Below are 144,179 nucleotides of genomic sequence, written 5' to 3'. Positions count from 1 at the left end.
TGCAGGACCCTACACTTGCCCTTGCTGAATTTCATCAGGTTCCTCTCCGCCCAACTCTCTAGCCTGTCCAGGTCTCACTGAATGGCAGCACAGCCTTCTGGTGTGTCAGCCACTCCTCCCAGTTTTGTATCATCAGCAAACTTGCTGAGGGTACACTCTGTCCCCTCATCCAGGTCATTGATGAATATGTTGAACAAGACTGGACCCAGTACTGACCCCTGGGGAACACCGCTAGTTACAGGCCTCCAACTAGACTCTGTGCTGCTGATCACAACCCTCTGAGCTCTGCCATTCAGCCAGTTCTCAATCCACCTCACTGTCCACTCATCTAACCCACACTTCCTAAGCTTACTGTGTGAGCCGATGCAGGCAGGACGCAGGAACAACCACAAAACCATGGATTAAAGGCAAAGAACAAATTTAATCTCAATACCTCATGAATCTCTGAAGCAGCACCCAGGCAGAGGCATGCAAGCAGGGGACACAGGCACCGCGGAGCGAGAGAGAGTCCTTATTAGCAAGGGAATGAGAGAGCGAGAGAGCTCCCACTTGCTGTTTGGGCCTGTATTTCAAGGATTCCGGCAGGCAGAGTTTTCCGCTGTGCTTTGACCTCTTCAACAGCAGGGCAGGAATCTCGGGCGTGTTCGATAAGGTGCCCCTGAGTCCATCCCAGGCCTGTGTTATCTAAGTGCAGATGTTCTACTTGTTGAGCACACAAAACTAAACAACAATTAGTGTGATATCTGTGTTTTCCAGCACCCCACGGGCGTGTCACTTGAGCGTGTTTATAGTCCTCCTCACCAATCTTCTGTTATTTTCCCACACTTACCTATGAGGACGTTATGGGAGACAGTGTCAAAAGCTTTGCTGAAGTCAAGGGAGACAATATGCACTGCTCTCCTCTCATCCACCCAGCCAGTTGTCCTGGTTTGAAGTAAAACCGAACCAATTTTCTGTTGTGTAACTTTACATCATAGCTAGGCCTCCTCTAACTCTCTGAAATTAACGGCATATTGTGGAGAAAACTGCTCGTTCTCAGAATGATAAGACCAATGTTTGTGCTCCATGCCAAGGAATGGTATGCAGAGAGGCACTTGCTTATACTTATTGCTATAACAACCAAGGTCAGCCCATTTCGTTATTTGCCCCCTTAGAGGGTCGGAAACGGAAAAAACGTAGAGGGGTCACATCAGTGGGGAGGAGTGGACAGGACAGGTGACCCAAACCTGACCAACAGGGGTATTCCATCCCATCTGCCCCATGCTCAGTATAAAAGCTGAGGGGTCAAAGGGTCAGCCCCCTTCCTGCGATGGCCGATGTCCAGAGAGGACTCTGTTCATCTGCCTTTGATCCCGATCCATGTGTTCCTGACTCCAGAGCTGGAATCCAGTTCCCATCCATCGCCGAGTCCAGTCTGGGACTTCCCCAGTGCCTGCTGGTGACGTGACTGTCATCCTGGGAGCTTGATACGGTTTTGTATATATTGTATCTATTTCATTATTTTCTTCTTTATTTTTATTTTAATATTAATTCTTCATTAAAGTAGTTTAGTTCATTCTAAACTTCTGAATCTCCTTATCTCTTTCTCTCCTCTCTCTCTCTTTTGGGGAGAGGGAGGGGGGGGGAAGAGCCATCTGTCAGTCTGGTTTCAGTAAATTCAGCCGAAACCATGACACCAGTCATCCTATTGTATAAGGCTATCAGATTGGCCAAGCACGCTTTCCCCTTGGTGAATCCATGCTGACCACTCCCAATGACCTTTTTTTCTTCTACATGCTTAGAGATGACATCCAGGGTGTGCTGTTCCATCACCTTTCCGGGGATGGAGGGGAGGCTGACCAGCCTGTAGTTTCCTGGATCCTCCTTCTTGCCATTTTGAAGACTGGAGTGACATTAGCTTTCCTCCAGTCCTCAGGCACCTCTCCTGTTCTCCATGACCTTTCAAAGATGATGGAGAGTAGCTTTGCAATAACATCTGCCAGTTCCCTCAGCACTCGCTGGTGCATCCCATCAGGGCCCATGGATTTGTGGGTGTCAAGTTTGCTTAAACGATCTCTAACCCAATCCTCTGCAATCGAGGGAGAGTCATCCTTACTCCAGGCTCTCTCTCCTACCTCCGGGTTCTGAGGTTCCTGAGGGTCAACCTTAGCAGTAAAGACTGAAGCAAAGAAGGCATTCACTAACTCCACTGTCTCTGCATCCTCCATCACCAGGGCACCCACCCCATTCAGCAGCGGGCCCACATTTTCCCTAGTCTTCCTTTTACCGCTAATGTACTTGGAGAAACCCTTCTTATTGTCCTTGACATCCCTTGCCAGGTTTAATTCCAAGTGGGCCCTAGCCTTCCTCACTGCATTTCTGCATACTCTGACAGTGCTCCTATACTTCTCCCAAGTGGCCAGTCCCTTTTTTCACATTATATAACCTTCCTTCTTCCATCTGAGTTTTTCCGGAAGCTCCTTGCTCATCCATGCAGGTTTCCTGCCATCTTTGCCTGATACCTTGCTCCTAGGGATGCACTGATCTTGAGCTTGGAGGAAGTGGTGCTTAAATATTAACCAGCTCTCTTGGACTCCTCTTCCTTCTAGAGCCTTAGCCCATGGGATTCCTCCAAGTAGGTCTTTGAAGAGGCCAAAGTCAGCTCTCCTGAAGTCCAGGGTTGTAATTCTACTTTTTGCCCTGCTTCTTCCACGCAGGATCTTCCACGCAAGGCTACCCCCGACCTTCACATCCCCAACCAGACCTTCTTTGTTTGTCAGCAAAAGGTCCAGCAGAGCACCTCTCCTTGTTGGTTCCTCCACCACCTGTGTCAAGAATTTATCATCAATGCTCTGCAGAAACCTCCGGGACTGTGTGTGCTGGGCTGTGTTGTCTTTCCAGCAAATGTTAGGGTAGTTGAAGTCCCCCATGAGAACCAGGGCCTGTGATTGTGAGGCTATTTCCAACTGTCTGTAGAAGGCCTCATCGACTTCCTCTTCCTGATCTGGTGGTCTGTAGTAAACACCCACAACAGTGTTTCCCATATTAGCCTGCCCCTTAATTCTTACCCATAAGCTCTCAACACGTTCTTTGTCCACCCCTAGGCAGCGCTTGCTACATTCCAGTTGCTCTCTCACATAAAGAGCAACTTCACCACCATGCTCTGCTGGCCTGTTTTTCCTAAAAAGTACGTAGCCATCCATGACAGCATTCCAGTCACGTGAGCTATCCCACCATGTCTCTGTAATTGCAATGAGATCATGGCCCTGCGACTGCACACAGATATCTACTTCTTCCTGTTTATTCCCCATGCTGCGTGCATTGCTGTACAGGCATTTCAGAGAGGCAGTCGAGCGTGAGGGTTTCCCTGGAGGGGAGAAAGAGGATCCATCACAGCCATACACACCCTTGAGGTGGTTGGCCTTCTGGAACTCATCTTGGGAGTCAGCCAAGGAACATTTGTCATTGCTGTGGTTGTCCTGGCTTATTTCCCAGTTGGCTTGAGCATTGCCATCCTGGACCCCAGCATTCATCACAGGTTCTTTGCTGTACTGTGTGTTTTGTGGGGTGGTAGGAGCAGGACAATGCTGCCAACATACCAAAATGCCCACCCTGTAGCAAGGTATCTTGCCACACACTGTTCTTGGGAAACCGTTTCCCAGCACAATCTGTCAATGCAAGTCTGTTGTGCATGGCTGGGGTTTCCTATGTGGGAGCTCTCCATCCTCTGGGGACAGGCAGCATCTCTCCTTCTTTGCCTGTTAACCTACATGCTGCCAATGTATCCATTCTTCAGCTCCAGGCTGGGGGTATCAAAGTGGGAGTATCAAAGCCCCTACTGTGAAACACAGGTGATGGGTCTTTGATGTCCACCCCACCAGCCCCTGTCCCTGAGCATGCTGCTCAGATGTCATACCCACCCCTCCTGCCACCACATCCTGCAGGAAGCCCATGGAGACCTGAATCAGACCTGAGTTGGGCAACTGGAGTCAGCAAATTGGATATCTATTACTGAATGGCAAGATAAGATCACTTACATGCATCACACTTGTGACTTCTGTTACAGGCATCCACTCAGTCTTGCAAAACCCTTATGAAGAGGCACCAACCCTGGCTCCACATATGCTCTCCCATCCTTCCCACAACAAATACACTCAGCTGGCAGAAATGACGATATGTGGAAGGAGGGAGTGGGGCTTGGTATGGCCATCGCACTGCTCATTCATCCCTCCACCTGGCATGCTAAGTCAGCAACAAGGAGGGAAGGGTGGAGGGGCAGAGAAAACCTGGTGGGATACCCCAGTGTGGACTACTGGGGAGGAATAAGACATGCCAGTCGTTTGTGGGAGCTTTCCCTAAAGGGATATGCCAGGAAGACTTGGTCCTGGCTGCTGGCAAAGAAATCGCGGGAAATCTGAACTCAAGGCTATTATTAACCTATATAGGTGTCCTGGGTCCAGCAGGGATAGGGTTAATTCTCCCCAGGACCTAGCAGGGACACAGGTATTCCATCCCATGTGAGCCATGCCCAGGGGGTAGCTGGAGCAAGCAGGGGAAGGGGAGGGACAGGAAGTCGGGGGGGGGGGGGGGGGGGGAGAGGAAGTCATTTCCCCCAGGTGCGGTCGGCAAGCGGTGGTATCGTACTCGTGGTTGTATATTCCTCTGTCGGTGTTATTATTGTTGTTGTTTCTTGCTCTCCTTGCTGTTCTGTTAAATTGCCTTTGTCTCAACCCACGAGTTTTTGCCTTTTTCTTCCAATTCTCCCCTCCCGGCCGCGCTGGCGGTGGGGGCCCGATCTGAGCGAGTGGCTGCCACGTGGTCCTTTGTTGCCGTCTGAGGCTAAACCATGACAATAGGCAACCTTGCCTTGCTTCTCTTCCAGGAGAGCAAAGGTGTGTGTGAGGGGGGGAGAGGCAGCAGTCTTCCTCAGGCGGGGTTTGCCATCCCAGCACGTCTGTGATCCCAGAGAGGCAGGAGCTGTGCCAACCACACGCCCACCGCTGGCACAGGCAGCTTTGCAGCATGAAGCAGAACACCCTGCAGCTCTTTCAGTGGGCATCCCTGATGCCTTGTGGACACAGCACAAAGGTGTAAGGGTGGTGGCTGAGTTCAGCAGGCCTCCGAGCACAAGCTGTCTGGAGCCAGTGCATGTGAAGAGCCAGCAAACACTGCTGGGATTTCAGCCGAGGGCTGTGGCCTCTGAGCAGCCCACAAGGATCCAGACCTAGGGCATGCAGGAAGGCAAAGCTGTAGCAGAGAGAGTTGCCTTGGTGGTGGTAGGACCTACTTCTGGGGGACATGTCTCCTCTGGAACTATAACCCTTTGCTGCTGTGCCACAGCAGCCCATCCTGGCTCCTTCAGAAAAGGACCAAGATTCTTGTTAGCTTCAGTCAAGAGACAAGAGGTCTGCAGCAGTCTGTACCCACATACAACCCATGCCACCCATGGTGGAGAGGCGAGGTACCCCTCAGATGGGATTTTCCTTTCAGAAAGTCATCAAGTGGGGAATAAAGACCCATGTCCCAGAAGAAGCACAAAGCCTTTACACCAGAGGTTTCCCAGAAGGGAGGTGCAGATGTACGCTCAGGCTCAACAACCTGGTGGGTTACTTCAAGTTGGACCATAGCAAGCCCTGCTGAGAGCAGCACAAGAACTGGGGCTGATTGCTGGTAACTCTTCCTGAGGCCTTGTATTTAGAAGGGAATTAATTTTTGCTCATTGAAATGGCATTTTGTCAGAGACTGGGAAGGAAAGCTGCTCCCTTGACACCAGCCCCATTTTCTGCTCATTGCCATTTACCATAAGGTGCTTTGGAGACATTTCTGGAATGTGCAGTGCCCTGAGGATGACTTTGGGCCATGAAACTCTCAACCAGCTTGTGGACCTCCATGGTAAATGATCACATCTGTCATTATTACCTCCAACTGCTGGAGCTGTTGAACTCGGGTTGCTGTTGTCTTTCACGGAATCACGGAATTGTCAGAGTTGGAAGGGACCTCTAGAGATCATCTAGTCCAACTCCCCTGCTGAAGCAGGATTGCCTAGAGCACATTACTCAGGACTGCATCAAGGCGGGTCTTGAAAATCTCCAGAGTAGGGGACTCCACGACCTCCCTGGGCAGCCTGTTCCAGTGCTCTGTCACCCTCACCATAAAGAAGTTTCTCCTCATATTTGAATGGAACTTCTTATGTTCCAGCTTGTGCCCGTAGCCCCTTGTCCTATCGCTGGGAACCACTGAAAAGAGTCCAGCTCCATCATCCTTCAACCCACCCTTTAGGTACTTGTAAACATAGATAAGGTCTCCCCTCAGCCTTCTCCAGGCTAAAGAGCCCCAGCTCTTTGAGCCTTTCCTCATAAGGGAGATGCTCCAATCCCTTAATCATCTTAGTTGCCCTACATTGGACTCTCTCCAGTAGTTCCCTGTCTCTCTTGAATTGGGGAGCCCAGAACTGGATGCAGTATTTCAGCTGTGGCCTCACCAGTGTGGAGTAGAGGGGGAGAATGACCTCCCTCGACCTACTGGCCACACTCTTCCCTATGCAGCCCAGGATCCCATTGGCCCTCTTGGCAACAAGGGCACATTGCTGGCTCATGGAAAGTTTGCTATCCACCAGGACTCCCAGATCCTTCTCCTCAGTAGTGCTTTCCAGAAGATCCACCCCTAATCTATATTGGTAGATATCTATATGGGTTCTTCCTCCCCAGGTGCAGGACCCTACACTTGCCCTTGTTGAACCTCATTAGGTTCTTCTCTGCCCAGCTCTCCAGCCTGTTCAGGTCACGCTGGATGGCGGCACAGACCTCTGGAGTGTCAGCCACCCCTCCCACTTTGGTATCATCAGCGAACTTGCTGAGGATACACTCTGTCCCCTCGTCCAGGTCATTGATGACTATGTTGAACAGGACTGGACCAAGTATTGACCCCTGGGGGACACCACTGGTTACAGGCCTCCAACTTGACCCTACTCCATTAATTACAACCCTCTGAGTTCTGTCACACAGCCAGCTCTCAATCCACCTCACTGCCCCCTCATCTAGTCCACACTTCCTTAATCTCCTAATGAGGATGTTATGGGAGACAGTGTCAAAAGCCTTGCTGAAGTCAAGGCAGATGACATCTGCTGCTCTCCCCTCATCCAGCCATCCAGTTATGACATCATAGAAGGCTATCAGATTGGTCAAGCATGATTTACCCTTGGTAAATCCGTGTTGACCACTCCCAATAACTTCTTGATCTTCAGTATGTTTGGAGATGACATCCAGAACAAGCCGCTCCATTATTTTCCCAGGGATGGAGGTGAGACTAACCGGCCTGTAGTTCCCTGGGTCCTCCTTCTTGCCCTTTTTGTAGACTGGAGTGATATTTGCCTTCCTCCAGTCCTCAGGCACTTCTCCTGTTCTCCAAGACCTCTCAAAAATGATGGAGAGTGGCCCAGCAATAACATCTGCCAGTTCTCTCAGCACTCATGGGTGCATCCCATCAGGGCCCATGGACTTATGGATGTCTAGTTTGGCCAAGTGGTCTCTAACCCAGTCCTCCACAACAGAGAGAAAGTCTTCCTCTCTCCAGACCTTCCCCCTTGCCTCCAGGGTCTGGGATTCATGAGGGGCAGCTTTGGCAGTGAAGACCGAAGCAAAGAAGGCATTCAGCAACTCCGCCTTCTCTGTGTCTTCCACCACCAAGGCACCCACCTCATTCATCAGTGGGCCTACATTTTCCCTAGCCTTCCTTTTTTTATTGATATACTGAAAAAAACTCTTCTTGTTATCTTTAACTGTGGTAGCCAAGTTAAGTTCTGCTTGGGCTTTTGCCCTTCTAATTTTTCCCTTGCATATCTTCACTACACCTTGATATTGCTCATAAGTAACCAACCCCCTTTTCCAGAGATCGTAGACTTTCCTTTTCTCCCCGAGGTCCAGCCAAAGCCCTCTATTTAGCCAGGCCAGTCTTCTTCCCCGTTAGCTCATTTTATGGGACCTGGGGATGGCCTTCTCCTGTGCTTTTGAGAGTTCCTCCTTGAAGTATGACCAGCCTTCCTGGGCACCTATGCCCTTCAGGACTGTCTCCCAAGGGACACTCTCAACCATGCTCCTAAACAGGCCAAAGTCTGCCTTTTAGAAGTCCAAGGTGGCAGTTCTGCTGGCTCCCTGTCTTGCTTCTGCAAAAATTGAAAAGTCTATGATTTCATGATCACTCTGCCCAAGACGACCTCCAACCTTTACATCCCCCAACCTTTACATCCCCCACAAGACCTTCTCTGCTAACAAGCAGCAGGTCCAGTAGGGCGCTTTCCCTGGTTGGCTTGCTCACCAGCTGTGTTAGGAAGTTGTCTTCCGCACACTCTAGGAACCTCCGGGACTGTTCCCTCTCTGCTGTGTTATATTTCCAGCAGACACCTGGGAAGTTGAAGTCCCCCACGAGAACAAGGGTAAGTGATTGCGAGAGCTCTGCCAGTTGCTGATAGAATATTTCATCAACTTCTACATCCTGGTTTGGGGGTCTGTAATAAACTCCCACCATGATGTCTGCCTTGTTGGCCTTCCCCTTGATTCTAACCCATAAACACTCAACACTGTCATTCCCATTATTAAGTTCTAGGCATTCAAATCCGTCTCTAACATAGAGGGCCACCCCACCACCTCTCCTTCCTTGTCTATCCCTTCTGAAGAGTTGGTAGCCATCGACTGCAGCATTCCAGTTGTGTAAGTCTTCCCACCACGTTTCTGTGATGGCAACTATATCATAGTTTTCCTGCCGAACAATGGCCTCCAGCTCCTCCTGTTTGTTGCCCAAACTGCATGCATTTGTGTAGATGCACTTCAGCTGGGCTAATTTTCCTGCCAATTTTATGGAGGACCAAGCCCCAATACCCCCCTGACCATGCTCAGACCCTTCTGTGGTTGCCAGCCTATCACTATCCTTGATGTCATCACCACATGGGTTACCATCCCCCACCTCTACTGAGACAACAGGCTGCAAGACCTTGCTAGCGCTTTTACCCACCAGCACTGGTAATCTGCTCCCAGGCTCCTCTTTAGTAATCCTGGTTTCATCCCCATCCCCCTTCAAACCTAGTTTAAAGCCCTTTCGATGAGCCCTTCTAATTCTTGCCCCAGTATTCTTCTTCCCCTTTGGGTAAGGCTTGCCCCACCTGTTGCCAGCAGGCCTGGTGTCCTGTAGATCATCCCATGATCAAAGAAACCAATGGCCTGCGGGTTGTACCAGCCTTGGAGCCAGGAGTTAATCTGCTGGCTCTTCCTGTTTATCCCCTCATCAATTCCTGCAAGTGGTGGGATAGAGGAGAACACAACTTGTGCTCCTGATCCCTTAACCAGCTGTCCCAGGGCCCTAAAGTCTCTCTTCAGTGCCCTTGGACTACTGGTAGCTACCTCGTCGCCGCCTACTTGAAATACTAGTACTGGATAGTAATCCGAGGGCTGGACCAGGGTAGGGAGATTTTTCTGTATATCCTTAATCCTGGCCCCATGGAGGCAGCTGACTTCTCTGTGGGATGGATCCGGTCTGCAAATGGGGCCTTCTGTTCCTCGCAGAAGGGAGTCACCCACCACAATTACCTTCCTTTTATTCTTTGTTGAGGAAGCACTAAGGAGTGGGGGTGGGTGGCAGGCTCTGGGCAGCTCACTGCATGGGTCTTCCTCTCCATCCTCATTTACCTTGATTTCCAAAGCCCTATACCTATTTTGCAAGTTCAACTGGGAAGGTGAGGGGGGCCGGGAGGGGTTTTGCTTGCCCCTCCGAGGAGGGACCTGCCTCCATTCCCCATTGTCCCTTAAGTCCCTCTCTTCTGCTTGGTGATAGGCGGAAGGGAGATCATCCACTTCCATCACTATTGTTTTCACCACTTGGCAACTTTCCATCCCTGTTTCTGGGACAATGCATCATTCAATGGATGTGCTCCAAAACAACACCTTAAGGTTATTGTTATATAACTTATATAACAAGAAATGATGGGCTCTGTGTGTGTAAAATGGAGCATCTTTGGCTTTCAGCAGCAGAGAATTTGGCCCCTAAAACTTGGTTGCCCTGGGTCCTGGGATGCTCCCATGCTTGCGCTCTGCACTATCAGCCTGTGAGCAACACTACAGGTGGTTTAAGACATGTTCGGGCTCTGCCCTAGCATGTGTAAGAGTCCTGGTCACTGACTAGGATTATACTTCAGCTATTGTCTCCTTTCACAGGAAGGAAGATGGAGGAAAGCAGAGGCACTATCTGTGTACCAAAGCTTAGTTTTCCTGGCTACAAACTTTAGTGGCATCAAAGTTCAAAGAGCCCTGCTTGGGAGTCTGCGTGGACATAAGATGCGCGTCTTAGTGCTGGGATTTCCAACAAGAATGATGTTCTAGTTCTGCATCCCCATCCCCCATCAGGACTGCCAATGCCATCAGTGTGTAATTGCAAGAGCTGGACAGCCAGTACATAGCCCATCTTGTCTGGTCACCTGGACCAGCTCTTGAAAGGCCATAGCAATGAAAAGGTTGTCACTGCAATGATTGACCTCCTTGCTGACATTGCTTATGTAGTAGATATCCACTAGTTGGAGGCTTGCTGGAGAGTGCAGAGAGGAGGGGAAGGGAACCTCACATGATGGCAGATCAACAAGACAGGAGTATCTGCACCCAGCCCTGATGAGCGCAGGGCGGTGGGGTTCGGGTTTTTTGCTTTTTTGAAGGATGCTGAAAAGTTAAAGACACTGAAGACAGCACCAGGAAATTCACCTGAGGGCTAAAGCAAATACCCTTTGCAGGGAGAAACTCAGGGAGAGTTCAGCATGTTCAGCCTTTCTCTGAAGATGGAGAGGCAGCTTGATTACAGGGTACAAATACCACTGTGGGAAGAAAAATACAAGGTCTTTAATTTCCAGGAGAAAGGTGCATCAAGCCAAACGACTTTTAGCCAGACAAATACAAATGAGAAGCCCCAGGCACAGGGATTTGTGCTTCCCCAGTGTGGTGCTGGCTATCCCAAAGCAAGTGGGCTGGTGGGGTCGGCAAGGGGGTGTCTCTTGGGGGAGAGGGAAGACGCAAGTGCAAAGAGTTGGAAGATTTTTCTAGGTGACCATTGACTGTGGATGGTGCTGCTCCAGAGCATGTTTCATTATGTCCCCCTTCGAAAGGAGCATACACTTCAGTGGAAAGAAAAAGACGCCAGCAAAAGTGATTTGCTAGCCTGAGGCTCAGCTGGGCTAGTCATGTTGTGTGGCATCCTTGAGCTCCAGGGATCCAGAGCCAAGCCAGAATAATTAATTGTGCAACACCTTTATGACTGGGAAACCTGCCTCCCATCCCTTATGTAATGGCAGCCCCCAGGGGCAATTCATCTCTTGCTGACTGCAGAGCCACATGGCATGGAGCAGCCTCCCAAGCCAAGGGACAGGCACTGCCCCAGCACAGGGCACAGACACCCCCCAGTCCCCCTGCGTAAAGGATGGGATGCATTTGCAGGGCCATGCCTCGAGAGGAAAGACACTTCTCTGATCCCTCAAGGGGATGAGAAATATGTTTGAACACCCCGTCCAAGCCCAAACCAAGAATTTCAACCAACCCAGCAGGTCTAGCTGATTTTTCTCCTTATCCCCACCATTGCAGACTCCTACAGTCATCTTCCACTGATCATCCCTTCCCCCTTCACACCACGCAAGTGTCATCGGACATGGCCAGCCTGCTCACATCAGGAGGATGCAACCACACAAACACGCCCCCCCCGCATGGTCCACGAGGCACAGCCAGTGCCCAGTGCCAGCATGCACGCACCCAGCACACTTGTTGCACCAGGTGCTGCCCTCTTCCTCCACTGCCTGGGCACACACGTTGCAGGGCCACTGGTCCCCCTGCCCTGAGCAGGCAGGGGTAGGGCAGGAGCAATGCCCAGGTCAGGGCAGGGAGTAGCCTGGCTGGCACGGGCAGCTGAGGGACCTGTCACAGAGCAAGCACTTCTGGGCAAAAGGGATGGCAGTGCTTTTGCATGCAAGGCCCAAACATCTGCTTGCACAAGCACTTCTGCTATGCCTTATTGGCACAGCTGCAAGTGCAGCCTGTTGCTCTGCTCCCAAGCTTGCCTGTAGCACTGCCAATCAGGCACTGCTGGGGGTTGAACATTTTCTGCCTTGCTTGTTTGTATATATAACACCTCTCTGTGTCAAGACAATTTCAAGCACTTCCAAAAGTAGGCTAGTAACAAATCTACACTTTTGCCCATCTTAAAATCATACTTGTAAAAGCCTTGGTGACCTTATCTTGGACCTGGGAATTGAGATGTGATTGGGAGGCAGAGATGTAGGTAAGTGCTTTTGCCCACTGGTGAAAATCCACCCCAGGGTGGTCCAAGTGCAGCTCAGGTGACCTCAGCAGAGACTCGGCAGATTTTTTCTGACAAGAGTCCCCTGAAACTTTGAAATTCATCCACCTCTTTTCTGAAAATTTCTGCAGCTCCTAGGGAGGATAAGACCACTCACTACACCATCCCCACAGAGAAAATGGATCTGTTCACTCAGGCTGGTGGCTCCTGATGGCTCTGTGGCAGAAGGTGAGCACCAGGGATGAAAACCAGGGTCTGACAACCTCCCCTGACCATGTTCTTCTCCATGAGATGGTGTCTACAAGGAAGTAGGTTTATCTGAGGGGGAAAACCCAGATTGGGGTGGAAGGGCAAGTACACCAAGAAAAGAACACTAGTGACAAGACTGGGAAGGTGGAAAGAATCTCTGAGATTTAGAGAGGGAGACCAAGCAAGGAGATGGAAAGGAAAGGGATGGGGATTGGGATGGGATTCGGGATGTGATGCCAAGGAAAGTCTTTTTTGGAGAGACCAGCTTGTGGCTCCCCAGTGAAAAAAAACAAGACGGATAAGAAGGCAGTGGGATCCAGGGGTGGCTGGACCAGATTACAGGGACTAACAGCCTGTGGAGGACACGGGAAGGGATGGAAGGTGGACAGGAGGACTCCGGAGAGACCTGGCATCAGGGACATAGCATCTGCAACAGGGACCAGGGAGGAGGAATGCATGCAGCTGATAAGGGACTCGGGAGAAGCGGCAGAGGGACTGGGACCGGCAAGCTGTGTGCAGAGGCATTTTAAACCAAGAGCTAAAACTGGGAGTTGAGATTCATCAGATAAAGGGTCTGAAGTAAAGAAGGGGGAGGATCTCTGCAGAAAGGCAAAGAAGGGAACAGGCACTAATTGAGGGCTCAAGGGGCTGAGAGCCTTGAACTGGGCAGGGGGGGCATGGAAGAGGGCAAAAAGACTGGGGCGGACAGGAGGAGATGCTCCAAAAAGGAATGAATCTGGGGAAACAAGCATGTATCAATAGTGACAGGCTCTGCTGCTGAGCTCCAAGAGAGCCATGAGTCTCACCCTGTCTTCTGCTGTCATCAAATACTCATTAAGACCTTCAGGCAAAACGTTTCAACCCCACTTCATAAAGAGACCAGGGCCTCCCACCAACTCCCACCAGTCCATCCTGGACTCCCTCTGCTCCGATGGAAGGGGAGGGGGGGATGTAATGAGTCATGAGGACTAAGACCTGGGTTTTGATCAGTTGGGTGGGGTTTTTTTAACCACAGAGACCTGCTCCAGATGCATCTTCTGTTTTCTTCTTGCTGCTCCTCACTTGTCTTCAAACAGCTCAACCCTGCTCCCAAGGATCATCATAACCACGACTTTCCTGGGTCAGTCACGACCCTCCAGCTGGAGCAGTTCATTCAGGTCCCTTCACTCATTGGGATGGGAGCATGGGAAGGAGGCATTACTTCCTCTTCAGCTAGACACAGAATAAAATCTTGTAGGTCCCTCATTTGATGCTCCCCAGGTCCGTTGTATCAGAGCACCCAGTGATGTACATTCAAGTCCAGCTCATGTTGCCATCCAACACTGTACACTGACAGTGAGACCATTAAGATAAAGAGCTGTTGATTCAACCCTCTTGGAGGAGGTCAATCACATAAGTCACTGGTGAGCAAGGTTAACACTCAGAGAAGACAGAGCTTGCCTGTAGCAGGTAGGATCCCTGGCATATATGTCTCTCTGGCTGAGATCACCAAGACGTACGGGAGTTCCCAGAGGAGAGAGAGCAGATCCACCCAGTTCCTGTGTGCACTCAGCTACAAAGTGTGGGAACACTCAGCTGTCCCTGATCTTCTCTCACCATTTTCATGCAGACCTCCTCTAACTGGGCAAGACATATACACAAGCAAGTAAAGTCCAATCAGTTGGCATTAAAGGAAACCAGGACCATGACTGACACTCTTGGGGGACCAGTGTCTGGCTTGTCAGTGTTAAATCCTTCTAGTGGTACTGATTTCAATAGAGCAAACACTGGAGTGAGAAGGATACTGGAGGGGAGATCCAGTATGCAATGAGCCTTATGGATGATAATGGGGTGGGGGGACAGAGAGCTCTGAGGAGAACAGTAGGTCCTGCTGTGACCTTGTTCCTAGTGCACAGGTGTAGCATCAGCAGGCAGATAGAGATCTTTTCCAAAGTGCCTAAATTACTTGGGCCCAGAAGTGGGAGGTAAATACAGGAACTGGTCCCAGCAAAGTGCTTGGACTTCTCACCCAGAGAATTTCAAAGACTTTTCAGAGGGTGCTCATATCACCTCAGTGTCTGAACTAGGGCTACGTTCCTAGAGAAACAGGCTTGGATGTTGTAAAACACATGCTGGACATGCACTGACAACATAGGCCATTAAGCTGGACATCTGGGACACAATTCAGTTATCCAAAACTAGGTGTCTCTGAGGTGCCCTGAGGTGCCCTGAAGTACCTAAACCAATTGGTGGATCTGACATGTGACCTTCAGAGAGCCTTGTCCTTCCAAACAGCAGCCAGATGTCAGGAAGGATATCCAGGTCATCTCAAAGAGCCCTGGACATCTACATTTAGGCAACTGAATCAAGCCCCAGATGTGAGACATTGGTGTGAGTTTGTAAATCCCATGCAATGTCTAGACTTATCTTCTTTTACCCATGACGCGCGGAAACAAACCTTACAACTCGCAGAGAGTTATAAAGCAGATATGTTTATTGCGGCGCCGGGTGCAAGGGGGATTGCTCCTCCAAACTTGCACACTGGTTTGTAAAACAAGCGTCTATTTATGATGAAAAGCATACATATTCATTAAGGTGGGCTGGGTTATTATAATTGATTCTAAGAAAAGGCATTACTATTCTAATTATTTCTAGGAACTCATTATCATAAGTCTCCTCCCCTTGCCGCATGCGTACTGTCGCCTGGTGGTCGTGGGCCGGGGTCTTCTGGAGGAAGGCTCGCAGTCTTCTTCACCATGTACCTTTACCTTTGTCCTAGAATGCTGGGTTGGCTGGACCCCAAACCGCGAAACTGGTCCCGACCAGATGGACACTTTATCCAGACAATTGGGTTCCTCCTTAGCATGCAGGCTGTTCCTGCTATCTTATACACAAGGCCATTTCTTTATCTTGGAATGCTGGGCTCCTGGGCTCCGAGCTCTGTTCTTTGCCAGGCTGTACTAAATCTACACTAACAACCTTTAACCATTCATTCTCTGAATCAAGTCCCCCCTTTTCTTTCACCTTTGTAAATTCTTTTACAATTGCCTATAACACACTCTCCTTCTCCATCTGATTTCTAAAATACTTCCCTGACTCCACTTGTTCACGGAGCTGATGCTTCTTCCATTGAATGTATTCATCTTTGGCCCCCCGGTACAACACATAAGACATCTAGTTAATGCACACACTAAAGTTCCTAACACAAGTATTGCTACTAGAAAGATAAGCAGTTGTTTAAGCCAAGCCAGGTTAGGTAACCACGAGGTTAACTTTTCCCAAAGGTCGGAAAACCCGAATGTGGTGTCATCTTGCGCAGTCTGATGCAAAATCTGATTTTTAGCTATGAGATTTTGTAAGTCTTTCTCTATTCTTCCGCTTTGGTTTACATATGAGCAACAGCTTTGATTAATCACTGCACATAAGCCTCCCTCTTTCCAAGTTAATAAATCTAATGCCATTCTATTTTGTCCAACCACATTTGCTAATGACTGAACTTCTTGTTGAAGTGCCCGTATAGCATCGATTGTAGATTTCTCAAGCGCTTCTATAGTAGCTGATATGTTTACAATTGCTTTCTCCAATTCACTGATGCCCAGGGATGGTATAAGCCACCTTACAAAGCTATGGAATCTTGTTCCCCTTGTCACTAGAGGGTTCTCTACTCCTTGAATTCTCCTCCAAGGTGTTCTCAACATACCTGAGGGGATTTCAGACTGATTAAACACCGTATCCTGGCCAGTTAGATAGCCTATCGTGCAAGTTCCCTTCCATCCTGCGGGCAGCTGTTTTCTGCTATATCCATCTCCGTACAGCCACCAATACCCTTTAGGTAACTTACAGGGTCCAATAGTTGCTGTCAAATTCGCACCTAAAAACTTTCCTGCCTGATACCATCCATAATCCCAAGAATATCCTTCTCCTTCGGAAATACCACTACTTTTATATGCAACTAATTGGGTCTTGTCGCAAAAGTCAACATACGTTACCTTTATCCCTGTTAGATCCCAATTTCCCACATCAACAGTTGTCTTATTAATCCAGAACTTGCTCCATCCCCAGGCTATCGTCTTATTCACCGGCCCCCTGCGTCTATATTCCCCGTGTTCCCAGGTACAATTGTTACTGCTAATTAACACCACAAGCTCTTCTTTCAACAGTTGTAAATCAAATCTGGGTCCTAAGGGGTAGATATTATCATCGTACTCACAATACCCGTTCAACTCATTTCCCCCTCTTGCCCAAAATTTGGGCCAGGTTCCGTTGGCACACTTCCAATTGCTTGCTGCCACCCCATATAGAGGTAGTTTCATTTCTCCTTTGGGTAGGGTAGTACATACCCAACAATCTGACAGATTAGTAGCCCTTACCAATGTTTCCAGACTTCGTGTATATGTATTCATATCCCATGTCCCTCCCCCTGAAACACAAAGTCCTGGCATGTTGACGACTATTACAGAATCACAGAATCACAGAATCACCTAGGTTGGAAGGGACCTTTTAAGATCATCTAGTCCAACCAATGAAAAAAAAAAAAAAAAAAAAACACCACACACACACACCCCCCACCACACCACCCAACACTAATCCATATTCCCAAGCACCATGTCAACTCCTCTCTTGAATACCTCCAGGGATGGTGCCTCAACCACCTCCCTGGGCAGCCCATTCCAATGCCTGATAACCCTTTCAGTAAAGAAATATTTCCTAATATCTAACCTGAACTTCCCCTGGCGTAACTTGAGGCCATTACCCCTTGTCCTATCATCTGTAACTTGGGAGAAGAGACCGACCCCCACCTCTCTACAGCCTCCTTTCAGGTAGTTGTAGAGAGCGATAAGGTCTCCCCTCAGTCTCCTCTTCCCCAGACTGAACAACCCCAGCTCCCTCAGCCTCTCTTCGTAAGACTTGTGCTCCAGACCCCTCACCAGCTTCGTTGCCCTTCTCTGGACCTGCTCCAGCACCTCAATGTCTTTCCTGTGGTAGGGGGCCCAAAGCTGGATGCAGTACTCGAGGTGGGGTCTCACCAGTGCCGAGTACAGGGGGACGATCACCTCTCGGGTCCTACTCACCACACTGTTCTTGATACAGGCCAGGATGCTGTTGGCCTTTTTGGCCACCTGGGCACACTGCTGGCTCATGTTCAGCCGACAGTCGACCAACACCCCCAGGATGTTATTAATGTCATTAATGTCCATCTTTTCGTTGGAGGCGAAGTTTCAGGGGTCCGGCCTGCGTTGATGTCCATTGGGGTTCTGGAGCTCTCTTGACTCGAGTCCAATGGATCCAAGCGGCTTGTTCCTTAATCTTTATGGCTGTGTGAGTGGTCAGCAGTACCTGGAAGGGACACCACTTTGGCTTCAGTGGTGAATCTGTAAAAGACTTAACATATACATAATCCCCAGGTTCGATCTCATGTACTGGTCCATCCAGCCCACGAGCTCTTGTTCCCAGAACCAGTTTTTCTACCCCTCGGAGCTGTTTTTGTACATTTATCATGTGATCTGTCAATATTTCATTCCCCAACTCTCTGGATGTCCCATCTTGTACACTATATGGTCTCCCATATAGTATTTCAAAGGGGCTCAAACCTTCTTTGGTTCTGGGTTTTGTTCTTATCCTGAGAAGGGCTAATGGTAATGACTGAGGCCAGGCCAAGTTAGCTTCCTGGCCTAGCTTCACAATCTGCATTTTGATTAAGTGATTCATCTTTTCTACCTGACCACTCGATCGTGGGTTGTATGGGATGTGAAGTTGCCAATCTATACCCAATAATCTGCTTACTTTTGAAACAACCTTAGCAGTGAAACGAGATCCTCGGTCTGAGGAAATCACTGCGGGAACCCCAAATCTTGGTATAATTTCTTGCAACAATGCTTTAACGACTCCTCTCGTTTTATTGGTTCGGCAGGGAAATGCCTCTGGCCATCCTGAAAAGGTATCAGTTAACACCAATAGGTATCGAAACCCCCCTTTTCTTGGAAGTTCTGAAAAATCAATTTGCCATTGTTGTCCTGGATAGTTTCCCTTCCCTATCTGGCCAAACTGGACTTTGGGGCCTGTCCTAGGGTTGTTCTGTAAACATACCTCACACTGCTGAGTGACTTGTTTGACAGCGGCATATAGATTCTGAGCACATATTAGCCTACTCAGGTATCTGTAAAGTGCCTCTGTTCCCCAATGGAATTGCTTATGTTCTGCCATGACTACAGCCCATAGTAACGAGAAAGGCACTATTATTTTTCCCTGTGGGGTTCTGGCCCATTTCCCTTCAATTTTCCCATTTAAGTCTTTGATCAATTTGTGATCGTCCTTAGAATATCTAGGTTCATTGTCAATTTGTATCTTACCGTCTGGGACCAAGGATTGTACCTCTGCATTACCCATCTCTGCTGCTCTTTTGGCTTCTCGGTCCGCCAGTGCGTTGCCCAGTTCCATAGTGGTGTTCCCTTTTTGGTGAGCTTTGCAGTGCATGATAGCCACTTTGGTAGGCAGTAATACTGCATCTAAGAGCTTGAGAATTTCTTCAGCATGTTTTATGTGTTTCCCTTGTGTAACTAAGAGTCCTCTTTCTCTCCAGACCGCCCCGTGAGCATGCACCACCCCAAAAGCATATTTAGAGTCTGTCCAGATATTTATTCGTTTTCCTTTGGCTAATTCCAGTGCTCGGGTTAGTGCTATTATCTCAGCCTTTTGGGCTGAAGTATTTGGGGCCAGGGCTTTGGATTCTATTACCTTCTCTGTGGTGGTTACCGCATAGCCAGCTTTGCGTATCCCCTGTTGAATGAAGCTGCTCCCGTCGGTGAACCAGGAATCCTCTGCATCTTCCAATGGTTCTTTCAGGTCTGGTCGACTGGAGTACACCGCCTCGATTGTTTCCAAGCAGTCATGGGTCACTGATTCTCCTTCGGTTCCGCTGAGGAAAGAGGCTGGGTTGACAATATTAGTTACTGTTATTTCTACATCATCTTGCTCTATCAGGATGGCCTGGTACTTAAGAAACCTCTGAGGTGAAAGCCAATGCCCCCCTTTTACTTCTAGTACTGCTGAGACGGTATGTGATACCATAACTGTGATTTTCTGGCCTAGGGTGAACTTATGGGCCTCTTGGATGTTTATTACCACTGCTGCCACTGCTCGGAGACAGCTAGGCCACCCTTTACTTACTCCGTCGAGCTGTTTAGAGAAGTATGCCACCGCCCTTCGATAGGGTCCCAGATTCTGAGCTAGGACTCCTAAGGCCATTCCTTGCTTTTCATAGGAAAACAACCAGAAAGGCTTAGTAGTATCGGGTAATCCCAGGGCAGGTGCTTCCATTAACCTCTTTTTTAACTGATGGAAGGCTCTGTCCGCTTCCTTATTCCACACAATATTCTTTGAGTTAGATTTTAATAACTCGTATAGCGGCTTTACCAAGAGTCCGTAGTTATATATCCAGAGACGACACCATCCTGTCATTCCTAGAAAGGCCCGAAGTTCCTTAGGCGTCTGTGGTCGAGGTGTCTGGCAAATGGCCTCTTTCCTCTCCTTCCCTAGTGTCCGTTGGCCTGCGGTTATTTCATATCCCAGATAGGTCACTTGCTGCTGGGCTATCTCTGCCTTCTGTGGAGAAACTTTATAGCCATTAAGTCCAAGAAAATTTAGCAGGCTCACAGTCCATTCTAGGCATGTTTCTCTGGTGTCAGTGGCGAGTAACATATCATCCACATACTGCAATACCACTCCTGACCCAGGCGCTGTTCTAAATCTTTGGCTAGCTGATTTCCAAAACGTGTTGGGCTATTTTTAAAGCCCTGTGGTAGCACAGTCCATGTAAGCTGTGTTTTCCTTCCAGATTCTGGGTTTTCCCATTCGAATGCAAATAAAAGTTGGCTCTCTGGGCTCAGAGGCAAGCAGAAAAAGGCATCCTTTAGGTCCAAGACAGTAAACCATGCCAATTCAGGTACCAATTTAGTTAAGAGAGTGTATGGATTTGCTACTACCCGATGTAAATCCTCAACAATTTTGTTGATAGCCCTGAGATCCTGCACCATGCGATAGCTACCATCCGGCTTTTTGACAGGTAATATTGGAGTGTTATACTCTGATTCACATTCTTTCAGCAGCCCATACTCGATAAACTGGTCTATAATTTGTCGGATCCCCTCCCTATCCTCTATCCTGAGGGGATACTGTTTGACTCTCACCGGTCGTGCTCCTTGTTTGGGTTTTATCACTATTGGGGAAGCATTTTTTGCTCTCCCCGGCACTCCCGAGGCCCATACCCCCAGATAAATTTGGTCTTTAATCTCCTCAGGCACTCCTGGAGTAATGGGAGTTCCTATCAGGGCCAAACTTAATACTTCAATTAGTTGATCTTCTCTTATCCGAAGTTCCATTTTCCCTTTTTTGAATTTAATTTCTGCTCCCAATTGTTCTAATAAATCTCGCCCTAGCAGGGGTTTCGGGGAGCTTGGCATATATAAAAATTTGTGTATCCCCAATTGTTTTCCCAATTTGAACCTAAGAGGTTTGAGGAAATATGCCTTCTCACTCTGGCCAGTGGCTCCCTTTACTGTTATAAAATCAGTATCAATAGGGGTCAGGGCTTGATTCAAAACCGAGAACGTTGCTCCTGTATCTACCAAAAATTCTATTTCTTGTTGCTTTTTCCCTAGCCTTAGAGTAACCAGTGGATCCGCTAGGGTAGATTCCCCAGGTCCCCGTCAATCTTCTTTAAAATGGGCCTGAATTTTTTCTTTTCGTCTCTTTGGACACTCCTTCTTCCAGTGTCCTTTCTGCTTACACCATGCGCATTGATCTCTTTCTAATGGTATCCTAAAGTTCTCATTTCTTATTCCACCCTCCCCCTTGTAGTGCTGCTACCAGTGCCCGTTTGTCCTTTCTCCTATCCTCTTCTTCTCGGTTGCTAAATACTCTCCATGCCTCATCTAACAGAGTCTCTAGATTTCTACTTTCAGTTGTTCTTAGCTTTTGCAGCTTCCTCCGGATATCACTAGCAGACTGCCCTATAAAGAGAGACACTAACTGCTGTATTCCTATCTCTGATCCAGGGTCCAAGGGGGTGTAGCGTCTCATTGCATCTCGTAATTTATCCAAGAACTCCGAGGGAGTCTCCTTCGGCCCTTGTCTTACAGCATATAGCATTGACCAGTTAATGGCTTTCGGGATAGCTTTCTCCATCCCCCTTATAACCCAATCTCTATAACCGTGTAATGCTTCCAAGTGAATGCTCCTATTTGGGTCCCAACGAGGGTCCTGCAAGGGGAAATAGTCTTTAATGTCTCTTCCTGAATCTTTCAGGTGGTCCGTGGCTATATCTTGAGCAGCTTTCAAAACCAGTTGTTTCTCAGTTTCTGTCAGGTGATCTAATAATAACTGGATATCACCCCAGTCAGGATTGTGCTGCTTTACCAGAAACTGAAAATGTTTAGTAACCCCTACGGGATCATTCCGATAATTCTTTGCCACGCTTTTCCAGGTTTCTAAATCAAATGAGGAAAAAGGGACTTTTATCAATACAGGTAGTCCTTCCGGACCCGCAGCTTCCCTTAAGGGTGCCTGAATCACTGCTCGCCCTGTTCCCTTCCGGGTACGGGACGATACCGGGCTGTCAGGTGGGGTTCTGGAATCAGTTTCTCCGTCTCCTTGGGAAACCTTTACCTCCCAACGGTCTCCCATTGCCTTAACCGGTGGTAAGTAAGTTTCAAGAAAATCCTCTTCTTTAAAACCCTGAATCTTTTCAGGCTTTGTGCATCTCTGCCCTATGCTACAGGCCGAACAACATCTTTTTATATTTGCATTCATTTCTTTCTTTTTTCTTTCTCTAAGGCTAATACCATCGGGTCTTGTGGAGGTAATAGCCTGCAGTCCCGTTGGTACTCTGGGTGGTTCCGAAGGGTGAAAAACATGTCCGCATATGTGACTTCATCCCACTTTCCTTCTAAGGAATAGCATTAATTGTAATATAGTATTGTAATTAAGGGTCCCGTTAAAGGGCCATTTCTCTTGATCATCTAACTTGTAAAGGGGCCACCATTGATTACAATATTTAATTAAGGTTTTCTTGTCCACGCTGCCACCTGGTGAGCCCCCGATCTCCTTCCAGTGTGCTAAAATACACCCTAGGGGACTCTTTTTCAGTATCTCGCCTCCTTGATTATTGCCCATTTTATGTCCTCCTTACCCCCTTGGTTAAGAGGTGACCCTGATCTCCGTGTGTCACCTGGGTGTTATTCCTGTTTCCCTCCTGGGAAACGGTACAGCTATATCCCTGTCACTACCTTTATCTCCAGGGGTAGGCTATGTCTCCACAGATTACTTGTTTCAACTCTCCCGCCCACTCGATTTTTCCACTCAGTCCAGCTACCACACTGTGGACACCAAAAATCATCCTCCTGATCTACCCAAACCTCCGTATTACAAGCAAAACACTTTAGGATAAAAATAGGATCACAAACGTTATCCGAATGTCCAAGACACTGCCACTCAATATGCTCAATATTAGGTTCACACAATGTTTCTTTACAGTCTGTCATACGCTTCGTTCATCTCCGGCCGCTCTCCTCGCGGAGAACACGGAACCGCGGATCAGAACTCCGCACTCGCTCCGCAGCAGTGCCGCGTCTCAATCACTCATTTCACTCATACAACAATTTCCACCTTATATTAGACAATAACACGATAGCGGTACCTTATGACAAATACAACAAGTAACCAACAGTATTACAATTCCACACACTAACACAAAAACCCGAAACCGAGGGATCCCACACCAACCATTAGCCCAACCATTAGCCCAAGCTTGAGCATACCCTGGGGCGAGTACGCCGACTCTTTACCACGCGTAGGACGTCTCCTCACGACTTACAGGTCCCCCCCTTAAGAAACCCTAAACATACCTGGTCCGCAAGAGATGGTCCTTGTCTGTCCCCGCGGTGATCTGGATGAGTGGGGGAGTCCTCCCGAGACTTTGAACTGTATCTGGTCCTTCAGCTGGCTGTTATGCACTTTTGCAAGGATTTTTGACTAACTCATTTGGATGGTTTGGCAAATGTTATCTCTGGGCAACTGAAAAAATGTCTCTAAGATATTAGGCCAGATCCAGCCAAGGTCTAGACCCACCCCACTGTTTTGGCTCTGTTAGATGCCTACCTACCTCACCTGTTGCACTGGGGTCTTAGTGATTTGCATAGTATCAAACAGCAGCAAAAGCAGGAAGAGCCAAGGCAGTGGACAGGCACAACCTGGCAGGAACTGAGGTCTTGGTCAACCCCGTGGGGCTCTGTCCTGTACATCAGGGGAGCAGGATTTTGCCCTCCACATTTTAGCCCCAACTTTGCCTCTGGTGTCTTCAAAATGGGGCTGCAGCAGGTTTTGAGAAGCACTAAGGCACTGCAAACCCTTCTGACAGGAGTTTGACCTGCCTGATCCTGGTATTCCTTTTTGCCTCAGTTTCCCCTTCTGCACAATAAAATTTTATCTACCTCATGAGGGCTATGCAATGATGACTAATTAATGTTAATTAAGTGCTTTCAGATCTTCCAATTCAAGGAGCTATATGATTGCAAAATATTAATTACTGTTTACTTATTATTGTGAAGCCAATAGCAAAAGCTACTGCTTATCTGCCTCAGCCATGACTCAGGAGAATGGTGGCTGATAAAGATAGAGGTGTAGGGTCCAGTTAATCCTGTACAGTGACACACGTGTGTGTGCGTACATGTGCAAAGGCACCTGACACAGCAGGGCCAAGGCTAAATTAGGCCATACTCATGCCAAAGCCATGCAAACTGAAAGTCCATGGAGATGAGAAAAAACCCATTTTGCTAAAGATCTAGTTGGGAAAACAGATGTCTAGCAATGATTCACATGTTTGAAAACCATGTTCATGAGATCATGTGCCACAGAAAATTACAATAGTCAAGGCTCTAATAAATTACCATGAATGACTACAAAGTTGTTGTAAGCATAGGCTAGCCTCACAGCATGCTTGAAAGCCTCATTGTCAAAGATAACAAAGCATATGTGAGGGGCAGGAGAGAAAGAGGCAGGTACAACTACATCCAGGAATGGAGAACTTGACAGACAGATGGAGAGGAAACTGAGCTTAATATTTTGTCAAATTCTTGCAGGATGATAGAAATGAGTTTTGAGTTGGACTTTGAACCAGCTGGTGGTCAGAGGACTAGAGCAGGGTGGGTATTCCACAAACAAGGATCACATAGGTGATATCCTCTTATTAATAGGTGTTTAGGGCTGACCATGTTGATGGAGCAAAAGAGATTGACTCTACTGGAAAAGAGACAATTCCGGGCAAACTCTGGTAGACAGATTTAGGAAGGACCCTGAAGAGGGATGAAGGGCACTGAGCTTGATGCAGTTTGTTGAGGCCTCAGAGGAGGGGTGAAGGGTTCACACTGCTAGATCAAGAAGAGTTGTGTTTTGCAAGAAGCACTGAGGAAGGGAGGAGAAGAAAACACAGAGGAATGTAGGAGTTTTGGGAAAAGGGCGAACTGGGTCTTAGAGATTCATGGAGAAAAGCAGAGGTTGCGTTTGGGAAATCCATGCCATGGATGATGAAAAACTTTACATTACAAAGGTTTTCAGGCATTTACAGGTGTCTCCAAATTACCACTGGACCTCAGAGGACCTACTGAATCCCTTAGGCACCCTTAAACACCTCAAACTGCAGCCTAATATTTACACTGACATGTAAAACTATCTTCTCTGTGAGGCCTTGAATGAGCGAACTGGATGAGATGCTGTGGCTGCGGCTCCTGCTTGGCCACTTGCAGAGTGCCAGGTGCCTCTAAGCTGTGGTGACTTTCTCTGCAGGTCAGTTCAGAGCCAGGTGCATATACTGTCAGCAGCCTGAGCAGCTCTCCTACTCACACACCCAGGGAAGTACACAGGGGGAAGCTGGATAAATTTCCGTAAATAGGTCCTCGGGAGAACAAGAATGGTTCTGACCTACAAAAGCAGGATCCACAAGTCCAAGCCCATTTGCTTTCAGGGATCTTTAGTTAATGTAAGTGACTATAATCTACTAGTCCAAGGGAGTTACGCAAGTTGATGCTACTTGGTAAGGTGAAAGATGGGGCAGCTGACATGCCATGAAACCAGACACAGAGCAGGAATGTGCACAAGTCAATGGCAACAGCCAACAGCTCTCTTCACATGGAGAAGTATCAGCAGGACCCAGCTTATGGCCAGGGTCCCATGGAGCCCTCAAGCTATTTCCTCTCTTCAGTCCAGAGTCCAAAATCAATCAGGCCTAATCTAAAAAGTGCGGTAATACAATGTCCTCCACACACTACAGAACAAAGCCAGAGGACTCCCTAGAGCCCATGCACTGTGGTCTGGAGATGGTGATGCAGCTCTCAGTGCAGCACTCTGTGCAGCACTCTGTGCAGTCCTGTATTTCATCCACCTTTCACCATGGTGGAGAACCAATGTCAACACAGCCATTAAATACTGTTCTTTTTTTGATCCTGCTTTGTGACTTCTGCCTAACACCCCAGGAGAGATGTACAGCAAACAGGCAGCTCCCATCAGGAAATCACCGCTATTCTCTGAAACACAGTGACATAATGACATCTCCTCTCAGATCCTGGTGTCAGGATCTAGCTCCTGATTCTATCCCCACCTTTGACAAAGAGGTCTAGCCTAAGGAAATACACTTACACTTCAGGGTGTCTCTGAGATATGATCAGTCTGGAAGATCCCAGTCTGATGGGGAAGTCTCTTTCTTATATTGCAGATGAAAGTTCAGAGGAGTTGGAGTATTTGCCCAAAGCTATTCAGAGACTCAGGCACTCAAATGCCTTTTGTCTGACACCTGAGCCACCACACATATCTTTTGAGTCTATTGTGCCCATTCTCCTCAGTAAATTTCTCCCCAGCAACTCCTGGCTATGGCAGAGTCAGTTTGTGCAGCCTGAATATCACAGAAATTCAGCTACATGTTCTGCTGGTGGCTGTGGTGCTTTCAGAAACAGTTTGCTCTTGGTTGCAACATTGCTTTTAGGAGAAATGTTCTTCCATATTACTTTGTGGCCATCAAACCTCCATCTTTCCATCATCCCCTTGAGAGTCCCCTTGCTGAGTCTCTTGCACTGTCAGGATCCCATTGTGCATTTGAGATGAGCTCAACCATTCAGAGAGAACAAACTATTTAAATATGGACTGATTTTTTTAGGGGTATTATTTTACACAGCTACAGCCCTTTCTGTTCCTATTTCTCAAGCTCTTGGAACCACATATTTCCAAAAACATCTCAAAGAACCAGATTTTAAAGCCTTGCCAACCATGTCTGGGCCCAGATCTCCAAAAGCGACCCACATTTATTGGGTTGCCTTCTTACAAAAATCAGCTCCTTACCTTCATGTTAGGTGTTTTTACCAGTTTTGACTGAAAATCTAAATCTTAATAAGCATAATTTATTCTTACAGTTTCTTTCAAGATCTGTTTTATAGCCATGAATAAATTTGGGTCATGTCCACATTATAATACTAGCTTAATCATAAAACCTAAGCCAACAGATTTAATGGCTTCAGTATAAATAGGACTAAACTGTGCTAAACAGAAATAAATGGATTAAAAGGTAGGTGTTGTTCTTCACTCTAGGCCTGGAGTCTGATTCTCTTGTCTCTTCTGCCTGGAGGTCCCGAGAGGCAACATACCAGTGGCCATAAACGCTACTGACTCCAGGGTGTGGAACTTGAGATTACGGCAGGGATCATTAAAGAGAAAACTTGCCTGGTCCCCCAATGAATGCAGAGTCAAAAAGTAAATTGCAGACATCCAATCTGTCTCTTACTATCCAACAAGAAGCAAAAATAAAGAAATGATGAGTCACAGCATCTTCCTGTTTATGCTTCTTTAGCTAAGAGGAGGTAGATTTCCATCTGTGCAAATCCACCCAATGTGCATCTATTGTCTTATTTGTCCTGGCACCCATACTATTTTTACACTCACACATATCCCCCCCAGCATTTTATCTCCTTCCCCACCTCTGCTGTCGCCACATTGTTGCAGAGAAGCTAAGCCCCCTAACCACCCTTGCAAGGGGACCCCGCCAGAAACAAGGTATCACCAGTGCTAGAGATTCAGTCCTAATAGTGGACCTCCTTTTAGTGTTTCTGTGGTCCCCAACACAGATCTGCTTATGAGCGCAGACCAGTCCTAGCCACATTTTATCAAATGATGTCTGCAAATTATCCTAGACCCTTGGATAAGTTGAGATCATGCAAATATCTGAACTACTCAAAACATGGATGTCTGCTCTAGCTGGGTCTCCTGCCACAATGAAAGTTGTAAGGTAAATGCACTCCAAGATGAGGAAAGGAGAAGAAAGGAAATACAAGTGGCCTTGTGAAGGTGAGGCCACTTAATCAAAGAATCATAGAATGGTTTAGGTTGGAAGGGACCTTAAAGATCATCGAGTTCCAACCCCCTGCCATGAGCAGGGACACCTCCTACTAGACCAGGTTGCTCAAAGCCCCATCCAGCATGGCCTTGAACACTTCCAGGGAAGGGGCAGCCAGAACTTCTCTGGGAAACCTGTTCCAGTGTCTCACCACCCTCACAGTAAAGAATTTCTTCCCGATATCTGATCTAAATCTCCCCTCTTTCAGTTTAAAACTGTTACCCCTCGTCCTATCGCTATACGCCCTCATAAAGAGTCCCTCCCCATCTCTCCTGTAGGCCCCCTTCAGGTACTGAAAGGCTGCTATAAGGTCTCCCCGGAGCCTTCTCTTCTCCAGGCTGAACAACCCTAACTCTCCCAGCCTTTCTTCCTAGGAGAGGTGCTCCAGCCCTCTGATCATCTTTGTGGCCCTCCTCTGGACCCTCTCCCTCAGGTCCATGTCCTTCTTATGTTGGGGGCTCCAGAGCTGGATGCAGTACTCCAGGTGGGGTCTCACGAGAGCAGAGTAGAGGGGTAGAATCACCTCCTTCGAGGTGATTAGCCTTAGCCTTCTCCCATATAACAGGAATCAGGTCTGGTCCTTGATTTGGCCCACCAAGTGCACCTCCATCCCCAAGCTGTCCCAAGAGGAGTGGCTCCCAGCCAAACCCTACCTTTTGGCTCCAAGCTCACCTTCAGGATAACTGAATTGGAGAGAGGGTCATGCGTCTGTTGTGTTAAAAGGACTGTAGTTTTTATATTTGTCTGTCAGAATCCCAGGACTTTCACTGATTTTCTATCAGAGTCCCAGCAAAGGACTTTCACTGAGTCAGATTCACAAATAATCAAAATTACTTATTTAATTGAGACAGAACAGATTCAAGATCGCCATTGATAAATTCACTAAATACAATAGTGCTAATTAATTAAGGTTAAAATTGCTAGCAAAAATAATGATAATACAACAACCCAGGGTTAACATTCACCAGAGGGTGAAAGGCGCAGCTCTTATCCAGAAAGGCATCCCTGCCTGGGGTGGAGGAAGAGAATGCAGCCCGTCTACTGGTCCATCAGCTATCAAGTTTCTTCTCTCCCAATTTAACAGTCATTTTCTCCATCTTTTATCCCCAAAATGATGAGGTTTCCCTCCCCTAGGTGATGTGTAGTATGATTTGGGTGGAGAGACCAGTGCTATAGTCATATATAGAATCATAGAATCATAGAATCATCTGGGCTGGAAGGGACCTTCAAAGGTCATCTAGTCCAACCCCCCCCGCAGTCAGCAGGGACACCCCCAACTAGACCAGGTTGCCCAGGGCCTCATCGAGCCTTACCTTGAATGTCTCCAGGGAAGGGGCCTCAACCACCTCCCTGGGCAACCTGTTCCAGTGCTCCACCACCCTCATGGTAAAGAACTTATTCCTAATGTCTAATCAAAATCTGCTTTTTTCCAGTTTAAAGCCATTACCCCTTGTTCTGTCAATGCCGGCCTTTGTAAACAGACTGTCTCCAGCCTTCCTGTAGGCCCCCTTCAGGTTGCTCCAACCCCCTGATCATTTTTGTGGCCCTCCTCTGGGCCTGCTCCATCAGGTCCATGTCCTTCCTATATTGAGGGCTCCAGACCTGCACAAAGTACTCCAGGTGAGGTCTCACCAAAGCAGTGTAAAGTGGCAGAATCACTTCTCTGGATCTGCTGGCAACACATCTCTTGATGCAGCCCAGGATGCCATTGGCCTTCTGGGCTGCAAGTGCACACTGCCTGCTCATGTCCAGCTTTTCATCCATCAGCACCCCCAAGTCCCTTTCCTCAGGGCTGCTTTCTAATACCTCATCCCCTAGTCTGTATTGATAGCGAGGATTGTTCCGGCCCAGGTGCATAACTCTGCACTTGCTCTTGTTGAACCTCATGAGGTTTACTTGAGCCCACCTCTCCAGCCTGTCCAGGTCCCTCTGGATGACATCCCGTCCCTCTGGTGTATCGACAAGACCACACAGCTTGGTGTCGTCCGCAAACTTGCTGATGGTGGACTCCATCCCTCTGTCTATATCGTTGATAAAAATGTTGAACATTATCAGTCCCAGCACAGACCCTTGAGGGACACCACTTGTCACTGCTCTCCATCTGGACTTCAAGCCATTGAGTACCACCCTCTGGGTGCGACCATCCAGCCAATTCCTTATCCACTGAACAGTCCACCCATCAAATCCATATCCTTCCAGTTTGGTGAGCAGGATGTCATGGGGGACCGTGTCAAAGGCCTTACTGAAGTCCAGATAGATCGCATCCATAGGTCGTCCCTTATCTAGTGACATAGTCACTCCATCATAGAAGGCCACTAGGTTAGTCAGGCAGGACCTGCCCCTAGTAAAGCCATGTTGGCTGTCCTGAATCATCCCCCTGTCCTCCATGTGCCCAAGCATGGCATCCAGAAGGATCTGCTCCATGATCTTCCCAGGCACGGAGGTGAGGCTGACAGGTCGGTAGTTCCCAGGGTCCTCCTTTCTTCCCTTTTTAAAAATGGGTGTGATGTTTCCTTTCTTCCAGTCTGCAGGGACTTCACCTGACTGCCATGACTTTTCAAATAGCATGGAAAGTGGCTTTGCAACTTCATCAGCCAGTTCCTTCAGGACTCTGGGGTGTATTTCATCAGGTCCCGTGGACTTGTATATCTTGAGATTCCTTAGTGATCATGTACCATGTCTTCAGTTATAGTGGGATGGACTTTGTCACCTGGGTCCTCAACTTGTGGGCCATCAACACAAGAGCTAGGAGGAGAGGGGTTGCCAGTGAAGACTGAGGCAAAAAAGTTGTTGAGAACTTCCGCCTTCTCCTCATCCGTTGACACAAGTTCCCCACTGTTGCTCATTAGGGGGGGGTACGTTTTCTTTAACCTTCCTTTTCTGATTAATGTACCTGTAGAAGCCTTTCTTGTTTTTCTTTACGCCCCTTGCCAAGTTCAATTCTAGCTGTGCCTTGGCCTTCCTGACCTCATCCCTACACAGCCGGGCAACATCCCTATACTCTTCCCAGGATGCCTGTCCCTTCTTCCATTTCCTGTGTAGCCCCATCTTGCCCCTTAGTTTGACCAGCAGGTCCCAGCTCAACCATGGTGGTCTCTTGCCTTCCTTGCCCAATTTCCTACATGTCGGGATTGAGATCTGTTGCGCTCTATAGAGAACATCCTTAAAGATCTGCCAGCTTTGTTCTGCTCCCTTGTCCCTAAGGGCAGTTTCCCACAGGGTCCTATTTACTAACTCCTTGAAGAGCTGGAAGTTTGCTTTCTTAAAATTTAGCATCCTAACTGTGCTTCTCGTGGGCTTCAAACTTCTTAAGAGAGTGAACTGCACTAGAGCATGATCACTGCAGCCCAGACTGCCTTCAACTTTGATATCCCTGATGGCCTCACTTGCATTTGTGACCAACAGGTCCAACAATGCATCTCCTCGAGTAGGGCTGGTGATTTCTTGTGTCAAGAAGTTGTCCTCTAGGCACTCTAGAAGCTTCCTGGAGTGCCTGCAGCCAGCCGTGTTGCTTATCCAACAGATGTTGGGGTGGTTAAAGTCGCCCAGCAGGATGAGAGCCTGTGATCGTGATGCCTCTTCCAGCTGGAGTAAGAAGGCATCGTCGACAGGCTCTGCCTGGTCAGGAGGCCTGTAGTAGACTCCTACCACAAGGTTCCCTTTGTTGTCCCAATCTCTAATTCCTACCCATAAGCTTTCTACCTGCTCATGGCTATTCTTTAGCAACAACTCTTCACACTCTAGCCACTTCTTTACATAGAGGGCAACACCTCCACCCCTTCTTCCTTTCCTGTCCCTTCTGAACAGTTTGTAGCCATCGATGGCCACACTCCAGTCGTAGGACTCGTCCCACCAAGTTTCCATAATTGCTACTATGTCGTAGCTTTCCTGCAGCAGGAATGTGTTTAGCATGATCTCTAAAATCTTCATTAGCATATACAGGGGTGTCAACTTTAATATGCATTTCACAGGTAATGAGGCAAAGGTCAATTATCGGGCATGGTAGCCTTTCAAGGAAACAAAGAACTACACAAAGTCTCTGTTATCTTGATTTTACTGTCTTTGAAAAGCAGGGCTATCCTGTTTCCACAAGACAGCTCCACAAGTCTTCACCTCCCTGGGTTGCACAAGAGATAGCAAAGCCAGTCTCAATTGCTCTTTGAGCACAGAGACTTCACCTCATTATCCAAATTCCACAGCGTCCCACAGAAAACAGACCTCTAATCACTCCCACCTAACCATTAGCCTCATCTGGCTCTAATTGGGTTGCCCAGAGGCAGGGGGTGTCCATCCACCACTGTTACACACCTTGGAGGGGAGAAATGAGAAACTTCTCATGAATGCATTGTTCAAAAGGCCTGGTTTTCTTTTCTGGCACTTTATGATTTCAAATCAGCAGGAAATAACTGTGGGGAACATTTGAATTCTGACAGTAATAGAGCAAGTATCACACCAGAAGGTGGAAACCAAAATAAAGTGGGAATGCTCTGCCGAGTCTGGTGCCAGAGATGCTCTCAAGACGTACAACAGAGGCCAAAGGTCTCATTTCTGTGCCCCACTATTCAGATTTTTCCATGGAAAGATTTTTGAATTCATAGATTTTGAAGCCCAAGAGCCCCATTGAATTAGACTCGGCATTTCCAATCAATCCAACAGGGGGACAGCAGGCGGGACCTGGTCTTTCTCTTGGAAAACCTTACTCTTGGAGATCCCTGAAGCTACCTGTGGTTTTAGTATTACTCTTTCAATCAGCTTCAACAGATCTTGGATGGGATTTTGAGCTTGCAAGTACTTCAGGGCAGGAAACATCCATTGTGCCTACCAGGGTCCAATCAAATCAGCAGGGATCTCACTGAAATTAATTTGTTACTGCTGCTGTTTTTAGTGATAATAGTGTACATTATGAAGGAAAAGCAATAAATCTATTGCAGAGATTGTCATGGTTTGGGCCGGACTGGCCACTGAAAGGAATGACAGATGCCTTCCCCCACCTCTCTCTCCAAGGAGAGGAGGGAGAGAGAGAAAGAGACTTATGAGTTTAGAAGAAACTAAACTACTTTAATGAAAATATTAATAAAATAAAAGAAAAAGAAAATAATGAAATATATACAATATATACAAAACCACTATCAAGCTCCCAGGATGACGATCACATCACCGGCAGGCACTGACAGAACTCAGCGATGAACAGGAACTGGATTCCAGATCTGGATTCAGAAATGCACAGATCAGGATCAAAAGCAAACAGAGTCCTCCTCAGGCTCTGGCCATTGAAGAAAGAAGACTGACCCTTTGATCCCTCAGCTTTTATACTAAGTATGAGGCAGATGGGATGGAATACCCTGTTGGTCAGTTTTGGGTAACCTGTCCTGTCCGCTCCTCCCTGCAGGTGCGACACCTCTACCTACACTCTTCTGCTTCCGACCCTGCAATGGGGCAAGTAACGAAATTAGCTGACCTTAGTTGTTATAGCAATAACTATAAGCAGGAGCCTCTCTGCATACCATTCCTTGGCATAAATTAAAAATAATCAGGTCTTAGCACTCTGAGAATGAACAGTGTCTGAACAATATGCTGTTAATTTCAGAGAGTTCAGTTAGTTAGAAGAGGCTTAGCTGCAAAGTAAAATTACTGAACAGAAAGTTGGTTCTGTTTTACCTCAAATGAGGACAGAAATACACTGAAAATAAACAATGAGGTTTCAGCTGTGCTTTGAAGTGCCATGGGAAGGCCCGGAGGCAAAGAAATGCTGGGAACTGCTTGGTCCATTTTGTTAGATCTGCAGAGGAGAGGCTTCTTGTACCAGCGGGGAGACTGAAAGGTATAAGGAGAGGAGAAATGTCCCCTCTGTTGGTTGGGTTTGCTGCTGGGCTGGGCATTTAAATGGAAGGTTGCTATGGTTTGAGGAACCCACAGCAAGTTATTGTCATTCAAACAATTATTCTATCAGCCGATGACCCCTCTCCACCCGGGAAGGAGAATCAGGAAAAAACAAGGAAACCCAAGGGCTGAAATATAAACAGATTTAATAGAATAAGACTAAATAATTAACATTAATAATACTAAAGAACCAGTATTGATCTGATACCAATATAAAATATACAAGGATTATACTCAGCCAATTATATCAGCAGGAAGTTGTGCACTCCCAGCAGTGGACAGCAAATGTCAGACACTGCGAGCGCTATGGCTTCAGGAGGAAGGGAAGGCCTCAGGGGTCCAGCACTAAGGCAAGTTCTCAGGATTGCAGCCATCAAGGGAGAGAGGGAACGTCTCAGCAAACTTTCTAATTTATATTGAAAATAATGTTCATGGTATGAAATAATCCTGTTGACTGGCTTGAGTCAAGTGCCCGGGTCTCACTCTTCCTCATCCCTGCACCTGGCTAACTCGAAAACACTGAGACCTTGAAACCCACATACCGTAGTTGGCTATAATTAAATATTTTCACAAATTCTGACACTAGAGTCTTCTAAAAGTGTAGTTTTCCCAAGCATTAGAAGAGAAATTAGTCCTCTGTCGCTCAAACCAGGACAAAGACCTGTTGGAACAGGTCCAGAGAAGGGCCACAAAGATGATCAGAGGGCTGGAGCACCTCTCCTAGGAAGAAAGGCTGGGAGAGTTAGGGTTGTTCAGCCTGGAGAAGAGAAGGCTCCGGGGAGACCTTATAGCAGCCTTTCAGTACCTGAAGGGGGCCTACAGGAGAGATGGGGAGGGACTCTTTATGAGGGCGTATAGCGATAGGACGAGGGGTAACAGTTTTAAACTGAAAGAGGGGAGATTTAGATCAGATATCGGGAAGAAATTCTTTACTGTGAGGGTGGTGAGACACTGGAACAGGTTTCCCAGAGAAGTTCTGGCTGCCCCTTCCCTGGAAGTGTTCAAGGCCATGCTGGATGGGGCTTTGAGCAACCTGGTCTAGTAGGAGGTGTCCCTGCCCATGGCAGGGGGTTGGAACTCGATCTTTAAAGTCCATTCCAACCCGAACCATTCTATGATTCTATGAAAGGTGATATTCTGAAAAACAAGATGTGGATGTAGGAAACAGCAAGGGCAGTGCAGAGAAGTCTCCATGGGATATTTACTTTCATGCCCTTTGCTGGCACCTCCCTCAGTCTTTCCAGGCACATCTAGAAGCAATGTGAACAGGCATGGTCTGTTTGGTACCTTCAGCAGCGCAGGAGCCGCCAGCACAAGGCGCGAGTGTTTCTGTGCCAGCTCATAGTCGACACAAGCCCTTGGCGCTCCACTGCCCCATTAGCGACCACAAATGAAGCCCCGAGGGGCAGATTACCCCTCTCTTGCTCTCTGATGGCAGTGAGTTTGCTGAACCTGGTCGCATCACTCAGCAGGAAAGTGGGGAAATGGGGAGATCCTTGACACATCCCCATTTCGTTCCTCTGCAAGAGTCCACCATGACATCACCAGCCATGCAGGACATCCCCGCCATGTTCATGGCTGATGCTTATGTTTCTCCTAGTGGCTGCTGAGCCTTCAGCACTTGGATTTGGTGCAAAGACTTCATGGCACCGGAGGCTGCATCTTTGCACCAGCCAAGGCTCATACAGTTTGAGCAACTTGCGGTTTCCTGCTCTCCCAGCACAGCCCTGGGGTTCCAGCAACCAGCATCACTTCTCCCACTGCCAAAATGCCCTTTCTTTGCCAGCCCCAGCCCCTTTCCAGACCACATTTCTCCCATTTTTCAGTTCCCCCACCCAACCTTTTGATGTTTCCTTCCCTGAGGTGCACCTCGCACATGCTAAGTGCCACCCTCACCTCTTCAGCAGCATCACTCTGCCTTCCTGGGGAAACCACGCATGTTGAAAGCTGCTGCCCGCCAGAGCTGCTTCACTAGCGGTACTTTCAGAAAGCTGCTCCCTTGGCTAGGAGAAATCACTTCAGGTCCAGAGCGTTTTCCTGATAACAGAAACTCTGGCAAACAAGCCAGCCCCTAGCCAAGCAGCACGGCTGGTATGGGAACAACAAACTAAGGGAGGATATTCCCTTTCTGTGCCCAAAACCAGGCAGCCACTCTTTCCCCAGGCAGCCATGGAAATTTAGAACAAGGAATTTCAAAAATTACTAGTGATTTTGGGTGCCCAAGTAAAATGCTCCCTACAAGTGCCTTTATTTCCAGGAGACAGGTGTTTCTTGTGTTCAGGGAGTCAGCCTGAAGTCAGACAGCCACAGAGACCCCAAATTGCCTCCGAAAAGATCCTGGTGGCCCTGATCAGCAAGAGCTGAACAGTTCAGTGGGCAGGAAAACCCAACAGCACTCATCCTGCTCTGATCATCCTGTTACCTTTCAAACCATCCACCCCACTCCCAGCTGTGTTTCATCAACTTGTTTCCCCAGCTTCATTTCATAAATCTTGCGATTGCCACTCAAAGCTACCAAAGGCACCCGGTGAGCAGGGGTCTGGTGGCAGAAGAAAGGCTCCATCCCTTCTCCTGAGCCAACACTAGCTGCCTCCCAACAACCCCTTTTTCAGAGACCATCCTTGCTCAGCAGGAGCTGACCCTTTTAGGAGAAAGTTGCCCAAAGGATGACTCAGGTAAAGGCCCAGGAGGACACACCAACTTTTGGAAAGGTCTGCTACAAAGCAGATACTGCTGAGCCCTGTCTTAGCTGACTCCATCCACCTACTAAGCGTATCACTCCAGACCAGCCTCACATTTGGAAATACCTCCCCATTTGTGCTCACATCTCATGCATGGGAGACTCGCTGTAAAGAGCTTCAAAGGTAGCTTTGCAAAATCAATGTGGTAGCAGTGGCAACACACCAAAGTCCATTGCTATCGCCTCAGCTCCAGTGCTTCCCTTCCCCTCATCCTGCCTCTTGTAACATACCAAGGCATGGGCTCTTCAGGGCAGCTCTGTGTTTGTTTATGGCTGGGACTACGGCTAAGCAAACACCTGCAAGTGAGTGCCCACTCACTGCTCTGGAAGTGGAAACCCATCACAGGTTGTCAAACGAGTGTGCTCTGAATAACCCAGGCCCTATCTCAGTTTTCACAATATAAATTAGTCACAGCATACCAACAAGAGCAGTAAATTGGGAAACAGGAGATAAAGCTTGCAATGGAGACCTCACTTGTCCTCTCTTATGTACCTGAGACACCCCTTTCCTTTGGATCCTGCCCTTCCAGACCCCTTAGAGGCACAGGGTCCCTCTGCTCCTGAGGCAGAGGTGCTTTGCATTTTGCTTTAGATACCAACCATTGCTCAAGAAGTCAGAGAGCACCAACGCCCACTTCCTAAGAGCATCCCCAGGCTTTCCAGCTAACTTTCAAGGTGGTTTTGTCCACCCACGTTGGCTACAGGGGTCTGACTTTAGCAGATGATAAAACATGACCCAGGACATTTGCAATGTACAAACAAAGGCTCCAGAATGGCTCAAAGATGCCTTTAAATATTTGGATACTGGGGAATTTGGGGCACTGAGGAGTTACTCTTCCTCTGAAAGAGGAGGCAGGAGTCTGTGGATCAACCAAGGCTTTGGCAACATGAGGAGCACTGCAAGCACAGCTGGGATAACGTGTTACTTGAGTAACTTTTGCTGACACAGATGTATCCCCTCCAGGTGATGTAAGGTGAGTCAGCAGTGGTTAGTTTTGCCAGTCTTAAGTGCATTTATTTCAAGGCCTTTGCTGAGATACCACTATCAGTCACCAAAATGGACCTTTACACCAGCAAACATCTGCAGCACAGGCCTGACCTAGGCTCACATCTGGCTTCTGAGGACAGTGCTGTTACCTTGTGAAACACTAGCAGGTTGGTACTTGTATGAGGGTTTGGTTATGAGTGAGTTAATTTATCATCAGTTAACTTGGCATCACTATTTTTGCGGAAGGCTAGCCTGGACACTTCCTGGCCCTTTGTTGCATGCTGCAAACAGCAGTGTTTTACCCAAGGATGAAGGAGCAGAGAAGAGATCCAATACACAGTAGATTGAAGCTACACATAGTTTTACGTCTTTTTAAAGGCAAAAAGAAAAAGGAGTAGCAACACAATACCTGACAGCGTAACAGAAGCAGATGAAACCTCTGTTGCTGGGTTACCCCTACAGGGTATATCCTTCGTGCACCTCACAAGCTACCCTGCCACAGGAACTGAGCTGGGCAGGACAGAGCAGGGGGGACTACGGCACTGCTCAGCTGCAAAAGCAGAGACCATCTCTCCGTAAATATTGCCAGGCAGGGAATAAGCCAGTGAGGAGCCATATCCTGTGACAGCCCTGGGGAAGGAGGAGCAGGACCTTCCCGTTTGCCTGGCATGGCAGTGGGGCTGGAGGAGCTCTGCTCCCCTGCGAGCTAATGCAGGCTTCAGCACACATCTCTGCCCTAGGGAAAAGCACAGATATACGCAGTGAGGAGAGCACCCTGGCCCAAAACCATTCTGCTGTCACCAAGTCTGTTTTATTTACTCTGTATGTGATTCACCCGCACTTCGCTGTTGAAACATGCATGCTGCCTCCATCAGAAGAGGGGATGGGACTAGTGCATTTGCTCCCTCTTATTTCTCTCTCTTTCCCCATCAGTAGTCCCCATGATCATTTCAGATGAGAGAAATATTACAGAATAGTTGAGGTTGGAAGGCACTTCTGGAAATCATCTAATCCAACATCCCTGCTCAGAGTAGGGTCACCTAGAGCAAGCTGCCCAGGACCATGTCCAGTTGGGTTTTGAATATTGCCAAGGATGGAGACTCCACCACCTCCCTAAGCAACCTGTGCCAGTGTTCAACCATCCTCATGGCAAAAAAAGTGTTTTAAGTAGAATTTCTTGCATTTCAATTTACGCCTCTCATCCCATCATTGGGCACCACTGAGCCTGGGTCCATCTTCTCTACTCCCCCATCAGGTATTTATACATATTGGTAAGATCCCCCAAACCTTCTCTTCTCCAGGCTGAACAAGCCCAGCTCTTGCACCCTCTCTTCATATGACAGAGGCTTCAACTCCTTTATTATCTTTGTTGCCTTTCACTGGACCCACTCCAGTGTGTCCATGTCTCTCTATTACTGGGAGCCCAGCACTGGACACAGCATGCCAGAATTGTTACACCGGGGCTAAGTAGAGGAGAATAATCTGGTCATTTTTGAATGGCTCAGTGTTTCTTTGGTTTTGCTAACCACTAGAATAACAGCAGCTGCTATGAACTCTCTATTTAACTAGGAAATTGCCTTCCCAGTGCACACCTCAGCCAGAATTTTCAGGCCTTGATATTTTCACATGAACACAGCTTTGTTTCCTATGATGAACAGGAACACTTTCAAAAACTTTATCCCATCTTTATATTTTCTTCAAAATAAAAAGGCATTTGTATTTTTGAAAGCAATAACAGGTCCCATCACTTTTCTGAACAAGGCATATAAAGATAAATAGAGTAAAACACAGTTCTCAGATTTAAAAAGCTGAAAGCCTTTCCTAGGACTGACTTATAAAAAGGAAGGGTCTCAGAGTGAACAAACTCTGCTTCAGGACAGGCCCCTGTCTTGGTTTCATCTGGGATAGAGTTAATTTTCTTTCTAGTAGCTGGTATAGTTTTAGATTTAGGATGAGAATAATGTTGTTAACACATCGATGTTTTAGTTGTTGCTGAGCAGTGCTTACACTAAGTCAAGGACTTTTCAGCTTCTTGCCCTACCAGTAAGGAGGCTGGGGGTGCACAAGAAGCTGGGAGGGGATACAGACAGGACAGCTGACCCAAACTGGCCAAAGGGATATTCCATACCATATGACATCAGGGTGAACAATAAAACTGGGGGAAGTTGGCCAGGGGGTGGCAGCCACCACTCAGGGACTGGCTGGGCATCACTTGTTTTGTATATTCTTTTATCATTATTATTATTTTCCCTTCCTTTTCTGTCCTATTATACTGTCTTTATCTCAACCCACAAGTTTTACCTTTTTTCCGATTCTCTCCCCCATCCCACTGCAGGGGTGGGGGGTGGGGAGTGAGCAAACAGCTGTGTGGGGCTTAGCTACCTGCCGGGTTAAACCACAACAGCCCCTCTGACACCTCTCGGTGGCCTCAGTCTATTTCTCTGTACGAGCTTCCACGCTTTTGACCAGGCCTTCTCGCAAAACCTCAAAGTCCTCCAGAATTGCCTCCATGTTGGGAACGCAGACCAGCTTGTTGTTCAGAGTTGTCACCATCCTCCCTTTCATGCTGGAGACCTGCAGGACACACACAAACATCGCACAAAGGGGAGCAGCTGCTCAGAGCTGCTTCGCAACCTCTGCAAGCCTCAAATAAAAGAAGTAAATTGCTTTCCTGCCTCATCACATCCAACCCCTGACATACCACTACACCCAATTTTCTAAGCTTCACTTCTCAACACTATCATTGCTCATTATTAGAGCTAATAAACTAAAAGAATGGTCCTTCCAGCCCCTTTTATGGTTTACCCTGGAGCCACAGTCCAAAGACTGCAAGAGAGGGAGAGAAGTAATGGTGAGGGGCATGGTGGAGATGGGAAAAAAGTGTGCAGGGGCATGGTGGAGCCTGTGTAAGCAGAGCAGATGGGGTATGCAAAAGGGACCACACTGTAACCCTGAGTAAGAGCTGCCTGGGCTCCGCTCTGCTCTTTGTTGAGTGTCAAGACCTTGAGTGGGAAGAGATCCTTGGCTCCACCAGAGGAAAAAAAAACAACCCTCATGTTTAATCAAGCCCCATTCAGCTCAGATGAAAGCATCTCCTCCTCTCGTTTCACCACTGTGAATAACTGGGTTTCACTGGCTGAACGGCCAATGCCCTCTGACCGTGAAGAGAGGTGAGATAAATCACCCAGAGACTGACAGCAGAAGAGTCTGGGCTGCCAACTCTGAGCCATGAGTCACCGGTTTCTTTGTGTCTTTGCTTCAGAGAAAGCAGCAGGAATCACTCCAGCGTGCCTCACACCTAGCTTAACCACCCTCTAGAGTTTGCCAACCCACACAGTGTAGCTGGAAAATATCTCCATACATCTATAGGACTTGGGCACTATGAACCTAGGCTTGCCACCCCAGCTTCTTGTGGGTCAAGTATTTCTGGATAAGACGCCCAAAGCCACAAGAATAGGACAGCCTGCTGCACACACCAAATGGCTTTGGCAAACGAGGCATCACCTACCTCCCAAGAGGGGACCAGAGAAGAGCATCTGGGACAGAGAGCTCTGTTCTGACCCATGATCATGGTGCTGGGGCTTGTCCAGGGACACATGTTCCCTTTTCAACTCTGCTGATGACTGGTTACAGCTGTAGCCATAGCCCTGTCTTGGTTTCACCCTTTCTAAGAAGGGACAGAAGTATGAGCTCCATTTCTCAAAGGGCTTTGGGGCTGATGAGAGTTAGACAAAACAATTACAATGCAGAAAAAAAGTCCTCCAAGCTTTCAGGGCATGAAGCTTAAAGTAGAGTGAAGAACTTGCCTTAAAACGCTGAGGCTGAAAGCTCAAAGGTTTCCACAAAACTGCAATCACTTCCCCACCATGCTTGTCATAGAAGAACAAGGCAAAATTGCTGAAGGTGCCCTGGGGAGAAAAGAAACAGAGGTTGTGCCAGACATCCCAGAGCCAGAGTCCATCTGGTCTCCATTCAGTCTCCTTACACAGTGACACACAGTAGCTCCACACTAGCCAGGACCAAAGCTGCAACTCTTCCAGTGGATTCCAAACAAGGAAAGCAACTGGCAGCCCATGGACAAGTCCTAGGTGCCTCTTGCTGCCTCTTTTCCCCCAGCCTTGATGAATGCAGTGCACTGCCTCCAAATTCTGCATGCAGACCTCATCGCTGACTACCTCTTCCTGTCCTAGAGAGCAGAAACATGATCCACCACCTCCCACAGAACCCCAAGAGCACCCATAAATCAGCATTAGCTTTAGGACATTGGACCCCTTAGGTGTTCCTCACCATGGTCCCTCATCTTCTGGATCTGGCACTACCAAGCTGTCATATCCCAGTGTCCAACAGCCATGTCCAAAACTTCACAATGCATCAGATGGCAAGAGGCAGGCCCTGCCCAGCAGGCAATCCTGCCACAATACGTTTCACTACATGGCACTAAAGATAAACCCCAGTCAAGGACCTTTCACTGGAGGCCAGCATCTCAAGCTCTGCAATCTGTGCAACCAAGGTATCAAAGCTCCTTCTTTCCCCAGGACAAACCCCATGTGTGCTATCAGCACATAGCAACCCAAAAGGAAACATAACAGTAGAATTTTTAAATAACACAAAGTCCTGCAAGGTGCAAACAGATGAAATGCTCAATGGAGGCACTGCAGGAATCTGCTCTCCTGGCCTCTGTGTTTCAGCAGCTGTGTCAATGAGTAGCTCCCTTGGTGGTGCTGGGCCGGGGAGCTCAAAGAGAGATTTTGTATAAAGAGATGATTAAAGTCCAGTCTGGTTTCCCCCAAGCCCACACAAACTGTATTCCCAGCACTGCAAGAAGGCAGAGGATGAGCATCACAGCAGAAACAAACAATGCTGTGTGCAAGCAAATTTTCAAACCCTAAAGCCTGGCCCTACAGCTCAGCACTCCAACATGCTGCTACCTAGAGATATGCATCCAAGTGCAGTTGATCAAGACAGCCAAGAAGCTGCTCCCTGACGCTTGTTCATCTTGGTGGAGATTAACATGAGGCAGTGTCACATGTTTACCAGGATGAGTCTGTGTTCTTGACAACTTGTCAAGAACATGGATGATCACCCATTGTTAGTCTTTCATGTGGGCATGAATGACACTGCAAGCTGGTACCAGGGCAGAATTAAGGAAGACCCTGGGGGTGCAAGTGAAAAAAATTGGTTCCCAAGTTATCTTCTCCTCCATTTTACCAGTCAGAGGAAAGGGAGCAGCCAGAAATGGGCAGATAATGCATATCAACTCCTGGCTACGTGGCTGGTGCCATTGTGAGGGCTTTAGCTTTTATGACAATGGGACATTCCTTGATGAATATGGCCTGTTAGAGAGGGATGGGATCCACCTGTCTAGAAGGGGCAAGGGAATCTTTGGCAGCAGGCTGGCCCACTTGGTGAAGCAGGCTTTAAACTGAAGGACTTGGAGGGTGGGGTCCAATGTGGCAATGCTCATGCCATCTTATCCAATTGGGGAATAAGCCAGGACAACCACAGCAATGACAAATGTTCCTTGGCTGACTCCCAAGATGAGTTCCAGAAGGCCAACCACCTCAAGGGTGTGTATGGCTGTGATGGATCCTCTTTCTCCCCTCCAGGGAAACCTGCATGCTCAACTGCCTCTCTGAAATGCCTGTACAGCAATGCACGCAGCATGGGGAATAAACAGGAAGAAGTAGATATCTGTGTGCAGTCGCAGGGCCATGATCTCATTGCAATTACAGAGACATGGTGGGATAGCTCACATGACTGGAATGCTGTCATGGATGGCTACGTACTTTTTAGGAAAAACAGGCCAGCAGAGCATGGTGGTGAAGTTGCTCTTTATGTGAGAGAGCAACTGGAATGTAGCAAGCTCTGCCTAGGGGTGGACAAAGAACGTGTTGAGAGCTTATGGGTAAGAATTAAGGGGCAGGCTAATATGGGAAACACTGTTGTGGGTGTTTACTACAGACCACCAGATCAGGAAGAGGAAGTCGATGAGGCCTTCTACAGACAGTTGGAAATCACCTCACAATCACAGGCCCTGGTTCTCATGGGGGACTTCAACTACCCTAACATTTGCTGGAAAGACAACACAGCCCAGCACACACAGTCCCGGAGGTTTCTGCAGAGCATTGATGATAAATTCTTGACACAGGTGGTGGAGGAACCAACAAGGAGAGGTGCTCTGCTGGACCTTTTGCTGACAAACAAAGAAAGTCTGGTTGGGGATGTGAAGGTCGGGGGTAGCCTTGGCTGCAGTGACCATGAGATGGTGGTGTTCAGGATCCTGCGTGGAAGAAGCAGGGCAAAAAGTAGAATTACAACCCTGGACTTCAGGAGAGCTGACTTTGGCCTCTTCAAAGACCTACTTGGAGGAATCCCATGGGCTAAGGCTCTAGAAGGAAGAGGAGTCCAAGAGAGCTGGTTAATATTTAAGCACCACTTCCTCCAAGCTCAAGATCAGTGCATCCCTAGGAGCAAGGTATCAGGCAAAGATGGCAGGAAACCTGCATGGATGAGCAAGGAGCTTCCGGAAAAACTCAGATGGAAGAAGGAAGGTTATATAATGTGAAAAAAGGGACTGGCCACTTGGGAGAAGTATAGGAGCACTGTCAGAGTATGCAGAAATGCAGTGAGGAAGGCTAGGGCCCACTTGGAATTAAACCTGGCAAGGACAGTAAGAAGGGCTTCTTCAAGTACATCAGCAGTAAAAGGAAGACTAGGGAATGACTAGGAAGACTAGCCCATGTGGGCCCGCTGCTGAATGGGGTGGGTGCCCTGGTGATGGAGGATGCAGAGACAGTGGAGTTAGTGAATGCCTTCTTTGCTTCAGTCTTTACTGCTAAGGTTGACCCTCAGGAACCTCAGAACCTGGAGGTAGGAGAGAGAGCCTGGAGTAAGGATAACTCTCCCTCGATTGCAGAGGATTGGGTTAGAGATCGTTTAAGCAAACTTGACACCCACAAATCCACAGGCCCTGATGGGATGCACCAGCGAGCGCTGAGGGAACTGGCAGATGTTATTGCAAAGCCACTCTCCATCATCTTTGAAAGGTCGTGGAGAACAGGAGGGGTGCCTGAGGACTGGAGGAGAGCCAGTGTCATGCCAGTCTTCAAAAAGGGCAAGGTGGAGGTCCCGGGAAACTACAGGCCGGTCAGCCTCCCCTCCATCCCCGGAAAGGTGATGGAACAGCTCACCCTGGATAGCATCTCTAAGCATGTAGAAATAAAAAAGGTCATTGGGAGTGATCAGCATGGATTCACCAAGGGGAAATCATGCTTGGCCAATCTGATAGCCTTCTACGATTGGATGACTGGCTGGGTGGATGAGGGGAGAGCAGTGCATATTGTCTACCTCGACTTCAGCAAGGCTTTTGACACTGTCTCCCATAACATCCTCATAGGAAAGCTTAGGAAGTGTGGGTTAGATGAGTGGACAGCGAGGTGGATTGAGAACTGGCTGAATGGCAGAGCTCAGAGGGTTGCGATCAGCAGCACAGAGTCTAGTTGGAGGCCTGTAACTAGCGGTGTTCCCCAGGGGTCAGTACTGGGTCCAGTCTTGTTCAACATATTCATCAATGACCTGGATGAGGGGACAGAGTGTACCCTCAGCAAGTTTGCTGATGATACAAAACTGGGAGGAGAGGCCGACACACCAGAAGGCTGTGCTGCCATTCAGTGAGACCTGGACAGGCTAGAGAGTTGGGCGGAGAGGAACCTGATGAAATTCAGCAAGGGCAAGTGTAGGGTCCTGCACCTAGGGAAGAATAACCCCATGCACCAGTACAGGTTAGGGGTTGACCTACTGGAAAGCAGCTCTGTAGAGAGAGACCTGGGAGTCCTGGTGGACAACAGGATGATTGCACCAGTACAGGTTGGGGATGCAGGTCCCATGCACCAGTACAGGTTGGGGGCCGACCTGCTGGAGAGAAGCTCTGCAGATCTGGGAGTCCTAGTAGACAAGTTGACCATGAGCCAGCAATGTGCCCTTGTGGGCTAAGAAGGCCAATGGTGTCCTGGGGCATATTAAAAAGAGTGTGGCCAGCAGGTCTAAGGAGGTCATCCATATGAGGCCACATCTGGAGCACTGGAACCAGCTCTGGGCTCCCCAGTTCAAGAAGGACAGGGAATGACTGGAGAGAGTCCAGCAGAGGGCTACAAAGATGATCAAGGGAATGGAGCACCTCTCTTAGGAGAAAAGGCTGAGAGACCTGGGTCTGTTTAGCCTGGAGAAGAGAAGACTGAGGGGGAACCTCATCAATGCTTATAAATATCTAAAGGGCAGGTGTCAAGCGCATGGGGTTAGGCTCTTTTCAGTGGTGCCCAGCAGCAGGACAAGGGGCAACAGGTGCAAACTGGAAAACAGGAAATTCCATCTCAACACGAGGAAAAACTTCTTTATGTTGAGGGTGACAGAGCACTGGAACAGGCTGCCCAGAGAGGTTGTGGAGTCTCCTTCTCCGGAGATATTCAAAACCCGCCTGGATGCATTCCTGTGCAACCTGCTCTAGGTGAACTTGCTTTGGCAGGGGGGTTAGACTAGATGATCTCCAAAGGTCCCTTCCAACCCCTACCATTATGTGAGCAAACAGCCTCCAGCATCAGTACAAGAGAAGTTTCTGCACATGACCTTACCAGTTTTGGAGCAACCTTTACAGATGCTTTACTCCCTTGCCATCCACCAAAGTCCAGGTTTAACTCATCACAATTCCCACTGATGGTTATGGCTTGAGCAGGAGATGGAGTGGGGGAGGTGGGGAAAGCGGGGAGAGCACACTGCCACACTCCACCCTGTGACTATGGTCAATTCATCTTACCTTCACAGAGCGGTGGTACGATCACCTCTTGCCTCTGCCATAAATAGTATATTGATAGTTTGTGCGCTTAGAGATCCACAGTAAGTAGACAGTAAAGCACTGCTATTTGTTCTTTGTTAATTTGCCTGTGGTTGAAGTTGGGTTATTTGTTTGGTCAAACACCAAACCTTTATATACAACATAACTATAAGCAACAAATATATTAAAATTAGAAACAGCAAAATCATGACTGGCTGAAGCATACGATTAAACACTCCTGTTGCTGTTGGTGACCATCGAATAAGAGTTTCCCACCAATGGTGTTCTCCTTCCTTCTTCATTCTTTCCAAGTGCAGTGGTGTGCTCTCCCTGTTTTTCCCCCTCTTCCCCCCGGCTCCTGCTCAAGCCATAACCATCAGTGGGAGTTGTGATGAGTTGCACCTGGACTTTGGGGGACGGCAAGCAACACAGCCAAAACACTGTCTGGAATGGGGACCTAGATATTTTGTTCCCATGCGAATATGACTATAGGTCAGTTATCTTACTCTATAAATAGTGGACAGCCCAAGAGCCCTTTGAGCTCTCCTGTACGGCAACGGGCTGCACGCCAGGATCTCCCCTTGAGTGGGGATGCTCGCTTAAGGTTCTACTCCTCGAGGTTTAGAGATTCCTTGCCACAACAGATTCTCGGTAAGTGACTAATAGCATGCTAAACTTTGAAATCTTAGCTAAGTAATGTAAAGGATTGATTGCACATATATAATCCTTTAGACATAAACCATTGACCAAATCTGGGACTAGGATTGGATCCAGCCGCACTCAGACTCCTCTCTGAGAAGGAGTTTAGAAAGCAAGGGGGTCCTTTCTGAACCTCGTGACTCAACAGGAGGGTTTCCCTGATAGCTTGTCTGACCCCGTCCTCTATGCAGTAAATAATCGAGTGTACCTTGCCATCGAACCTCGTAAAACGCTGTTGCATTCACTACCAACTTTGTTAAATCACTGTTTTATATTAATAAATATTTCACTACTCCTCTCTTATGAGTGAAGTTAATCACTCTGCCTGCCAGGATGGCAGGCATTATCACTAATTATTTACAGAGACATGGAGTGAACCCGAGCCCCAAATTCTCAGAGGAATGGGCTTGTGATAATTGGCACAACTGGGAAGTTGTTGAAGAGCACTTAAAGCAACTAGGGGCCACACAAAGGATGGAAAAGATAAGGGAGTTATCTGCAAGATGTTAGGCACTTGTTTAGAAGCCGCATATCAAGACAGGGAGGATAGGAAAAGGAGAGAGCAGGACCTAGAGAAGGAAATAGAGAGCAGGAAAGCAACTGAGTTACTGCTGTCTTTAAAAATTGAACAGCTGCAAAAACAACTGCAAGAAGAAAAGGAGAAAAGGCAAAATTGGGAGAAAAGGTCGAAATGATGCTTATACAGGCTCCCTGCCCCCCTGACATTGTACAGATTAGGAAACTGATAGTATCCCCTGAAGATTGGGATGGAGACATTTGGGGTGGTGTCATGGTTTGGACCAGATTGACCAATCAGAACGACAGATGGCCCCTCCCTCCCCCCTCTAAGGAAAAGAGAGGAGATTTATGAGTTTAGAAAAAACTAAACTAATGAAAATATTAATAAATAATGAAATAATAAATAAGAAAAGAAAAAAAGGAAAAAAAAGAAAAAAAAGTGTACAGTGTATACAAAACTGTATCAAGCACCCAGGATGATGATCACGTCACCAGCAGGCACAGGGAAAAGTCCCAGACTGGACTCGGTGATGGACAGGAACTGGATTCCGGATCTGGAGTCAGGAATGCTCGGATCGGGATCAAAGGCAGACAAACAGACGTCGGCCATTGAAGAAAGAGAGTTGACCCTTTGATCCCTCAGCTTTTATACTGAGCACGATGCAGATGGGATGGAATACCCCTGTTGGTCAGTTTTGGGTCACCTGTCCTGTCTGCTCCTCCCTACAGGTGTGACCCCTCTATGCTTTTCGGCTTCCGACCCTCCAATGGGGCAAATAACAAATTTACCTGACCTTGGTTGTTATAGCAATAAGTATAAGCAAGGGCCTCTCTGCATACCATTCCTTGGTATAATCAGGTCTTATCGCTGTGAGAGTGAACAGTTTCTGAACAATATGCTGTTAATTTCAGAGTTTAGTTAGTTAGAACAGGCCCAGCTAAAAAGTAAAATTACTGAACAGAATATTAGTCCTGTTTTACCTCAAACCAGGACAGGTGGTCCTGATGATAGCGAGTCAGAAGAAGACGTTCCTTTGTTCCCTACAGATCCTCCTGAATATGAAGCCAGACCCTTTGTTAAAACAGAAATAACTGCGGGACCTCAGGGTGGTAATCCGCGGCATACTACGCGAACCAGCCCCTGGGATTTGTTGCAACTGACAAACTTGCAAGAGAAATATAGTAGAAATGCTGGTGAAACTGGAACTAAATACTTGTGGCAAGTATGCTTAAGTGGCAGTGACAGAATAATGTTAAGCCAGGATGAAGCCAGTGGCTACTGGGGTCCGGGAGTTTTCTTAAATCTAGGACCCGACCCGGCAGATACACCCCATTCTATCACCAGTCGAGGAGCTTATTGGGCTGGAGTAGTTGACACCATGGAGCGGGGTGAGCCCTCCCTAATCCCCAAGTGAGTTATCCACAGCCGTCACAAAAGCCACTTGCATACAAGCCATGCATGAATGAGGACAACACGATGTCCCATTCTCTGCTACAGTAGATTTTACAATGTTAAAACCACTGATCAGAGTAGCCCCAGCAGTTCTTAAATCCCATCTAGTTGCAAAAAGGGATGAGATTAGAAGAGATACTGAATTTAATACACAGGGCAATCACCCTCCCAGGCAACTTCCTACATGGGCAGGATTAATGCACAACATAGTTAACTACTGCTGTGAAACTACTGCTATCCTCAGGATCACCCCAAATGTCTCCGTCCCAATCTTCAGGGGATACTATTGTGCAGAAAATCCCACTGCCAGAGGTTGGTGTTCAAAAAGGAGACAGAGGAGACCTGCAAAGACTTTATTCAAATAAAGGGAGAGTCCACTGGGGCATATTCCTGTGGGGTCTCTCAATTTGCCGGAGGACGCAGCCTCCATTTTATCCTAATTTGCCAGCCGCATATAACCCTCTTCCTTTCCCCATTGGCTGAGGTACTTGGAAGGTACAGGCTTCTCGATCTGCCTATTACATAAAAGTTTAACTTTTGCGGTTTTATAATTGTCTAACTTTTGCAGCTTCAGTTAATTCCCCTATTTTTCGGTTATCTCAGTCCTGCAGTTTCAATTAACTCTCCTATTTCCTTCAGTTATCTTACTCTTGCAATTTAAATTAACTTCCCTGTTTGTGGAGACACTCATATCCGTACTTTATCACCTGTTTGTGGAGACACTCTTATCCCTATCTAATCAATCCCTCATCTTTTTATTTTAATATTTGTCTTCACAAAGTTTAGTCACCATTAATTGGATCTTTTCTTCTTGACTTATTTTTGATTTTGGAACTATTTGCAGAGACATAATCTTTTGTCCCCTTGTAACTAATTCTGGGTCACTAGGCACAGCTACTACTTGCATTCTTCTGACTACATGCTGAATGAGCTGCATAAAACAAGGTATCATACATGGTACAAAAATCAGAGCTGCTACTGCACAGAGAAAAACGTGTTTAATCCATGGTCCACCAGGCAACCACGAGAACATGTCTAATTCCCATCCTTTCCAGGTTTGAACTGGCACATGAGTTAGCTTTCTCATTCCTTTTGTTATCTGTTTTACTACCTTCCCGTTATCATCGCTTTGTAAACAACAAATTTCATTTAATTCATTTCATTTTCCACAAACTGCCCCTTCTGTTAGCAAATAATCTAGGACCATTCGATGTTGAAAAATTGCGTTTCTCATTTGAGTAGATTGGTCTGCAAGAAGGTCAAGAGCCTCAGCTCTCTGGTTAGTTATAATTTCAAAAACGGCTTGTAATCTAATTATCCTATTTAAATTATAAATGGGGTCTCTTGCTCCAGAAATCACCTCGTGGGGATTCCATGTTTCTGGTCCATAATATTGTATAATTCATTCAGGTGGCCATTATCAAGTGAATACATAGAAACAATTCAGTTAGTGTCTGCTTACCAGTTGCTGGAAGTTCAAATAAGGGAACTCCTTTCCTTATGGATCTATACCGTAGATCCTTTGGGTAAACACACAGAACTCCTCCTGAGGTCTACCCGATGGCTACTGGTCTGACCCACTCTTGGTAAGAGTTAGTTTTAGTCTCCTACCCTAGATTAGGACAAACTTCTTTTTTTTTTTTTTTTTTTTCCATTTTTTCAAATCAAGGTCTGGTATGGCATGTGCTTCCACTGCTCAACGCCTACTGGGTTGCAGCCAGTAGCGGAGTTTAGAATTTCTTGTTGTGGCAAACACAGAGGTCAATCCAGTCTTGCCCTTGATTTTAACTTATCAAATACTACTAATCAGGTCTTTTTCTATGGAAGGTTAGCCGCAGTTTCCCCTCCTCTTCCTTTAGCTCCAAAGTCCAGTTTTCCGGGGCCCTGGACGTCTTGACTCGAGTATGATGAGTCCACCCGTGTTCGGCCATCTTAACTGCTGTTTCTGTGGTTAATAACCCTCTTCCTTTCCCCATTGGCTAAGGTACTTGGAAGGTACAGGCTTCCCGATCCGCCTCCTACATAGAAGTTCAACTTTTGTGGTTTTTCAATTGTCTAACTTTTGCAGCTTCAGTTAATTCCCCTATTTTTCGGTTATCTCAGTCCTGCAATTTGAGTCAACTTCCCTGTTTGTGGAGACACTCTTATCCCTATCTTATCACCTGTTTGTGAAGACACTCCTTTCCCTATCTTATCACTATCATTTTCTTAATACGTACAATGTCAGGGGGGCGGGGAGCCTGTATAAGCATCATTTCGACCTTTTCCACAAATTTTTGCCTTTTCTCCTTTACTTCCTGCAATTGGTTTTGCAGCTGTTCAATTTTTAAAGATAGCATTAACTCAGTTGTGTTCCTGCTCTCTATTTCCTTCTCTAGGTCCTGCTCTCTCCATTACCAAAGGCAGGCCTCTGCTTTGTTTATAACCATATGCTAACTAAAATGAGTTAATTACTGAGCTTCTTACTCTGTGAGAAAATAGTTGGTCACCGAGCTGATATCAATAAGGATGGGATAACAAGAAGTAGTTAATCACTTTGAGGTTCTCTCATATGTCAAATTATGTACTCCTATACCAATTAGGACAGAGCTGTGGCTACTTCCAAGGACATCCTTATCTTCCTCAAGAAGCTGGCAAGCTTACAGTAAACTTTTACTGTCCTGAGAGGACTCAATACCTTAAAAGGATAATGTGAGGAAGGGTATCCCTACCCAAACAACCACCGAGGAGCTCACACCTGTGCAGAATTGTTTTGCAAAATTTAATACACATGTGCAAAAGGGCTATTTGGTCATCCTAATGAATATGTAAGCCTAGGTGGAGTTATGTATTAGGTAGGCAGAATAATGAGAATCTTTTGTGTAAAAATAATGGGTGAATATCCCCAGCAAGGTGTGCTAGATTTGTGTATTTCCACCTAGCACCCAACATCGAATAAAGAAATATCTCCTCGCTGAACTGCTTCTGGTTTTGAGAGCTTTTGTTTCCGGTAACATCTCCTATTTCTATTCTCCTTGTCTTGGTACCCGGATTCTAAACAAGTGCCTAACATCTTGCAGATAACTCCCTTATCTTTTCCATCCTTTGTGTGGCCCCTAGTTGCTTTAAGTGCTCTTCAACAACTTCCCAGTTGTGCCAATTATCACAAGCCCATTCCTCTGAGAATTTGGGGCTCGGGTTCACTCCATGTCTCTGTAAATAATTAGTGATAATGCCTGCCATCCTGGCAGGCAGAGTGATTAACTTCACTCATAAGAGAGGAGTAGTGAAATATTTATTAATATAAAACAGTGATTTAACAAAGTTGGTAGTGAATGCAACAGCGTTTTACGAGGTTCGATGGCAAGGTACACTCGATTATTTACTGCATAGAGGACGGGGTCAGACAAGCTATCAGGGAAACCCTCCTGTTGAGTCACGAGGTTCAGAAAGGACCCCCTTGCTTTCTAAACTCCTTCTCAGAGAGGAGTCTGAGTGCGGCTGGATCCAATCCTAGTCCCAGATTTGGTCAATGGTTTATGTCTAAAGGATTATATATGTGCAATCAATCCTTTACATTACTTAGCTAAGATTTCAAAGTTTAGCATGCTATTAGTCACTTACCGAGAATCTGTTGTGGCAAGGAATCTCTAAACCTCGAGGAGTAGAACCTTAAGCGAGCATCCCCACTCAAGGGGAGATCCTGGCGTGCAGCCCGTTGCTGTACAGGAGAGCTCAAAGGGCTCTTGGGCTGTCCACTATTTATAGAGTAAGATAACTGACCTATAGTCATATTCGCATGGGAACAAAATATCTAGGTCCCCATTCCAGACAGTGTTTTGGCTGTGTTGCTTGCCGTCCCCCAAAGTCCAGGTGCAACTCATCACAACTCCCACTGATGGTTATGGCTTGAGCAGGAGCCGGGGGGAAGAGGGGGAAAAACAGGGAGAGCACACCACTGCACTTGGAAAGAATGAAGAAGGAAGGAGAACACCATTGGTGGGAAACTCTTATTCGATGGTCACCAACAGCAACAGGAGTGTTTAATCGTATGCTTCAGCCAGTCATGATTTTGCTGTTTCTAATTTTAATATATTTGTTGCTTATAGTTATGTTGTATATAAAGGTTTGGTGTTTGACCAAACAAATAACCCAACTTCAACCACAGGCAAATTAACAAAGAACAAATAGCAGTGCTTTACTGTCTACTTACTGTGGATCTCTAAGCGCACAAACTATCAATATACTATTTATGGCAGAGGCAAGAGGTGATCGTACCACCGCTCTGTGAAGGTAAGATGAATTGACCATAGTCACAGGGTGGAGTGTGGCAGTGTGCTCTCCCCGCTTTCCCCACCTCCCCCACTCCATCTCCTGCTCAAGCCATAACCATCAGTGGGAATTGTGATGAGTTAAACCTGGACTTTGGTGGATGGCAAGGGAGTAAAGCATCTGTAAAGGTTGCTCCAAAACTGGTAAGGTCATGTGCAGAAACTTCTCTTGTACTGATGCTGGAGGCTGTTTGCTCACATAATGGTAGGGGTTGGAAGGGACCTTTGGAGATCATCTAGTCTAACCCCCCTGCCAAAGCAAGTTCACCTAGAGCAGGTTGCACAGGAATGCATCCAGGCGGGTTTTGAATATCTCCGGAGAAGGAGACTCCACAACCTCTCTGGGCAGCCTGTTCCAGTGCTCTGTCACCCTCAACATAAAGAAGTTTTTCCTCGTGTTGAGATGGAATTTCCTGTTTTCCAGTTTGCACCTGTTGCCCCTTGTCCTGCTGCTGGGCACCACTGAAAAGAGCCTAACCCCATGCGCTTGACACCTGCCCTTTAGATATTTATAAGCATTGATGAGGTTCCCCCTCAGTCTTCTCTTCTCCAGGCTAAACAGACCCAGGTCTCTCAGCCTTTTCTCCTAAGAGAGGTGCTCCATTCCCTTGATCATCTTTGTAGCCCTCTGCTGGACTCTCTCCAGTCATTCCCTGTCCTTCTTGAACTGGGGAGCCCAGAGCTGGTTCCAGTGCTCCAGATGTGGCCTCATATGGATGACCTCCTTAGACCTGCTGGCCACACTCTTTTTAATATGCCCCAGGACACCATTGTTGGACTATAACTCCCTTATCTTTTCCATCCTTTGTGTGACTGTAGTCATATTCGCATGGGAACAAAACAAAATATCTAGGTCCCCATTCCAGACAGTGTTTTGGCTGTGTTGCTTGCCGTCCCCCAAAGTCCAGGTGCAACTCATCACAACTCCCACTGATGGTTATGGCTTGAGCGGTAGCTGGGGAGGGGGGAAAGGAGGAGAGCACACTGCCACAACAGGACTCACTGGATGCAGGCAGAAAGATCATTCCTTGAACTCCAGAGGACAGCCAAGCCACCCCTGGAGTAAGAGCTGCACTAACCAAGCCTTCCCACACCATGCCCAGCCAATGGCTGGGGGTTCTGTAGCTCAACAGCCACCACAACACAGACCAGCAGTCATGACAGAGGTCCCATGGGAGCCTCATTTGAGACACTTAAACTTAATTTAGCCTTGCTGGAGAATCCCTGCCAGGGTTTGTTTTCTGAGGTGCTCGTGATCATAGGCACCAGGGAGGCTGGTGATGAGCTGAGGCTCCAGGGAAGCCCTCTCTGCAGGACTGAACCTGCTTTCCCTCAAAAGCATCTGCAAAACCTTCTCATCTGGACAGACTCCCAGAACAGGCCTTTTCTATCAGATCTGTCCTGGAATGGAAGAACTTGTTGTTTGAATCCCATGACTAGCTTTTCACCTCTACCCAGAGTCTCCCAGGCACCAGAGCAACTCGATCAATTCATTGATCTCCAGACAAGGGGAGAGACTTAGGTTACTGATCCTTTTCACGTTTTGTGATGCTACATGTGTATAGATAGCAGAGTTGGCTTGTTGTAAATCTGATGTTTCTTTAAATTATGAGGCTTAGTTTATGTGAGCTTTTCAGTGTATATTCACGTTGCCCAAGAGAAACAAGGCAGCCAGGAGAAGGTTGTTCATGCGGTGTTCTCTTGCCTGTTCTTCCTCAGAGAAACTGGGAAATGACTAGGGATTGATTTCTGTGCCTGTGCTTATCCTGCACAGGGTAAGGGAGTTGGGGTGTGTGAGGGGGTGCGAGCCTTGCACGCTAGCTGTCCTGGTGGTAGCAGCCTGCTGCTCCCAGTTTGTTATTTTTTCCTGCCACTGCACCTTCACATTGCTTGATATTATGTATATTTTCACCTGGGAAGGGGAGAGGCTAAGACACTCCTGGAGAAGCTGGACACAACATGTCACTAGCGTCCAACAAGCAGACTGCTGCTGAGGGAATCCTGGGAAAATGCATACATTTGTGAGCTCTGTATGTTTTTTGGAAACTATAGTACAGGGTCTACAAATGTGGATACACTACAAAGAGTAAAATACAGATGTGACACACTGCCCAAGTTGCAGAAGGCAAAAACAGGGGCTATGAAAATGAAGAACCACCCACTCTAGGAGAAGATCAGGTTCAAGACCTTCTAAGGAACCTGAAGGTACATAAGTCCATGGGACCTGATGAAATCCACCCACGGGTCCTGAGGGAGCTGGCGGAAGAAGGTGCTAAGCCGCTTTCCATCATATTTGAGAAATCGTGGCAATCTGGCGAAGTTCCCGCTGACTGGAAAAAGGGGAACATAACTCCAATATTCAAAAAAGGAAAAAAGGAAGACCCAGGGAACTATAGGCCAGTCGGCCTCACCTCTGTGCCTGGCAAGATCATGGAGCAGATCCTCCTGGAATCTCTGCTAAGTCACATGGGAAATAAGGAGGTGATTGGAGACAGCCAGCATGGCTTCACCAAGGGCAAATCGTGCCTGACAAATATGGTGGCCTTTTACGATACTGCCACAGACTTGGTGGACAAGGGCAGAGCAACAGATGTCATCTACCTGGACTTATGCAAAGCGTTTGACACTGTCCCGCATGACATCCTGGTCTCAAAATTGGAAAGTCATGGGTTCGATGGATGGACCACTCGGTGGATAAGGAACTGGCTGAATGGCTGCACTCAAAGGGTTGTGGTCAATGGTTCAATGTCCAATTGGCAGCCAGTGACGAGTGGAGTTCCTCAGGGGTCGGTACTGGGACCAGTGCTGTTCAACATCTTTGTCGGAGACATGGACAGTGGGAGAGAGTGCACCCTCAGCAAGTTTGCCGACAACACCAAGCTGTGTGGCGCGGTCGACATGCTGGAGGGAAGGGATGCCATCCAGAGGGACCTGGACAGGCTTGAGAGGTGGACTTGTGCAAACCTCATGAAGGTCAACCAGGCCAAGTGCAGGGTCCTGCACCTGGGATGTGGCAATCCCAGGCACAAATACAGGTTGGGTGGAGAATGGCTGGAGAGCAGCCCTGAGGAGAAGGACTTGGGGGTGTTGGTGGATGAGAAGCTCAACAGGAGCCAACAATGTGCACTGGCAGCCCAGAAAGCCAACCGCATCCTGGGCTGCATCAAGAGAAGTGTGGCCAGCAGGTCGCGGGAGGTGATTCTACCCCTCTACTCTGCGCTCGTGAGACCCCACCTGGAGTACTGTGTCCAGCTTTGGAGTCCTCAACACAGGAAGGACATGGAACTGTTGGAACGGGTCCAGAGGAGGGCCACAAAGATGATCAGAGGGCTGGAGCACCTCCCCTATGAAGACAGGCTGAGCGAGCTGGGATTGTTCAGCCTGGAGAAGAGAAGGCTCCGGGGAGACCTCATAGCAGCCTTCCAATATCTGAAGGGAGTCTACAGGAGAGCCGGAGAGGGACTCTTTGTCAGGAAATGTAGTGACAGGACACGGGGTAATGGTTTTAAATTGGAAGAGGGGAGATTTAGATTAGCTATTAGGAGGACATTCTTTACTGTGAGGGTGGTGAAGCACTGGAACAGGTTGCCCAGAGAAGTTATGGATGCCCCATCCCTGGAAGTATTTAAGGCCATGCTGGATGGGGCTTTGAGCAACCTGCTCTAGTGGAGGTGTCCCTGCCCATGGCAGGGGGGTTGGAACCAGATGATCTTTAAGGTCCCTTCCAACTCTAACCATTCTATGATTCTATGCTTCTATGATCAGACCAGCTCCCGCAGCACATCTCCTTGAGGCAGGACAAAATTAAAGCAGTCAGGGCTCAACACCTCCCCTCCTTTCATTTGATCCTCTGATTAGGCTCCTTGGGGAAGGTATGCAGCAATCCTTCGTCTCCAGAGCGCTACTGCCTTGCTAACCCTTTGATTTGAGAAGAACAGGGACCTCTCAGGTGCAAACAGGTTGGACAGGACAAAAGTGGGTCTCCCAGTTACTGGGTCGAGGACACTGGGGAAGATGCTACTCTCAGCCCCTCTCAACCCAATCAATATGCCCAGGCATTTAAAGCCCTTTTTCACATGACAAGCTCAGAAAAGGGCAGATGCCATAGAAGAGAACAAAATCCCACAGCATCCATGGCAGATGTCTCCCTTTGTTGCTATAAACCCACCACAGCTGCACTGTCGGCCTCTGCTACAATCCTGTTCCTCAATTCTGTGGTTTGTGCTATTAAGGGAGAACAAATTACTCTGAGTCAAAGCATCTCAGTACCTTCTCATCCAAAATCTTTTGTAAGGATTCACTGCTGTCACCACACTCCTTTCCGGCACCAACTTCTTGATGTGTTTGGATCACCCCTGGGGCTCCCAGCCTGCAGGATGAGCTGAACACTGCTTAGAGCAGTGAAAGCCAGGGGAGGAGAAATATAAGGGTGCTGGAGAGGCTAGCAACCAAAGCCAGGTCAAAGCACAAAGCTAATGCAAAGGTCTTGCCTTTAAGCAACAACATTAGTACTCTAAGACACGAAGCATCGCTTACTGGTGACCCTGCAGTGCAAAGTCAGCTTTTGAGGCCCTCCAACACAGGTAGACACTGCCAAGTTATCTGAGAGCATGTGCAGCATCACCTCTGTGATTTTTCCAGGAGAAGAAACACCTGTTTGTCCAGAAAGAGATATTCATCAGCCCCTTCATGTCTGCCTGCTACTGATCTGAAAGCTATAAGAGCCAAGAACTAGTACTGTAAGATACCTCCAATACAACATCTGCAAGGGAACAAAGCCATACCTATCTCAGAACCTTCAAGAGGAGGAAAAGCCCCCGAGCCAGGGCTGCTGAGGCAGATTTCAGGCTCTCTACCCCATAGTTCGCTCTTAAGAGACACCTGTGACCCATTCCTGCTCTGTTTCCTCCTGAGCACCCTCAGTCCAAAGAACAAGAGACACCAAGTGAACGCAACACTGCTTCCAACGAGGCAATGTGATCTTTGCTCATATCCATGTTTCTTCATTGGGATGTTAATATATTGATTTAGGACCAGCTGTAATTTATAACCAAATCAAACCCTATTCCAAGCCTATTATTACCTGTATTAGAGAAAATTCAGTTTGGATGTCATAATTGCTTAAAAGATAGTGAAAGCTGCTTTCCGGAGAAGTCTCTTCTGCACCTTTCACTTATGGAGCCATTTGTTGACACTGAGTTGACTAGAAGCACAAAAAAAGTCCTATAAACTGCAACACACCCCGAGTTTCCTGAACGACTGTCTCCATATACAGTGTGATTTGCTGTAAGCCTGTTAACAGCCTCCCCAAGGAGCCTGCTCTCCCCATCAGCTTGTCCAACAACCTCCAGTTCCTCTTTGAGCAAGAAGTCAGCCCCCTGCCAGGTCTCCATGAGAGTCGCTTAGCCCCAACCCCTCTGGAGACACAGAGGCTCCAGCCCTGTGCATGCAGGCACCTCCAGCGCCTTGGCAGCTGCTGAAATGCTCTGTTCAGCTCTAACCTCCCCCTTCCTGCACGGGGTGGAGAGGGATTTCAGGCTTAAGAAACTCCATTTCCTACCCAGATCTATGCCTACTGGTCAAGGTTTCATGGTAGCAGGTCAAATCCTCATCATTTAGGGAACAAAAGAGAGGGGCCAGTCTTGATATATCTGGTCGGATCCAGACACTGGGAAGAGATAGTGAAATAGCGAACAGTTCCCAATTGCTGTGCTTCCTGTTCCTTTTTAAAAGTCTCATGCAAGGTGCTTCTCCCCCTTCTTGCATATCCTGGACCCCAAGAAATCTCCAGTGCTCACAGCAATGTGTCTGCAGGACCTCTAGCTTCTCAACCACCTTCCTTCTCAAAGGCAGGCGAGTACTGGGCACCTTCTCTCCCCTCTCCTTCATGTCCTTCCAGCTAAACAAGCAGTACTACTTGCAGGGAAATTGTGAGACAATTTTGAGGTCTTCCTCAATTTAAAGAGGCCTTGCATGCATCTCTGTTTCTCACTTCCTCACTCCCCAAGATAGTCTCAACCTGCTGTAGGTGACAGGAGGACTGAGCTTGCACCTTGCTAGACCTGGCAGCTCTACTGAAGCCACAGCAGATTCCCATGGGCAGAGATCAGCACACAACACAGCTTGCGGGCAGCTTGGGCTGTGCCCAGGGTGAAGAAACTTTCAAAGAAACCTTGCAAGTTTCTTTGCCCACCTCCTAAGCTACCTGGGTTAAGGTGAAGGGGGAGCTTGAATGTAAAGGGCCCAGCATCTTCCAGCCTGTGGGAAAGTAACGGAAGATTGGCGAGGAGGACTGTAAACATGCTCAAGTGACTCACACATGGGGTGCTGGAAAACACATATATCACACTAATTGTTGCTTAGTTTTGTGTGCTCAACAAGTAGAACATCTGCATTTGGATAAAGTAGGCCTGGGATGGACTCAGGGGCACCTTATCGAACACGCCTGAGATTCCTGCCCTGCTGTTGAAGAGATCAAAGCACAGCGGAAAACTCTGCCTGCCGGAATCCTTGAAATACAGGCCCAAACAGCAAGTGGGAGCTCTCTCGCTCTCTCACTCCCTTGCTAACAAGGACTCTCTTGCTAATAAGGACTCTCTCTTGCTCCGCGGTGCCTGCGTCCCCTGCTTGCATGCCTCTGCCCGGGTGCTGCTTCAGAGATTCCCCGATCCATGAGGTACTGAGATTAAATTTGTTATTTGCCTTTAATCCGTGTTTTTGTGGTTGTTCCTGCGTCCTGCCTGCATCGGCTCACACAACCCAAACTGGAGTTTTAATTTAGGCACCTCTACAATTCCTTCTATGGACCTGGTGGCAAGATCCGGCCCTTCTGCTGTCCCCCTCCTTGCAACTGCCACCACTGCCGAGCCTGGCAGCAGATGCACAGAAACACTTGGCAGCTATGCAGGATTAGCCAACTGGGGGGGCAGCAAATGCTAAACCCTGCAGAGGCTGGAGGAGGCTCACTTACAGCCCAGAATGAGAAGAAACACTACCCAAAAAATATTTTTCTTTTGCAGGCATACCTCCTTCCTCAACACAAGCTTGGAGAGAAGCTGATACCAAATCTTCAGGCAAGAGAAGCACACGGGAAGATGGACAAAATCCTCCTGGTGTGTCGGTCAGAAGAAGAGCAAGAGGAAAGCCCTCTGACCTGCCATGCTGCCTAGGAGGGCTGTCAGGGCCAGCCAGGAGCTTCTAGAACACAACTAAAGCTGGAGCCTCCCCAGCTCCAGCTCTGCCTTCCAGCAAGCTGCCACTAGCACAGCCCAGCTGCCACAGGGACCTGAGGAGCCAACACATGCTGCAACAAGGGAAATCCCAGTCAGATATTAGGAAACAAATTTTCACAGTGGTGGTCAAACACTGGGACAGGGAGGTGGGAAATCTCCATCCCTGGAGACAGTCAGCATTCAACAGGACTGGGCTCTGTGCAACCTGCTCTAACATCAAAGCTGGCTCTACCCTGAGTGGGGGAACAGGGCCGAAGACCTCCATAGAACCATTCCTGCTAAAGCCAGCCTACAATTCCTACAGCAATTCTGACACTGTTCACAGCACTTCTGTGGGTTAGGAATGACGACACTTGAAGGTCAAGCCAGGTTTTGAAAAAAAGGCATCATAGCCCCACCTCTCTGCACACTAACATTTACTCAGCTACCGCACACGAAGCTGGGAAAGGCCAAAGTGGCAGACGCTGCACACCTGCAAAGTACTGGCTGTCCAGATCCGGTGTGGATCACCACTGTCACCCAGCATCTTGCATATCTCCCCAGCTTGCTGAGGCTTTGTCATGGCCACACAGTGGAAGAGCACTGGGATGACGAGTTTGGATATTGATGTTTTCCACATACCCACATGTCGTGGTTTCGGCCTAATTTACCAAAACCGGACCGACAGATGGCCCTTCCCCCCCTTCTCCCCCCCTCCAAAAGAGGAGAGAGGAGGAGAAAGAGATAAGGAGATTTACAAGTTTAGAATGAACTAAACTACTTTAATGAAGAATTAATATTAAAATAAAAAAAAAAAAGAAGAAAATAATGAAATAGATACAATATATACAAAACCGTATCAAGCTCCCAGGATGACAGTCACGTCACCAGCAGGCACTGGGGAAGTCCCAGACTGGACTCGGCGACGGATGGGAACTGGATTCCAGCTCTGGAGTCAGGAACACACGGATCGGGATCAAAGGCAGATGAACAGAGTCCTCTCTGGACGTTGGCCATCGCAGGAAGGGAGTTGACTCTTTGATCCCTCAGCTTTTATACTGAGCATGGGGCAGATGGGATGGAATACCCCAGTTGGTCAGGTTTGGGTCACCTGTCCTGTCCACTCCTCCCTACAGATGTGACCCCTCTACGTTTTTTCTGTTTCCAACCCCCTAAGGGGGCAAATAACGAAATGGGCTGACCTTGGTTGTTATAGCAATAAGTATAAGCAAGGGCCTCTCTGCATACCATTCCTTGGCATGGAGCACAAACATTGGTCTTATCATTCTGAGAACGAGCAGTTTTCTCCACAATATGCCGTTAATTTCAGAGAGTTAGAGGAGGCCTAGCTAGGATGTAAAGTTACAGAGCAGAAAATTGGTTCAGTTTTACTTCAAACCGGGACATTCCACCCCTTATTCCATACCATTTGCATCATGCTTAGATTACAACTACTATCATCTATAAAATCCATACACACATACATATATATATAGATATATGTAAGTCACTCAGTTATAATTTATCTTTATAAACAAAAGCTAAGTCCATTTCACAGCAGATCAGATTCTCAGGGTAGGAAAGTGTGAAATTCATTGTGGTTCATGCCCATGGGGAGCATGTCCATCTCGGAGAAGTTTTACTAGACGCCACTTGATCAATCCGGCTAGGTTTCATCATTGCAGTGTCATCCTGAAAAACACTTCTAGGACACTGTTAGTATTATAAACAACTAACATCATACTCGGAATTAAGTATTCTCACCCAGGGTCAAATTCCCTTGAGGTACACATTGAACTTCTCCATTCTTCAGCATCACCCACCAAGTACATCCAGGTCCTTGAGCAAAACCAGTCCCACGAATGGGTTTGCCTTTGCCTGAGGCAGGAAAAACCCAAACAGTTTTCCCTAGCATATTCCTTTCATGCACCACAGGGACTTTATCCCCTTCTACAGTATGTAGAAGGTCTGATTGAGCAGAAACAGCTCGATTGATGGATCCCCTGGTATTAACTAACCAAGTCGCTTGCGCTAAATGCTTGTCCCAATTTTTAAAGGATGCACCACCCATTGCTTTCAGGGTAGTTTTTAACAATCCATTGTATCGTTCAATTTTTCCAGAAGCTGGTGCATGATAGGGAATATGATATATCCACTCAATACCATGTTCTTTTGCCCAGCTACTTATAAGATTGTTTTTGAAATGAGTTCCATTGTCAGACTCAATTCTTTCTGGAGTACCATGTCACCACAAGACTTGCTTTTCAAGGCCCAGGATGGTATTCCGGGCAGTGGCATGGGGCACGGCAGAGGTTTCCAACCATCTGGTGCTTCTTTCCACCATTGTAAGCACGTAACGCTTACCCTGGCGGGTTTGAGGGAGTGTGATATAGTTGATTTGCCAAGCCTCCCCGTACTTGTATTTCAACCACCGACCTCCATGCCACAAAGGTTTTAACCTTTTACCTTGCTTGATTTCGGCGCATGTTTCACAATCGTGGATAACCTGTGCAATAGCGTCCATGGTTAGATCCACCCCTCGGTCACGAGCCCATTTGTACGTTGCATCTCTTCCTTGATGACCTGAAGTGTCATGGGCCCATCGAGCTAAGAACAGTTCACCTTTATGTTCCCAATCTAAATCTGTCTGGAAAATCTTAGCTGCTCGGTCCACTTGCTGATTGTTTCGATGTTCCTCAGTGGCTCGACTCATAGGTACGTGGGCATCTACATGGCGTACTTTCACGACTAGTTTCCCTAACCGGTCAGCAATATCTTGCCACAATTCAGCAGCCCAGATGGGTTTACCTCTGCGCTGCCAGTTGCTCTGCTTCCATTGTTTTACCCATCCCCACAGAGCATTTGCCACCATCCATGAGTCAGTATAGAGGTAGAAAATTGGCCACTTTTCTCATTCAGCAATGTCTAGGGCCAGCTGGATAGCTTTTACCTCTGCAAATAGACTTGATTCACCTTCACCTTAAGTTGTTTCTGCAACTCGTCGTGTAGGACTCCATACAGCAGCTTTCCATCTTCGATGCTTTCCTATAATATGACAGGATACATCAGTGAACAGAGCATACTGTTTCTCATTATCTGAGAGTTCATTATATGGTGGGGCTTCCTCAGCACGTGTTACCACCTCCTCTGGTGGCATTGTGAAATCTCCGCCTTCGGGCCAGTTTGTGATCACTTCTACAATTCCTGGACGATTTGGGTTTCCTATTCGAGCTCGCTGTGTGATTAAGGCAACCCACTTACTCCAGGTAGCATAAGTGGCATGATGAGTAGAAGGAACTTTACCTTTGAACATCCAGCCCAACAGTGGCAATCGGGGCGCCAGGAGGAGCTGTACTTCAGTACCAATTACTTCTGAAGCAGCTCTAACTCCTTCATAGGCTGCCAAGATTTCTTTCTCAGTTGGAGTATAGTTGGCCTCAGAGCCTTTATAGCCTCGACTCCAGAATCCCAGGGGTCGACCTCGAGTTTCCCCTGGTCCTTTCTGCCATAGGCTCCAGGTAGGGCCATTATCTCCAGCTGCAGTGTACAGCACATTTTTAATGTCCCGTCCTGTTCAGACTGGTCCAAGGGCTACTGCACGCACAATCTCTTGCTTAATTTGCTCAAAGGCCTGTCGTTGCTCAGGACCCCACGTAAACTCATTTTTCTTTCGAGTCACTTCATAGAGAGGTTTCACAATCTGACTATAACCTGGAATATGCATTCTCCAGAATCCCACAATGCCTAAGAAGGCTTGTGTTTCCTTTTTGTTAGTAGGTGGGGACATAGCTGTTATTTTGTTCATCACATCCGTTGGGATCTGGCGATGCCCATCTTGCCATTTAATTCCCAAGAACTGGATCTCTCGTGCAGGTCCCTTGACTGTACCTTTTTGTACAGCAAAACCTGCTTTCAGAAGAATCTCGATTATTTTCTTACCTTTCTTGAAAACTTCTTTTGCTGTATTACCCCACACAATGATGTCGTCAATGTACTGCAGGTGTTCTGGAGCTCCACCCTTCTCCAGTGCAGTCTGGATCAGTCCATGGCAAATGGTGGGGCTGTGTTTCCACCCCTGGGGCAGTCGATTCCAGGTGTACTGGACACCCCTCCAGGTGAAAGCAAACTGTGGCCTGCACTCTGCTGCTAAAGGAATAGAGAAAAAGGCATTAGCAATGTCAATTGTGGCATACCACTTGGCTGCCTTCGACTCCAGTTCATATTGGAGTTCTAGCATGTCTGGCACAGCAGCACTCACTGGGGGTGTGACTTCATTCAGGCCACGATAGTCTACTTTTAGCCACCAGTCTCCATCAGACTTTCGCACTGGCCATATCGGGCTGTTAAAGGGTGAGCGAGTCTTGCTGATCAGTCCTTGGGTCTCCAGCTGACGAATCAGGTTCTGGATGGGAACCAGGGAGTCTTGGTTAGTGCGATACTGTCACCGATACACTGTGGCAGTAGCAATTGGTACCTGTTGTTCTTTAACCTTCAGCAATCCCACCACAGAAGGGTCATCTGAAAGGCCAGGTAAGGTAGACAGCTGTGTAATACCCTCAGTCTCCACAGCTGCTATACCAAAAGCCCCCCGATACCCTTTCGGGTCTTTGAAATACCCTCTCTTGAGGTAGTCTATGCCAAGGATGCACGGAGCATCTGGGCCAGTCACAATAGGATGCTTCTCCCATTTATTCTTATTCAAGCTCACTTCGGCCTCCAGTACAGTCAGTTCTTGAGATCCTCCTGTCACTCCTGCAATAGTGACTGATTCTGTCCCTCTATGATTCGATGGCATTAGGGTACACTGTGCACCAGTGTCCACCAGGGCTCTATACTTTCGTGGCTCTAATGTGCCAGGCCATCAAATCCACACAGTCCAATAAACTCGGTTATCCCTCTCCTCCTCCTGGCTGGAGGCAGGGAAACCCTAATGCTGAGGACGGCGTCTACAATTGCAAGGTGAGTTCCTGTCTGGACAGGGGCAATGCATACTCTGAACTGGAGCAGCCATATTCATGTAACCATCCTTTCTTCTGTTTGCTTTACCTTGCAACTCAAGCACTTGTGACTGTAGGGCTGAAGTAGGCTTTTTATCCCATCTCCTCATGTCCTCTCCATTATTGCAGAGGCAAAGCCACAGGAAACCTCGGAGCGAGTCCTGTTTCCCTTTGGTTGGTCTCATAGGAGGGTGTTTTTTCTTAATGGCTGCAACTCTGGTCTTAACTGCAGCTTGGGTCTGAGCAGGAGCTTGAGCCTGAGCTGCAACTTGAGTCTGAGCTGGAGAAGAGTAAGATTCTCTCCCAATCTCAGCAAGTTTTTCAAGCAGTTTGTGAAAAATTGTCTCGTTTTGCTCAACTATTGCCTTGGTCATTTTCTCCATTGTCTCAGTCTGTGTCTTAGCTATGTTCTCTATTGTTTCGGTCATTGTCTTAGTTTGTGTCTTGCTTATATTCTCTATTGCCTCAGTCTGTGTCTTATTCTGTTCAGCCATCTTCTCAGTTTGTTCAGCCACTCTCTTAGTCAGGTTTTCTATTGCTGCAACACCGATGGGATGAGAGAGACTGTCTTCATACTGTCGTACCCTATCAGCAACCTCATTTACAGTTGGTGTGTCAGTATCAGATGCTCCCCAGACCATTGTTGACAGCGTGTGGGAATACACTGATGGTGCGCTCTGCACAAACTTTCTCAACAAAGGTCGTTGGCATGGCATTTCATCAGGGTCTATAGTCACTTGCCAATCGCTATAAATCACCTCTCACACAGCCAGTTCTCTGAGGTACTTAATGCCTTTCTCCATGCTGGTCCATTGCCTTGGACGGCATTGGATATCATCCTTAAAGGGATATCTGCTCTTTACAGCTGATAACAGTCGCCTCCAGAGACTGAGAACCTCTGCCTTATTCCCAATCGCTTTATCAATACCTCCCTCTTTGGCCAGATTTCCCAGCTGGTTGGCTTCTCTACCATCTAAGTCTATGGAATTAGCTCCACTGTCCCAGCATCGGAGCAACCAAGAGAGAAGTGGCTCCCCATCATGACGAGTAAAATCCTTCCTCAGATCTCGCAAATCCTTTAAGGACAAAGAGTTAATAATTACATCTACATCTGAGGCATCATCCTGTATCGAGGCTGGCTGAGAAGGACCCTCTCCCCTATCTACCTGAGAAGGAGCTGCCCAATCTGTTGACTCTGCTGTAAGAGGGTGCTTTCCTTTATCTACACCAGAAGGACCCTGTCCTGGATCTTCATCCAAGGAACCCTCTCCCTTGCTGTCTGGCTTGGGCGCGTCTTTGTCGTAAGGGGCAGGGGAAGGAGCTGACTTTCTTTTCTGCTTCCTGGTCACCGAGGCAACTTGTGCCGGTTCTGCTGGCGCTGGGGGAGCGGCAGTGCTCGGGTTGGGGGCTGGAGCAGTGACAGCGCTGGCTGTCGGGGCCGGAGCAGCCGGTGCAGCTGCGGGCGGGGGAGGGGCTGGCGACGGAGATGCGGGGGGTGCGGGCGGCGGAGTCACTTTCACCGCCGGCTGCGGAGTGACCGGGGCCGGGACGGGCCGGGGCGCGGCTTGGGCCGGGGCCGAAGCCGGTGCTGGTGGAGGTGCGGGCCTGGCCGGTGCCGGAGCCGGTGGGGGAGCAGCCGATGCCGTTGGGGCCGGTGTCGGCGTGGCCTTGGCCGGTGCCGCTGGCTTGGCTTGGGCCGGGGCCGGGGCCGGGGCCGGGGCTTGGGCTGGAGCCGGAGCCGGAGCTGGGGCTGTTTCTGTTTGTGTCTGCACTGAGACTCATGGGGCTGGGGCAGCAACTGTTTGTGTCCCTGCTGTGACTGTCGCTGGGGCTGGGGGGGGCAACTGTTTGTGTCTCTGCTGTAGCTTTCGCTGGGGCCGTTGTCTGAGTTCGTGCTATCTCTGATTCCACCCGTGTCTGAGTAGCAATACTGCATGCCACATAATGCTCACTTCTGCACCGATACTTAATAGTAAATACTGCCTGCATTACATTCAGTGAAATCGACGGCACTATCACGATTAAGTGACCGTAACAATAATCACAATCATTCTCCAAAGAGCCCACAGGTTTTCCATCCCCTAATTCCGTTGGTATCACTTTGGGATAATCACTAGAAGGCACAGTAAACTTTCCCCAGCTAAAACTGAAACTGTAGTTAACAACAGAATCCATCACATGATGCCCAAGATATGCAGGTACCATAGCAATCCAACTGACCACATCATACATCTGGAGGCACATCCACACGATTACAGCACGCTTGACCCACCGCATCCAAACACAAAGAATAAATAAACCCTTCAATATATTCGACCAGTTAAGCACCACTACGTCAATGAACTGGAGCAAATGGTGCCTCTGGAAGACTGTGTCTTGGTGTAACTGCAAATCTGGTTTGTATGCTTGAGAGAGGTTAGACAACATATGTTGTTCATTTTAGTGGCCAGCCCAGCCCAAACCATGACACTCTCCAAAGGGTCATGCTTACTCTCAGCTCCTGGAGGTAGCACTGTACAGGGTCATCATACACCACAGGAAAGAGGATCTTCACTTCAGTGCTGTTCTTCACCACGCCCTGGGAAAACAACTTTAGTGGACTCTGTCGAGAGCAAGGTGGTTCCCCCATGGCCATCTCCTGGTGGATAGGCTAATTGTTCTCTGGAACACCAAAGTACACAAGGAAGGACACACTTGATTGCCACAGCCCAACTGTACAGCAAGCTCAACCCTTAGAGAAAGGAGATGCTCCCTACCCACATCAGATGTCTAGCCAGAAGGACTATACTCTCTACCCTACAGTGTTGGCAGAAAAATCTAACTGTCCCCAGGACTTGGGGGTGGTCCCCGAAGAAGAGCTTTCCATGGGGCCAAGGTGGTCCTCTCCAGCCCAGACCCCAGGGGTGGGCAGTCAAGAAGGACAGACGTGAGCTGAGACAGACCAAATGCAGCACAGTCCCAGAATGAAGAGAGGAGTCAAGAAGTTAACAGGAGCTGAATGACAGCCAGGGGACATGAGGAGCTGTGCAACAAAGGGACGGTCCTGTCTGTCCAACAGGAGTTGCCCCAGAGGACAGCAGCATCTTTCATCAAGCAAACAGAGGGTGAGAGCAAGCTCCATTAATGGAGGGGAAAAATCCCAGACACAAATATTTGGACAGGCAGGATCCAGCACTGTGGATACAGCTGTATTAAAATGGAAAAAAACTTAAAACTATGTGTACGTTTTTGTGGAATAAATGATGCGGAGACATTAACAGAGGCGTGGGTCACTGCCCAACTTGGTACTTGCAGAAAACCCACTGCTCAGAGTTGGTTTATAGCCAGGCTGGGGAGAATACACATGAAGAACATCAGTGACCAGCACTGAGTCCCAGCTCTGGTCCATGCAGACTCCCTTTCCCACCCAGCTGATCAAGTCCATGGCTTATTGTACCCCCCTGGGAGCAAAGAAATGGACCTCACAAACCCATGTCTGCATCCGCATGAGAGCAGGCATGTCCCCAAGCAACCCAAATGCAAAGACAAAAAAAAACTTGGAGCACCCTCTTAGACACATGGGAAGAGGAGGCAACTCCAAGTTGCACTGGAAAGGTTTTTCCCTTTCCCTCCTTCCAGCCTCACACTTTGCTTACAAAAAAGATTAGCAGCCCTGGAAACAGCGTCCCATGTTTATCCCTAAGGAACTTCACAGGCCTGGGAAGACACTGGTACAGACCAGAGGGACACCCTGGAGATGAGAAAGGATCCCACTGCAGTGGCGGAGGGGAGGGGGAAGGAGTACTGAGGAGGCTGACTCAAGGGGCTGAGAGGACACTACAGGCAGGTGATGGCTCGTTTTGGGAGCTAACCATCCCCAGCTCACACTGCACCTCTTGGGTATCGGTCTTGGGTCCACACTGCAACTCCAGCACAGCGGGCACATCTCACATGTATAGCATCTCACCCCTTCACAGCCCTGTAATGGCACACTGCTCCTGCCTGAAGCAGATCTCACCCCTGTAATACTTTAAGCGCAAAATGCAGCAGAACTGAAAGCAATGTCAGTAAATCCTCTTTTCGTTGCCTAGTCAGAAAAAAACAACACTCAATGTGGGGTTTTTTCTAATGTGAATCTGTCATATCTAACCACCGTTTGGCTTTTTGAGTCCTCTCAGCTTCAATTGCCTAAGTCACTACTTGGTACACCAACAAGCTCCCCTCCAAAACACACACGTCTCCCTTCAAAGGGCAAAAAAATGTGTCTGCATCTCCCAGGTCCATTTGAGTAATGGATGTATTAACTTAAAAAATAAAATCACTGAGAAAATGAAGAGGGTTAAACTACATATGGCCTTGCTCCTCTGCTCAAACCAAAAACCCATCTTTCTAAAGTGCCTGTTAGCATCCTACCAAAACCTCCGCCACCCTAGGCTTGGTTAGATTCAAGCATACAAACCAGATTTGCAGTTACACCAAGACACAGTCTTCCAGAGGCACCATTTGCTCCAGTTCATTGACGTAGTGGTGCTTAACTGGTCGAATATATTGAAGGGTTTATTTATTCTTTGTGTTTGGATGCGGTGGGTCAAGCGTGCTGTAATCGTGTGGATGTGCCTCCAGATGTATGATGTGGTCAGTTGGATTGCTATGGTACCTGCATATCTTGGGCATCATGTGATGGATTCTGTTGTTAACTACAGTTTCAGTTTTAGCTGGGGAAAGTTTACTGTGCCTTCTAGTGATTATCCCAAAGTGATACCAACGGAATTAGGGGATGGAAAACCTGTGGGCTCTTTGGAGAATGATTGTGATTATTGTTACGGTCACTTAATCGTGATAGTGCCGTCGATTTCACTGAATGTAATGCAGGCAGTATTTACTATTAAGTATCGGTGCAGAAGTGAGCATTATGTGGCATGCAGTATTGCTACTCAGACACGGGTGGAATCAGAGATAGCACGAACTCAGACAACGGCCCCAGCGAAAGCTACAGCAGAGACACAAACAGTTGCCCCCCCCAGCCCCAGCGACAGTCACAGCAGGGACACAAACAGTTGCTGCCCCAGCCCCATGAGTCTCAGTGCAGACACAAACAGAAACAGCCCCAGCTCCGGCTCCGGCTCCAGCCCAAGCCCCGGCCCCGGCCCCGGCCCCGGCCCAAGCCAAGCCAGCGGCACCGGCCAAGGCCACGCCGACACCGGCCCCAACGGCATCGGCTGCTCCCCCACCGGCTCCGGCACCGGCCAGGCCCGCACCTCCACCAGCACCGGCTTCGGCCCCGGCCCAAGCCGCGCCCCGGCCCGTCCCGGCCCCGGTCACTCCGCAGCCGGCGGTGAAAGTGACTCCGCCGCCCGCACCCCCCGCATCTCCGTCGCCAGCCCCTCCCCCGCCCGCAGCTGCACCGGCTGCTCCGGCCCCGACAGCCAGCGCTGTCACTGCTCCAGCCCCCAACCCGAGCACTGCCGCTCCCCCAGCGCCAGCAGAACCGGCACAAGTTGCCTCGGTGACCAGGAAGCAGAAAAGAAAGTCAGCTCCTTCCCCTGCCCCTTACGACAAAGACGCGCCCAAGCCAGACAGCAAGGGAGAGGGTTCCTTGGATGAAGATCCAGGACAGGGTCCTTCTGGTGTAGATAAAGGAAAGCACCCTCTTACAGCAGAGTCAACAGATTGGGCAGCTCCTTCTCAGGTAGATAGGGGAGAGGGTCCTTCTCAGCCAGCCTCGATACAGGATGATGCCTCAGATGTAGATGTAATTATTAACTCTTTGTCCTTAAAGGATTTGCGAGATCTGAGGAAGGATTTTACTCGTCATGATGGGGAGCCACTTCTCTCTTGGTTGCTCCGATGCTGGGACAGTGGAGCTAATTCCATAGACTTAGATGGTAGAGAAGCCAACCAGCTGGGAAATCTGGCCAAAGAGGGAGGTATTGATAAAGCGATTGGGAATAAGGCAGAGGTTCTCAGTCTCTGGAGGCGACTGTTATCAGCTGTAAAGAGCAGATATCCCTTTAAGGATGATATCCAATGCCGTCCAAGGCAATGGACCAGCATGGAGAAAGGCATTAAGTACCTCAGAGAACTGGCTGTGTGAGAGGTGATTTATAGCGATTGGCAAGTGACTATAGACCCTGATGAAATGCCATGCCAACGACCTTTGTTGAGAAAGTTTGTGCAGAGCGCACCATCAGTGTATTCCCACACGCTGTCAACAATGGTCTGGGGAGCATCTGATACTGACACACCAACTGTAAATGAGGTTGCTGATAGGGTACGACAGTATGAAGACAGTCTCTCTCATCCCATCGGTGTTGCAGCAATAGAAAACCTGACTAAGAGAGTGGCTGAACAAACTGAGAAGATGGCTGAACAGAATAAGACACAGACTGAGGCAATAGAGAATATAAGCAAGACACAAACTAAGACAATGACCGAAACAATAGAGAACATAGCTAAGACACAGACTGAGACAATGGAGAAAATGACCAAGGCAATAGTTGAGCAAAACGAGACAATTTTTCACAAACTGCTTGAAAAACTTGCTGAGATTGGGAGAGAATCTTACTCTTCTCCAGCTCAGACTCAAGTTGCAGCTCAGGCTCAAGCTCCTGCTCAGACCCAAGCTGCAGTTAAGACCAGAGTTGCAGCCATTAAGAAAAAACACCCTCCTATGAGACCAACCAAAGGGAAACAGGACTCGCTCCGAGGTTTCCTGTGGCTTTGCCTCTGCAATAATGGAGAGGACATGAGGAGATGGGATAAAAAGCCTACTTCAGCCCTACAGTCACAAGTGCTTGAGTTGCAAGGTAAAGCAAACAGAAGAAAGGATGGTTACATGAATATGGCTGCTCCAGTTCAGAGTATGCATTGCCCCTGTCCAGACAGGAACTCACCTTGCAATTGTAGACGCCGTCCTCAGCATTAGGGTTTCCCTGCCTCCAGCCAGGAGGAGGAGAGGGATAACCGAGTTTATTGGACTGTGTGGATTTGATGGCCTGGCACATTAGAGCCACGAAAGTATAGAGCCCTGGTGGACACTGGTGCACAGTGTACCCTAATGCCATCGAATCATAGAGGGACAGAATCAGTCACTATTGCAGGAGTGACAGGAGGATCTCAAGAACTGACTGTACTGGAGGCTGAAGTGAGCTTGAATAAGAATAAATGGGAGAAGCATCCTATTGTGACTGGCCCAGATGCTCCGTGCATCCTTGGCATAGACTACCTCAAGAGAGGGTATTTCAAAGACCCGAAAGGGTATCGGTGGGCTTTTGGTATAGCAGCTGTGGAGACTGAGGGTATTACACAGCTGTCTACCTTACCTGGCCTTTCAGATGACCCTTCTGTGGTGGGACTGCTGAAGGTTAAAGAACAACAGGTACCAATTGCTACTGCCACAGTGTATCGGTGACAGTATCGCACTAACCAAGACTCCCTGGTTCCCATCCAGAACCTGATTCGTCAGCTGGAGACCCAAGGACTGATCAGCAAGACTCGCTCACCCTTTAACAGCCCGATATGGCCAGTGCGAAAGTCTGATGGAGACTGGTGGCTAAAAGTAGACTATCGTGGCCTGAATGAAGTCACACCCCCAGTGAGTGCTGCTGTGCCAGACATGCTAGAACTCCAATATGAACTGGAGTCGAAGGCAGCCAAGTGGTATGCCACAATTGACATTGCTAATGCCTTTTTCTCTATTCCTTTAGCAGCAGAGTGCAGGCCACAGTTTGCTTTCACCTGGAGGGGTGTCCAGTACACCTGGAATCGACTGCCCCAGGGGTGGAAACACAGCCCCACCATTTGCCATGGACCGATCCAGACTGCACTGGAGAAGGGTGGAGCTCCAGAACACCTGCAGTACATTGACGACATCATTGTGTGGGGTAACACAGCAAAAGAAGTTTTCAAGAAAGGTAAGAAAATAATCGAGATTCTTCTGAAAGCAGGTTTTGCTGTACAAAAAGGTACAGTCAAGGGACCTGCACGAGAGATCCAGTTCTTGGGAATTAAATGGCAAGATGGGCATCGCCAGATCCCAACGGATGTGATGAACAAAATAACAGCTATGTCCCCACCTACTAACAAAAAGGAAACACAAGCCTTCTTAGGCGTTGTGGGATTCTGGAGAATGCATATTCCAGGTTATAGTCAGATTGTGAAACCTCTCTATGAAGTGACTCGAAAGAAAAATGAGTTTACGTGGGGTCCTGAGCAACGACAGGCCTTTGAGCAAATTAAGCAAGAGATTGTGCGTGCAGTAGCCCTTGGACCAGTCTGAACAGGACGGGACATTAAAAATGTGCTGTACACTGCAGCTGGAGATAATGGCCCTACCTGGAGCCTATGGCAGAAAGGACCAGGGGAAACTCGAGGTCGACCCCTGGGATTCTGGAGTCGAGGCTATAAAGGCTCTGAGGCCAACTATACTCCAACTGAGAAAGAAATCTTGGCAGCCTATGAAGGAGTTAGAGCTGCTTCAGAAGTAATTGGTACTGAAGTACAGCTCCTCCTGGCGCCCCGATTGCCACTGTTGGGCTGGATGTTCAAAGGTAAAGTTCCTTCTACTCATCATGCCACTTATGCTACCTGGAGTAAGTGGGTTGCCTTAATCACACAGCGAGCTCGAATAGGAAACCCAAATCGTCCAGGAATTGTAGAAGTGATCACAAACTGGCCCGAAGGCGGAGATTTCACAATGCCACCAGAGGAGGTGGTAACACGTGCTGAGGAAGCCCCACTCTCAGATAATGAGAAACAGTATGCTCTGTTCACTGATGTATCCTGTCATATTATAGGAAAGCATCGAAGATGGAAAGCTGCTGTATGGAGTCCTACACGACGAGTTGCAGAAACAACTTAAGGTGAAGGTGAATCAAGTCTATTTGCAGAGGTAAAAGCTATCCAGCTGGCCCTAGACATTGCTGAATGAGAAAAGTGGCCAATTTTCTACCTCTATACTGACTCATGGATGGTGGCAAATGCTCTGTGGGGATGGGTAAAACAATGGAAGCAGAGCAACTGGCAGCGCAGAGGTAAACCCATCTGGGCTGCTGAATTGTGGCAAGATATTGCTGACCGGTTAGGGAAACTAGTCGTGAAAGTACGCCATGTAGATGCCCACGTACCTATGAGTCGAGCCACTGAGGAACATCGAAACAATCAGCAAGTGGACCGAGCAGCTAAGATTTTCCAGACAGATTTAGATTGGGAACATAAAGGTGAACTGTTCTTAGCTCGGTGGGCCCATGACACTTCAGGTCATCAAGGAAGAGATGCAACGTACAAATGGGCTCGTGACCGAGGGGTGGATTTAACCATGGACGCTATTGCACAGGTTATCCACGATTGTGAAACATGCGCCGAAATCAAGCAAGGTAAAAGGTTAAAACCTTTGTGGCATGGAGGTCGGTGGTTGAAATACAAGTACGGGGAGGCTTGGCAAATCGACTATATCACACTCCCTCAAACCCGCCAGGGTAAGCGTTACGTGCTTACAATGGTGGAAAGAAGCACCAGATGGTTGGAAACCTCTGCCGTGCCCCATGCCACTGCCCGGAATACCATCCTGGGCCTTGAAAAGCAAGTCTTGTGGCGACATGGTACTCCAGAAAGAATTGAGTCTGACAATGGAACTCATTTCAAAAACAATCTTATAAGTAGCTGGGCAAAAGAACATGGTATTGAGTGGATATATCATATTCCCTATCATGCACCAGCTTCTGGAAAAATTGAACGATACAATGGATTGTTAAAAACTACCCTGAAAGCAATGGGTGGTGCATCCTTTAAAAATTGGGACAAGCATTTAGCGCAAGCGACTTGGTTAGTTAATACCAGGGGATCCATCAATCGAGCTGTTTCTGCTCAATCAGACCTTCTACATACTGTAGAAGGGGATAAAGTCCCTGTGGTGCATGAAAGGAATATGCTAGGGAAAACTGTTTGGGTTTTTCCTGCCTCAGGCAAAGGCAAACCCATTCGTGGGACTGGTTTTGCTCAAGGACCTGGATGTACTTGGTGGGTGATGCTGAAGAATGGAGAAGTTCAATGTGTACCTCAAGGGAATTTGACCCTGGGTGAGAATACTTAATTCCGAGTATGATGTTAGTTGTTTATAATACTAACAGTGTCCTAGAAGTGTTTTTCAGGATGACACTGCAATGATGAAACCTAGCCGGATTGATCAAGTGGCGTCTAGTAAAACTTCTCCGAGATGGACATGCTCCCCATGGGCATGAACCACAATGAATTTCACACTTTCCTACCCTGAGAATCTGATCTGCTGTGAAATGGACTTAGCTTTTGTTTATAAAGATAAATTATAACTGAGTGACTTACATATATCTATATATATATATGTATGTGTGTATGGATTTTATAGATGATAGTAGTTGTAATCTAAGCATGATGCAAATGGTATGGAATAAGGGGTGGAATGTCCCGGTTTGAAGTAAAACTGAACCAATTTTCTGCTCTGTAACTTTACATCCTAGCTAGGCCTCCTCTAACTCTCTGAAATTAACGGCATAATGTGGAGAAAACTGCTCGTTCTCAGAATGATAAGACCAATGTTTGTGCTCCATGCCAAGGAATGGTGTGCAGAGAGGCCCTTGCTTATACTTACTGCTATAACAACCAAGGTCAGCCCATTTCGTTATTTGCCCCCTTAGGGGGTTGGAAACAGAAAAAACGTAGAGGGGTCACATCAGTGGGGAGGAGTGGACAGGACAGGTGACCCAAACCTGACCAACAGGGGTATTCCATCCCATCTGCCCCATGCTCAGTATAAAAGCTGAGGGATCAAAGAGTCAACTCCCTTCCTGCGATGGCCGACGTCCAGAGAGGACTCTGTTCATCTGCCTTTGATCCCGATCCGTGTGTTCCTGACTCCAGAGCTGGAATCCAGTTCCCATTCGTCGCCGAGTCCAGTCTGGGACTTCCCCAGTGCCTGCCGGTGACGTGACTGTCATCCTGGGAGCTTGATACGGTTTTGTATATATTGTATCTATTTCATTATTTTCTTCTTTTTTTTTTATTTTAATATTAATTCTTCATTAAAGTAGTTTAGTTCATTCTAAACTTCTAAATCTCCTTATCTCTCTCCTCTCTTTTGGAGGGGGGGAGAAGGGGGGGAAGGGCCATCTGTCAGTCTGGTTTTGGTAAATTCGGCCAAAACCACGACATCCAGACATGGACACACAACCAATTCAGCACAGGAACATTGCAGGCTTGCTCACACCCCAAGAAAGCCTGAGAATACTTAATAAGTTTTCCCCAATCAGTGATATTTCACCCCAAGTTGCTATCCAGAGCTGGATCCCCCAGAAGCGAGGTAGCACAGCAGGGCACACCAGCTTCCACGCTCTCATCCTTACTGCTCTTCATCCCTGGGAACCACACATGGCCACAAGCCTGAATCCTCCTAACACATCCCATTGATCGTCACCAAAGACCAGTATGCTTTCCCAGAGCCTGAAAACCCTTGTGTTAACACCCCAGGGGGTTGCCTTCACATCCTGGTTGTTGAACAGGTCCATGAGCTGCTCCTCCAGGGCCTGGAGATACTCCAAGGCCAGCATGAGAAGGAGCTGCAGGATCTGGGGAGGAAAAAAATCCAGAGGGTGAAACTCAGCAGTCCTGGATATAGCAAGGACCCCACTCACCCACAGGGCCATTGGAGCTTGCTCCAGCACTGGGAGCTGGGAACTGCCCCAAGCCGACAGCCACTGTAGGGCAAGGACAGAGGGTCCAGCTCACCTGCGCTGAAGGTTGCTCTTGGGTCCACATGGAGCTCCACCACTCTTTGGGGGTGGCAACGAACATGACAGGGAGGCAAGAGCGAGCAGCCTCAAAGTTGTTTTTGATCTCTGTGCAGTTGGCATCTGGAGAAGGCAGGCAGATGGGTGAGATGCTCTGCCTCATCCACAGCCCTCTGGCCTCCTCGTCCACATATCACAGCCCAGAAAATCAGAATGGTTAGAGTTGGAAGGGACCTTAAAGGTCAACTATTTCCAGTCTCCCTGCCCTGGGCAGGGACACCTCCCACTAGAGCAGGTTGCTCAAAGCCCCATCCAGCCTGGTCTTGAACACTTCCAGGGATGGGGTATCCACAACTTCTCTGGGCAGCCTGTTCCAGTGTCAGGGCAGTACTATGGGCTTTTATCCTCTTCTACCCTCTGATCTCGCATCCACGTGCAACCAGAGCTCCATTGCCTCAGGCATGCTCTGCTCTCACACTTCCCTTGGCATCCACCTACAGGAAGTTTTGGAGATAGGATGCAGGGCTAGATGGACCTTTGCTCTAAACCCACCCAGGTGGGCCCAGACATGGCTCAAGACATGGCAGGCACTGGGACTGATGTGGGCTGGGAACTCACATAAGCTAATGACAGAGTTTGTGCCCAAAGAGTTTCCTACGTTTTGGGGTTTCTTTTCTCTCAGGTGAGAGGGGGGAAAAAAATATCTCTTTGGCCAAAAACACTTCCTATTTTTTTCATTAAAAAAAGCTGGAGGCTAAAAAAATATCAGTTTCCAAAATCCAATTCTCTCTCTCAAAAAAGAAAAAGTTGAGGGAGTGCTGAAACCCACAGAAACAGCTGCTCCCTCCAGCATTGCCCACACCACTCCCAAACAGCTTTAAAAGCTGGGTGTTGCTATCTCCCTCAATCCACCACCACCCAAAGCCAAGACAATTCTGTGGTCTCTTCTGGCTCCTGGGGAAAGATGGCATGTATCCGAAAGACAATCAACAGACAAAACACAAGGAAGAAGGCAGGGTCACAGGTCCACTTGGATGTGCCAACGTACTCCTTTCGAAGCCAGAGACCTTTATCAGGAAATCCTCAACATTCAGGAGGTAACAAAACCTGGAGGACTGTAGCCTTTTTCCCTTGCAGGGTTTGAAATTGGGGGCTAACAGACCATCCCTGTGATTTGAGCGGCTCAGCAGGGCTCTCAAAGCAGACACGGTGCAGGAGGCTTTGAAGCTTCCTGTCCAACAGCCTGACTGCTCTCCCAGCACAAACGAAGGTTTGGCCCCCAAAAGCCAGACTAAACCCTCAAGCAAAAATGCCGGCTATGGAAGGAGCAGAGGGTTTTAAAGACACTGCCACATCCAACACTGCTCAGGTTCATCACAAATTTCAGCAAGACCATAGTGCATTATCATTGAGATTCACCTCTTGAAAAACAGGCAGGAGGAAAAAAAAAACCCACGACACAACCAAACCCACCCTGAAGGCAAGTTAAGCACAGCAGGACAGGAGTAAGGGAGTGGAAAATCTCCCTTGCCCCCAGCAGAAGCTGTAATGCCTCCATGTATACAAGACCCCCGGAGCCAGGTGCTGACCAAGGAGGACTCAAGACCCTCATGCTGCAGCTCTCCTGCACGCTGCCTGCTCACTTGTGAGGCCAGCATTCAGGTTGACAGTCAGAGGGTTGTTCTTCCAGTCGAAGGTTGCCAGCAGGTTGAGGAAGCACAGGAATTGCACCTGGAGACACCTGCAGGCAAGAAACAGTTCAACACCAGCATTTGCTCCCTTGGCAGCAAGAGGGGTTCAGGGGTGACTTAGCGATGCCCAGACCACATGCAGCCCAAAAAGGGATGTCCATGGTGGGAGAGGGAAGTACAGAACAAGCATGAGGCGCTTCCCCTTCTTCAAATCCCTGGGTAAAGTCTTTCCCCCTTGTTCCTCCCTCCCCAAGTAAAAGAAACCAGCAGAAAGTGAAACATTGCCCCCAGTTGCCCCATCTCCCACTGTTCCCCCCACCCAGACTCCCAGGGTTGTAGCAAGGGGGAAGTTGAGAGAGGACTGCTCCCATCTCTGGTGCAGCTCCAAACAACGCCAGCCAAGCTCGCACTGTGATTCTTTCCCTGTGACAACACATGTGTGAAGCCAGATAACTGGGAGATGGGACTCCTGCTGGCAGGGTGTTTTAGGAGACATGAAAACATTCCAGGTATCAGGCTGTTACTCCTGCTATTTTGGGGAAGGAAACCAGACCCCAAGTGCAGGGCAGAGTAACCTTTTGGCTCCACACGGAGCAAAACCACTCCTTTTAACTTCATTTCACCCCCTCTGGGCCACATCCCATCCACCTGCCAGGGGCCAGCAAGCAATTGGCCTCACAGGGTTATTTACCAACACACTGCTCCATTCAGCTTTCAGCGGCCAACCTCTTGCCCTTCCCTCAAGAGTCTTCTCCAGGAGGAAGGGAGGCTGCAGCCACCAGCACCACCATAACATCCCTCCTGGGGAACCCAGGAGCCCCCAGCACACCGGTAGCCACAACACAGCTCTCGCCCCTGCTTCTCCCAGCCATCACCCCCAGGACGAAGGGCCCCACCAGTCCTCAAGAATTGCCCAGACTGCAACTGGTCCTGGCACAGAAGACTCTTTTGATCGGATTTGTTCCCCTTTGCTCCTAAAAGGGGTAAAGGAAACAATTTCCTCCTCCATTCAACAACCAGGTTAAAAGCAGGTTTTACCAAAGTCCAGGAAAGTGGTGCCAAAGTGTTCAGGGCTCATCTCCAGACTTTAATTTCACAAGCTGGAGAGCAGAAGTAGGGAGGGTGACAATTCCCAGCCCCCAAGATGCATCTTTTCTGTCTCAAAGTGATGTTTCTTTCTTTCAGCTGCACATTCAGCTGCAGCACTAAGGCGGGCTTGGTAGGCATGACCTAGCACTTTGCACCATGACAGGAAAGATCCTTCTCCTGGGTTTCCCAGCTGGACCTATGAGATGAAGGCACAGGAGCATCTGGCCCATGTCCTGAAGGACACAGGATCTGAAAAGTGCAGCCAGAGAAGCACAGTGGGACAGCGATATATCCTCAGACAACATGGACATAGTGGACACAGTGGACACAAGCAGAGAGAGGCCAATAGGATGTTTGCAGGGGAGAATGAGGTTTGGGGGCTGTGAGAGTAATAGGACTTCAGCAGCTATGCCTTGGTTGGCACAAAAAGCTCGGCAGATCCAAGGAGAGCACCATGCTGCCCATCCAAGCACCCACAGGCAGGCATTTTCTTTACCATCACTAACTTCTCTTGGGAACCACCCAGCTGCCTCAGGGCCACAAAGCTAAAATGACCTCCCTATAGCCCTCCCCATAATGCCCTTCCCAGAGAAACCCACAGCCCCACTGGGGGAGCAGCCATACCTCTTGCCCAGTCCTGATCACAGTCTCTAGCAGGGCCACCGTGTAGCAGACGGAGGATTTGAGAATGTCTGCGTGGCTACATGGAGAAGACAACAGAGCATCAGAGCTACGACACATCGACTCATCCATCCTGATGCTGTGTGCTGCGCCCACAAACAAGGGTCTGTCCAAGGCCAAGGAATCTCTCCATACAGGAAGGTCACGGTGAGGAGAAAATCAAGATCTCTACGTGTTCCTCCCATGTCCAAGTTATCCACCCAAAGCAGCACAGCAACTTGTGCAGCTTCACAGGATTCAAAGGCAAAGCTGCCAATGCGCAGGCTTTCCTCACAAGACCCCTCCCTTGAGTTGGGATAAAGTGGACCAGGCAACTCCTTTGTTCTGTACAAGAGGGTCTCATTTTTGGCAGAAGGTCTAAACTGTTACAGGAAGGCTTTCCAATGCTGTAGGGAGATCCAACTTTGTGAACCACTACAGGATCTCAGAGGATTTCATGAAACATCCTGCAAGGTCCAGACAGCTTCTCTTCCAGTTCTGCCAATGAGTGTCCCAACATCCCATCTGCATGTAAGGGCAGGACCTCACTGCCTCCTTGCCCCTAGCAATACTGCCAACAGAAACTACAGCACCACATGCTTGCCCTCCCCGCTTTCTCTCAGGAAGAAGCTCGCAGCATCAGGACCACAACTGAAATGACTTCCAGATTTCACAAAGCTGAAACGACCCACAACGCCCCCCAAAGTGAGAGGCTGACAACAGGGTTACCAGGGACATGGCACAAGCCAGGAGAGTGGCAGTGACCCGACCCCACACAGCTGCAGGTCCCCCAGCCTCAGCTGCTGCTCAAGCGTGACTTACAGCTTCAGTAGGTGCCCGACAATCTGCTCAGAAATGAGGTGGTTTTGGCAGACGGTGCTGGCCTCCCGCACCACCACCTCGCAGATGCTGCCATCCTGCAGGCCAGGGACACAGGTCACAGATGGGGCCGGCCAAACTGCTCTCATGACCATCAGCCAGCCCCACAGCCATCTGCAACCACGGCATGGCACCAGCTCTGCTCCATCCCACTCGACACAAGCAGGGCTCCCCTCACCTCAGGGCGATCGGCCTGCGGTCCATTCTCCAGCGTGCTGGCAGCAAACTCAGGGACAAACAGGGGCCTGACATCCTTGTGTTTCGGGGGCTCAGCATCAATCAGCCACTGCAGAAAAATGGGGAACATGAAGCACAAGGAGAGATGAGGTTGCTGGAGCAGCAGCTGCCGGGATATCAGGCTGCTAGATGGACCTCCTGCTATGTGTTCTCATGTGCCCAGAGGAGCATGGACAGAGAAAGCCTTGTTTAACAGGTCTCCTCAATGAGAAAACCAGTTGTCTTCACCCTGTCCCATTGCTGGGCCAGTAATTCTGCTCAGACCAAACCTCCCAGCTGCACTCCACACACCAGCACAGGGCCTCGGGTCCTGTATTCCCCACAAAGGAGACAGGCCTGTCTCCTCCCTCAGTGAGCAAAGATCTCCTCCTCGTGCCCAGCAGGGACACATGAGACCCCACGTGCTGCGAAGGATGCAGTGTCATTGCCGAGCTGCATTACCTCAGGGATCTAGGGGCAAGAAGTGAGGCACGAGCAGCGCTCTCCTGGCCAGCCCACAGGCCAGCAATGAGACGACAAAGGGAAGGGCCACAGCCACAGTTTCCACCCCAATCCATCAGCTCATTCAGCAGCTGCATCTTCTTGCAGGTGCCCTGCAGCTTGGAGACATGCTCCAGGCTACAGGAGGAGGAGAGAAGCTGGTCACCCACCTCTGACACCAAATCCTTTCTGAGAGAGAGATGCTAGAGGATGGATAAAGTGGGGAGCAGAGGGTCCTGGCCCAGGACCTTCCAAGAAGCAGCACTGCACTTTGGCATCTCAGGATGCACCACAGGAGATGCTGGTCCTTGGGACAGTCACCATTCCCAAAAGCCAAAGCATTGCTCCCCTCCTCCTGGGAGGCTATCTAGACAGTAAAAGTGGAATGGCCAAATGCAAGAGGCATCAGTGTCTATCTCAGAACTAGCAGAGCCACCTCCCACCAGGCAGGTCCAAATCCACCCCAGTCCAAAGCAAGAAGCAGCCCACTCCTCTCTGAACAGGCTCCCTCAGCATCAACCCACGAGCACAGCGAGGCTCACTGGAAGACATGGTCAAAGGCTCTGAGCATGGGCTTCGCAGTCATGAGCAGCACCTGAAAGCTGTCAACTGTCCAATCATCAAAAATTTCCATGGAGCACTTGGCTTCGAACTGGACCTGAGCAAGGAGACAAGACAGAGCAAGAGCATGAAAGGAAGGGGAGAAGGAAAGCAAATCCCTCCAGCAGTGGTCACCGATCAGTGTTCCCCCATCAACCACAGCCACTCCAGCTCCATGGTCACCAGCAGACCCTGATCCCAGACAGCCTCTGTCCTCAGCGTGAAGCCAAGTAACCAACAGCTGTTGCTGCTGGCCAGACAGTCCCTCCTTGATATCCCTGCCATCAAGGTGGTTTTTTTCTGCTCCAAAACAGTCATTTCTGCTAAACATCTGCTTGGCTTCACCCAAAGGTGCCCACAAAGGAAAATAACTTTCCTCTATCATTCAAGCAAGACAGGCAAGGCAGCACTACATCCAAGTCTTAAAACTCACTTCTAAGCTTCAGAGCTGGAGATGGATGTTAAAAGCTTAAAAAGCAACACTGAACTCCCTCCCCACATCCAACGTCCTCCCCCAAGACATCTAACCACCCTCTGGATGCCTCAGCTTGCTCCTAAGACAGCATCTTAGGATGTCATCACAACCTGCCCAGTACCTGGTGGTATTTGCTGGCAGTCATATCAGCGCAGAGGTTCACCAGCTCAGAGGAATCCACAAAGACCACTTCAAACACCTGGTGGAAATCATCCAGGACAGGCTGGAAAAGCAAACACAGTCCTTAGTGCCACAGCATAGCACAGACACCAGGGAACCACCACCTCACCACCTTCCCACATTCCCATAACAGGCATGTCCTTGCCCGGGGAGCACTGGCAGCACAGCCAGACACAGGCACAAGCCCCCTCCTCCCCGGAGGGTTGCTTTCCAGGGAGACTTCTGCATCCTTTGCTAGGCTGATCTCCATCACACTCAGGTCAGTGGTGGCTGTGAGCAGACAGGAAGGAACAAGTCATACTGCCATCTACATCTCCCCCACCAGTGAGGGTGGTATGTGGTCTTGCAACATTGTGTCAGGGATGACAAAGGATGGTCCGAGTGAGACACAATGGAAACTTACTAGTTAAACTAAGTCCAGTATACACGCTGAGAAAAACAAGGGATCTCAGTACTGTTGTTGCAAAACTATGTGTGTACCCATGAGAACCTGACCTTCAAAGAAGGAAAACAACAAGAAGAAGGTGCAACAATGTGGTCACGTATCAGGCAGCTGCTGTTAGCCAAGCTGAAGCACGAGTCTGGTGAGGCTCACCGCATGCGCTGGCCACGTGTGCAGCGACCCTAGCTGGTACTTTCCCACTCACTCTGGTGCAGGATATAAGGGGGCTGTCTCGGGTGGAGGGAGAGAGAGACATGAGAGCACTTTGAAGTTACAGGGGACGTCCTGAAGGCGCTGTGCCTACCTCCCCCCGCACCTTACCGATGTGGCTCCTCGCCATCCTGCTGCTCGGCGGTGCTGCTACTTATCTTTGGGTTGGTAAGACTCTCCTAAGTAACTGCTGTTTGTTGGTAAAACTCTCCTAAGTAACTTTTGTTTGTTGGTAAAACTCTCTTAAGTAACTTTTGGGACATTTGGGAATTGCTTATCAAGGCTTCACAATAAAGCCGAGTTAACATTTTGTTTTTCATGTGAGCTCTCGTTTGTACATTGGAATCTCTCTAAAAGAACCGGTTACAAACATTAACAGTGCTACAATGCAATGCTGGCCTCCACTCTGTGATGGGACCTACCCACCCCTCTGCAAGCTGCTCTATCCAGCCCTGCTCTGCTGCCTCATCCCCTTCTGTCCATCCCACCCACAGGGTCTCAGCATCAGAGAGATAAAAGCCACAATTCCTCCTTCCCCTACCGTGTTCAGGCTTTGTGCAGAGACTGCTGACACCAGCCTTTCCCTGCCCAGAGAGGCCCCTGGAAACTTACCCAGGAACTGTAGGGTGCTCCTCAGCACCTGGTACCCACTCATCATCTTGATGATCTTGCATGTCATCAGCAGGTAGGCAACCAGCATGGAGACAAAGAAGCCGCTGAAGAGCCCCAAGCCCTATGAAAACAGAGGGCTGAGTTAACAAGAGCTCCACGAGGCACCATGAGCCCCAGAGCCCACCCCACATGACTGCTTCTGGCCTCTGTCATCTCCAGCAGGGCAGTCCCCAAGCCCCAACCCCGCCAGGAAGACATTGAGGCGAAGCCCTGTACAGTGAGCAGAGATATGGATCCCCTTGCAGGAAGGCAACACCTCAAAGTTCTTTGGGAAATGGGATGAATTCCCCCCCAAAACCCACTATATCATTCCAGGGATCTCAAAGAAGCACGATTGTCCGGTTCACACAGACTCATTGCAACCCACGGGGTAGGATGGAGCTCCTTGAAACCTAACACAGCTCAAATCAGTCACAAGCCCACCACTTTACCCACCAGGACCAAACCACCACCTTTCCACCCCTAGGAAGGGAGAACAGGCCAAAGGCAGGTTAACCAGGCAAGCAGAGTCTGCCCTGTCCCCTGGCACAGGACATACCTTGCTGAGCTGCCGCTGGTTCAGCCAAACTTTGAGAAGGGCCAGGCCATACTTCATGCCTGGGAAGACAGTGGCTGTGCTAGACAAGAAGTGTGGGTGGGAGAACAGCACTGTGTCACAGAGGATGAAGCTGTTGTAGTGCGGGGTCGGGGGCTCAGGGGCTCCTGTGTGGGGAGACAACAGCACATTGGATCCAACTACAAATCTCCTGTTCACAGAAAAGGGCTGCAGCAAACCCACCTCCCGACACTGGGTGCAGTCTCTGGCTGAACCGAGCAGCCTCATGTTTCCCCAGCCCCAGGCCCTACCTTCTTGGGGGTGCTCTGCTCCATGAGCCAGGCTGTCAGGACATTGTTCTTGCTGGGATAAAGCAGTTAGGTTTGAAGAGATCTGGGGCAGGACATGCATGGAGTTGGATGCTGACCATCTGTCGTGGTTTCGGCCTAATTTACCAAAACCAGACTGACAGATGGCCCTTCCCCCCCTTCTCCCCCCCTCCAAAAGAGGAGAGAGGAGGAGAAAGAGATAAGGAGATTTACAAGTTTAGAATGAACTAAACTACTTTAATGAAGAATTAATATTAAAATAAAAAAAAAAGAAGAAAATAATGAAATAGATACAATATATACAAAACCGTATCAAGCTCCCAGGATGACAGTCACGTCACCGGCAAGCACTGGGGAAGTCCCAGACTGGACTCGGCGATGGATGGGAACTGGATTCCAGCTCTGGAGTCAGGAACACACACATCGGGATCAAAGGCAGATGAACAGAGTCCTCTCTGGACGTTGGCCATCGCAGGGAGTTGACTCTTTGATCCATCAGCTTTTATACTGAGCATGGGGCAGATGGGATGGAATACCCCAGTTGGTCAGGTTTTCTGGAGGGTCAGAAATGGAAAAAGCATAGAAGGGTCCCACCTGTGGGGAGGAGCGGACAGGACAGGTGACCTAAATCTGACCAACAGGGGTATTCCATCCCATCTGCCCCACGCTCAGTATAAAAGCTGAGGGATCAAGGGGTCAGCTCTCTTTTTTCAATGGTCGACGTCCGAAGAGGACCCTGTCTGTTCATCTGCCTTTGATCCCGATCCATGTGTTCCTGACTCCGGAGGTAGAATCTGGTTCCCATCCATTGCTGAGTCTGGTCTGGGACTTTCCCAGTGCCTGCTGGTGACGTCATCCTGGGAGCTTGATACGGTTTTGTATATATTGTATCTATTTAATTATTTCTTTTTGATTTTAATATTAATTCTTCATTAAAGTAGTTTAGTTCATTCTAAACTTGTAAATCTCCTTATCTCTTCCTCTCCTCTCTTTGGAGAGAGGGGGTAAGGGCAATTTGTCATTCTGATTGGCCAATCCAGCCAAACCACGACAGATTTTTTGGCGCCCAACATGAGGCTCGAATGGAGCTTGACCAGAGCTCTGATAGGTTGCCTGAATAGTTTGAATTCCAGCTTGCTCAGGGAGAACAGACAGCTGACATCATGTTGTTCCTACATGATATGTTATATCGTATATTTAGAGAGCTTTGTATGAATTTAATTGATGCAGTGGTGCTTAACTGGTCAAGTATATTGAATGGTTTATTCTTTGTTTTTGGATGTGGTGGGTCAAGAGTGCTATGTTGGTGTGGATTTGCCTTCAGATGTATAATGTGATTACTTGGGTTACTATGTGTTATGGTTTGAGAAAACCCATAACAATTTATTGTCATTTAGACAATTATTCTATCACCTGATGACCCCTCCCCACCTGGAAAGGGGAATCAGGGAACACAAAGAAACACAAGGGTTGAAATATAAATAGATTTAATAGCATAAGACTAAATAATTAACAATAACACTAAAGAACCAATATTAATCCTGATACTGATATAAGATATACAAGAATTATACTCAGCCAATTATATCAGCAGGAAGCTGTGCACTCCCAGCAGGGACAGCAAATGTCAGACACTGCGAGCGCAATGGCTTCAGGAGGAAGGGAAGGCCTCAGGGGTCTGGCACCAGGGCAAGGAGTTGTCTGGACCGCTACCATCAAGGGAGAGAGAGCTACGCAGCAAACTTTTCTAATTTATATTGAATGTGACATTCATGGTATGAAATAATCCTGGTGGCCAGCCTGGGTCAAATGCCCAGGCCTCGCTCCTCCTTGTTCCTGCACCTGGCAAGGCTCGAAAACACTAAGACCTTGAATCCTGAAACAGAAAACAGAGGGATTAACCATGACAGGGACATATATCTCAACCTTGGAGGGGAGGAAAGAAAACAAAGAATTTCCCAATTAGCAGAGGCGGGCCTCAGCCTTGAAGGAACACTTCGCAAGCAAATGGGAACATCCTGACTGATAACAGGAGAAGATAACCAGAGACTTTACGACCCCTGCCAGACCACGCAGAAGACAAGCGGAACATCCTGATCGATTACAGGAAGATAGCAAGAGACTTTTACGGCCTCTATCAGCAAAACAATCGAATCGGTTCAGTGATCGTGGAACTTACTCCCTAAGACGCCCCCCCAAAGAAAAACACCAGGAGAAGATACGCACATGCCTGAAGGATGAGACTTATTATAATGAGGCTCCGGAAATAATTAACATAGTCACACCTATTGTTAGAACTAATTGTATTAGCCCATCCCATAGTTTGCATATGTATGATTTACCTTATAAATAACTACGGGTTTAGCCTAAGGGTGTGCAAGTTAGGAGGAGAAATCCCCCTTGCACCCGGCGCCGCAATAAACATACCTGCTTTATAACTCTCTGCGAGTTGTAGGGTTTGTTTCCGCGCGTCAATCCCACAGAGCCTGGCTGGCTATAAAGTAAATATTTTCATGAATTCAGACACTAGAGTCTTCTAAAAGTGCAGTTTTCCCCAGCATTAGAAGAGAAGTTAGTCCTGTGTCTCTCAACACAGGACACTATGATACCTGCATATCTCGTGCATCATGTGATGGATTCTGTTACTAATCACACTTTCAGTTTTACTTGGGGAAAGTTTACTTTGCCCTTTAATGATTATGCCAAAGTGACACCATCGAAACTAGGGGATGGAAAACCTTTGGGCTGTTTAGAGAATGAATGTTACTATCATTCGATTGTGATTTTGTTGACAGTTTTCCTGAATGTGCTGCAGGGGTGGTTTATTGTTAAACATCTGTGCAGGAGTGAGTATTATGTGACGTGATACTGCTACTCAGACCCCACGGGTGAAATCAAAGACAGCGGAAATTCAAACAACTGCCCAAGCCACACCAACCCCCCCCCCCCTCCCCATCCTTGGTCCCAGCCCCAGCGAAAGCCACAGCACAGACACAAACAGAACCAGCTCTGGCTCCGGCCCAAGCCAAGCCACCGGCTCCAGCACCGGCCAGGCCCACACCTCTGCCCGTACCGGCAAAAGCCATGGCACTGGCGAAAGCCGCGCCCCGGCCCATCCCGGCACCAGTCACTCAGCAGCCTGCGGTAAAAGTTACTCTGCCGCCTGCACCCCCCACACCTGTATCGCCAGCCTCTCCCCCGCCCGGAGCGGCACCAGCCCCGACAGCGAGCGCTGTCACTGCTCCAGCTCCCAGAACGAGCACTGCTGCTACTCAAATGCCAGCAGAACCGGCACAAGTTGCCCCGGTGACCAGGAAGCAGAAAAGAAAGTCAGCTCGTTCCCCTGCCCCTTACGACAAAGACCTGCCCAAGCCACACAGCATGGGAGAGGGTTCCTCTGATGAAGATCTAGGAGAGGGTCCTTCTAGAGTAGATAAAGGAAAGCACCCTCTTAAAGCAGATTCAGGAGAGGGTCCTTCTCAGGCAGCGTCAACACAGGATGAGGGCTCAGATGCAGAGATAATTATTAAATCATTCTCTATAAAGGATTTGCAAAATATGAGGAAGGACTTTACTTGTCATGACGGGGAGCCACTTCTCTCCTGGTTGCTCCGATGCTGGGATAATGGAGCTCATTCCATAGACTTAGATAGTAGAGAGGCCAAACAGCTGGGAAACCTGGCCAAAGAGGGAGGTATTGATAAAGCGATTGGGAAAAAGACAAACACTCTCAGTCTCTGGAGGCGACTGCTATCAGCCGTAAAGGGCAAGTATCCCTTTAAGGATGATATCCAATGCCGTCCAAGGCAATGGACCAGCATGGAGAAAGGTATTAAGTACCTCAGAGAACTGGCTGTGTGAGAGGTGATTTATAGCGATTGGCAAGTGACTATAGACCCTGATGAAATGCCATGCCAACGACCTTTGTTGAAAAAGTTTGTGCAGAGCGCACCATCAGTGTATTCCCACACGCTGTCAACAATGGTCTGGGGAGGATCTGATACTGATACACCAACTGTAAATGAGGTTGCTAACAAGGTACGACAGTATGAAGACAGTCTCTCTCATCCCCTCAGTGTAGCAGCCGTAGAAAAACTGACTGAGAAAAATGATAAAATGACTCTAGAAAATAACTGAGCAAATGTCTGAGAATGGCTGAACAAACTAAGACAGTGACTGAGACAATAGAGAAAATGACCAAGACAACAGCTGAGCAAAATGAGACAATTTTACAGAAACTGCTTGAAAAACTCTCTGAGATGGGGAAAGAATCCCACTCTTCCCCTGAACAGACCCAAGTCGCAGCCATTAAGAAAAAACACCCTCCTATGAGACCAACCAAAGGGAAACAGGACTTGCTCCGAGGTTTCCTGTGGCTTTGTCTCTGCAACTACGGAGAGGACATGAGTAAATGGGATAAAAAACCTACTCCGGCCTTACAGGCACGAGTTCTTGAGTTGCAAGGTAAAGCAGATAGAAGAATGGATTGTTGCAGGAACGTGGCTGCTCCAGTCCACAGTAAGTGATGCTCCAGTCCAGATAGGAACTCATCTTGTAATTGTAGATGCTGTCCTCAGCATTAGGGTTGCCCTGCCTCCAGCCAGGAGGAGGAGAGGGACAACCGAGTTAACTGGACTGTGTGGATTCGATGGCCTGGCACATTAGAGCCACGAAAGTATAAAGCCCTGGTGGATACTGGTGCACAGTGTACCCTATTGCCATCAAATCACAGAGGGACAGAATCTGTTACTATTTCTGGAATAACAGCCGGGTCTCAAGAACTTACTGTTTTAGAGGCCTGAATGGGAATAAATGGGAGACACATCCCATTGTGACTGGCCCAGATGCTCCGTGCATCCTTGGCATAGACTACCTCAAGAGAGGGTATTTCAAAGACCCAAAACGGGTATCGATGGGCTTTTGGTATAACAGCTGTGGAGACTGAGGATACTACACAGCTGTCTACCTTACCTGGTCTTTGAGATGATCCTTCTGTGGTGGGACTGCTGAGGGTTAAAAAACAGCAGGTGCCAATTGCTACTGCCACGGTGCATTGACAACAGTATTGCACTAACCAAGACTCCCTGGTTCCCATCCAGAACCTGATTCGTCAGCTGGAGACCCAAGGAGTGATCAGCAAGACTCACTCACCCTTTAACAGCCCGATATGGCCAGTGCGAAAGTCTGATGGAGACTGGTGGCTAAAAGTAGACTATCGTGGCCTGATTGAAGTCACACCCCCAGTGAGTGCTGCTGTGCCAGACATGCTAGAACTCCAATATGAACTGGAGTCGAAGGCAGCCAAGTGGTATGCCACAATTGACATTGCTAATGCCTTTTTCTCTATTCCTTTAGCAGCAGAGTGCAGGCCACAGTTTGCTTTCACCTGGAGGGGTGTCCAGTATACCTGGAATCGACTGCCCCAGGGGTGGAAACACAGCCCCACCATTTGCCATGGACTGATCCAGACTGCACTGGAGAAGGGTGGAGCTCCAGAACACCTGCAGTACATTGACGACATCATTGTGTGGGGTAACACAGCAAAAGAAGTTTTCAAGAAAAGTAAGAAAATAATCAAGATTCTTCTGAAAGCAGGTTTTGCTGTACAAAAAGGTACAGTCAAGGGACCTGCACGAGAGATCCAGTTCTTGGGAATTAAATGGCAAGATGGGCATCGCCAGATCCCAATGGATGTGATGAACAAAATAACAGCTATGTCCCCACCTACTAACAAAAAGGAAACACAAGCCTTTGAGCAAATTAAACAAGAGATTGTGCGTGCAGTAGCCCTTGGACCAGTCTGAACAGGACAGGACATTAAAAATGTGCTGTACACTGCAGCTGGAGATAATGGCTCTACCTGGAGCCTATGGCAGAAAGGACCAGGGGAAACTCGAGGTCGACCCCTGGGATTCTGGAGTCGAGGCTATAAAGGCTCTGAGGCCAACTATACTCCAACTGAGAAAGAAATCTTGGCAGCCTATGAAGGAGTTAGAGCTGCTTCAGAAGTAATTGGTACTGAAGTACAGCTCCTCCTGGCGCCCCGATTGCCACTGTTGGGCTGGATGTTCAAAGGTAAAGTTCCTTCTACTCATCATGCCACTTATGCTACCTGGAGTAAGTGGGTTGCCTTAATCACACAGCGAGCTCGAATAGGAAACCCAAATCGTCCAGGAATTGTAGAAGTGATCACAAACTGGCCCGAAGGCGAAGACTTCACAATGCCACCAGAGGAGGTGGTAACACGTGCTGAGGAAGCCCCACCATATAATGAACTCTCAGATAATGAGAAACAGTATGCTCTGTTCACTAATGGATCTTGTCGCATTGTAGGGAAGCATCAAAGGTGGAAAGCGGCTGTATGGAGTCCTACATGATGAGTCACAGAAGCTACAGAAGGAGAAGATGAATGGAGTCAATTTGCAGAGGTAAAAGCCATTCAGCAGGCCCTAGACATTGCTGAATGAGAAAAGTGGCCAATTTTCTACCTCTATACTGACTCATGGATGGTGGCAAATGCTCTGTGGGGATGGTTAAAACAGTGGAAGCAGAGCAACTGGCAGCGCAGAGGTAAACCCATGCTACTGCACAGAATACTATCCTGGGCCTTGAAAGGCAAGTCTTGTGGCAACATGGTACTCCAGAAAGAATTGAGTCAGACAACAGGACTCATTTCAAAAACAATCTTTAAGTACTCGGGCAAAAGAACCTGGTGTTGAATAGTTATGTCATATTCCCTATCATGCACCAGCTTCTGGAAAAATTGAACGATACAATGGATTGTTAAAACTACCCTAAAAGCTATGGGTGGTGGATCCTTTAAAAATTGGGACAAGCATTTAGCACAAGCTACCTGGTTAGCTAACACCAGGGGAATCCATCAATCGAGCTGTTTCTGCTCAATCAGACCTTCTACATACTGTAGAAGGGGATAAAGTCCCTGTGGTGCATGAAAGGAATATGCTAGGGAAAACTGTTTGGGTTTTTCCTGCCTCAGGCAAAGGCAAACCCATTCGTGGGACTGGTTTTGCTCAAGGACCTGGATGTACTTGGTGGGTGATGCTGAAGAATGGAGAAGTTCAATGTGTACCTCAAGGGAATTTGACCCTGGGTGGGAATACTTAATTCTGAACTGTATGATGTTAATTTTCATATAATACTAACAGTGTCCTATAAGTGTTTTTCAGGATAACACAGCAATGATGAAACCTGATCCGGATTCATCAAGTGGCATCCAACAAAACTTCTCCAAGATGGACATGCTCCCCATGGGCGTGAATCACAATGAATTTCACACCATCTTTCCTACCCTGAGAATCTGATTTGCTATGACATGGACTTATGATTTATCTTTATATACAAAAGTTTAACTGAGTGACCTACATATATCTATCTATCTCTGTGTGTGTATAGATTTCATAGATAAAAGTATTAGTGATCTGAGCATGATGCAAATGGTATGGAATAAGGGGTAGAATGTCCCAGTTTGAGGTAAAACAGAATCAACTTTCTGTTCAGTAATTTTACATCTTAGCTAGGCCTCTTCTAACTCTCTGAAATTAACGGCATATTGTGGAGAAAACTGCTCGTTCTCAGAATGATAAGCCCAATGTTTGTGCTCCATGCCAAGGAATGGTGTGCAGGGAGGCCCTTGCTTATACTTATTGCTATAACAACCAAGGTCAGCTAATTTCATTATTTGCCCCATTGGAGGGTCAGAAACGGAAAAAGCATAGAAGGGTCCCACCTGTGGGGAGGAGCGGACAGGACAGGTGACCCAAACCTGACCAACAGGGGTATTCCATCCCATCTGCCCCACGCTCAGTATAAAAGCTGAGGGATCAAGGGGTCAGCCCTCTTTCTTCAATGGTCGACGTCCAAAGAGGACCCTGTCTGTTCATCTGCCTTTGATCCCGATCCATGTGTTCCTGACTCCAGAGCTGGAATCTGGTTCCCATCCATTGCTGAGTCCAGTCTGGGACTTCCCCAGTGACGTCATCCTGGGAGCTTGATACGGTTTTGTATATATTGTATCTATTTCATTATTTCTTTTTGATTTTAATATTAATACTTCATTAAAGTAGTTTAAAAGTTCAGAATGAACTAAATCTCCTTATCTCTTCCTCTCCTCTCTTTGGAGAGAGGGGGTAAGGGCCATCTGTTATTCTGATTGGCCAATTCGGCCAAAACCACAATAGTTGGAGTCAACACGCTGCACGTCCAGATGCCACAACCTCACTCAGGAATGGAGAGGACAGGGCAGGGGCCACAGGGGACAAGAGGGGATGGAGCTCAGCCAAGCCCCAGGCCACTTGGGAGCAGGCATGGACAGACTCACCCATGGCACGGTCACCCCCACGTCCTCATTGGTCTCTGGCTTAATGCAGGTGCCCCATCACCTTCAGCTCGGCCAAGTGCATTAATCAGAACCTCCCCTTCATGCTGAACGGCACCTGCAGGAACAGGACCTTCACACCCTTGGGGATCCAGGCCTGGTCAGTGAGCTGGGAACAGATGGGACATGTGAAACGCTCTAAGCATCACCAACAGCAGATGTGCAGAGACCAGGATCCCTCTCCCCACATAGCTGCAGGCGCCTGCATCCTGGGCTTAAAGATGGAACAACCCCCTCTCCCCTCCAACATAAAGTAAGGGACTGAAAAAATATTACCTAAGGGAGATACTCCATGAGAACCTTTGCCTGTACAGCAACAGCAAACCCTGCTACATACAGGGGTCTTGTTGCCTCCTCCATCTCTCCGGAATGTACTTCAGTTTCTGGGGTCTCTGGGATGGCACTCAGCAGGCTGTTAATTTCATGGAAGAAGACACCAACCTTCTTTGTCTCCTTCAATGTCACCTCCTTCAGAAGCTCTTCGATCTGTAGGGGAAAAGGGGACCATGAAAGGCAGCTGCAACACTGGAATTGCTCCTGTCCTTTACCTTGTCCTCCAGCACCAACCACAAGCCTGATGAAGAGGGCAGCAGGTGAGCTGGAGAACACACCTGAGCCTCTCCACAAACCCTGCCTGGAGCTGGGAGTCCAGTCAGCCTATGGACAGAAGGATAACACAGCTCCTGCCATCTCCTGTGAAGTGCTGGATGGCAATCAACTCCATCTCACCAGCTTCTGTGTGAGGTCCAGCCACAAAAATACCCAGCGTGATTCATGCAGGCATAGCTCTCAGAAAGGTTTTTTGTATGACACAGTATCAGCTGCAGGAAAGAACCCTGCAGGTTCAAACCATGAACCAGGCTCTAGAGATCCTGCCACCAACACCAGCAGGTAGCCAGGACATCAAAGCCACTCCTCATAAAATCACACGTTACAACTACAAGGAGCTATCTAGTCACCAGCCTGACCTCCCTCTAACGCAGGCAGCTTGCTTTCCCAGGACATAAGTAAACTCTCCTGTCCCATCCATAATCTGGTCAAAGACAGGAGCCGGGTGCACCTGGTGATGTTACTTCCTCACCCCAGTAAGCAATGAATCACGGCAGCAACGGATGCAACGGTTGTGCTTCCACCATACTGCAGTTATGTGCTGGAGGGGTTCAACTTTAGTAGTGAAGCAAAAAGCCTGATGTGGGACAGCAATAAGAATTACAGTGGAAATATCAGTAATACAGCAGGTGCCTTGTAAAGCCTGTGCCTTCTGTTCCTGCCCCCATGCCCAGATTTACCGGGTCAAGAGGGCTCAGGGGCGTGCCAGCGGCCCCGGGTCTCTTCCCCATACTGTTCCTGGAAAGCTCCGGGTCTGGGATCCCGCTGCTCCCCGGCCCCCCAGCTTAGTCCCCAGAGGGGCAGAGCGCGGCGAACGGCGGCTCCCCGGGCCGGCAGGCCTCCCGGCTGACCTGCAGGCGGAGCACGCTGGAGCGGACAAGGCTCTCCGTCTCCTTCAGCTGGCTCAGCTCCTCGCAGGTCAGCGGCTTTGTAGAGCTCGTCCCGTCTCAGCTTCGCCGGCTGCAGGGCTCCTCTTCTCACCCCCGGCAGGGGGCTCCCGGCCATGCGCCACCGCCTCCGGAGAGCCCTGAGAGTAAAACACAGCGCGGCTCGCCCCAGAGTCCGGCGGACACCGCCACATAGGCCTTCGGGGGACCAATCCCCACCTCCAAGCCGGCGTCTGCGCCGCCATGGCCACCGCGACACTCGCACGTGCGGAGACACTGCCATCATATACAGTGCCACGCACCCTGCTGGCCGCCGAGTGCTACTCTCCATTGGCCGCGCGTACCAGCGCAAGAGTCCTATTGACCGCGCCAGCTGCACCTCACCTTTCCGCCCCGCCCACAGAGCCAAGCTCGCTTGAGGGGGCGAGGAGAGGGGGGGTGTCATCTCGCTTTATGGCAAGTCGCGCTGGGAACGGCGCGTTTTGCAGCGGTTGCGGGTGCTTGGCAGCAGTACGGCTCCCGCTCCACACGGTTGTGGGGAGGGGGTCCCGCCGGGACGGGAGTTGTGGTCTCTCGGGTCCATCACGGGCCATGGCCGCAGGGTCGCCGTCTAGCTGTCCGCAGGTGTCCCTTCCAGCCGCAAGCTCCGCAGACCTCGGGCTGTTACCTGAAATAAAAGCTCTCGAAACCAGAAGCAGTTTAGAGAGGAGATATTGCTTTATTCGATGTTGGGTGCTGGGTGGAAATCCACACATCTAGCGCACCTTACCGGGGACATTCACCCATTATTTATACACAAAAAATTATCACTATTCCGCCTACCTAATACATAACTCCACCTAGGCTTACGTATTCATTAGGATGACGGGATAGCCCTTTTGCACACGTATTAAATTTTGCAGCGTCTGCAAAACACTTCTGCGCAGGCGTGAGTGAGTTCCTCAGTGGTCGTTTGGGTAGGGATACCCTTCCTCACAGTATCCTTTTAAGGTATTGAGTCCTCTCAGGACAGTAAAAGTTTACTGTAAGTTTGCCAACTTCTTGAGAATGATAAGGATGCTCCTTGAAGTAGCCACAGCTCTGTCCTAATTGGTATAGGAGTACATGTTTTGACGTATGAGAGAACCTTGAATTGATTAACTACTTGTTATCCCATCCTTATCACTATCAGCTCGGTGACCAACTATTTTCTCACACAGTAAGTACGTTAGTAGGAAGCAAACAACATTTTAGTTAGCGCACGGTTATAAACAAAGCAGAGGCCTGCCTTTGGTAACAATTCCCCCCTTTGGGACTTATTTAAAATATTTAATTAATTCCCATAATAATAATAAAAAGTCCCAGTCCAATATAGAGCAATATGGGTGCAGGTCCTTTGTAGAATTCAGGTATTTCCTGTGTATTATTCATACACTCTTCTGTCTCACTCTCAGCTTTAACGGATCGCGTCCCTGGGAAACTATTTCCCAGTTATCAGGTGCCAAAACTTTCTTAACTCTGGTATAATGAATCCAAGGTTTCACTCCATCTAATTTCACAGCTGTATAAGTCATTAAAAGATCTTAAAATGGTCCTTTCCACTTTTCTTTCAAGGGTTCGTCACTCCAGTTTTTCAGATAAGCCCAATCTCCTGGCTGAAACAGGAACTGCTGTATCCAGCCTGACAGGTGTCCTCTGATGTAGATACCTATTAAGGGAAGAAAGAACTTTTCCCAGAGAAATTACATATTCCTTGGTATGCTGTTTTCCTAATATTATCTCCTTCCCTGGCTCATGAGACAAACTCTGGTAAGGTCACCCATAAAGTATATCAAATGGGCTTTCTCCTTTGACCTAGGAGTGATCCTGGCCCTTAACAAAGCTAAAGGGAGAGCATCCGGCCACTTCAATTGTGTTTCCTGACTAATCTTGCTCATCTCTCTTTAATGTTTGATTCATTCTCTCCGCCTGCCCACTTGACTGGGGTCTCCGAGGGGTATGCAAATCCCATTTTACCCCTAAAGCCCTTACAAAAGCCCAAACCGCTTCGGCCACAAAGTGATGATGACATTCTATCTGATGACATTCCAATCGGGATTCCAAACCTTGGAATAATCTCCTTCAGTAATACCTTCACTACCTCCCGTGCCTGATTGGTACGACAGGGAAAAGCCTCAGGCCATCCCGAAAAGGTATCCACTAGTACCAACAAATACCGGTACCTGAGTTGCCTGGGAAGCTCAGAAAAATCAATTTGCCAGTAATCCCCCGGTTTATTTCCTTTCTTTATTGTTCCTGGTGGGGGTCTTGGCTTACTTTGGGGGTTATTCTTCTGACATATCTCGCATTTGTTTACAACGCTTTTTGCAATACTGGTCATTCCCACTCCCAGAGCATAAGTCTTATGTTTTCTCTAAAAGTTCTCTCATAAGATGCTCAGGTAATATCACACGCTGATCTTTGGTCATCCACCATGCATTTTCATCCTTATCAGACATTAACAGCTTAGCTAATTGTTCATCCCTTTCTGTATACTTGGGAGGCCGACTTAAATGTTGGTATCTTTCAGGCCATGTCCCGAGGATTTTCTTTTCTGCAACTTGCCTGGCAGTCATATCCGCCTTTTGATTTCCTGCAGTGATGAAAGAGTTGCCGAATTGATGAGCCTTACAATGCATTACAGCAATTTGTTTAGGCAATTGCACCACTTCTAACAACTTCTTTATTAAATTTCCATATTTAACTGGTGTTCCTTGAGCGGATGGGAGACCCCTTTCCTTCCACAATGCCCCGTGGGCGTGTAGCACCCCGAAAGCATATTTTGAGTCAGTCCATATGTTAGCAATTTTCTAAAGCTCTGATTAGTGTGATTAATTCTGCTTTTTGTGCTGAAGTTCCTGAAGGGAGTGCTTCTGCCTCTATGACTTCTAGGATTACAGCATATTCTGCCCTTCCTAGTTCAGTTATCAACAAAACTACTTCCATCTACAAATAATTTCTGCTGAGTGTATAGGTTCATCCTTTAAATCTGCTCAACTAGAATAAACCTGTTCAATTGTTGCCAAACAATCATGTTCTAATTCTGTCTCGTCCAGTAAAGGTAACAAGGTTTCTGGGTTCAATACCGAGGTCACTTTTAATTCTACATCATCCTGTTCAATAAAACAGCTTGATATTTCATCATTCGGTGAGGGGATAACCAATGCCTCCCTTCTTGCTCTAAAACCGTAGTCACCGCATGTGATACCTGAACTTTTGCCCCAGGGTTAACTTCCGCGCCTCTTGTGTGAGCATTATGGTAGCCGCCACCACTCACAAACACGAAGGCCAGCCTTTACTTGGTCCAGTTGCTTGGAAAAATATCCTACCAGTCTTTTCCAGGATCCATCCTTCTGAATCAGTAACAAACAACTCAAAAGGTTTTAATCCGAGAGCCGGGGCAGTACCGGTTCCGCTGCTTTAGATCGTCCTGGCATCCCCACTTCCCATACGAGAGGATTCACTGCATTCATCACTTCCTTGGGGACTGTAGATGTTTGCACATCTTTTGCTGGAATAAGAAAACTTGCGCCTCCAATGCTGCTTCTTCTGGTATTTGCACATGGATATGATTATCTTCAAATACAATTTGAGCATTAAGTTTACTTAATAAATCTCTTCCCAATAATGGCATAGGGCAATTGGGTACATACCGGAAATTATGCATAAAAACTCAGGATCCATATCCACATTTCATAGGTTGAAAGAAAAGCCTTATTTCTCTATTCCCTGTGGCACCAACAATAGACATATTTTCACTGCTTAATTTTCCTTCACAAGAATTCAAAACAGAGCACGCTACTCCTGTATCCACTAAAAATTCTACCTTTTCATTCCCCAGCTTCAGGGTAACCAGGGGTTCTGTTGGGGGCACTTCCGAGTTTTCACCCTGGTCCCCATCACTGAGAATCCTGGTCCAGAGTAAGTAACTCTGTTCCCCTGGGATTTTCCACGCTTTGGAGAAATCATTCCTGAAATCTATTCTGGGGACATTCTCTCTTCCAGTGTCCTTTTCGTCTACATGATGCACACTGATCCCTTTCCAGAGTGGGGCGAAGATTCCCATCTCTTTCCCCAATACTCCGATCCCTTCTATTCCCATTCCATTTCCTTCCTCTCTGATTCCCTTCTGCAATAGCTGCCGCTAGCAATCGTGCATTCCTCACTTGCTCCCTACCCCGTCTATGTTTCTCCTTTTCTTCCCTACTATTATACGCTTTCCAAGCAGTCTCTAACAATTTCTTTATTGCTTCCCCTTCTAATCTCTGTAACTTCTTTCTTATGTCTGGATTGGATAAGTTCCCGACATTTCCTTCCAAGCTTTTAAATCTGCTACAGAAAATGGTATTTTCACCCACACGGGTTCCCCTGTGGGTCCTGCTGCTTGTCTCAAAGGAGCCTGGAGCACCACTCCCCCCCCCTCGCCTAGTACAACCAGCCACAGGACTATAATGCTGCCTGTCCTCTGTCCCTTCCTCAACTTCTCTCCTTCTTTCCTCTCTCGGTGGTGCCACCAGCAAATGACTATCTTCCTCTTCTACTCCATCCTCCTCTTTATATTTATTACACCTTTTGACAATACTACAAACCGAACAACATCGCTTCAACGATCTTGATTTCCCATATTCCTGTTCTAACGCCAGCACATTACTATCTGTAACCATTAAACCACAATCTTTTCTGCTCTCATAGTCATTTCTCAAGGTGAAAAATAAATCAACATTGGGAACTTCATCCCATTTACTTTCCCTTCTACAAAACAACATTAATTGCAATATAGTATTATATTTTAATGTGCTATTCTTTGGCCATTTTTCCTGATCTTCCAACACATATACAGGCCACCATTGATTACAATATTTGACTAATTTCCTTCGTGCTGGGGGATCCCTCCCAAATTTTCCCCAATGTTTCAAAATACATCTTAAGGGAGAGGCCTTTGTAATACCCCCTTCCTGAGATGATGACACATTTCCCATTATTCCAACCCTTTTTCCTGCTCCGGTCGTCACCGTACAAGCGCAGGAAATAAACCAACCCAGCGGCTGCAAATACCAATTATACCCCACTGACACATACCCCTTCTGGTACGATTTATTTGGGGGAAGTTACCATTACCATACAATACATTACCATACAATATCTTACCATGCAATATCTCAACTTGTCGTTCAGCTGGTTACTCACCGTCCAACGGGGAATCACCAGGGAAGTCCCCAGAGAAGAGGTCTGGTGCGCACTGGAGCTCCACTTGTGATTTCCCCGCAGCAATGAGAAGCAGTCGAACTCCGAGCCTATATGCGATGTCCCATCTGGGTCACCAAAAACTGTTACCTGAAACAAAAGCTCTCGATAGCCGTGATTGACGGCTATCAACTCTTCAGAAAGGACAGGAAAGGAAAGAGAGGTGGTGGGGTGGCCCTTTATGTTAAGAGTAGTATTGTATGCCTAGAACTTGGCAATACACATGAAGACAGTGTTGAGTGCCTATGGATAAGAATCAAGGGGAAGACCAATAAGGCAGACATCGTGGTGGGAGTTTGTTATAGACCCCCAAACCAGGATATAAAGACTGATGAAATATTCTATAAGCAGCTGGCAGAGGCCTCACGATCACTCTCCCTTGTACTCATGGGGGACTTCAACTTCCCAGATATCTGCTGGAAATACAACACAGCAGAGAGGCAACAGTCCTGGAGATTCTTGGAGTGCATGGAAGACAACTTCCTAACACAGCTGGTGAGGGAACCGACTAGGGAAAGTGCCCTACTGGACCTGCTGATAGTTAATTCAGAAGGTCTTGTGGGGGATGTAAACGTTGGAGGTCGTCTTGGACAGAGTGATCATGAAATGATAAAATTTTCAATTCTTGCTGAAGCAAGGCGAGGGGCCAGCAAAACTGCCACCTTGGACTTCCGAAGGGCAGACTTTGGCCTCTTCAGGAGCATGGTTGAAAGTGTCCCTTGGGAGACAGTCCTGAAGGGCAAAGGTGCCCAGGAAGGCTGGTCGCACTTCAAGGAGGCACTCTTAAAAGCGCAGGAAAGAGCCATACCCAAGTCCCAAAAATCAAGCAGGAAGGGAAGAAGACCAGCCTGGCTAAATAGAGAGCTTTGGCTGGAGCTCAGGAACAAAAAGGTGGTTTATGATCTTTGGAAAAAGGGCCTGGTAGGCAAGGAGAAATACCAGGAAGCAGTGAAGATATGCAGGGGGAAAATTAGAAGGGCCAAGGCTCAAGCTGAATTCATCTTGGCCGCTACAGTTAAGAACAACAAAAAGGGTTTTTTCCAGTATGTAAACAGAAAAAGGAAGATTAGGGATAATGTGGGCCCACTGAGGAAGGAGATGGGCACCCTAGTGGTGGAAGACACGGAGAAGGCAGAGTTGCTGAATGCCTTCTTTTCTTCAGTCTTCACTGCTAAGGCTGCCCCTCGTGAACCTCTGGCCTTGGAGGCCAGGGGGAGGGTATGGAGAGAGGAAGTTTTTTCTTCAGTAGAAGAGGACCAGGTTCGGGACCACTTGGCCAAACTGGACATTCATAAGTCCATGGGCCCAGATGGGATACACCCGCGATTGCTGAGAGAGCTAGCAGAAGTTATCGCTGGGCCACTCTCTATCATATTTGAAAAGTCATGGAGAACAGGAGAGGTGCCAGAAGACTGGAGGAAGGCCAACATCACACCAGTCTTCAAAAAGGGCAAGAAGGAGGACCCTGGGAACTACAGACCAGTTAGTCTCACCTCCGTCCCTGGGAAGGTAATGGGGAGACTCATTCTAGACGTCATCTCCAAACAAGTTGAAGAGCAGGGGGTTATTGGAAGTGGGCAACATGGGTTTACCAAGGGTAAATCATGCTTGACCAATCTGATAGCTTTCTATGATGCCATAACTGGGTGGCTGGATGAGGGGAGGGCAGCAGATGTCATCTACCTTGACTTCAGCAAGGCTTTTGACACTGTCTCCCATAACATCCTCATTGGAAAACTAAGGAAGTGTGGGCTGGATGAGGGGACAGTGAGGTGGATTGAGAACTGGCTATGTGACAGGACCCGAAGGGTAATGGTTAATGGAACAGGTTCAAGCTGGAGGCCTGTAACCAGTGGTGTCCCCCAGGGGTCAATACTTGGTCCAGTCCTGTTCAACATATTCATCAGTGACCTGGACGAGGGGACAGAGTGTATCCTCAGCAAGTTTGCTGATGATACCAAGTTGGGTGGGGTGGCTGACACCCCGGAGGGCCGTGCTGCCATCCAGGGAGACCTGGACAGGCTGGAGAGCTGGGCAAGGAAGAACCTCATGAGGTTCAACAGGGAAAAGTGTAAGGTGCTACACCTGGGCAAGAAGAATGTCAGGCACCGATACAGGTTAGGCGTGGACCTGCTGGAGCCAAGCTCCGAAGAGAAAGATCTGGGAGTCCTGGTAGACAGCAAAATGACAATGAGCAAGCAGTGTGCTCTTGTGGCCAGGAAGGCCAACGGAATCCTGGGCTGCATAGGGAAGAGTGTGGCTAGTAGGTCGAGGGAAGTCATTCTCCCCCTCTACTCTGCACTGGTGAGGCCACAACTGGAGTATTGCATCCAGTTCTGGGCTCCCCAATTCAAGAGGGATAGGGAACTACTGGAAAGAGCCCAGCAAAGGGCAACGAGGATGATTCAAGGATTGGAGCATCTCCCTTATGAAGAAAGGCTGAGAGAGCTGGGACTCTTTAGCCTGGAGAAGAGAAGGCTGAGGGGAGACCTTATTAACGCCTATAAGTATCTCAAGGGTGGGTTGAAGGAGGAGGGAGCCAGACTCTTTTCAGTGGTTCCCAGTGACAGGACGAGGGGCAACGGGCACAAGTTGGAACATAGGAGGTTCCACTCGAATATGAGGAAGAATTTCTTCACGGTGAGGGTGACAGAGCCCTGGAACAGGCTGCCCAGGGAGGTTGTGGAGTCCCCTTCTTTGGAGATTTTCAAGACCCGCCTGGATGCAGTCCTGAGTAGCATTCTCTAAGCAATCCTGCTTCAGCAGGGGAGTTGGACTAGATGATCTATATGGTCCCTTCCAACTCTAAAAAAAAATTCAGTGAAAAATTCAGTGAAATTCAGTGAAACCAGAAGCAGTTTAGAGAGGAGATATTGCTTTATTTGACATCAGGTGCTAGGTGGAAATCCACACATCTAGCGCACCTTACCGGGGACATTCACCCATTATTTATACAGAAAAGATTCTCATTATTCCGCCTACCTAATACATAACTCCACCTAGGCTTACATATTCATTAGGATGACTGAATAGCCCTTTTGCACATGCGTATTAATTTTTGCAGTGTCTGCAAAACACTTCTGCGCAGGCGTGAGTGAGTTCCTCAGTGGTCGTTTGGGTAGGGATACCCTTCCTCACAGTATCCTTTTAAGGTATTGAGTCCTCTCAGGACAGTAAAAGTTTACTGTAAGTTTGCCAGCTTCTCGAGGAAGATAAGGATGTCCTTCGAAGTAGCCACAGCTCTGTCCTAATTGGTATAGGAGTACATAATTTGACATATGAGAGAACCTTAAAGTGATTAACTACTTGTTATCCCATCCTTATCACTATCAGCTCGGTGACCAACTATTTTCTCACAGAGTAAGAAGCTCGGTAATTAACTCATTTTAGTTAGCATATGGTTATAAACAAAGCAGAGGCCTGCCTTTGGTAACAAAGTCAGTAAAGGTTGGCCTGCTTGTTTAAGAGCAGTAGTGGCTACTGTAACTTTGATTGAAGAATCCCAGAAATTGACCTTAGGTCAACCAGTTACTGTGTTTGTGCCTCACGATGTTTCTTCTCTCCTTGAAAACAAAGAGCATCATCGGATCCCCCCAAGCATGTTAGCTAAATACCAGGCTGTGCTGTTGGAAAAAGATGATGTTACAATCTCAGTGACTTCTACTCTAAACCCTGCCACCCTGCTTCTGATTTCTGAATCTGATGAACTACATCATGATTGTCTAACTGCTATTGAACAAGTGTATTCTAGTACACTAGTTCTATTCTAGTACATTCTAGTACTTGATCTGCGAGATGAACCCTTGCCAGATGCAAAACTGGAGCTATTCACTGATGGGAGCAGCTTTATGTTGGAAGGATGACAAAAAGCCAGATATGCAGTGGTAACACCTACTCGGGCCTTAGAGGCTAAATCTTTGCCCAGCAATACATCTGCTCAGAAGGCAGAACTGATTGCACTAACACGAGCTTTAGAGCTCAGCCAAGGAAAAAGAGCTAACATTTACACAGATTCTAAATATGCATTTGAAGTAGTGTGTACCCATGGGGCAATTTGGAAAGAGAGAGGACTATTAAGCTCACAAGGGACTCTGATTAAATACGGAGCAGAAATAATGAAGCTCTTGCAAGCAGTCCTTCAACCAAAGGAGGTTGCAATAATGCATTGTAAAGCTCATCAGAAAGGGAACAGTGAAATCACAAAAGAAACCAAAAAGCAGACCAGTTAGCAAAAGAAGCAGCAATAAAGGAATCAAAATTTGAAGGAGCTCTAATTCCTGGACCTAATTTAGAATTATCACCCCCACAATACCCTGAGAAGGAAAGCCAATTGGCAGAACAATTAGATTGTTTCAAAAATGATCAGGGTTTGTGGGTAACCATTGAAACAACTATTAATCTCTGAAAAGATGATGGAGGTTCTACTCAAGAGACTGCACCAAGAAACACTTGCATTGTATTATGCCAATGCATTTGTGTTAACTGCCAAGAGATACGTCATTGGACCAAGAATGCAAAGCTTAGCAGATATAATAGTCAAAAAGTGCACTATTTGTTGTGCACATAACCCCAAAATTGCAAAGAAGATCATGGGAGGAGTCTTAAAACAAGGGGTAACTCCCAGGAAATACTGGCAAATAGATTTTTCAGAATTGCCAAGGTGTAACCTATATAAATATCTATTGGTAATGGTAGATACCTTTTCTGGTTGGCCAGAGGCTTTTCCCTGTCGTACCAACAAAGCAAGGGAAATAATTCAAATCTTACTGAAAGAAATAATCCCTAGGTTTGGTGTTCCTCTGACAATGGATCCCATTTTATTGCAGAAATAGTACAGGGAGTTTCCAGATTTCTAGACATTAAACGGGATTTACATATTCCTTGGAGGAACCAATTATTTATCTACAAAGGGAGATCAAATGCATATAAAGGGACAGGCTGTGATTAAAGAGTATTTGATTTCTCTCTCACAGAGTTTATCCTCCCTGCATAGGTACCTGAACCAGAAGACCCCGCTTGCCTTGGACACTCCAGTACACCCATTCCAACCAGGGGACACAGTCTACATACAAACCTAGAAAGATGAACCGCTGAAAGAAAGGTGGAAAGGACCTTACACTGTGCTGCTAAAGACCTACACTGCAGTAAAGGTAAATGGGATCAACTCTTGGATCCATTACACCAGAGTAAAGAAGGCATCGGAGCAAGATCAGGACAAATGGACCTCTGCACTGACAGGAGAGCTTAAACTCCGAATAACCAGAGACTCTCGATGAACTGTATCTGGGAGACAGGACTTGTCTAAGTGACAGCTTGGGAATACTTATTCTGTTACCTGTTGTATTGTTATCCTTACATTATTAGAAAGTGTTTAGTCTAACATTGTTAAAATGAAAGTTATATGTGTGACATTGATTGGTTTAGCATTTACTACTTGTGAAGGGAATCTAATTTTACAACTCATCCAGTCGTTTGGGAGAATCCACAACAGTAGCAGTATAATTGCTTGCCTTCCATTACCAAAATCTGCTGAGAACCTCCTAGATTGGGGAATCTTAACTTTGGATCTGAATCAAACTTTTGAGGCCATGGTAAGTAACGGAACCGGACTCCTAAGACTCAAATTGATAGACGAAGCAGTAGGATGGGTAATTGGATTAGAAAAATGGCATAAGAATTACAGGGAGAACATTTCCTGGGATGTAGGATGGGAATGCCCCCGTACATCAGCATCACTTAAAAATATGTGCTGGAATGTACAAACTGCATCCTCTGCACCTTGCCAACAATTTCCCTGGGGAATAGATTTACCACAAATTTGGCCTAAATTAGAAGGCAGCGAGTGGCATTATATGCAAAGTACCCCCCGGTGTATTGAATGGACTGGAGAGGAGGAATTTAAGGATGCGAATATCCAATCATTAAACATAAAGACAAGGAGCAGAAAATCCTAAAATGCTAAATGGAATTGTACACGAGTCTTTAATTGTTCTACAACTGATTATGGAATCCAGCGATTTGGTCTAGTGGCCAGAGCCTTACGATTAGGGTGTCTTTTTAGAAACTACGCCACTCGCATACATAATACTTGGACTGGCACCATGATACGAAAGGAGTCTATTAATTGCAATGAGAAAGAAATGCCTTCCGTGGGTCATACTGTCTGGGTTAGTAGTGATGGAACTTGGACTACTCAATTACCCTTAGAAGGAAAAGTGCGTCAACATACTTTAGGTATGTTAACCTTGTGTCCCTTATGGAGACAAAGACCCTTGGAAAACCTACTATGGGAGAAATTAAAATGAAATTAAATAGACCCCTGGTGACACCCATCCACTGCAATTAAGGTAGAATGGGCCTTAGAAGCTATCTTCAGCCCCAAAATTACTTCCTTTAAAAACTGAATGTGGTTAAATAATCTGACAGGCTAGGTGGAATTATTAGCAAATGCAACCAAAGTTGGATTACCAGATTTAAATACTCAATTACAAGCAACTTCAAAAATGGCTCTACAGAATAGGCTGGCTTTAGATTTGATACTATTACATGAACACGGAGTGTGTGGATACTTAAACCTAAAGAAGAAGGATTGTTGCATCCACATACTTAATGTGACTGAATCAGCAAATAGACAAAATACAGCAAGTGGCAGAACTCAGTAAAGACATTAAGGCCTCCATGGAAGGAGGATGGTTAAACAGGATGTTACAAGGTTTTGGATTCTCTCTTACTGGATGGTTAGCTAGTTTGCTTCAAAGTGAGGTTATAATTGTAATCGCTCCAATCATGATTTGCATTGCTTTTAGTTGTACTAAGAAACTGATTACACAAGCTACTGTTGGAAAATATGTAATGGTGATGAAAAGAAATAGTGAGACATATGAGAACTATAGAAAGAAGTCTCAAAGGGGGGAATGATGTACTTTAAAAAGTTAGAATGTACTTTTAAAAGGTAGAATGTACTTTAAAAAAGGTAGAATATTTTTCAGAAGGTAGAATCTCTCACTAAGTAAGAGCCAAGAGCTGTAAAAAGGTTACAAGGCCCTGTGAAACCAGACACTTGGTATAAACAATAAATGCCTTGCTAATGAATATACCCTTGAAGAAGAACAGAGGGCTGATAACAAGGTAACATCCCTCCACAGGAGGCACCGAAACCAGTTGAAAACCAGACAGCTGCTGGAGGAAGCATAAAGTCAACAAAGTTTTGCAGCAACTGGGGGAAAGGTAAAGGCGGCAGTGGCAGATCGTGACCCCCCCACGGTACTGGAGCATGTGCACATCAATTAAAGGACCTTGTAACTTTAAATGAAAGCGAGAGACTGTACTAACCAATAGAAATTGTTAAGATAAGGTACTAACCAATAATTATAATTAAGGGTGTGTATTTCTGTGTTTTGAACCATATAAATATTCTGAAGAGTTTGTAGGCTGGTGTGCTAGCTTTGTGGATTACCACCTAGCACCCATCTCCGCAGAAATTATTTAAATAAATACCTTTACTCTGTGTGTATATTGGCGTCTGCACACCGGGTAAATGACCCCACTTTGGGACAACACCCACACTGGCACAAGCCACTCCACCACCCATACCAACACAAGCCACTCCGTCTGTACCGGCATGGGCTACTCCAGCTTCAACAATGAACACCAACACTGCTGCAACTTTGACAACGACCACTGTCACTATTCCAGCCTCAACAATGAGCACCATCATTACTCCAGCTGCTCTGACAATGACCACTGCCACTACTCCACTCCTTGAAAGGGAGGCATAAGCCACTCCACTGCCTGCACCACCACAAGCCACTCCACCACCCGTACCAGCACAAGCCACTCCATTGCTTGTACTGGCACGAGCTATTCCAGCCTCAGCAATGAGCACCATCATTACTCCAGCTGCTTCAACAATGAGTACTGCTGCTACTCAAACTCCATCAGAATGGTTACAAGTTGCCCCGGTAACCAGGAAGCAGAAAAGGAGGTCAGCTCTTTCCCCTGCCTCTCACAGAGACCAGCTCGAGCCAGATAGCATGGGAGAGAATTCTTCTAATGAAGATCTAGGAACATGGCCTTCTAAAGCAGACAAAGGAAAGGGGCCTTCTAAAGCAGATCAGGGAGAGGGTCTTTCTCAGGCAGCGTCAATGCAGGCGGAGGAATCAGATGCACAGGTAATCATTAAATCCTTCTCTGTGAAGGACTTGCGAAATATGAGGAAGGACTTAAGTCGTCATTAAGGGGAGCCACTTCTCTCCTGGTTGCTCCGATGCTGGGATAATGGGGCCAATACCATAGGCTTAGAAGGTAGAGAAGCTAGGCAGCTAGGCCAGAGACAGAGGTATCTATAAAGCAATTGGGAGAAAGACAAACGCTCTCAGCCTCTGGAGGCAACTGCTATCAGCTGTAAAGGGCAGGTATCCCTTTAAGGATGATACTGAATGCCGTCCAAGCAAATGGACCAGCATGGAGAAAGGTATTAAGTACCTGAGGGAACCGGCTGTGCAAGAGGTGGTTTATGGTGACTGTCAAGTGACTATAGACCCTGATGAAATGCCATGCAAGTGACCTATCTTGAGGAAGTTTGTGCAGAGTGCACCACCAATGTATTCCCACACGCTGTCAACAATGGTCTGGGGAGGATCTGATGCTGATACACCAACTGTAAATGAAGTGGCTAACAAGGTACGACAGTATGAAGACAGTCTCTCTCATCCCCTCACTGTGGCAGCTGTTGGAAAAACTGACTGAGAAAACCGAGAAAATGACCAAGAAAATGACCAAGAAAATGTCCAAGAAAATGGTTGAGCAAAACGAGAAAATGGCTGAGAAAATGGCTAAGAAAAATGAGAAACTTCTAGATAAACTGTTTGATAAACTGTCCGGGATGGAGGAAAGATCCCACTCTTCCCCTGCATGGACCCACATCACAGACGTTAGGAGAAAACGCCCTACTATGAGACCGGCTCAAGAGAAAAAGAACACACTATGGGATATTCTGTGGTTTTGCCTCTGTGACTATGGAGAGGACATGAGGAAGTGGGATGGAGCACCTACCTCAGCCCTACAGGCACAGGTACATGAGTTGCAAGGTAAGACAGATAGAAGAAAGAATTCTTCCAGGAGGATGGCTGCTCCGGCCTACAGTGAGCGATCCTCCAGTCTGGGTAGGAACTCATCTGCTAATTGTAGATGTTGTTCTCAACATTAGAGGGTCCCTGCCTCCAGCCAGGAGGAGGAGGAGGAGAGGGACAACCAAGTTTATTGGACTGTGTGGATTTGATGGCCTGGCACATGTTAGAGCCACAAAAGTATAAAGCCCTGTTGGACAGCGGTGCGCAGTGTACCTTATTGCCATCAAATCATAAAGGGACAGAATCCATCACTACTGCTGGTGTGACAGGGGAGGTCTCAAGAACTGACTGTATTGGAGGCCAAAGTGAGCCTAACTGGGAATAAATAGTAAAAGCACCCCATTGTGACTGGCCCAGATGCTCCGTGCATCCTTGGCATAGACTACCTCAAGAGAGGGTATTTCAAAGACCCAAAACGGGTATCGATGGGCTTTTGGTATAGCAGCTGTGGAGACTGAGGATACTACACAGCTGTCTACCTTACCTGGTCTTTGAGATGATCCTTCTGTGGTGGGACTGCTGAGGGTTAAAAAACAGCAGGTGCCAATTGCTACTGCCACGGTGCATTGACGACAGTATTGCACTAACCAAGACTCCCTGGTTCCCATCCAGAACCTGATTCGTCAGCTGGAGACCCAAGGAGTGATCAGCAAGACTCGCTCACCCTTTAACAGCCCGATATGGCCAGTGCGAAAGTCTGATGGAGACTGGTGGCTAACAGTAGACTATGGTGGCCTGAATGAAGTCACACCACCGCTGAGTGCTGCTGTGCCAGACATGCTAGAATTCCAGTATGAACTGGAGTCAAAAGCAGCCAGTTTTCATGTTTTCAAGAACGGTAATAAAATAATCAAGATTCTTCTGAAAGCAGGTTTTGCTGTAAAAAGAGGTAAGGTCCAGGGACCTGCACAAGAGATCCAGTTCTTGGGAATTAAATGGCAAGATGGTCATCGCCAGATCCCAATGGACGTGATTAACAAAATAACAGCTATGTCCCCACCTACTAACAAAAAGGAAACACAAGTCTTTTTAGGTGCTGTGGGATTCTGGAGAATGCACATTCCAGGTTATAGTCAGATTGTGAAACCTCTCTGTGAAGTGACTTGAAAGAAAAATTAATTTACATGGGGTCCTGAGCAACGACAGGCCTTTGAGCAAATTAAACAAGAGATTGTGCGTGCAGTAGCCCTTGGACCAGTCTGAACAGGACGGGACATTAAAAATGTGCTCTACACTGCAGCCAGGGACAATGGCCCTACCTGGAGCCTATGGCAAAAAGCAGCAGGGGAGACTCGAGGTCAACCCCTAGGATACTGCAGTTGAGGCTATAAAGGCTCTGAGGCCAACTATACCCCAACTGAAAAAGAAATCTTAGCAGCATATGAAGGAGTTTAGAGCTCCTTCAGAGGTAACTGGTACTGAAGCACAGCTCCACCTCCTGGTGCTCCAATTACCAGTATTGGGCTGGATGTTCAAAGGTAAAGTTCCTTCTACTCATCATGCCACCAATGCTACCTGGATTAAGTGGGTTGCCTTAATCACACAGTGAGCTCGAATAGGAAACCCAAATCGTCCAAGAATTGCAGAAGTGATCACAAACTGGCCTGAAGGCAAAGACTTTGGAATATTACCAGAGGAGGTGGTGACTCGTGCTGAGGAAGCCCCACCTTATAATGAACTCTCAGATAACGAGAAACAGTATGCTCTGTTCACTGATGAGTCTTGTCGCATTGTAGAGAAACATCGAAGGTGGAAAGCTGCTGTATGGAGTCCTACACGATGAGTCACAGAAGCAACAAGGTGAATGGAGTCAATTTGCAGAGGTAAAAGCTATCCAGCTGGCCTTAGACATTGCTGAACAAGAAAAGTGGCCAATACTCTACCTCTATACTGAGTCATGGATGGTGGAAAATGCTTTGTGGGGATGGTTAAAGCAGTGGAAGCAGAGCAACTGGCAGCGCAGAGGTAAACCCATCTGCGCTGCTGAATTGTGGCAAGATGTTGCTGACCAGCTAGGGAAACTAATCGTAAAGGTATGTCATGTAGATGCCCACGTACCCATGATTCGGGCCACTGAGGAACGTGAAAACAATCAGTAAGTGGACCAGGCTGCTAAGATTTTCCAGGCAGATTTAGACTGGGAACATAAAGGTGAACTGTTTTTAGCTTGGTGGGCCCATGACACTTCAGGTCATCAAGGAAGGGATGCAACATACAAATGGGCTCGTGACCGAGGGGTGGATTTAACCATGGACGCTATTGCTCAGGTTATCCAGGATTGTGAAACATGCGCTGAAATCAAGCAAGGTAAAAGGTTAAAACCTTTGTGGCATGGAGGCCGATGGTTAAAATATAAGTATGGGGAGGCTTGGGAAATTGACTATATCACACTCCCTCGCCGCAAATAGGGAAGTTAATTGAAATTGCAGGAGTGAGATAACCGAAAAATAGGGGAAAAAAACTGAAAATGCACAAGTTAGACAACTGAAAAACCGCAAAAGTTAAACTTTTATGTAATAGATCGAGAAGTCTGTATCTTCCAAGTACCTCAGCCAATGGGGAAAGGAAGAGGGTTACATGTGGCCGGGGAATTAGGATAAAATGGAGGCTGTGTCCTCCGGAAAATTGAGAGACCCCACAGGGGTATGCCCCAGTGGACTCTCCCTTTATTTGAATAAAGTCTTTCCAGGACTCCTCTGTCTCCTTTGTGAACATCGACCTCTGGCAACGGGATTTTCTGCACACTATAATAACCATTTACATTTTTCTATAAATCATAGAATCATAGAATTGTCTAGGTTGGAAGGGACCTTTAAGATCATCTAGTCCAACCATCAACCTAACTCTGATAAAAAAACATCACTACACCATGTCACTAACCACTATGCCTACCCGTCTTTTAAATACCTCCAGGGATGGTCCCTCAACCACTTCCCTGGGCAGCCCATTCCAATGCTTAATAACCCTTTCAGTGTAAAGATTTTTCCTAGTATCCAATCTGAACCTCCCCTGGCACAACTTGAGACCATTTCCTCTTGTCCTATCGCCTGTGACTTGGGAGAAGAGACCGACCCCCGCCTCTCTACACCCTCCTTTCAGGTAGCTGTAGAGAGCAATAAGGTCTCCCCTCAGCCTCCTTTTCTCTAGGCTGAACAGCCCCAGCTCCCTCAGCCTCTCCTCATAAGACTTATTCTCCAGACCCCTCACCAGCTTCGTTGCCCTTATCTGGACCCACTCCAGCACCTCAGTGTCTTTTTTGTGGTACAGGGCCCAAAACTGGACACAGTACTCGAGGTGGGGCCTCACCAGTGCCGAGTACAGGGGGATGATCACCTCTCGAGTCCTACTCACCACGCTGTTCCTGATACAGGCCGGGATGCTGTTGGCCGCCTTGGCCACCTGGGCACACTGCTGGCTCATGTTAAGCCGGCTGTCCACCAATACCCCCAGGTCCTTTTCTGCTGGGCAGCTCTCCAGCCACACTTCCCCAAGCCTGTAGCATTGCATGGAGTGGTTGTGACCCAAGTGCAGGACCCGGCACTTGGCCTTGTTGAATCTCATATCATTGGCCTCAGCCCATCGATCCAGCCTGTCCAGATCCCTCTGCAAAGCCTTTCTACCCTCAAGCAGGTCAACACTCCCACCTAACATGGTGTCATCTGCAAACTTACTGAGGGTGCACTCAATCCCCTTGTCCAGATCATTGATAAAGATATTAAAGAGAACCGGCCCCAGTACCGAGCCCTGGGGGACACCACTCGTGACCGGCCACCAACTGGATCTAACTCCATTTACCACCACTCTCTGGTCCCAGCCCTCCAGCCAGTTTTTAACTCAGGTGAGAGTACTCCCATCCAAGCCATGGGCAGCCAGTTTCTCCAGGAGGATACTGTGGGAGACTGTATCAAAGGCCTTACTGAAGTCCAGGTAAACAACATCCACAGCCTTTCCCTCATCCACCAAGTGGGTCACTTTATCATAAAAGGAGATCAGGTTTGTCAAGCAGGACCTGCCTTTTATGAACCCGTGCTGGCTGGGCCTGATCGCCTGGGTGTCCTTCATGTGCTGCATAATGGCACTCAGGATGATCTGTTCCATGACCTTCCCAGGCACTGAGGTCAGACTGACAGGCCTGTAGTTCCCCGGATCATCCTTCCGACCCTTCTTGGGGACTTTTACTAAAAAGTGAACAATTTATGCCATTAAGATAACATGTAAAAATCATAGAATCATAGAATCATAGAATGGCTAGAGTTGGAAAGGACCTTAAAGATCATCTAGTTCCAACCCCCCTGCCATGGGCAGGGACACCTCTCACTAGAGCAGGTTGCTTAAAGCCCCATCCAGCCTGGCCTTGAACACTTCCAGGGATGGGGCATCCACAACTTCCCTGGGCAACCTGTTCCAGTGCCTCACCACCCTCACTGTAAAGAATTTCTTCCTTATATCTAATCTAAATCTCTTCTCTTCCAATTTAAAACCATTGCCCCTTGTCCTGTCACCACTCTTCCTGACAAAGAGTCCCTCTTCAGCTCTTCTGTAGGCTCCCTTCAGGTATTGATAGGCTGTTATAAGGTCTCCCCGGAGCCTTCTCTTCTCCAGGCTGAACAACCCCAGCTCTCTCAGTCTGTCTTCATAGGAGAGGTGCTCCATCCCTCTGATCATCCTCGTGGCCCTCCGCTGGACCCGTTCCAACAGGTCCATGTCCTTTCTGTGTTGAGGACTCCAAAGCTGGACACAGTACTCCAGGAGGGGTCTCACGAGCGCAGAGTAGAGGGGCAGAATCACCTCGCGAGACCTGCTGGCCACACTTCTCCTGATGCAGCCCAGGACACGGTTGGCTCTCTGGGCTGCCAGTGCACACTGCCTGCTCATGTTGAGCTTCTCATCCATAAGCACTCCCAAGTCCTTCTCCTCGGGGCTGCTCTCCAGCCATTCTCCACCCAACTTGTATTTGTGCCTGGGGTTGCCACGTCCCAGGTGCAGGACCCTGCACTTGGCTTGGTTGAACTTCATGCAATTTGCACGAGCCCACCTCTCCAGCCTGTCTAGGTCCCTCTGGATGGCATCCCTTCCCTCCAGCGTGTCAACTGCGCCACCGAGCTTGGTGTCATCAGCAAACTTGCTGAGGGTGCACTCTATCCCACTGTCCATGTCACCGACAAAGATGTTAAACAGTACTGGTCCCAGTACCGACCCCTGCGGAACACCACTCGTTACTGGCCGCCACCTGGACATTGAGCCATTGATTGTAACCCTTTGGATGCGGCCATCCAGCCAGTTCCCTATCCACCGAGTGGTCCATCCATCGAATCCATGAGTTTCCAATTTTGAGACCAGGATGTCGTGTGGGACAGTGTCAAATGCTTTGCATAAGTCCAGGTAAATGACGTCAGTCGCTCTGCCCTTGTCTACCAAGTCTGTGGCAGTATTATAAAAGGCCACCAAATTTGTCAGGCACGATTTGCCCTTGGTGAAGCCATGTTGGCTGTTTCCAATCACTTCTTTATTCTCCATGTGCCTTAGCAAGGATTTCAGGAGGATCTGCTCCATGATCTTGCCAGGCACAGAGGTGAGACTGACCGGCCTGTAGTTTCCCGGGTCTTCTTTGTTTCCTTTTTTGAATATTGGAGTTATGTTCCCTTTTTTCCAGTCAGTGGGAACTTCACCAGACTGCCACGATTGGCACGTTGTAGTGATCCTGACTGGAAGACCACTGTACAAGAGGAAGCTAGTGATCCACATAACAGTTATTCTGAGTAGGCCCAGGCCTGTGCTGTGCTGTGCTGCGCATACAGCTCGGCTTTCAGGCTTGTGCTGTGGCGCACAAATCCCTTGGCCACAGTATAAACTCATCCTGCTCATTGTAGCAGAAGAGCCTGCAGTTAGCTCCCACTTGGTACAGCCGCCTGTGTGGCCTTGCATTTAAACATGCAGCAGGACATTCTCATGTGAACGTCTTTTCTGTTTGACAGTAGAAATTATGAATAGAATTGTTTCCTTGTAAGGAAATCCTATAACAACTTGAACTATTGTCCCAAATCTGGATTCTTTACCTAGTGTGCAAGCCAATAACACACAGAGGAGAGGTATTTCCAAGTTTATTCCATTAATGTGCAGAAATGGGGTGCTTGTCCCAAAATGGGAGCACACCTTAGTTTCAAAAATTTCCCTTTTTATACACTGATGATTACATATTCTGTGGGGGACTGCGGCGGGTCCGTGGAACCCTTGATTGTGGGAATGGAGTCAGGAGTTGACCTTGCAGAGATTAAAGTATATCCTTGAGAAAGAAGGGAGTAGAAAACATCCTGAGAAGTAAAACAACTTTTAGGTACCAGCTGGAGACTGACAAGATAAGGAGTAGTTTTGATGTTTTGCAAAAGACAACCAATGATATATTGTTATGACAATATGTAACCAATAGTAAAAGAACACGTGTTAAGAAAGAATATATAAGAAAATACGTGTGCTAATAAAGGTAGACTGTTACTGCTTGAACTTCTGAAGACTGCTGTCCGTGTCGTTTGTCCGTCTCAACAACGACGACAATATTCTAACAATACATATTCATTGTTATTCTCTTTAATGATTGGTCGAGATTTCTTCGCTTCCTATGTAAATTAGCATGCAGACTGTTTTCTTCTTCCATTGTTCTCTTTTGAGTAGGCGGTATCATTTGAGTAGGTGGTCAATGAGTTGGTGGTCATGATCTCCCCCTGCCAAAATTACCTTTTACCTACTTTTCCTCTAATCTTGGCAGTTCCAGGTGGTTTTCTCCGTTTGCTGACCAGGCCTACAGTTCATCATTCTCTTGACAGGAATATCCTGCTTATCAACAAAGCTACATTGTCTAGTAGTTAGTTCCTTAATTTAATCTTAGATAAATCATGTCTAGTTACTATTTCTCTATAAATGATCAAATAGGGTCGGGGCTGTATAGAGGACTTTTAGCAGCAGCGGCAGTTTTCCTTTGTTGCTTCAATTACATGTTACATTTCATTTTTCTAGTTAATATCAATTTTACTACAACAAAATGAACAAAAAGGAGGAATTTCTCTCCACAGATGGGATCTGTGCAGCATGCCTGTCATGTCCCACTCTCAGGAAAGAGTTGGGGCGTAAGTGACTCAGATTCGTACATCCCTAATGGCACAGACTAAGGTGAGATAAATCTCAAAGTCCACATACAAATATTTATTAGTTTCCCAAAATTATTAGTATAGGTCTTAAAAAGTCCGTGATAATTGATTAGGCATATAACAAATTATGGCAAGTGGTGAGGTATGCATTGTGTTACTTAGCATGTTACTTATACAACAACTTATGGCAAGCAGTTACTTAACAACTCTAAAAGAAAAGAGAAACAGAGGGATAGAGAAAAGACAAGACAGAGAGAAAGAGATCACTGGTCCTGGTTCCAGTGTTTTTTTCAGGGAATCTTCCCAGGGATAAACTTCTTTCTTGGAAAAATCTTCCCAGGCAAGGTCTTCTTCCTTGGGAAGGATCTTCCCAGGCAGTCTTCTTTGTTCTCCCTAGGGGCACTTATTTTCCCCTTTTATGTTCGCTGAATTAGCATGGTCCATCCCCCTTGCCAAGGACAGCCTCATCTCAGGTTTCTCCCTTCTCTCAGGTGAAGTGTAGCATGATTTGGGTGGAGAGACGAGTGCCATAGTCATATATGTCTAGCATGATCTCTATAATCTTCATTAGCATATGCAGGGGTGTGCACTTTCATATGCATTTCATGGATAATGAAGGAAAGGTCACTTATCGGACACAATGGCCTCAAGAACAGAGAACTGGCAAGCTCACCACATGAGTGGCAGAACTATCTTGACTCCACAAGACAGTCCTCCCACTGTTTTCCCGGAGCCTATGAGCCTTATCAGCTCTTTGAATGTCAGGCTTGCATTATTTATTTCCTTGCGACTGTTTGAGACAATCCATTGAAGGCTTGGAGGGCCTTCTCCCCCTTGTCAGGGAATTTACAGGCCGTCTCTTACAGTGCCATAAAAAAATCCATCCTGGGACCATCCGATGCTGCACAAAAGCAAGGTTCCCAGCATCTGAAGGGACACAAGATTTACTCACTATCTATATTCCTCTTTTTATTCTTATTAAAACAGCTATTTTATTAAGCCATTTGTTGTCGGGCTTTTCTTATTGAGATCCAGAAAGAACCCTCCACCGTCTCTCTCTCTCTCCTCACTTCACACAGACAGGATATTGATACAAAATGCCATTTTGGGAGCAGGAAAAGCTCGAATGGGTGCCAGGCTGGCTTTGTTGCCATCTGAGGCCAAACCACGACAACTGTTCTTACAGAATGTCCCCAGCGTGGACTGAGATTACAAACAGATCATCCGGCTAAAGCACCACCTCTACATATCAGTGAAGGGAAAATTTTTATGGTCTACATGGCAAATTGATTATTTTGGACCATTCAAACCCTCTGCAAGATATCAGTATGTTCTCACAGGAGTGGAAGTAGTCTTTGGCTTGCTTGTGGTGACAAAGTGTCAGAGAGCCGATGGGCATAATACAGTGCGAGGACTATCATTTTGGTTCTCAAATCTACCTAATCCTGATGTTATCCAAAGTGATAATGGCTCCCATTTTTCATATAAGTAAGTGCAAGATTGGACAAAACAAGAGGGAATTAAACGGGTATTCCACACCCCATACTACTCCCAATCAAATGGGATGGTAGAAAGAGCTAATGGCTTACTGAAAAGGAATCTCAAACCACATGAAGCTCAATGGGATAGGAGACTTTCCAAAGTACTCCATCAATTAAATAATCTATATGGGCTCACTGGAAGCCCTGTAAGCCGAACATTCTTTGTAAAAACAGCTTAGCGCTCCATCCACTGGGAAAAGAGAATGTCATTACACTACAGCCAGGACAGCCTGTGATGGTCAATTTATCATCCATAGGTACTGTGCCTATGACCTTAACCAAACCTCATGGCCCACGTGCCTAGGAAGCTACTGATAGCAGTGGTGCAAAGCATAGAATTAGTGTACGATGGATTTTTCCTTCTTTTTAATGAGGTAACCTGTTTGGACTCTCCCCACCAAAACAAGTCTCTATTTTCTCTTACAGCACCCCGCAGGATGGCAAAAGGAAATGCTGTGTTCATGTTACTATCCCAAACCCTAACAATGCTACTCCTCCTCACCTTGTGGTCAAAGAACCCTAGAGTGGTCATGGTCTCAAGCTCGTATTAAGTATACTGGAACCATGGGAACACTCCCTCGTAAGGGAAATCTAAATCTTTCCACTGTGGTCATGCACAGAACTAAGTATACTTTGAGAATGAGTGGAGCTGGTACAAAGATGAAGCTTATGGCAAAGTTTTCCTACTTCAGGGAACAGTAGGGGAAGAAATTAAAGTAGACTGCCGAATGATCAATGGGTCCACCCATGAAAAGGCAAATGAGATTTCTGTGTACAACATTACATCAAACCCAACAACAAAATGGGATATAACACTTTGTGCCACTGAAAGAAAATTAAGCTGTTGGCACAATTTTACCTTAGTACAACCTGTTTTGGTAGCTGGCATTTGAGCTCGCCGTGATGTGGCATTTAAAATAGACATTATCGAACCTAGCACAAAAACATCAACCACTCCTCAACGTCCACAGTGATTATAAAGGACAAGAAAACTCTATCCCCACAAATTTTTGAAATTGGACCATACGTGATCAAAAACACAGGTCAACAATGAATGTTGTTTAACCCATCACGGTCCCTCAGGTGAGTGGAACTATCTATGCAGGTTAATATCTCTGCCATTAAACCTACTTGCTCAACATTCTTAAGTACGTCTTATGCAGGATGGTTAGTGTTGTTGCATGGATGAACCTTCACCTCTCCAAAGGATCAAGAGATGTGACTAGTATCCTAGGAACAGGATTGGGGTATTAAATATCATGGATGCTGAAGTTTTAGCAAACAAAATAAGCTCAGCAACTAGTAATTTACACAAATTAGAACGTCCATTGCAATCTTCCTTATCGGCACTGGGAACTAACCACACAGAATCACAGAATCACAGAGTATTTTTGGTTGGATGGGACCTTTGAGATCATCGAGTCCAACCAACAACAACAAAAAAAAAACCCAAACAAAAAACCCCCCACCAAAACAAAAAAAAAACCCAAAAAATCCCAGAACACCAAACACCAAAACCAAACCAAAACAAATACCCACAACCACACACCACACCCACCCACAAACAGACACAAACCAACAATCTCGGGCACTAGAGCATGCCCTGAAGGGCCATGTCTACACGTTTCTTAAATACCTCCAGGGATGGCGACTCCAGTGCCTGACCACCCTCTCAGTAAAGTAATTCTTCCTAATATCCAATCTAATCCTCCCCTGCCCCAACTTCAGACCATTTCCTCTGGTCCTGTCATTATTCCCTTGGGAGAAGAGGCCAACACCCACCTCTCTACAACCTCCTTTCAGGTAGTTGTAGAGGGCAATGAGGTCCCCCCTCAGCCTCTTCTTCTCCAAACTAAACATGCCCAGTTCCCTCAGCCTCTCCTCATATGACTTGTTCTCTAGACCCCTCACCAGCTTGGTGGCTCTCCTCTGGACACGCTCCAGCACCTCAATGTCCTTCCTGTAGTGAGGGGCCCAGAACCGAACACAGCACTCAAGGTGAGGCCTCACCAGCGCCGAGTACAGAGGCACGATGACTTCCCTGCTCCTGCTGGTCACGCTATTCCTGATACAGGCCAGGATGCCGTTGGCCTTCTTGGCCACCTGGGCACACTGCTGGCTCATGTTAAGCCAGCTGTCCACCAACACCCCCAGGTCCTTTTCTGCTGGGCAGCTTTCCAGCCTCTCTTCCCCAAGCCTGTAGCGTTGCCTGGGGTTGTTGTGACCGAAATGCAGGACCCGGCACTTGGCCTTATTAAACCTCATCCCATTGGCCTTGGCCCATTGATCCAGCCTGTCCAGGTCCCTCTGTAGAGCCTTCCGACCCTCAAGCAGATCAACACTCCCACCTAACATGGTGTCATCTGCAAACTTACTGAGGGTGCACTCAATCCCCTTATCCAGATCATCAATAAAGATATTAAACAAGACTGGCCCCAAAACTGAGCCCTGAGGGACACCACTGGTGACCGGCCGCCAACTGGATTTCACCCCATTAATCACAACTCTCTGGGCACGGCATTCCAGCCAGTTTTTTACCCAGTGAAGAGTACACTTGTCTATGCCATGATTCGCCAGCTTCTCCAGGAGAACGCTGTGGGGGATGATGTCAAAGGCCTTACCAAAGTCCAGGTAGACAATGTCCACAGCCTTCCCCCTATCCAGAAGGCGGGTCACATGGTCATAGAAAGAGATCAGGTTGGTTAAGCAGGACCTCCCTTTCATAAACCCATGCTGGCTGGCCCTGATCCCTCGGCTGCCCTGCACTTGCCGTGAGAGCTCACTCAAGATGATCCTCTCCATGATCTTTCCCGGTACCGAGGTCAGCCTGACAGGCCTGTAGTTCCCCGGATCCTCCTTCCGGCCCTTCTTGTAGATGGGCGTCACATTGGCCACCCTCCAGTCATCTGGTACCTCTCCTGTTGACCAGGATTGTTAATAGATAATGGAGAGAGGCTTGGTGAGCTCTCCCGCCAGCTCCCTGAGTACCCTTGGGTGAATCCCATCCGGCCCCATGGACTTATGCGTGTCCAGGTGCATAAGCAAAAACAGTGGCTCTTATCTGATATACTGCCTTGGTGGGAAAGAATTAATGAAAGGGACAACCAATTGATTGTGAATGCACTTGGTGCAGCCCAAAATAATGTTTCTCTTGCTCTTACTTGTATCCAAGCTAAACTGTGGATGCAGTTTATGGTAGCAGCAATTATAAGAGAAGGTGAAGAGGGCACCTTACCCACTGAAATTCAAAAAGTAATTTGAGATAATGCAACTAAATTTGAGAAAGAATACCAATCCTGGTGGTACTTAGTCAATTTTGCTTATGACTCCATCAACAACAAGGCTACAGCTTTTGTCTTAATAATATACAATGCTTTGGTATACACCACATACCCAATCATTTTGCTAGGTTTAAATCACAATGGAGCTATACTCTGTCCATTAGAACATAGAGTATGGGCCCAACGAAACGGAAACAAATGGCAAACTGCTGATGTTAACACATGTGGTACAGGAACAACAAGGACTTATTTATGAGAGTAACACCATCAAAGCCCAAGACATTTGTCTTGATACTGAACAGAATGTTTGTCATTTTGAAATACATCTCAATGAAAACCCTGAAACTGTACTTATATATATTGGTAAAGGATGTGTTTGTATGAGAACCCATTGTAATTTTGTATTCATAGATAACATTACTGTAGATACAAGTAATCACTCAAATATTTGTGTTTGTAACTTTACTAAAATTATGAGATGTGACTTTAATTATTCAGCTCCTGTTATGTCTTATCAATTGTTACAATCTAATTATACATTGAGTCAAGATTTATTGCCTATCCCCATTGGAATGAATCTTACATTGGTGAAGAAACTACTACAACACTATGACCTGTGTCAGCTGCTAGAACGAATCCGAAACAATGGACACAAAACTCTAATCACCATTCATCATGATACTTAAGAGATACACCATGTCTTGGAAAGAGTGAAGAAGGATGGAGAACACCATTGGTGGGAAACTCTTCTTGGACAGTCACCAACAGCAACGGGAGTGTTTAATCTCATGCTTCACCCAGTTGTGCTTTTACTAATGTGAGAAACTGGCCATGAAAAACCGACAGAAAACAGGATGTCTCAAAGCTCGCTTGCTGCAAGATATCTACCACCTGTGTACATGATATGACAACAGAGGAGGTACATCCTTGGTTCTCAAAACAACTGTATCTTGTTTGCCCCAAGAAATTCATCTGCCGTGCAGGGCCCAGCACTGCCCAGGGGCCAGAGGCAAGGGGGACTCGCACAGTGACCGTGTCAAACAATAATTGGATGAGCACAGGTAACTGTCACATTGATTGGTCAAACTATGAGTCGACAGGGACTATAAATTACCATCGCACCCCACTGCAAATGGGACCCTCACCACCATCGACCCTCGTCATCATTACAACTTGAGACCTGAGAATCACAGATCAACTGGACGCTGTTGACTCCGGAGGACCGTCAAGTCATCACGTGGCGCGGACCTAAGCAGACCTGCGGACCTAACATCCCTTGTTGGTGGTGACCTTTCTTGTTGGGCTCCGTAATACTGCTTCTCTTTTCCTTCTTTCCTATACCTCTGCCTTTTCTCTATCGCCATCTAGCGTTATTTTAAGGTAATAATAGTAAAGCTATAGTAAACGGCATCTGATCTCCTTTGTGTCTTAATCGCACCCTCAGAATCATTGCGAGCTCCTCCCGGACCAATCGGACCGGGACCTAACAACTAACTAACATTAATGTGTCTATTGCTTATAATCATATTGCATATAAAGGTTTGGTACATGATAAAATAAATAACCCAACTCCACCCAAAACATACAAGCTAATGCATAGCAAATAGCAATACTCCACTATCTACTTACTGCGGACCTGTAAGCGCATGAATTATCAATATACTATTTATGGCACAGAGGCAAGAGGTGACGATACCACCACTCTGTGAAAATAAAATGAATTTACTATAGTCACAAGATGGAGTGTGATGGTGTGCTCCCCTCTGCCCCCATCCTGTTCTTTATCTCCTGTAACCCTGCCCAAGTGATAACCACCCGTGGTGGTCATAATGGGTGCATATAGTAGTGATGGCTGCATCTGGCTCAAAAGTGGTTTTGGGGAGACAGATAACACCACAATAGCCAAGGGCTAACTTGAGCAATGCGTCCACCTAACCACAATACTGGCACTGTGGCCGATATGCAAATATGACTATGAGTCAATCATCTTACCTCCATAAGTAGTGAACGGCCCAAGAACCCTTTGAGCTCTCCTGAATGACAGCGGGCTGCACGTCAGGATCTCCCCTGGGGTAGGGATGCCTCTCAAGGTTTACTTCTCGAGATTCAGATTCCTTGTTGCAACATATTCTCGGTAAGTGATTAATAGCATGTTAAACTTTGAAATCTTAGCTAAGTGATATAAAGGATTGATTGTGCATATGTAATCCTTTAGATATAAACTGTTGACCAAGTCTGGGACTAGTATTGGATCCAGTCACACCCAGACTCCTCTCTGAGAAGGACTTCAGAAAGCAAGGAGGTCCTTTCCGAACCTTGACTCAACAGGACGGTCTTCCTGACAGTTTTGTCTGACCCTGTCCTCCATGCGGTAAATAACCAAGTGTACCTTGCCATCAAATCTTGTTAAATCACCATTGCATTTACTATCAAACTTTGTTAAATTGTTGTTTTATATCAATAAGTATATTGCTACCATACAAGTGAAGTGCATCACTCCATCTGTGACAACACCCAGGATTACACCATCCCAGGTGCAGAATATGGCATTTGTCCTTGTTAAATTTCACATGGTTGGTGATTGCCCAGTGCTCTAATCTATCTCTCTGTGAGGCCTCTCTACCCTCGAGGGAATCAATGGTTCCTCCTAATTTAGTATTGTCAGGAAACTTACTTAGTGTGCGCTTAAGTCTTATGTCCAGGTCATTGATAAAAACGTTGAAGAGAACTGGCCCTACAATTAAGCCATGGGGAACACCACTAGTGATTGGCTGCCAGCCATATGTTACCTCATTTAGTACAACTCTTTGAGCCTGACCCTTCAGCCAACTGTTCACCCATTGTGTCGTGCACATATCTAGCTGTATGCTGGACATTTTGTCCAGAAGGATACTGTGAGAAATCGCATGAAAAGCTTTGCTAAAATCAAAAAAATCCACACTAGGTGGGTAAGCTTGTCATAAAAGGATATTAAGTTAATAAGGCATGACTTCATGAATCCATGTTGGCTTTGATCAATGACTGCATTGTCTTTCAGGTGTTTTTCAGTAACTCTCAGAATAATCTTATAACCCCATAATTTTATGGGGTTGTGATCAGTTCATAATGCTTTGTTTCTGCTGCTCTTTCCTCCTCATGCTCTTCCACTGCTCCAGCATGGGGTCCCTCCTACAGGAAACAGTCCTTCATGAACTTCTCCAGCATGGATCCTTTCCACAGGGTTCTGTCCTTCAGGAATGGACTGCTCCAGCACGGGTCTTCCATGGGGCCACAGATCCTGTCAGAAAACCTTCTCCAGTGCATACTCTCCATGGGATCATAGGTTCCTTGAGGGCACATCCATCTGCTCTGGCATGGAGCCCTCCACGGGCTACTCCACCATGAACCTCCCTGGGCTGCAGGGGGACAACCTGCATCACCATGGTCTTCACCACAGGCTGCTGGGGAAGCCCTGGAGCACCTCCCCCCTTTCTTTCTTCACTGATCTTGGTGTCTGCAGGACTGCTTCTCTCCCATTTTTCTCAGTTCTGTCTTCCAGCTGCTGTTGTGCAGCGGGTTTTATTTTTTCTTAAATGCATTATCACAAAGGCACTACCAACGTCACTGATTGGCTCAGCTTTGGCCAGTGGTAGGTCCATTTTGGAGCCGGCTGGAACTGGTTCCATCTGACATGGAGACAGCTTCTGGTGTCTTCTCACAGAAGCCATCCCTGCAGCGCCCCCTGCTACCAAAATCATGTAAACCCAATACAAAGTTTCATCTTCTTAATGACTCAAGTAGCTACTGCAACATGAAATTATTTAAGGCTGAGTTTTAGAGATGGAAATGCTTTAACCAATTATTATTTCTACATCTGCTTTCAGTTTGTGGGGTGCTGTTATAACATTAATTTGAAGCTGTCATGGTTTAACTCCAGTAGGCAGCTAAGCACCAGCTAAGCTCACTCACTCCCCTGGTGGGATGGAGGAGACAATCGGAAGGGTAGAAGTGCAAAAACTCATGGGTTGAGATAAAGACAGTTTAATGGGTAAAGCAAAAGCTGCACGTGCAAGCAAAGAAAAACAAGGAATTAATTCACTACTTTCCATTGGCAGGCAAACATTTAGCCATCTCCAGGATGCAGGGCATCATCATGCATGACAAATGCCATCACTCCAAATGTCCCCCCTTCTTCTTTCCCCAGCTTTTATTGCTGAGTGTGATGTCATATGGTATGGATTATACCTTTGGTCTGTTGGGATCAGCTGTCCCAGCTATGTCCCTTCCCAACCTCTTGTGCACCCCCAGCCTACTCACTGGCATGGCAGTCTGAGAAGCAGAAAAGGCCTTGATGCTGTGTAAGCACTGGTCAGCAATAACAAAAACATCTCTGTATTATCAAGATTGTTTTCATCACAAATCCAAAACATAGTCCTCATACCAGCTACTATGAAGAAAATTAACTCTATCCCGGCCAAAACCAGTACAGAAGCCTAAAGATATCTTCCTTTTCTGTTTATCTGAAATGCACTGTAAATTTAAGATTACAAAACATGGTAAGAATTTTACCAGAGATCCAAAGAGGATTCTTTGTTTCTCACAGCTAAACACTAGTTCCTCATCCATGACCAGTTAATTCCTGATGTTCAGGAATAAGGCCAAATCTATAAAGGAATAGGTGCATCTTGCCATGTTAGATAACAGAGTCCAGTATTTAAGCATTACCAACAATATAAAGCCCATACTTGGAAGACCATAGTCACATCATGCACTACTACAGTGGTGAAAGTTTCCATCCCATCCTTCTGCTCAAGTCACTTTTTCTCATGGAATCTGTGCTAAAACAACTGTTTTGTAGGGCCATGCTCCAAATGATAATACTGAATTTATCCAAGTTATAAAAAAACTTCTGGTGGTAAGTGAAAATCAAAGCAGCACTAAACACCATAATCCCCAAGCAAGAATAGAGAGTATACAGAACTATTTAAAATGAAAGGTCAGTTCATCACCTAATGAATTTAGACTGGTTCATGTCCTCAACTCTTATAAAATTACACTGAAGTGTTGCCTCAATTGCAACAAGTAATAATACATTCTAAGATTAAAGGCAGAGAAATCCAATGCTGATAGCAGGGGATTTCTAAAACTCTTTATTTTATTACTGGTTTTGGCTGGGATGGAGTTAATTTTTTTCATAGCAGCTTGTATGGCATTTTGTTTTGGATTTGTGGCTAAAATGGTGTTGATAACACACCAGTGTTTTGACTATTCATGACCAGTGCTTGCACAGCATCAAAGCCTTCTCTGTTTCTCACACCCTTACCCTCAGGAGTAGGCTAAGGGTGGGCAAGAAGTTGGGAGACGATACTGCTGGGACCGCTGACCTAAATTTACCAAAGGGATATTCCATGCCATATTAAATCACGCTCAGCAGTAAAACTGGGGGCGGGGGGGTGTAGCCTTTCCAAGGTAGCCATCACTGGGAGACTGACTGGGTATCAGTCTCTTTGTGGGAGGTGGTCAGCAATTGATTGCCTTTGCATCATTTGTTGGGGTTTTTTGTTGGTTTTGTTTGTTTGTTTGTTTGTTCCCCCCCCTTCTTTAATTTATTAAACTGTCTTTATCTTGTTTTTCTTGTGTTTGCTTTTCTGATTCTCTTCATCATCCCATTGGAGAAAGGAGTGAGTGAGTGGCTCGTGGGTGCTTAGTTACTGGCCAGGGTCAACCTAATAAACTCCTCCATGAGGAGATATGCTCAAGCAGGCTCTTTTGCCTATGCCCTTCTTCTACTACTCCTCTCTTATGTTCTTGTTCCAGTCTTGCCTACTTAGACTCATAGATTCTTTTAGGTTGGAAAAGACCCTTAAGGTCCAACAGTTAACCTAACACTACCAAGTCCACCAGTAAACCATGTCCCTAAACGCCACGTCACGTCTACCCATCTTTTAAATACCTCCAGGGATGGTGACTCTACCACTACCCTGGGCAGCCTGTTCCAATGTTTGACAACCCTTTCAGTGAAGAAATTTTTCCTAATATCCAATCTAAACCTCCCCTGGTGCAACTTGAGGCCATCCTATCCCTTGTTACTTGGGAAAAGAGACCAATCCCCTACCTCGCTACAACCTCCTTTCAGGTAGCTGTAGAGAGCAATAAGGTCTCCCCTCAGCCTCCTTTTCTCCAGACTAAACAATCACAGTTCCATCAGCCACTCCTCATAAAACTTGTTCTCTAGACCCTTCACCAACTTCATTGCTCTTCTTTGGATGCAGTCCAGCACCTCAATATCTGCACCTCAGATCTTCGTCCTGGTTGGAGTCGCTTTGTCTCTGCAAACTTTTTATCTTGCATCAGACACCTTATGTAGGAAGTCATAGCAATACCTCTCTAGATTTCCTTTTTTATCTAGTCAAACATGGATGTCTTTCCTACATTCCTTTCTCCTTATTTGGCATACACATTTCATGATCTTAAAGTTCAAAGAATGCTCTCCTTCATGTTTCAATATACGTTACATATAAAAATAATGTACTCTGAAAATCATCTTTCAGTCTTTTTATTAAGGCTAGAGACAGGTGTTGTCAATAATGGATTTGTGCCAGCATTATTTTAATACTTTCTGGTGCCTTAGGTATAAAGAAAATGCTTTTGTTTTCCTTTTAAATGCTGTTATCTTATTGACACGTAGTTTTTTACATGTAGCTGCATGCTATAAAAGACTTGCATAAGTTACTACTCTGTATTTTAAAATGTAATTTTTTGGAGAGTCTTCTTTATCTAGATACTAATTAAAACTAGGCTAAAGGAGAAAGACTTATTCCTTAGATAAAAGCATAAAGACATGGGTGTGAAAACTAATGTTTTACATCTCACAAATGACTTTTAACAGAATCACGGGATCATTCAGGTTATAAGGGAACTCATGAGGTCTCTAGTCTCTCTAGTAGAACAAGCCCTACTCCCTCATCCCCTCCTCGCACGGCCTGTGCTCCAGCCCTGATTGTCTCTGTGGCCCCCAGCTCAATTCACTCCAATTGGCCAATATCTTTCCTGCTTTAGGGGGCCCAAAACTGGGTACAGTACTCTAGATGTGGTCTAAACAAGTGATGAGTAGAGGGAGGAAAAAAAAAAAATCACTTCCCTCAATTGACTGACCATGCTCCTGTCAATACAGCCCCAGATATTGTTGGCCTTTCGCTACTGGCTCTTGCTCTCCTTACTGCCTGCTAAGACACCCAGGTCCTTTCCAGCAGATCTGCTCCCCAGCCACTCAGTCAGCCCCCAGATGGTATCACTGCAAGGGATCACCCCTTCCCAGGTTTGGGGTTCTGCATTTGTCTTTGCTGACTTTTGTGTGGCTCCTGCTCAGTGGCAGACCTTGCCCTCCAGCATACCCACTGGTGTTCCCTTTTTTGGTCTCATCTGCACACCTGACCAGAGTGTAGGCCATTGCCTCATCCAGGTCACCAATAAAGATGTTAAACAGGATAGACTCCTGCAGTACTCGTTACCAGCTTCCAGGTAGAGTATTATGACGCGCGGAAACAAACCTTACAACTCGCAGAGAGTTATAAAGCAGGTATGTTTATTGCGGCGCCGGGTGCAAGGGGGATCGCTCCTCCAAACTTGCACACCCTTAGGCTAAACCCGTAGTTATTTATAAGGTAAATCATACATATGCAAACTATGGGATGGGCTAATACAATTAGTTCTAACAATAGGTGTGACTATGTTAATTATTTCCGGAGCCTCATTATAATAAGTCTCATCCTTCAGGCATGTGCGTATCTTCTCCTGGTGTTTTTCTTTGGGGGGGCGTCTTAGGGAGTAAGTTCCACGATCACTGAACCGATTCGATTGTTTTGCTGATAGAGGCCGTAAAAGTCTCTTGCTATCTTCCTGTAATCGATCAGGATGTTCCGCTTGTCTTCTGCGTGGTCTGGCAGGGGTCGTAAAGTCTCTGGTTATCTTCTCCTGTTATCAGTCAGGATGTTCCCATTTGCTTGCGAAGTGTTCCTTCAAGGCTGAGGCCCGCCTCTGCTAATTGGGAAATTCTTTGTTTTCTTTCCTCCCCTCCAAGGTTGAGATATATGTCCCTGTCATGGTTAATCCCTCTGTTTTCTGTTTCAATTACCCATTAAACACTATTTTCTGAAACAAATCATCCAGCCTTTTTTTTTTTTTACACATATAGTTGTCCAGGCATCCAGACCATAATACAAAAATACTGTGGGACACAGTGCTGAAAATCTTACTAAAGTATGAGATATTCACTGCTCTTTCCTCATCCAAAAATTAGAGGATGCTTCTAAAGCACTCAGTTCTTTTACCAGCTCAACTTAGAGTGCACAATTTTCTCCTTCATAAAGCAAGTCCCTTTTAGAGTGAGCAAAGATAAGGTCATGTCCTGTTCTTATTCACACTGAGAACAAACTGCTATTGTTAGATCTTGTCATTTTCTTGTGGAAGCTTGTTTTCATACTTCTATAAGCAAGCTAAAAAACATTACTTAGGAAAATATTTTTTCCTATCATGTGGGAGAAAAACTGATTTGAAAACTATAATCAGTACCAGCTATCAATAGTTCACAATCAACATAAAGTTGCATATTGAGAGGTTCTGCAAGGCTCTGTCCTGGGTCTGGTACTATTCAATGGTAACACAATGGTCTGATAATGTGAAATGCAGTAATGAAATAGAGAACATTGCTGAAGTGAATGCAAATACCATGGGTGGGAAGTAGAGGATAAGACTGAAAACAGAAAATAAGCTTGACAGATGGGAGAGAAAAAAAAAAAAAAAAGGATGCAATTCAATAAACAGGTAATCTAAGTTACTACTTGGCTTACAGAGAGATAATTACCTGCACAGGCTAGCAAAAACTAATAAGGTGGCACTTCTTCAGAGAGGCATGTGGAGGTTAGAACTGATCATAAGGTGCATATAAGTCAACAGGGTAAACTACTGATACCTTTATTGTAAATGTATGGAACTTGAGAGATTTGCATACCAATCCTTGTCATACCAGGAGCTCTAAGAAGGCTTTCCACTCCAAATAAAGAAGCAGAAATGGTAAATAACTTCTCTCTAAATGGCAGTTCCAGTCCCATGCTTGCTGTACCTCCATCAGAATCAATGAAATTACATTAGAAATTACGAGTTTGAGAATTTGTTCCTGCTAATGTCAACAAAGTCACTGTCTACCTGTAATAAGTAACTAAGGGTAATTTGCTGATAAAACAGGTTAAGCAAGAGGAACGAACCCATTGTAGCAGTCTTGAGAACTTCCTATTTAACCAGAAGATACACGTCCACAATGTTATCTGGCAACACCAAACATGGGAACACCCTGTTTGACAAGAAAGGCTTAACCACAATGTCATCAGAATGTGTTACCTTGAGCGAATGTTAAACCGTTAATGTCTTGCTAACGTGTGCCATTGTACCAATCAACCCTGAAAAGAATAGATTGTATAAGCTGATTCTGTGACGATATCTTATCGAAATTGCCCCAAGCAAGAAGCCCCTCGGAAGAAGCTGAGGGGCATACCGAAGATGTTGCAATCGACCTCTGTGAAGATAAAAGGAGTCGTTTAGCTTGCCTGAATTTGCGAGTCTTTGGTGGAGCTGCGACTCCCCGGCCGCCCAGCGCTGCTTTTGCTTTCCTACCTTAATAAATATTTAATAAATCTATTTCGGACTCGATTTGTCTTAAAATTCAACTATAACAAATTTGGTGCCGTGACTCGGATCCAGACAGCCAACTCAGAATTCAACTCTGGGAGGGCGCCCCCATCTTCGGATGGTCCTGGAGGAGATTCCGACTTAGCTCACCTGGATTTTCCGAACTGAGATAGGAAAGCAAAAAGAAAGAGAAAGGAGAAACTGCAGTTCCCCGTAATTTTTGTGCACAAAGAGCCGGACGAAGACTCGGGAGTGAGTAAGTATATTGCGGTTCCGTTCGGTCAGGGATTGGGTACCTGGGGTGCGAGTGACTGAGACGTCCACTGGGCTTAGTAGCCCACCGGACGAAGTGAGTGTGGACCTCCTAATAGTGCGGTTCCCATTGTCCGCGAGGGCGTGGGCCACGAACGGAGGGAAGCGAGTGAAACTTGAGTGAGAGAAGGCACTCCCGGAAGATGGGACAGAAGAAAAGTAAGGCTTCTGGTTCCATACAGAAGATACGGGGTGGGCTCCCTGATATACCCCAAGATAGCCCATTAGGCCTAATGATTCGATATTGGGATAGTTCCCCTTCCCTAAAAGGGAAATCCAAGGAGAAATTGGTCTATTATTGTATGGAAATATGGGGAGGAAAACAGATAAGAAAAGATTTATATTGGCCAATTCATGGATCCTTAGAGGATTGGATATGCCAACAATTAAACATATACGTTAACAACAAACGACTGTTTAGTAAGGAGGAGAGTGAATATGCCTTTTTATGGATCCTGAGCACGGCTCAGGCCGCTAATTTGTTTCCATTAAAGGAAAAGAAAAATGATAAAAAGAAAAGGTGGGACATAGACGAACCTCCAGTGTCCCCCCCACCCTATGTCCCCCCTCCTCCGCCACCACAAGGTCCTGAGCAAGATCTCCCTCCAACAGCACCTACAGAACCTGAGGAAGAGACTCCTCCTTCTAATCGAAGAATAACTAGAAGTCAAATCAGAGAAAGAAGGGAGGAAAATTTATTGTATCCCTTAAGGGAGACTGCTATGGGGGGACCACAACCCGGAGTTGGATTTGTATCTGTACCCCTCAGCTCCGGGGATGTGAGGGAATTTAAGAAAGAAATGGGACACTTGTTAGAGGACCCATTAGGGGTAGCAGAAAGTTTTGATCAATTCCTCGGGCCTAACATTTATACTTGGGACGAGATGGAGTCTATTTTAAAGATCTTGTTCACAAACGAAGAACGAGGAATGATCAGAATGGCAGGCATGAGACACTGGGATCAGAGGCATCAGCATGGTCCCGCCGGGGATGTAAAATGGCCCTTACAGAGGCCCAATTGGGACAATCAAGACCCCGCACATAGAAATAACATGGTTGATCTCCGTGATATGATAATTCAGGGGATTAGGGATTCTGTACCTAGAGGGCAAAATATCAATAAGGCCTTTAATGAACAACAGAAGAAAGATGAAACCCCCACCGAATGGCTGGAAAGATTGAGAAAGAGTTTACAGCTATATTCTGGGTTAGACCCCGATAGCCAAGTGGGTCAAGCCCTGCTGAAAACTCAATTTGTAGCTAAATCTTGGACAGATATAAGAAGAAAGTTAGAGAAAGTAGAAGACTGGCAGGAGAGGGGGTTAGATGAGTTACTACGAGAAGCTCAGAAGGTGTATGTGAGAAGGGAAGAAGAAAGTCAGAAGAAACAAGCCAGAATCCTGATGGCTGCTGTAAGGGAAGGGCAAAATCAGGGAAAGAGAAGAGAAAGTCCCTGGAAGGGCCCAGTAGAACCGAGAAGAAGGAGATTTGGTTCGCAGGACATAGAATGTTTTTATTGTCGCAGGAAGGGACATCTGCAGAGAAATTGTCGGAAAAGAATGCAGGATGAGGAGATTTTTAAGGAAGATTAGGGGGGTCAGGGGCTCTATTTGCTGGGGACCCCTAAGGTTACCGAGCCCTTGATTGATAAAATTGAAATTGGGTCCTCAGCATGAAGTGTTCGAGTTCCTCGTGGACTCGGGTGCCGAAAGATCAACCGTCCAAAAGTTACCATCTGGATGTGTTGAATCAAAGGATAAACTCCAAGTAATTGGTGCAAAAGGGGAACCTTTCAAGGTGCCCCTGATAAGGAATGTAGCAATAGAAGCCCCAAATAAAGATGGGGTGGGAACATTTTTATTGGTCCCAGAAGCTGAATATAACCTTTTGGGACGAGACCTGATGGTGGAATTAGGAATTAATTTGGAAGTAGACCAAGAGATGTTAAAAGTAAAGTTATGCTTATTAACCGCTGAAGATGAAGCCAAGATTAATCCAGAAACTTGGTATAGCCCTGGATCGGTGGGAAAATTAAATATCAAACCGATCACAGTCTCTATAAAAGACCCAGACCAGCCAATTAGGATAAAACAGTATCCCATCTCCAGAGAAGGGAGAGAAGGGTTGCAGCCAGTAATTGAGACACTTTTGGTCCAAGGACTTTTAGAACCCTGTATGTCTCCTCACAACACTCCCATATTGCCCGTAAAGAAGCCGGATGGGTCTTATCGCTTAGTACAAGATCTGAGAGCCATAAACGAACGAACCATTACCCGGTTCCCTGTGGTGGCTAACCCACACACTATACTTAATCGGTTAAGTCCAGAATATAAATGGTATAGTGTTATAGATTTAAAAGATGCTTTTTGGGCCTGTCCCTTAGAAGAAGAATGTAGAGACTATTTTGCTTTCGAGTGGGAGGACCCCAGAACCCATAGAAAACAACAATTACGGTGGACTGTTTTGCCCCAGGGATTCACAGAATCCCCAAATTTGTTTGGACAAGCTCTGGAACAATTATTGGAATCCTACGAATTAAGTCAGGGATTAATCCTGATACAATACGTAGACGATTTATTGATTGCAGGAAAAACTCAAGAAGAAGTCAGAAATGAGAGCATCAAATTATTAAACTTTTTGGGCCTCAAGGGGTTAAAGGTTTCTAAGTCCAAATTGCAGTTCACTGAAGAAGAGGTAAAATATTTGGGACATTGGCTCACAAAGGGACACAAGAAATTAGATCCCGAAAGAGTGAAAGGAATTTTATCCCTAACAGCGCCCACTAATAAAAGACAGATAAGACAGCTGTTGGGATTGTTAGGGTATTGTCGACAGTGGATAGAAAATTACAGCAGTAAAGTAAAATTCTTGTACGAAAAGCTAACTAAAAATGGGTTAGTAAAATGGACCCCTGAAGATGAGAAGCGCTGGGAGAACGTGAAAAGAAACCTGGTGGAAGCACCTGTCCTCAGTTTACCCGATATCCGTAAACCCTTTCAACTTTTTATCAATGTGGATAACGGGACAGCTTATGGGGTTCTGACCCAAGGGTGGGCAGGGCAGAGAAAGCCTGTAGGATATTATTCTAAAATACTAGATCCTGTAAGCCGCGGGTGGCCCACTTGTTTACAAGCAATAGTGGCCACTGCATTATTGGTAGAAGAAGTTGGAAAGGTCACCTTAGGAGGTGAACTAAAGGTATACACCCCCCATAACATTCGAGGAGTATTGCAACAACGAGCTGATAAGTGGCTTACAGACAGTCGATTACTAAAATATGAGGGAATTTTGATTAACTCCCCATGGTTAGAAATGGAAACCACCTCTGTTCAGAATCCTGCCCAATTTTTATATGGGGAACCTAGGGAAGATTTGACACATGACTGTCTCCAACTAATAAATTTGCAAACTAAGATAAGGGAGGATTTAGAGGAAGATGAATTAGGCGAAGGGGAGAAATTATTTGTAGATGGTTCCTCACGAGTGGTTGAAGGACAACGGAAACCGGGATATGCTATTGTGGACGGGTATACCTTTCAGATAAAAGAGTCAGGACCATTAAATAAAGCTTGGTCCGCACAAGCATGTGAGTTATATGCTATGATGAGAGCATTAAAACTTTTAGAAAATAAAATTGGAACCATTTATACAGATTCAAAGTATGCCTTTGGGGTGGTGCATACCTTTGGAAAAATTTGGGAAGAGAGGGGCTTAATTAACACCCAGGGAAAGGGATTAGTCCATGAAAAACTAATCCAAGAAGTTTTAAAGGCCTTAAGAGGTCCACTAAAGATAGCCATAGTCCATGTAAAAGGACATCAGAAGGGACTAACCCATACAGTAAGAGGAAACAATCTAGCCGACGCAGAGGCAAAACGGGCTGCCCTGTTAATGGTTCAGACCTTGGAAGAGGAACCTGAGAGGCTAAAAATAGAGAAGACTTTCACTCTCCAAGAATTGGATAAGCTAAAACAAATTGGAGCAAAAAGAGATGGTGATAAATGGCTGCTACCAGATGGTAGGGAAATTCTTCCAAAGGGATTAGCCAGAGGAATACTAAATAAATTACACCATAAAACCCATTGGGGAATTCAGGCTTTAGTGGATCAGTTTGAAACAAAATATGCCTGCATCGGAATATACGGATTAGCCAAAAGGATCTTAGAGGGATGTTTAACCTGTCACAAAGTGAATAAACGACAACTTAGGGAGAAGGTTCAAGGGGGTCGTGAACTGGCTAAAAGGCCCTTTGAGAAAATACAAGTGGATTTTACTGAATTACCGAAGGTTGGGAGATATCAGTATTTATTAGTCTTGGTTGATCACCTTACGCACTTTGTAGAAGCCTTCCCAGTGATAAGGGCTACTGCCAAGACAGTTATTAAAATCCTCTTGGAAGAAATTATTCCGAGGTATGGAACTATTGCGGTAATTGACTCAGACCGAGGCCCACATTTTACATCCAAAATAATTAAAGAAACAACTGAATTGTTCGGTACAAAATGGGAATACCATACTCCCTGGCACCCACAAAGTTCTGGGAAAGTAGAAAGAATGAATGGGGAAATAAAGAAACACCTAACCAAACTTATGGTGGAGACAAAAATGAGTTGGACTAAATGTCTACCGCTGGCCTTGCTTTACATTAGAACTCAACCTAGGACAGATACTGGTATATCCCCCTTTGAAATGTTGTATGGGATGCCTTATGACTTTGGATTATTAGTAGAGCACCCAAAGGTCGAGGATAAAATTTTAACAGAATATATTTTAGAACTTACAAGAAGGAGACAGGAACTAAGAAAGAAGGGTTTGGTAGTACAAAGACCTCCCTTGGACATTTCCATACACCAAATCCAGCCTGGAGACCAGGTATTAATCAAAACCTGGAAAGAAACCTCCCTAACACCCCGTTGGGAAGGACCCTTTGTTGTTTTACTTACCACAGATACGGCTGTACGGACAGCAGAAAAAGGATGGACTCATGCCAGCAGAATTAAGGGACCTATCTTCCCAGAAAGGCGGACCGTAACGTCAGAACCAGGAGACCTCTGAATGAAGATAAGGAAAAACGAGACCGGTAAATGAACCACTCCAGAAGGGAAGCAAGAAATAGTTTACATCAATGGTTCCAAATACCACCTGGAAATACCCTACGAAAAGTATATTTTGCACCTTGGAGTGAGGAGAGAATACCTGACCAAACGGGGGGGGCTGGATTATACAAACTGACAGGAACTCCTCAGGTTTTTCCTTTTTGCTGTGAAACAGAGACAGAAATACCTGAATCGCCCAGTATAGGAGATCTCCATGGAATACCCTGCGTGAAACACCCCACTTCTGGACGTTTATGTTGGGTTGTTTGCCGATGTTTAAATTGCGATAAAGAATGGTCCTGTGTTTCATTTAAGAGACAACCTTATTGTATGAAATGTCGCAATAATTTGACACATACCAGGGAACAACGGGCTCAAGCAGAGATTCGTAAATTATTTTGTGGGTGGGAATTGTCAATACCCGAGCTTTGGGAAATATATGAAACAGACTGGTATAGAGTTTTAAGACAGTGTGTTATAAGATTTGCCTGGAAACGGGCACAACAACCAAACAGGTGGAAATATATTTGAGAGGTAACTAACTCTTTAGACCTTGGAAATTATTGACAGGATAACAGCAAAATCCCCCTGAAGACTACCTGCTGCTGCCGAGAAGATATTAATATCCCGTTGCTCTCCGCAAAAGAGTAGACGAGGAAGGCAGAGAGGTACTGAACAGTGGGGGAAATGAAAGCTGGTATCCTATTAATGGTATTAATTACCACGACTTTAGAAAATGAACATCAACCCTTCAATTGGACCTTAGGTCGATGGGAAGATTCAATAGAAGTTCGGTATAATGTGACAGCTGGACCCCCAGAATTCCAAGTTAAATTGGAAGAATTAGCCTTTTATGAACTAGACCCATCCGGTCGACAAGAAAGAGCAATAAAACCTTTTTATCTCTGCCCCAGTTCGAATCCAGGGAAAAGCTATTGCAATTTCCCTAATCACTATTACTGTGCATATTGGGGATGTGAAACCATAGCTTCAAACTGGGATGTAGCCAGTAAAGATAGATTTTTAAATATAATATGGGGGCCCAGAGGATGCAACCCGCCAGCTTCTAGCTGGGATGGACACATAGAGGGCTCCCATCTTGGCAACTGTAAGCATGTTATATTAGAAATCCTACAGCCTAATGACCATGGATGGTTATTTGGATGAACCTGGGGAATGCGATATTGGGAATCTGGAACTGATAGAGGAGGACTAATATTCATTCAAAAACGGGAAGTTAAAATACCACAAGCAGTAGGGCCCAATCGAGTCATCACAAAGCCAAAGGGAGGAAACTCCACAGCCTCAGTCACCCCAGGGACATACCTAACCTCTACAAATAAAGTGGAGAAAATACCCAAAGATGATGAACCCTTATGGGCTGTAATGAAGGCAGCCTATCAAGCTCTAAATGCAACAAATCCAAATTTTACCACTTCCTGTTGGTTATGTTATGATGTAAAACCCCCTTTTTATGAAGGGATAGCTGTGCCATCTCCCTTTAATACCTCTGCCGAGGAGAATCCCTCCAGATGTAATTGGAAAGAACGGAAAGCAGGGATTACTCTCCAACAGGTCAGAGGGAGCGGTTGGTGTATAGGAAAGGTGACGAATGGGGAAAGAGCTCTATGTACTAACCAAACTCAAAACTTTACATCTGATATTAAATGGATTCTGCCTAGTCCTGGGGCATGGTGGGTTTGTTCCATAACCGGATTAACACCTTGTTTGTCCACTGCTGTTCTCAAGAAAAATGCCTCAGAATTGTGTGTACAAGTTACTGTGGTACCTAGAATCCTCTTACATGGGGAAGAAACTATGTATTTACATTGGAGCAATTCAGGACATAAAATCAACAAAAGAGAGCCAATATCTGCAATTACTATAGCTACTCTACTTGGTTTAGGGGTCGCTGGGACCGCCACTGGCATAACCTCCTTGGTACAACAACAACAGAGTCTAACATCTCTAAGAGCTGCAGTAGACGAAGATTTGGCCCGAATAGAAAAATCTGTTTCCTATTTAGAGAAATCATTGACCTCATTGTCAGAAGTAGTTTTACAGAATCGAAGAGGATTGGACCTTTTGTTCATGCAAAACAGAGGATTATGCGCTGCCCTAGGTGAAGAATGTTGCTTTTATGCTGACCATACAGGGGTAGTAAAAGATTCGTTAGCTAAGCTGAGAGAAGGATTAGAGAAAAGAAAACGGGAACGAGAGGCTCAGTCCTCCTGGTATGAATCTTGGTTTAATCCGTCACCATGGCTGACTACCTTAATTTCTACTTTGGTGGGACCCCTCATAATGTTACTATTGGCTCTGACTTTTGGACCCTGTGTCATTAATAAACTTGTAACCTTTTTTAAAGGCAGGTTAGAAAAAGTGCAGCTAATGGTGATGAAGCAATCAGAACTGGAAATGAAAATTATACCGAACGAAAATCCTGAAAATCCTGAATTAGATGCCGCTTGTGAGGTATTGTCTAGGTTTGATCAGCAAATCACTTATAAATAAAAGAAGGGGGGATTGTAATAAGTAACTAAGGGTAATTTGCTGATCAAACAGGTTAAGCAAGAGGAACGAACCCATTGTAGCAGTCTTGAGAACTTCCTATTTAACCAGAAGATACACGTCCACAATGTTATCTGGCAACACCAAACATGGGAACACCCTGTTTGACAAGAAAGGCTTAACCACAATGTCATCAGAATGTGTTACCTTGAGCGAATGTTAAACCGTTAATGTCTTGCTAACGTGTACCATTGTACCAATCAACCCTGAAAAGAATAGATTGTATAAGCTGATTCTGTGACGATATCTTATCGAAATTGCCCCAAGCAAGAAGCCGAGGGGCATACCGAAGATGTTGCAATCGACCTCTGTGAAGATAAAAGGAGTCATTTAGCTTGCCTGAATTTGCGAGTCTTTGGTGGAGCTGCGACTCCCCGGCCGCCCAGCGCTGCTTTTGCTTTCCTACCTTAATAAATAGTTAATAAATCTATTTCGGACTCGATTTGTCTTAAAATTCAACTATAACAAACACTATCAACACACCACTTTTCTGTGATGGCAACCAGATCATAGTTTTCTTGCTGTACGATGGCCTCCAGCTCCTCCTGTTTGTTGCCCATGCTGCGTGCATTCATGTAGATGCACTTCAGCTGGGCTAATGGTCCCACTATTTTTCTGGGAGGGCAGGCACTAATTCCCACCTGTCCATGTGCAGACATATCAGCAGTTACCATCTTATCACTACTCCTTATGTCTTCACAGCTGCATGTATCTTTCTCTCCCACATCGACTGCTGCAACAGGCTGCAAGGCCTTACTGGCACCTATACCCACTAGTACACTACTCCTGGGCACCACTTTAGTAACCCTGGTTCCAACCCCGTCCCCCTTCAAATCTAGTTTAAAGCTCTCTCAATGAGCCCTGCTAATTCTTGTCCCAATATCCTTTTTTCCCTTTGGGTTAGGCTTCCCCCACCTGCTGCCAGCATGCCTGGTGACCTGTAGATCAGCCTATGATCAAAGAATCCAAAGTCCTGTCGTTTACACCAGTCTTTTAGCCACGAATTGATCTGTTGAATCTTGCTTTTTATCCCTTCATCTATCCCTGTGACTGGTGGGATAGAAGAGAACACCACTTGTGCTCCTGATCCCCTGACCAGTCGTCCCAGCACTCTGAAGTCCTTTTTCATTGCCTTTTGGCTTCTGGTAGTTACCTCATCGTTGCCTACTTGAAATATCAGTAGTGGGTAATAATCTGAGGGCTGAACCAGGGAGTGAATTTTCCTCTGTATATCCTTAATCCTGGCCCCAGGGAGGCAGGTGACTTCCCTGTGGGACGGGTCTGGTCTACAGATTGGGCCCTCTGTTCCACTCAGAAGGGAGTCACCTATTACAATCACCTTTCTTTTTTTCTTAGTTGATGAGGTCCTGAGGCAAGGGGGTGGGTGACTATTCCTGGGTGCCTCACTGGGTAGATCGTCCTCTCCGTTCTCATTTACCTCATCCCCAAAATCCAGAACTCCAAACCTATTATACAAATGCAGCTGGGAAGGTGAGGGAGGCTGTTGGGGGTTCCGCCTGCCTCTCCGAGGAAGGACCAGCTTCCATTCCCCCCTTTCTATTAAGTCCCCTCTCTCTGCCCGGTGACAGGGTGGGAGAGGATCATCTACTTTTATTAGAGCCTCTTCTTGCTGCCTTTGCCTCAGGGTACGGCTCCACCAGTCTATTTCACTTTCACATTCCCTAATGCTTCTTAACCTTTCCACCTCTTCTCTCAGTTCCACCACCTGCCTGAACAGGTCGTTTATCTGCTCGCATCGCACACAATGGGTGTCTCTGGGTCCCTGTGGTACCACAGCCAGGCTCAGGCATTCGGTGCAGCCAGGGCCCTGCACAGATGCATCTTTGCGTGGGAGCTCGGTCTGAGTTCCCACATTCTTCTTCACAGGGGCTTTGGGGCGATTTGTTGCCATTTCCTCTCTTGAGCCTAAACGGAGCATTCACCCTCAGCCTCGCGTTCCCCTGTGAGGTTCCTGCCTCCTTTCTTACTCTCTGCTCTCCTTTGGCTTCACCGTCTCCGGGAAGCCCCCTCTCCACCCTAGTCTAGCTCTCCGCGTGCTCTGATTGCTGCTTCCCACAAGCTCTGTGCACGTGCGCCTGCGTGCTAATATACTCACCCTTGTGCTCGCGCGCGCCCGCCTCGCGCTCTGAACCCGCTGGAGCTAGCCGCTTTTAAATTTGCCGCGGCTCGCCCGGTCCGCCCCCTGCCACGTCAGCCTCTCGGCTCCCTCCTCCTCGTTTCAGGCCTCTCCAGTCTCCCTCGGCTTCTCCGTCTCTGGGAAGTCCCCTCTCCATCTCGATCTAAATCAAATTTAAAGCTGCAGCACTCACCGCTGCCGCTGTCGCTCTCCGCGTGTACCCACAGTTGTGTTTGGTTTTTTTTTATAGCCTTCGGCCGAGTTCCAATCACGATTCAAAAAATTTCTTCTGCCAAGTGACTTTTTTTTTTTTTTTCTGTGTCGCGTGTCACCTGCCAGACCAGTCGGCTGGCGCCGCCTCGCCGACCGACCGAGTGTCTGCTCTGACCGCGTTTAAATCCTCGCGGCCGCACCCCCTCCGCGCCTGATTGGCTGACGCGGGCTTCCGGGTTCCGGCTGGGGCTCGGGCTGTGAGTGGGGGGTCCCTGAGCTCGGAAACCCCTCCGTACAGCGCGATCCAACCCTCCCCGCATGCTCACCTCAGTCCTCGTCGCCGGTGCTGCCGGTGCTGCTGCCGCCGCCTCGCCGGGGTTCCTAGGTTCAGTTATTAATTAGACGCGTGATATTCAGTGCCAGATTGTGATGACGCTTGCTTTGATTTCTATTCTAACTAATAAAGGAGGGGGAGATGTGGGTTCAGTTAAAGTTCACTCACACAGCTAAGATTTACATGCATCTGGAGCAACAGTGTGTGCCAGTAGCAACCTTGAGAGCAGGGAAGGACGAGAAGCATAAGTTACACATCCTGAAGCTCATCCTGACAAAAACGGAACACAGCCTGGGAACCGAAACTTGTCCTGGTAGCAGAGTACCTGTTATTGTGATAAGCTCAGTAGAAGGTAGAAAATATTTTTTTAAGTCCATGATTGGGCATTACGAGGGGAGTGGGTTTGTGTCTTAGTGTATATAAGTTTCTCTGTGTAGCAATAAAGGAGTGAAACAGAAAACAGAGGGATTAACCATGACAGGGACATATATCTCAACCTTGGAGGGGAGGAAAGAAAACAAAGAATTTCCCAATTAGCGGAGGCGGGCCTCAGCCTTGAAGGAACACTTCGCAAGCAAATGGGAACATCCTGACTGATAACAGAAGATAACCAGAGACTCTACGACCCCTGCCAGACCACGCAGAAGACAAGCGGAACATCCTGATCGATTACAGGAAGATAGCAAGAGACTTTTACGGCCTCTATCAGCAAAACAATCGAATCGGTTCAGTGATCGTGGAACTTACTCCCTAAGACGCCCCCCCAAAGAAAAACACCAGGAGAAGATACGCACATGCCTGAAGGATGAGACTTATTATAATGAGGCTCCGGAAATAATTAACATAGTCACACCTATTGTTAGAACTAATTGTATTAGCCCATCCCATAGTTTGCATATGTATGATTTACCTTATAAATAACTACGGGTTTAGCCTAAGGGTGTGCAAGTTTGGAGGAGCGATCCCCCTTGCACCCGGCGCCGCAATAAACATACCTGCTTTATAACTCTATTCGAGTTGTAGGGTTTGTTTCTGCGCGTCAATTTGGCGACCCAGATGGGACCCTCTCTGTCCGGCTGCGGGACCTGCTGAGGACGGGACTCCTCTGGGCGCCCCCGAGATTTCTCGGAGGGACTCCCCCACTCATCCAGATCACCGCAGGGACAGACAAGGACTATCTACTGCGGACCAGGTATGCTTAGAGTTTTCTTAAGGGGGGACCTGTAAGCCGTGAGGAGACGTCCTACGCGTGGTAAAGAGTCGGCGTACTCGCCCCGGGGTATGCTCAAGCTTGGGCTAACGGTTGGGTTATGCTTGTGTGGGATCCCTTGGTTTTAGATTTTATGTTAGTGTGTGGAATTGTAATACTGTAATACTGTTGATTATATGTTGTATTTATCCTAAGGTATCACTACCATGTTATTACTTGTTGTATTTGTCATAAGGTACCACTACCGTGTTATTGTCTAATATAAGGTGGAAATTATTGTATGAGTGAAATGAGTGATTGAGACGCGGCACTGCTGCGGAGCGAGTGCGGAGTTCTGATCTGCGGTTCCGTGTTCTCCACAAGGAGAGCGGCCGGAGATGAACGAAGCATGTGACAGACTGTAAAGAAACATTGTGTGAACCTAATATTGAGAATATTAAGTGGCAGTGTCTCGGACATTCGGATAACGTTTGTGATCCTGTTTTTATCTTAAAGTGCTTTGCTTGTAATACGGAGGTTTGGGTAGATCAGGAGGATGATTTTTGGCATCCACAGTGTGGTAGCTGGACTGAGTGGAAAAATCGAGCGGGCGGGAGAGT

General features: G+C 47.2%; 2 pseudogenes; one reads left to right on the top strand and one right to left on the bottom strand.

Annotated features, from left to right (window-relative positions):
• Positions 1-39,996: 39,996 nt before the first annotated feature.
• On the bottom strand, positions 39,997-108,572 carry LOC141476814 (nucleolar protein 6-like; annotated as a pseudogene).
• A 521-nt stretch (positions 108,573-109,093) lies between these two features.
• On the top strand, positions 109,094-122,865 carry LOC141476813 (uncharacterized; annotated as a pseudogene).
• Positions 122,866-144,179: the final 21,314 nt, after the last annotated feature.

Source organism: Numenius arquata, chromosome W (genome assembly GCF_964106895.1).
Source record: "Numenius arquata chromosome W, bNumArq3.hap1.1, whole genome shotgun sequence".
Classification (NCBI taxonomy): Eukaryota; Metazoa; Chordata; class Aves; order Charadriiformes; family Scolopacidae; genus Numenius; species Numenius arquata.
Note: the sequence above shows the minus strand (reverse complement) of the source record. Positions and strands in the feature narration are given on the sequence as shown.